The 143,177-nt window shown below is 42.8% G+C and overlaps 1 protein-coding gene across 2 annotated transcripts; it reads right to left on the bottom strand.

Annotated features, from left to right (window-relative positions):
- Window positions 1–21,549: 21,549 nt before the first annotated feature.
- CLDN11 (claudin 11) lies at window positions 21,550–98,113 on the bottom strand. 2 transcript variants are annotated; one of them, XM_078668066.1, is made up of 3 exons: window positions 97,138–98,113; window positions 87,658–87,822; window positions 21,550–23,250 (listed from the first exon to the last, which is right to left on the bottom strand). In XM_078668066.1, exons 1-3 carry the CDS (start codon window positions 97,361–97,363, stop codon window positions 23,018–23,020), a joined length of 624 nt encoding a protein of 207 aa, XP_078524192.1. In that variant the 5' UTR covers window positions 97,364–98,113; the 3' UTR covers window positions 21,550–23,017. The 2 variants fall into 2 exon arrangements, with proteins under 2 accessions (XP_078524192.1, XP_078524191.1); XM_078668065.1 differs by lacking the exon at window positions 21,550–23,250 and adding an exon at window positions 54,185–55,691.
- Window positions 98,114–143,177: the final 45,064 nt, after the last annotated feature.

Genomic DNA, 143,177 nt, shown 5'->3' with positions numbered 1-143,177 from the left:
CCTTATTTCAAATATATTTAACATCAATTTATATAGATTTTTAACTGTTTTAAATAATTTTTAATTTAATTTAACATTAGGGGTTGATTCCGATTCGGGAAAAAACACTCCGAATAGCCGTACGGAGCATTTTTCCCGGACGAATCGTACCCTGCAACGTCCCCCGTACGTACGACCGAGTACGATTCTCACCCAATGCAGCTCCCCATACGAATCGTACCAGGAACCGTACGACTCGAATTCCTGTAGGAATCGCCGGCGGAACACGCAGCAAGCGACGTTTGTATGGTTCGAAGCAGGTTTTCCCGACCCAGCAAGTACGATTCATCCCGCCGACCCTCCGTACGACTCTTTTCCTACGGGAGCTGAAAACTGTCGGAAAAGCAGAGTACGCCTCGAAACAGGTACGGAAGGACCCCCCTGGGTACGGTGCGTACACCCCATGATCGCAGGGGTACGGTGCGTACCCCTGCGATCATGGGGTGTACGCACAGTATCCCATGATCGCAGGGTGTACGGTGCGTACCCCATGATCGCAAGGTGTACGGTGCGTACACCCTGCGATCATGGGGTGTACGCACCATATGGTGTGTATGTATATGTGTGACCCTCCATACGAATCGCACTTACCTGAGGTGTACCGTAATAATCGCGTCTCCATTCCACTATCCGGATCGTACTCGTTGGGTCTTACAGCATGTGTACGAATCGTACGGTCCACTGTGAGGGTAAGAGTCGTACGGAATCTCTGGTGCAATTTGTATGGGTCGTGACGATTCGGACGGAAACTGTCCGTACGAATCGTACTACGCGATTCGGACGGACGTGTACGGTCCGCACGGAGAGGGTCCGGATACGATTTGGACGGACGCTTTTTTCCCCAAATCGGAATCGACCCCTGGTTCTTGTGGGGTTTTACTTTAAGTCCGTACCGTACTATTTTTATGGGAAGATTATGCAGTACCAGTAGTTGTCCATGTGTAGTGCTGCACTTACTACTGTTTTTTTGTAACATTTTACATTCAGAGTTTGACAATTTACAGTCCATGCAGTGCAGGAACTGTTTTTAGTGCTCCTATTGGGGTGCCCATTTTCAGGGCCCTGCCCGGGGAACGTCAGAAGCTAACCCCGCTAGATAGGAAGAACTCCTAATCCTGCGGGTGTCCTGACCACAGCTTTGGTGGTGCAGCGGCAGGGAGGACCCGACACTGCACCACCAAAGTTGAAACAAGTCCCTAAGTGTGGTGAAATGGAGCAGCTTTACTTCATTCTGTGATTAGGCATTTCTCTTAAGCAATAAAAAATATGCTTAACAAGATCTTTACAAAATCTCTTAGCTAAATTCTCAGTCAATGTTTTTTTTTAAGCTTTAGCATTAACTGAGCTGAAGTGCACTGTGAATCTCTTAGTAGGTGTTAGAGCAATCTCGCTGTGGTAGCTTGTTCGGGTGGCCCGGTCTCCTTCTCTACACATCAGGCTAATGGAAGTTGCAGTGACCTGGGTGAAGGCAGGTGTAGAGTAATCTTTTCCTTTGTGTTAATTAGTGTGGTTTTTGTTCCTCACCTTCAATGAAAGAAAGCCTCATGCCTCTGATGATTCTGCCAGTAAAAAAGGTCTCAATTGCAGTGGCTAAGCAGGTAAATAAAGAGAAGTGCACAAATAAGCATGACTTGAATGCAGAACAATGTGACCTGAAAACAATCCACAGTCAACAACACTTGCATTGATCTCAAAAATGACAATCTTCTCTGACCTATTATTGTGAAGGCTTTAAATCAAATTCACTACTCATCTTTTACTCTAAAAGAACAGATCTCCACCTTCATTCTTGTTGACCTTGGCCCTCAATGCAGTGCCACCCCCAAAGTGGTTGCCTTCACCCCTCCTGTTTTCTGGACACTTTGTAGTAGGCTTTTAAGACTGTTGACTTTTCCACTGCAAACTAGTACCAAAGTGATTGTGCTCACTCTCTAAACATTGATAAAATTGGCATACACCTGATTACCACATTTAATTTACTTATATGCCCCTGGTAAAGTGGTACAACGTGTACTCAGAGCATGTAAATTAAATGCTAATATTGAGCCTGGAGCACTTATTGTGCCACCCACTTAAGTAGCTTATAAAACATGTCCCAGGGCGGCCAATGCAGCCTGTGTACAGTTTTAAACTGCCAATTCGACCTTGAAAAGTAAAACATTTGTGATGCCTAAAACTCCCTTTTTAGTACATATACCTCACACCTTAGGTAGGTCATAAACAGCCCATAAGTCAGGATCCATTTTATTTAAAAAGTTAGACATGTGCTTTTAAATATTCTGTGGCCTGGTTGTGAAAAACTCTAAAATTAGTTTTTCACTACTGTAAGGCCTATCTCTCTCATAGGACAACAATGGGTTACCCTTGTACATTTAATAAGGAATAGCTTTTTGGGGGACAGGAAGAAATGTCATGTTTGGTGTCTAAAGCATTATAATTTAAATTCTCTATAAAGTGTAATTCGAATTTTAAGTTTCAATTCTGAAAATGACACTTTTAGAATATTACCATTTTCTTGTCCTAACCATTTTGTGCCTGTAGCCAATATATGGTCACAAGACTAGGTGTAGTTGGAAGTTGACTTTTGTGTATTTCTCCCAGACAGTGACATAAAGGGGGACCATATGTTGTCAGAATGGGCCATCCTGCCAGGTTTGGAGGGGCGGAGCTGTGGACAGCCCCAAATACATTTCAAAGGAGCTGCCTTAGCACACTGACAATGACCTTCACACTAGCCTTTTGTGACTTTAGACTCCTTGGGTTCTAGGCAGGGAGAAAAGAAATTCCAGAACCAGGTTTGTGGGGAGAACACCCAAACTTATTTCTACTTCAAAGCTGGCACTTGGTATAACATTAGGACCCTCAAATCACTCTTTAGTATACTCCTGGGCCTATAGATACTGAAGAAAAGGACTATCCAGCAGACTGCTATGCTGCTTGAGACCTGCATTGCTCTCAGAGAAAACTGGACCTGCCCCCTTCATTCCAAGCAGATTGACTCCAAGGGTCATTTGGCTGACTTCTGGTTCAGAGCTACATGGACATAACAAGCTCCAGAGGCCTCCCTGCAATGGCCCGGCTGACCTGCTGCACAGGACCTGCCCAGACCTGCAACTGGATCTGCCTGAACCCTGTTCTGCAGGAGTAAGTTACTGATCCCCAAGAGGTTCGTCCCCAGGTTATGGGCCCATTGCTCTTATCAGTTGAGCGTCATTCACACAAATAAAATGCACAGGTATAAGTGAAACAGAAATTTTTGAAAGCCTAGCTGAACAAAAGTATTCTTTTTTTAGGGCAAATTCTGTAACTCACCAGAGATGGCGGGCCTCATATATGAAAAGTGGCGCATCGGTGTGTGAAAACAGTGTTGCGTCACTTTTCATTGCACCCTCCTTGCGACATGCTGGATGCATCATATTTACAGGATGACGCATCATGTCGCAAGGAGTTACAAATGTCTGTATTTCTGACGTATCTGTAGGCACAAAAATTACGCATTGTTGGAGTGTGTCATGAAAGTGACACAACTCCAGTAATGGGTAATTACACATAGGCAAGTCCTATGTGAAATGTGCCTGCGTCAGTCTTACGCCAGCTATGAGGCAGGTGTAAGATATTGACGTATTTGCATCCTACAAGTGATGCAGTGAAATATCATAAATTTCACTGCGCCACTTCTGTGAGGCTTACTCGAGTCAGAACACCCACCTAGAATACATTATACCTGACCTAGGTATAACGTGGCGCAGGGGTTTACAAAATGACGCATCTACCTAGATGTGTCACTTTGTAAATGTGACGCAACATGGCACATTTTTTACCCTGCTGGTGTGCCACAAAAAGTGACGCACCAGCCGCGCAAAAGTGACACAAGGGCTCATAAATAAGCCCAGGGCATGCTTTGCCACTGGGATTCTCCTTGCACCGTGACGGCAAATCACTGTGCGGGCTACAACTCCTTACACTAAGAAGGAGCAGCTCTTTGGATGTTTTGATATATGATAGAAGCCCTATGGAGTACTCAAAGGTGGTGAGGCTAGCAGAGCATAAATACTTGAGAAGAGTGATAATGATAATTAAAATTGACTCCATAGCAGGCGTTTAACTTTATTATTAAGTGCCTGGGTCAGGATTAAAAAGTGGAGAGAAGACACACTGCAGCGGTCAACTGGCCTTGCTTCTATGTGCCATTGATCAGTGGTTAACATGTTTCTGCCCTCAACAGAGGTGTATTGGCATTCATTAGGACCTTAAAGTATCCCATTATGTGAAGCTCAAATAATGTGGAGGTATGTGATGTATCTTTCGACTTATTTATCCATGGAAAAGAGGGTTATCAGAGTGGCAGGGTAAAGCTGACTGCGGGAAGTATGGAACTGCAGCTTTCCACATAGTAAAAACAAGGTTGTGCCAAACAAGTACATTAATAACGCTGCAGCATCCACAGATGAAAATGGCCTCAGAAGGCTTTATTTTATTGTTCTAAATTGTTGTGGGATTTTCTTTTGTTTTCTTTTCACTTTAATACTGCTGAAGTACTACATAACTACTTTACTCTATGTCTCCAAGTTAAGCCTGACTGCTTTGTGCTAAGCCACTAGAGGGTTAAGCACAGATTAATTTAGTGACTTTAGTGGTTCACCCTGACAGGGATTGTGGCTGTTGCTTGAGTAGGGTTAACAACCCCTCAACCAAAAACCCAATTTCTCAAAATTCCTAAACCAAGTGATTGAATCGCCCTCTGCTCCTCCAATGATACATTTGCCTCTATTTGCAGGAAACTATCTAGCTTCCAGTACCCACTTGGGTGACTCAAACAAGCTCCCCTGATGTTCAAATATCCTTAGTGAAAATGCACCTGTCCATGCCAAACAGGTTAAGGGCTCTGCAAAGCAAAAGTAGGCACTATGGGGCATATTATCAAGTCTTAGTGAGAAATTATTTATCGCCGTCTATCGCTGGCAATTATTGCCATGCTATTGCTGTATTAACAATGCATAACACAATGGTGATAATTTTCCAGCAATAGCGATGTTTTCCATTGAACATTGCAGGTTTTCCAGCGATGTTCCATGGAAAACGGTGATAACCTTGCTGATATGACCATGTGGTCATATCAGCATAATCCACCCCCATTGTTAGGTATAGGTAAGTCAGTGTTTTAGCAGACGTTGGTTTTTGGTGAAAACCGCAGTTTTTGCCAAAAACTAACGTCTGCTAAAAGGCATGGGCCACCTTGTAAATATCGCGATGTACCCTTAGCTATATTTTACAAGGTAGTCCATCAGGAGTACGCCCAGTGACGCCCACTTTGCATCTCATTAGATATGCAAAGCGAGGCGTCTGGAAAACTGGTGCTAACATGCGCTACTGCATGCTAGCACCACCTTGGAAATAGGGCAATGAAAATATTGCCGCTTTAGCGACAAAAGGTGACGGTAAAGCGGCAATACTGCCCTTGTTAATATACCCCTACAATCTTTCCAGCCAGGAGAGCGAAAAACACAGTGTGAAACTTGGATCTACACACGCCCTCGAACCATTAGAACCACTCAACATGTGAGCCACCACGCCCAAATGATGAAACCCAACAAATTTAGTTCATCCTCTCCTACCCCAGCATTTAAAAAATGGCTCCAATAATAGGGCCATACTACAGTTTCAAGCCTGTATTGGAGCGCAACTGGCCCTGCCTCCCTGTATCAGTTTTGTGAGTAGTGTCATGATAATTGGCTTGAGTTTGGGAGTTATGATTCTGGTGGCAAGGTTGATATTGAGTAAAAGGGAGATGAAAGAGTTAGAAAAAGGGAATATTTATTACCTTACCGTTGCATATGTCTAGTGATGGTAAGATCTGTTTAAAGGCAGACAGAATGTTGGATATGTCAGATTATCGGGTAGGGATAAACTCAAAGATTAGACCAATGCTAAGTGAGGAAGAGTTCAGCTCCTCAACTATCCAATATCTTGGAGTGAGGCCTGTTTGGAATAAAGGGGCTCAATTAATTTGATAAAAAAGATGTAAAGTTGCTCCAGAGCCTTTGGGCTGGAAAAAGAAGAAGGGGCTATTTGTAGTGCAATTTCAAATAGACAGCATATCCTGAACAGTTACCTAGAAGAGTTTACAGCACAGTGTTCTTGTAGTTTCTTCGATTAATGCAGCCGGTAAGAAAGTTGGAGCTTCAGTCACCATCTTTCTAGTTCATGAGAGGAGTCACTACAGGAGAATATTCATTGGTGCAGCCTTATTTTCCTATGTCACATTGAGTTTGATTGCTGACATTCTAGCACCAAGCCCAGGAGTGGATATCCAATTCCCCCACCCTAGAGAAGAATGCATAGGTAGTTTTTTATGATTTTATGCAAAGCTGCAAGCTCAGCTGCTGTTGTCCCAATAGTTTATGATTGTCCACAGCACACTAACTCACCGTAGCCTCCTATTCAAGTCAGTGCCGGCTTGTAGGCAAGGGTGGCCGGGTAGGGGGGGAGATTCGGGAGTTTTTATAGAAAATAAATTAAAAATTAAATTAAAAAGAAAACGTACCTTTTTGTTGCATTGCCAGCATCTGCCCCTCCATTGCCTCTTCTCCGTCATAGCAGGAAGCACCAGGGTTCCTAGCTTTCTTCAGGACCTCTATGCTATATAATGTATTTGATGTTCTAAATTGTACGAACACAATCGATCTTACACTCACAAACAGTCATGCATTGCATGCTCTAATACTTGTGTCTTTTATGTAGGGTGCAGTAACAGTAGCCTTGAGGAAATGTAGATATGATGAGGCACATTTAAAGAAGATGGTCCCGATTCACAGAACTAACTTAAAGACAAAATCCTAAACTTACTACTTTTGGTATTCACAGAAGTTAGGATTTTGTCTTAAGTTTGTCTTAAGACAGACTTAAGACAGACTTAAGATAGCTTAAGACTAAGACAAACTTAAGACAGACTTAAGACAAACTTAAGATAAAATCCTAACTTCTGTGAATACCAAAAGTAGTAAGTTTAGGGATTTTGTCTTAAGTTAGTTCTGTGAATCGGGCCCGGTATTCCTATCAGACGAGAAATGCTGTAAATCAGAAAATTCCATTCAAGTAGTGAGGCTGCACTATTTTCAAGGAGTTGGCCTAACGGCTAGGGCACTCGACCTCGGATCTGGGGATCTGGGTTCGAGTCTCGGTAAGGACGCCAAAACCTCCTGTGATTCTGGGCAAATCAATTAATCTCCCCGTGCCTAAAAAATGAAAGTGTGTCCTCATGTAACGTAACTGGAAAATATGTAAAGCACTCTGATACCTGATTCGGTTCGGGTCTAGTTCGCGCTATATAAAACTCTGCACACAAAAAAAAATATGTACAGTGCATGTAGTAGCCACAAAAAGTCCAATATAATATCAATGTCTCCTAAAGTTTAAGATACACTTCCCATGCCTCTTTTAACTTATCTTCTTTGTTTCTAAACATGTACGTGACTCTTTCCGTGGTGGCCAGTGTACACATTTCAGCAATCCTGTGTTCCATTTTGGCAGTTTCTGCAGACTTCGGGCCCGATTCACAGAACTAACTTAAGACAAAATCCTAAACTTACTACTTTTGGTATTCACAGAAGTTAGGATTTTGTCTTTAGTTTGTCTTAAGACAGACTTAAGACAAAATCCTAACTTAAGTCTTTCTTAAGTTTGTCTTAAGTCTGTCTTAAGACAAACTTAAGACAAAATCCTAACTTCTGTGAATACCAAAAGTAGTAAGTTTAGGATTTTGTCTTAAATTAGTTCTGTGAATCGGCCCCTTCCAGTCTCCAGGATTAATATTTTCCCTAATCATGTTACTCTCTTAAGTCATCTTTTCAGTTTTTGGATGACTTTCCCTTCATTTTCTAGTTGGTTAAAGTGACTACAATTCTTTATAGCAATGTCTTCTAGCATAACTAAAGCATTGTTTTAAGGGAAATGCCTTGCTTTTATTGTCAGATCACAAAAAATATAGGGGCTTATTTACAAGCCCCTTGAGCCACTTTTGCGTCATTTTTAACATGGGGAAAGTGACATACGGGTGGCACAAGCGGCTTGTAAATGTGCCCCATAGATGTCAAAAAAGTTTTAATTGTAAATTATATTACTCATCATTTATTTTCTATTACTGTTGCGTTTTAAAGATATCCCTGGAGCCTCTTCGTAACAGTATTTTAGAGTGCATAAAGTAATATTCATGTAGTCCATTTTTACCTACTATTACATGTCTTTGTGAATTAGCCCCCAAAACATCTAAATTGGAATATGAAGGGAATAGTCATATATAGTTAGCACACATAAAATGGAAGGTGCCATCTTTGACTACTAAAGAGGAGAAGGGTAAGTTTTTTTTTACCTTGCTTGAAATAGGGCCCAATGACTTGCCATGGTACCCTGGCCATGCCACAATGCAAGATATGTATTTCTTCTTCAAAGGTGATCAGGAATAATTACCTCAACTTGACACTTGCATGCTTTAGATGTCGTAGAAGGTTGCCACCAGTGCACTTCAAGAAAGGGCAGCTTATATTAACAATAGTAAAGATCAGTTCTGCGTTCAGACCTTTTAGCTACAACTCCCCTGAAACAAAGGGAAGACACTCAATTGATATCCTAATTGAGAGTCAGATTGTTCTGCCCTCAGGGTGATATAATAGATGTGTGTCCATATTGGTATCACTGTGGCACAGAAACAAAACTGCGGGGCATATTATCAAGGGATTTATCTCAGCTTTTTTGGCTTTAAAAGCCAAGAAAGCGGAGATAAAATGATCTCCCTATCAGCAACAGGGTGCTAACACGCAAATTCGCATGTTAGCACCCTTTTTCTCTATGTTTCCCCTTGCATCTCTAATGAGATGCAAAGGGGGCGTTCCAGAGAAAAATATTAGGAGAAATGTTGTTAAGCGACATTTCTCCTATTATCAAGGATTTTGCTAACCCTGCTAGTGATAAAAAAAGCAGCGCTAACCGCGGTTAGCACTGCTTTTTTTACACCTGGTATTTTCCTGACTTAGCCATGATATCCTATGGAAGGTGGATATCATGGCTACATTTGTGAGCCCCTATTATCAAGCTAACGCCAAACTTCGAGAGATTATCGTTGGATTTCCAGCGATAATCTCTCATTTGGCAGTTAGCGCGAGGATTTTTATCACTTCTGAGATAAACCTTGCTAATAGCAAGTTATCTCTGCGAAAATTTCCGGCGATGCTTAGCGTTAAAAAATTCGTTGCTAAGCATCGTTAGCGATAAATATCGCTAATCGTTGGTAATATGCCCCTGGGTCTCAGTACTGCACTGGCAGACCACATGTTAGGGAATAGTTACAAAAACTATTCGGAGCATGGAGCTGCACCAGCACAATGCTCCAACATTTTGAAAATGCAGGGATGCACCGTATTCACAAAAATACAGCGCACCCCTGTCCTTCCCCTAGTGCTAACGCAAAAAAAGCTGCTTAGTGCCAGCGCAGGTACCCTGCTGTCATGTGGCAAGGGTGCATACCCTGCAGGGTTGATTGTTTATGTGCCGGAAGGGACATGTTCCTGCACATAAACAATCAATAATGGTGATTTGCTCTTTCTATGTGTGCTGCAGAAGGCAGCACAATCAGAAGGAGCAAAAAACAAGGAAATTTTATAATTTCTCCTCGTTTCGCCATTCTAATGCCTGGTTTTCTATGGCATTAGTTTTTGGGACTGCCTCAGCCTTGTAAATCTGAAGGAGCATCAAAAAACAATGGGTGTTGCGGTGGAATACTCACAGCAACACCCATTGCATGCCGCTTTGACACAGAGGACTTTGGTGGAAAGGGGCTTTTTTACAAGGTGGCGTTAAGCTGCGCTAAGTGACTTATGCCCACATGCATCATTGAGAATTGCATTCGCAAACGGTGCGAATCGCAATTTTCGGTCGTTTGCGAATGCAATTCTCAAATTTTGAATGCATCATGCTTTTCGCAATTTTAGGAATCGCAACCATGTTGCGATTTCTAAAATTGCGTTTGCATTTAAGAAATCGCAATTTGAGATTTCTTAAATGAAATGCATGATAATTTTTAAATTGCGAATTCTCAAATTTGAAGGGGTAAATTAGCATGAAGTTGAACTTCATGCTAATTTACTGAAAACTTTCATACATGCACAAGTTACATATTTGAAAGTTTTAATTTACACACACACATGCCCTTGGGGCATGTGTGTGTGTAAATTGCATTTAAAGTAAAATTTCAGGGGTGCAGGGAGGGGTTCTTTGGACCCCCCCTGCACCCTTGAAATTGCATTCACATTTTGCGAATTCGCAAATTGAAAATCGCAAAATGTGAATGCCTTCCCATTCATTCCTATGGGCCTCTTGGCAATTAAGGTTTTCCTTAATTGCGATTCGCAAATTGTGAATCGCAATTAAGGAAAAATAAGGAATCGCAATAAAATTTGCGATTTTTTCATGCATTGCCGTTTGCGATTTCTAAATTGCGATTCCTTAATTTTCGCAATTTAGGAATCGCAAACGGAAACGTTGATGCATGTGGCCGCTAGTGCCACCTTCTAAATATGAAAAATGGTGCTACGCCACCGAAGCATCAAAACAAGTGATGCAGTGGGGAGAGGAGCTTGTAAATATGCCCCATTGTTTCCAGATTGCTACAAGTGTGTTTTCTGGGCTGAGAAATGATGTGTATGGGTGCCCAAGCCAGGTAACCGTGAGGTGTGCTGAAGTTATAGATGAGATTATGCGGAACTGATACTTTATACAGCTGTATATTGTTGGTTCACTTGTTTTGTGGTACAAGTCTGCAAAGCTATTTAAAAAAACTGCAAGCTATATAATACATAAGTAATTACATTTGTTTACAATGTAATAATGCTCAATGTTCACTAGAAATAGACTGACAAAGTACACTGCATCCAAAAATAGTACAAAAGGTAAGGAAAACAACCAGTTCTAATTTTAATGTATTTCCCTTAAGGTTGAAGCATTACATAACAACTCATTGCAATTTACTCATTATGTGATACAAAGAAGATCTTCAAATAAATAGACAAAACATGTTGAAGGTGAATACTTAAGTACATGGTATGTAATGACATTTAGATCAATGCAAAATGCAATACAGGTACATACAAGAGTTACACAGAAGATGAGGGAAACATAAAATTAAAGTTAGGAATTATTTGCACCCTTTCAAAAATGTAACATAAAAATGACTGTGGTACGTACAATTTTACTCTGTGAGTTATTCGCCTATTTTCTCAGGATTCATCATAAATTGAGTTGGAAAATGTAGTTTAATACATACAAAGGACCTGGTTCACAAAGGTAAACTTATACTTTGTAGTATTTCATTCGTTATTTATTGTCATTTTATGCTTTTATTAAAATACTAAAGATGAACGTTAATTTACAAGTCAAAGCTTTTGAACCTGAGCTTGTGGACTTATGGCAAAGGCAATAGCAAACAACAATTTCCAGCTTTTAAGGCTCAACATATTCTAAAAAGTGTGGCCCTTCTTCAAGTTTCCAGGTAAATGCAATTTGATGTAGCATTGCGATAACAAGTTATGCCGGTAAAATGTTTTCCTCTGACACATTTTTCCAGTCACTCCCAGCAGAGAGACCAAGTATGGATAAAAGTCTTTGGAACTGGTAAAAAATGCTTTGAAATCAGTGCAAAAATGACTCAATTACTTACCAGTAACTTCATTACTTCAAGTCATAGTGTTCCATGTCACAGTCCTCACCATTGAGCACTCTGTGCTCAGGGCATAGAATCCATCTATAAAACAAAACATCCGCATCCAATAAGGAGTCTAACAGGAAGTTCCTGTCACAAGACCCATAATGGTGGAGCGAACCCAGATCACATCCTGTTAAGGCAAGCACACTAAAAAGCAATTTTTTCCCATTCAACTCCCATGGGTAGGAGGGAGGGATACAGCACTTTGACGAGGAAGACTATGACTTGGAGTAATGAAAGTTACTGGTGAGTAACCAAGCCATTACCTTCTTCCTCCCTCTTCCTCATCACAGTCCTGACCATTTGGCGTATACCAAACCCACTTGGGAAAAATGACACCACATATAAAGATGCAAAAGAATTTATTTCAGAAACAAAGAAAAAGAATAGTGAGCAGCAGCAAGACTAGAGAACTGAAAACTGTAGATAACCCTTACCCCATCCTCAATTTGTAATGAGGGATAAACGTATCGGGAGAAGATCACGTGGCTCCTGCATAAATGTCTTTCAACGAAGCATCTCAAAAGATTACACAAGATGAAGCAACCCGCCAGTGATACAACCCTGCACCATAGAAGGAAGAGACACAAAGATGCATGGATATGCAATGGAAATTGCAGATCTAACCCAAAGGGACAAGGTAAAATTAGTTGGACGGTGGCCTTTATTTACAACTCCAAAAGTACAAAAAGAAAATCAACATTCCCAAAAGGGGTAGTTCTTTCAAGATAAATATGAAGAGCCCTTGTTAGATCAAGAGAAAGAAACAACATTTTCTCCTCTGTATAAGGAGAAGCAATAAAGTTGGGAAGAATAACATCCTGCAATAGATGGAAAGGGGAAGTAACTTTGTGCAGAAAAGAGGGGTCAGGTCAAAGAACTGCATTGTCCTGAAACAAACTCAAATATGGATGGTGAGAAAGCAATGCCCCATCTACCCAAAGTAATGGCTACAAAAAAAACTTATGGTTCAGGAACTGTAGGGACACTGTAGAGACGGGTTCAAATGGAGACTTTTGCAAGGCATTAAGGACCAGAGGTAAATTCCACGGATTAACAGGTGAACAAGCCAATGGTCTCCTTAGGCTAAGTATTCAAAGTGGAGAGTGGAGGGACCCCAATATCTTTTATTGCCACGCACTACTAAGTAAGGTAGAGACTGAAAGGCCCAACAAGAACCCATTTCTTAGAAATACTAGGATAATACCACCCGTACAGATGTTTCGAAAAGAACACCAGGTAGAACAATTCTTCCAAGGTCATTCATAAATTCAAAGAGTGCTCACCTTCTGACAATTCTGTATTGAAAGGGTTACTTCGAAGGAACAACCCAGCTCACTATCCTTTTCCTTTCCATTGCCAAACTACCAACCACAGTTACTTGAGAGAGTTGCGGGATAGAAGAAGAAACCTGAGAGAGGATGGAGACAGTGAAAACTGCCGCAGGGAAGCAAAGGATAGAGCAGAGCTTTCCAAACTGTGTGTCCCGACACAGTACTGTGTCCCCTGCAAATGATGGGTGTGTCGCGGGATGACACTACCGGTATTAAAGGCACTTGGCAATTAAGAGGCATTCCTTTGAAAGAGTGTCTCGGAGTCAGCCGCAGCAGCGCGGACTCCAAGACACTCTGCTCCATGGGTGCCGGGCGATTCACAACAAAGATCCATTAACAAGTAAATGGTCCTTTAAAGACCTGTGTAGTACTCGGGTGCGGCTGTGTGTGTGCCCTGTAAGCTGGGAAGAGGTGACAGAGGGTGACAGGCAGTGGGAGGGAGACAGAGGGATATAGATGGAGGAAGACAGAGAGAGAGGAGGGGAGACAGAGAAAAGTAGACAGAGAGAGAGAGGGAGACAGACAGATTGAGTGAGGGAGAGAGAGAGAGGGAGGGAGACAGGGAGAGAGGGAGGGAGACAGCGAGAGACGGAGGGCGACAGCGAGGGAGGGAGACAGCGAGAGAGGGGGGGAGACAGAGAGGGAGGGAGACAGAGAGGGAGGGAGACAGAGGGGGAGGGAGACGGAGAGAGAGGGAGACAGAGAGAGGGAGACAGAGAGAGTGAGACAGAGAGAGTGAGTGAGACAGAGAGGGGGAGAGAGAGAGAGGGAGGGAGAGAGGGAGGGAGAGAGAGAGGGAGGGAGAGAGAGAGGGAGGGAGAGAGAGGGAGGGAGATAGAGAGAGAGGGAGGGAGATAGAGAGAGAGGGAGGGAGATAGAGAGAGAGGGAGCCAGCGAGAGAGAGAGAGGGAGACAGCGAGAGAGGGAGGGAGACAGCGAGAGAGGGAGGGAGACAGCGAGAGAGGGAGGGAGACAGCGATAGAGGGAGGGAGACAGAGACAGACAGAGACAGACAGACAGAGACAGGGACAGACAGAGAGAGAGAGACAGGGACAGGGACAGAGAGAGACAGACAGAGACAGGGACAGACAAAGACAAATAGAGACAGGGACAGGGGCAGACAGACAGACAGAGATGGAGAAGGAGACAGAGGGAGAGAGACAGGGACAGACAGAGACAGTGAGAGACAGAGACAAATAGAGGCAGAGACAGGGAAAGGGGCAGACAGACAGAGGCAAAGACAGACAAAGACAGAGAAGGAGACAGAAGGAGGGCGACAGGGACAGACAGAGACAGGGACAGACAGACAGATACAGACAGGGACAGGGAGAGACAGACAGACAGAGGGAGAGAGTGAGAGAGACAGACAGGGTGACAGAGGGAGGGAGAGGGAGGGAGACAGAGGGAGGGAGACAGAGGGAGGGAGACAGAGGGAGGGAGACAGAGGGAGGGAGGCAGAGGGAGACAGGCAGAGGGAGACAGTCAGGGGGAGATAGTCAGGGGAGACAGAGGGAATGAGAGGGAGACAGACAGGGGGAGGGAGACAGAAAGGGGGAGGGAGACAGAGGGAGGGAGACAGAGGGAGAGAGACAGAGGGAGGGAGACAGAGGGAGAGAGACAGACAGAGGAACAGAGACAGAGGGAGGGAGACAGACAGAGGAACAGAGACAGAGGGAGGGAGACAGACAGAGGGACGGAAAGAGCTGGAGACAGAGAGCGGGAGACAGAGAGCGGGAGACAGAGAGCGGGAGACAGAGAGCGGGAGACAGACTGAGGGAGACAGACTGAGGGAGACAGACTGAGGGAGACAGGCTGAGGGGAGACAGACTGAGGGAGACAGACTGAGGGAGGAGGGCGACAGAGGAAGCGAGACAGACAGAGACAGAGGGAGGTAGACAGACGGAGGAATACAGACGGAGGGAGACAGTTAGAGAGAGAGAAAGGGAGACAGACAGAGTGAGTGAGAACCCCCGAGCTCCTCTTAGGTGTTTCGGGCTCGCTACGCTACGCTCGCTCACTACACTGCCTTACCGTGTTCCAAAATGATGCATCTCCAAAAAGTGTGTCCCCAACATGAAAAGTTTGGAAAGCTGCGGGATAGACTATGAAGAAGAGGGTACATTTGTTGTCAGCGCCAGAATTTCAGCCCTCTCGCTTCTGATCCTGGCCAAAACCCTCCTGACAAGGGCAAAGGGGGGAATGGCAAAAACAAAACCCTGAGGCCAGAGAAAACTCAGTGTGTCCACCTTCCTTGCTGTTGACACTCAAGGAGAGAGCAGGCGTTTTTGCAGAAGGGCCTCCTAAAGGGAACCAAAGAGGTATAACCATGGAGACCCAAACTTCTCCACAATCTCTGGAAACTCTAGAAGGGACAGGCATACTGTCACAGAGGGAGAGAGTTGGCGATTCAGCTGATCCTCACACCTGTTGTTCCTCCCCGGTAGATACACTGCCGCCAGACCCAACAAATTGTCTTCTGCCCAAACCTCTGTCTATTCTCCGGGAAATGCCAGCACAGGAGACTGAGTAGCACCAAAATGATTCAGATAGGCCCGTACCACCTGATTGTCTGTCCTGATCTAGACAAATGTGTCCTTGAGAAAGGGAGCAAAAGTCAGAAGAGCTGTGAAGACAGCCACAAGCTCTTTCCAGTTTGAAGTCATCATCCCCTGTGCAGCTGTCCAGAATCCCTGAGCAAAATGATTCTCCAGTGTTGCACCCAAAATCCCAAGGACTCGCATCGGTTGTCAAAGTTAAAGCTTCAGGCAGATCCAAAGGCATCCCCTTTGCAAGATTCACATGTTGTTGCCACCACTGGAGATGCTGAATGATCTGTTCAGAACCTGGAACCAAAGCTTTGTACCACTGGGAATTTTGGCTCAAGTGTGCTAGAAGGTGATAGATGAGATAGGAGAGGTGCCTGTGAACCCAAAGAATGAGATACAATTAAACAGACATGTCCCCTTGAGCCCTCAGCCAGTCGTCACCTGCTGGGTCTGCCTGAGTCTGCAGGAGATTCTGTAGTTGAAACATGAGGCGTTGTTGATGCATAGGAGGGAGGAAGACTTTCCACACTTCACTGGAGTTTTTTGATAGGGAGTAGATTACATTTGTGCAGATTGATGATGAATTCAGATGATCCAGGCAGATGTAAACCATCTGAACAGTTTCTTGGACATTAAGGAAAGATGAGGAAGAGAATAACCAAATATCCAAATAAGGGAATGACAAAACACCCAAAGAATGTAAGAGTACCACTAGATGAGCAGGGTTGAAGTGAATACCCCAGGGGCTGAAGCAAGACCAAAAGGAAGCAAATAGAATTTAAAATGCTGCCAAGAGCAAAAAACCTCAAGAACCTCTGTGAAAGTGGATGAATTGGAACATCAAAATAGGCAACCAAAGGTCCAATGAAGCAAGAAATGAACTAGGAGAAATAAGATATAAAATCATGGGTAAAGGCACCGGAACACAGGTTTTACCTATCCCAGAGTAGAGTTAATATGATTCACTATTTAGGGTCCTTTCCCGTCACAGGATCTTGGTTTGTTTCTTTACCGAGCTGCCCCTGTGATGGGGTCCCTGCCAATCAACTACGCACTTTATGTGATTTTGCACACTGTACTAGTTTCCTAGATCACTTCCTCTCCTCTCGGACGCCAGAGAGGGGTACCAACGGGTAGAGCGGGGCCTCATATTCCCGAGCGGTTGCCGGGTGAGGTGAGGTTATCTCCCACACAATGCTGGGAAAGAACAACATATTCATTATCACCAGAGTACATTGGGGATCCAAGTTCCTGGTAGGATAAAGTGAACTTCAATTAATGCACTATCACACAACTCTTTTTCACTTTTGCAGTAGTTTTTTCCATTTTTTGGTCCTGAAGAAAGCCGGACAGTAGTTTCCGTTTTGGCTGAAACATGTTTACCTCTCTACACTACACCATTGTGTAGTTATAATTTCAAACTACCGGGCGTTGTTTTAATCATGACACTAGGACAATCCTGATTAAACTGTATTTTTTGCCCTAGTAGTCATTTTTAGATTTTCACTCACATCTTTTCACAGCACTGCACTTTATTAGCACCACTTGAGACACACCTTGGCTAGAGTCAACCTACTGATATCCATCTCTGCACCATCAACTGATGGATTGGGCGAGGTTTGGATTTATCATCTAAATCCCACATGATGATGCTCCGCCATGAGGGTGGGCTGATGGGAATTTCTCAGCCGACTGTTACCTCTTCTGGTTGTTGTATGCTTTCTAGTTTTCTTTAGCTATCCAGAACAGTACACACTTTTTCTAGACAGGACATTTCTCCTTCTTTTGTTGCTATTATTGAATAGGGGTATTGAGATGTCAAGGTCGGTAAATTAATTCCCCTTAGACTCTCTTTTCCATTTCTCTTTTTTCAGATAATACAGAAGCTCCTTCTGAGAGCTATATGAAATGAATGAATGAATGAAAGATTTGTAAAGCACGTGGCTACCCCGAGGAGTGTCCCGGCGTTAACAGGCCGAGCCCAGTTACACACCCACCAACATAAAACAGACTGCCCTATAGAAAAAGTCAGATTTTAAGTCTTTATTTAAATAAGGTCTCAGAGGGGATAGGGCAAAGTTCATGAGGGAGCTCATTCCAGGCCATATCAGCAAGAAAGGAAAAAGCTTTGCCTCTCCTTTGGTCAAGCCTAAAGCGCGGGATTGACAGGAGTGTGGCAGAGACAGAGGCAGAGTACAATGCTCTGGAAGGAAGATACTGGATGAACCTCTTCATCAGGTAGCCAGGGCTAGAAAGATGCAGTGCCCTGTGAACCAGAGCTAAGGCTTTAAACAAGATCTGGTTCTTAACGGGCAACCAATTCAGCACTTTTAGTGCTGATAAAGTCGAAGATCACCAAGGTAGATGCGAAAGAAGCCTTGTTGCCACATTTTTAACAACCTGCATGTGCACCAGAGGTTCTGCTGCACCAAGTTAGAGATTGTTTGCATTATCCAGATGCATGGTGATCAAAGCATGGATCAACACTCTTCTCACCTCCAGACGCAGGAGGGGGAGAACTTTCTTGAGAGTACGTATCAACACAAAGCATTGGCCAACCACCACAGAGATCTGCAGCCTCATGGAAAGAGTAGTATCCAGCTTCAACCATGCGGGGCATACTTACAACAGAATGGCGAAGTGTGGCGTTAAGCAAAAATTGCTAACGCCACACTCTGCCATTCTGAAAATGCAGGGATGCGCTGTATTCAAATGAATGCAGTGCACCCCTACGTTTCCCCTAGTGCTGGCGCTAAATCTAGCTGCCTAGCACCAACGCAGGCACCCTTTCACCATAGTGCCAGGGTGTCTGTGTTAGAGGGAATGATTGTGTATGTGCAGGGAGGTGTCCCTTATCTCACATAGACAATCCAGAATGCAGATTTGTAACTCCTATGTATGCTACATTGTGCAGCTCACATAAAAGTTGTAAATCGTCATTTTTTTAATGATTGTTTATGTGCAGAAAGCTGTCCCTTCCGGCACATAAACAATCATTCAAGGCAATTTGCTATTTCTATGTGTGCTGCACAATGCAGCACACATAAAAATAGCAAAAACAAGGAGAAATTAAACATTTCTCCTTGTTTTGCCATGTTAAGACCAGGTTTTTCATGGTCTTAATTTTGGTGCTGCCTCCTATTTACGCCACCCTTGTAAATAGGGGACAGTGTCATTGCCCACCCCTTTCACGCGAAGTGTAGCCCAAAAGGGGTCCTTGTTTACAAGGCAGCGTTAAACCAAATTAAGTAGCTTAAAACCACAGGAATGTCACTAAAAATGACACTCATGTGGCATTAAGCCCTTGTAAATATGCCCCTAAGTTTTTAACCACCAGAGATGGAGGGGGTGGGGCTGGAAACACAGAGGGCCATAGATCTTCCCACCGATTGGCTCCATGTGGGTAAATTGAATGATTTCCATTTTCTCTGCATTGCATTTAAGTTGACTACTCTGCATGCAGTCAAAACGGAGCACATGCAGCCTGTAAATGATGCTGCAATATAAGCATGGGAACTCTTGAAGGCCTTCTAAGTCCTCATTCATATTTGGCATCTGAATTTGGTGGTGGACCCAGACTCAGCTGCTGATGCCCATAGGAAGTCAAAAGTAACTTCCTGTTCCACAATGGACCATCTTGTCTTCCCCTTGCTGTAGTTTTCCTGTCAAGGCTTGGAAGTCATTCAGGAGGGACTAAACTGTATATGTAGCATATGCTTCTGACCTGATGGTAAAACCCAATGCAGAGTGAACTCATTTAGCCGCAGTGTCCACATTTTTATCAACCTGTTCACTAGGGGAAGATCCCCTGTTATAAAATAAATAGCGGCAAGACCAGCCATTTGAGAGTCCACCTCAACGTGAGGGGGGTACTCTTTTTTTAAAGTTCATGAGGGGGTATGTTTGAGTTAGGAATCCAGGAAAATCAGACGTTCCCACCTCGCCCCATTCCCTAGTGAAAAAACCTTGACATAGCCTTGTGGAGAGGGAGGGCATCTGGTACAAGCTACATTGTCCTTAAAGTGGGTTAAAACCTCCTTTAATGCTCACCCTTAATAACGTGCCCTCTTTCTTCCTCATCGGATCCGTCAAAATTTGGTTATGGCAGTGGGGAGAGCTTAGAAACGTTTGTAGAACTTGCCCTTCCCTTGCAGTGTATGCAGAAATGACTGTTTTATTAATCATAGCCTAAAGGACATAATTCTATATCCATTCCAACAGGCTCCCATGATTTGGATGGATCAGACAAAGCCTCCAAATGTGAGCTAGACTCAGAAGAGTACCTGCACTTTGACACTCGCTTCCACTCCATGTCTGTATTCCAAATGCTGACACAGTGAGTAATGTGATTGGCCCCTTTAAGAGGATACTTCCACCGTTTAAGTTGTTGCTCAGCAACAGTGACACGCACTAACATAGGAACCACCACCTAAATGGGACCGATACCTATGTTCCTGATTAAATTGATTACCAAACCCATTGTTCAGCGGGATGGGGCAGGAACGCGGTACATAACTAGATATATCTTCCAACAAATGCTTGATAATAAATTAGTGGCTGTCTGAAAAACAGAAACACAACGACTAGAACTAAGAAATAAGCAAATATACAATGACATTTTAACACAACTTTGTGAATCAATACACACGAACAGAAAAAAAAAAACAGGATGTGATCTGGGTTCAACCCACCTCAATGGGTCATGTGACAGGAACTTCCTGTTAACTCCATATTTGGCGGAGATTTTTTTCTTTCATATGTGAATTCTGTGCCCTGAACACACAATGGTCAATGGTCAGGACTGTGAAGAGGAAGATGTAGGAGGAAGGTGACAACTATTTGCAAGGTTAATCCTTGTTCCGAAGCCCAAAACTCATATTGGTGCAGTAATATCACACCTGGTAATTAAAGCACCCATCAGAATTTTTGGGTGCAGTATTGCTGCACCAATTTGACGGGAAACTCACAATTAAGCCATACAAGGTCTTGCAAGTAAAGCACATCTGGTTGGGGACCATGCATTTGGTATTTGATGCACCTGCTGGCTAAACATGTGCCAATCCACATTGCTTAGCACTTTTTTTGCACAAAAACAATGGTAAAATGGATTACGTTTTCATGCCTTAAACACTTTTTGCCTTTCCTGTTACTCATCTATGGCCACATTAGGACATATACATACACGCACATCAGGTTAATGCTATTACTGTTTTTGTCATCAATCAGGTCACATTATATCTGGGGCTGGCAGAGTGACAACACATCTTTTCTGAGGATGTAGTTAACTCCCCAGAATGAATAAAAATAAAGAAACAATAGAAATACAATTTACCAATGGCAATTAAAGAGACAGGTACCTTATTTTGACCAACATGTCATATCAAATGCAACCTCTTGACACACAGCTTCACTTGGAGACAGAGATTGGTGTTTGATAGTCTGTCCTTATATTAAGTGTCCGATTCTGATGCGATTTGGAAAGCTTCCCAACCGAATGGGTTTGGGAATGGTTTCCAACTGAATCTGATCGGGAGAGTCCAACCGACCAAGTATGATGCATCTTGATGCTTCCAAATAAAACTTGGTTGGATTCCCTTTGACTTCAATGGGAACCTTTGTTCCGACCAAATGCATAGGCTCCAATTGAAGAAAGGGGTGGCTGGGGAAAATCGGGCACCCTGTTGTGGGCACCCCCTGGTGCCTGCTACACTGTCCATGGCTGATAAGGGAAGACCCATGGTTACACTCACAGGCTCGATAGGAAAGGCTCCAGGTGCAGGGGGGCCCACTATGGGCCTCCAAATTCTGATTCCGACGGCTGATTCAAGTGAGACGGCATGATTCGGAAAGGCTGTCCAAATCCAGCATTGTACTCGGTCATTTGGAAAGGCAGCCTGTAAAGACATAGAATGTACTGCTTGGTCATTCCAAATGCCGTTGGGTTTAGATTGGGATATTCCTAACGCCTAACTCGCATCGTACTCTGTCGGTTGGAAACCTTTCCGAGTTGGTTGGAAAGACACATTCCCGATCCAATTTGGATGGAACAAATGCCATTAGGAGGCCTTCCTAACTGCATCAGAATCAGTCCTTAATTGTACAAATGAACATGAAGTGGGTTTTTCAGGCTGGCACACTGCCCTCCATGACATATATTTCCCTACTCGGAGCTAAGAAATTTGCTAAAAAAACACAACTTAATTTACTTGTATTGTTATTCTGGTCAACTACTTTCTCTGGTGTATTTATGAAGACTATGTTACATTTGAACATAATTAACAGTCTATCTAAAAGCAAAAGAAAAGTTATGCCTATGGGAATGGCCCAAGCCTATTTATCAGGGGTATGTGAAAGATAATGCTTACAGTCAACAAAAGTGGCACACAGTAATTTACCATCCACATTTCAGATACAATTGTCTTTAAGGAGAAATCTGCTACTTTGCAGCAGCCATTGTGTAATTACAAATGCACATAAGTCAATAAGGAACATACAATTTAACATGGACTAATGCACAGAAGAATAATGTGGAATAAAGGAATCGTAACAATGTGCACACATATTCACAATACACTTTTTATGTCCTTAGGTGTATGTTTGCCACTCAAAATAATCCTTTCCTATTAGAATGTTCCCCAAAGCTAATTTGCTATATGGAATAAAAGTTTCCAAGTATTTGTAGAGAATATGACCAATGCCATTTTTACGTATTTATGCATACTCCAGGCGTGGAAAAGTTCCAAAAACAAAGGAAGAAATGCTGTGCCCTTGAGGATTCATCTGGTTGGTCCATTTATACAGCTTGTTCATCCTCTATAAAGCCTAGAAGAACAGATCAGATGTCCAATATGACATGAAATTCTTCTAATTACCTGCCAGTCATTCGATATTTTGTGTGGTTGTTTGTTGCCTGCATACTGTTGCTAACACTTCTTATGCAAGGGACAGCCTCCAACAAGTTTGACAGTGAATTTAAAAAAAAACAGATTTTCAAAAGAACTACTCTGATCGTATATATGGTAAATTTGTGACAACATTAAGGTTAACATTTCACTGTAAGAGAAAAGTGATCAACATTTCATCCGCTGTCCTCATTTTGTTTAAATAGGTACAGTTTCAAAAATCACATGGGTTGGTTTATCGTACAATTCAATGCAAAGTGGTTTTGATTTCTTTGAAAAGGCACATTTCTTGATTCTCTGTTTTAGAGCATTGGGACATAGTGTGTTACACCATACCAAACAACATAAAATTGAAGGCACATAAATTAAGTTGTCCATCATCTGTGAAACATAAAGCTGAAACTTGGCAAAATCTGCCTTTTTAATGGCACATGCTATGGCGTTTTATACATTTGCACTCTTAGCGTGGGTTGGTGATCCAGATCTTCTGGAGTAGGCTAAGGGGTTATCAATGAAGGCATCAGAATCTCCCATGCAACATGCAGCAATAGAGCCTCCCAGGAGGGACAGAGCAGCACCCATCCATCCAGAATATAGGGAATAGCCGAATGTCACAATTGCAGACTCTCGATGGGCGCCCACAGGGTACCAGATGGTGGCAATGATGGCACAAAGAGCTGTCAAGAAATAAAGCAATTATTTAAGTGCATTTTAGTGGAAAATAAAATACCACTTGGCAATATTTTTAATTCAACACAAGTACAATCAGAATGCATGATTCTGTGCTAAAAACATCTTACAAAAAGATTTTGAGATTGTTTATATATTTTTGATTGTAAAGCACAATATTGAATTTGAAAAGTATGACAATGCTTCTGGCTCAAAAAGGGTGTAATGTAGGGAAGTTTTTATCATCAATTGTTAAATAATAATTTAAAATTCAACCACATTTAAAAGATCTGTGCAAAAGTAAGTCGCTATGGAGAGAGAAGAAAATCAGTTATTGTGTGCTATAATTGAAGGAAGTATTTCCAACCAAGAAAATATAAATAAATAGGGCCCCAGTGTTTGGAAGGAACTAAAAATCATCCTCAAATATCTAGAGGAAATTCAAAATATCCGTTTAAATTCCACCGGCTATATTTCCTCAACAATTCTAACCCTATCGAGACAATTATACTCTACTTTTAAATAGAAATTGGAGGATGTTCAATTTCCACCAAACTCAATATGAGGCCAGTAGTATTTTTCCTATACATAAAATAGGAGATCTGTAGGTTTTTAGTATGTGAAAACTTAAAACACCGTGTCACACTCCGCTTGTAGCTTGTTTCATTTCATAATTTCTGCAGCATTGCACACTGAAGTTGTGTTATGTTTCTTATCCATTGATCATTATTTCTTACATAGATCTTATTGCATTCCAGCCATAACAAACTCTATGACATTTTCCAGGGTCGGGACCCATTCATCTCAGTGCATATTTAAAAAACATTCACAACAAATGTACAGTATGCACGTTAGATCAGACACTTTATACACTTTTAAACCACTTTTGAGTTTATGTTTCCAACATCTATATTTTGTTCATGTATGAAAACTTAAATGACAGAATACTCTTCCTTTTAGAAAGTATTCTAGAGTACCAGATGGCTAGTAAAGGTGCATGAGGTATGCACCAGAAATATTTGAAGTGGTTGCATCGGTTCAAAATTGACATTTACTTTGTATTCTTTGAGGATCAAACTTGCAATGTAACCTTTAGGGGCAAAGACACTGGGGAATTGTGTGTCTGATTGTTTCATTCAGAAAATAAAGTTTCATTCATTTTTAAACTAGATATGTTGCTACAGCGGACAGGAGTTCTGTAAATAGAGTGAATGCGAAATTCTGCTGTAAATTTCAATTTTATTTGTTTATATGCTAAGTTCATAAAATACATTGCATAAAGTACACCCAAAAACATTTTTTTTTAAATAATACAAAATAAAATTTGGCTCAGTCATGTAAAACTGTGCTCTCAATGTCATGGGACAGAAAGGTACAATAGGCATAAAGTGCTTAATTGTTTATAAGGTTCACGCGGTGACACTGGAGCAGAAGGCGGGCTGTGTGGCGCCAAGAAGAAGAAATAACGCAAACCGACGCTTTTATAGGAGGACCAGCCTTTTAAAACCGAAAACAAACAGGACGTGCTTATTTTCTTTTTGGACAGATCATGAGAGTGCAAGTGTTTTCTAGCTATCCCTTCCATTTTTTTCTATGAAGCACAATATATCCAGCTCGGAAGGATAAGATGCTGACTAGGCAACTCGGGCCAGCACTCTGATGCACACTCTATCAAGCTCAGAAGGATAAGATGCTGACTAGGCCCCTTGTGCTAGCACTCTGATGCAAACTGTATCAACCTTGGAAGGATGGAGGGCTGACCAGGCCCATCATTCCAGCACTCTGATGAGTACTATATCCAGCTCGGAAGTATAAGATACTGACTGGGCTGCTCGTGCCAGCACTCTGATGCATACTATATCCAGCACGGAAGGATAAGATGCTGATTAGGGTCCTCACACCAGCACTCTGTTTGTACTAAATCCAGCTTGGAAGGATAAGATGCTGACTAGGCCCTTCATGGCAGCACTCTAGTGAGTACTATATCCAGCTAGGAAGGATAAGATGCTGGTTAAGCCCCTCGTGCCACCATTCTAATGCACACTCTATTGAGCTCAGAAGGATAAGCATGAGAGGAAAATGGAGAAAGTTAACCTTTTTGCGTTTTGATAATAAAACACATTAAATTTTTTAGAGATAGTACAGGGACAGAGCGAATGGTTGAGCAAGGAATTATTCAACAGTTTGAGACCTCCATCGTCTAGCACATTCTTCGTTCACCCAGGTGTATAAATGATCTGTTAGATGTTCAACATTTGATTCAATGCCTTTTAGACTCCCCATTTGACTCTTGTTTCGATTATTGTTTTGGGGTACTGGTTATTATTCCTGTATATGATTATTGTAAGTACTCCCCTTATCTTTCTGTGCTCCATCGCATAGCCCATTCCTACATGTGCACTCAGGTTATTGAGTTATTATTCTTGTTCTAGTTGATTCAATGCCCATTAGATTCCCAATGTTAGACTAATGTTCTGATTTGTTACCTTTTTATTTTATTTACTTAGGCCTCAAATTGTAAAGCGCTCTGATATCCTTCGGGATCAAGTGCACGCTATATAAAACTTTATAAATAAATAAAATAAAATAAGTACCATTGTGTTACTGAGAGAGGCTACGATTTTCCCCTAGATGAGTTAACTTTGTCATCTGGTTTCAACATGGAGAGTTTCTTTTGAGATGCAGGTCAAGAAGTTAATCATCTGTACTTTTATACTTGTGTTTGCCCCATCAAAGCTTGCAATTACTGCTGCTGTAAAATCAGTCTAGCATTGCTGGTCTATGCTATACAACACCTAGTGATTGAAGCACCTGACTGAAGTTACTCATTGACTGTAACTTATACAGTGTTTTACTCCACAAATAGTGTTTCATGTAATGGGATGTATGACTTTACAATGCATACTTTTACAACGCATACCTTTACAACGTATTTTTTACAACGCAACATCCATTACAACGCATTCCATTACAACGCATGCCATTACAACAACATTTTAAAAACTACATTTACAACGCATTCCATTACAACGCATAATACCTTCCAACGCATACCATTACAACGCATTACATTACATTGCATGTTTGGTAAGTATTGGATAGTGTAGGGGTACAAATTACTATTCTAACTCCAGGGTTGCAACAGTAGGGTAAGTGTTGGATAGTGTAGGGGTAAAAAATACTATTCTAACTCCAGAGGGTGCAACAATAGGGTAAGTGTTGGATAGTGTAGGGGTAAAAATTACTATTCCAACTCCAGGGGGTGCAACAGTAGGGTAAGTGTTGCATGGTAAAGTTATGCATTGTAATGGTATGCGTTGTAATGACTGAGTTGTAATGACATACGTTGTAGTGGTGTGCATTGTAGTGTCAAGCGCTGTAATGGTTGTGTTGTAATTGCATGCATTGTAATGGATGTTGCGTTGTAAAAGTTTCGTTGTAATGGTAGTGCGTTGTAAAAGTTGCGTTGTAAAGGTTGTTTCTCCATGTAATGTGATGCTTGCACCTGACAAAACTTGATAGAATGTGTGTTGCTTTGTGTAGTATTGGGCATGGGAAGGATAGTCACACAATATTGTGCAAAAATAATTCTGTTTTCAAAGGTAGATTATTTGTGAGGCAGTTTTGATTCTTTCCTAACAATACAAAATCAGTGCAATGGTGATCAGACAAATATACCTCCTAAAATGGAAAAGCATCTTATTTAGATTTTGAAGAAGTGGCAGCCCCACCATAATTGGTGGTGCTCCTATACCGTGTGTCCCCCACCCCATGGGCAACCGTTGGGGTTCTAATTGTTAAGTCTCCACTGCCTCAACTGACTCTGCTGTTAAAAACTTTTGCCCTGGCGGGCGATCCTCCACAGTGCAACAGTGGTGGTTGATCTCCCCTATTATGGCAGACCTACCATAACTGCTGTCCTCTGCGAGGGTCAAGACAAGATTCATACAGGACCCAGGCAGGGAATTCAGATCAGGTCTGAAGGTACTTATAGGAAGTTTCCTGCACATCAAGGCCATTTTCGAAAATATTTTCTGAAGTCAATTCAAGCTATGAGAGTTTATATCATAAAAATAAAAATATAATGCTGAACAGGCCAATAAAACACGGCACATTCTCATTATTCATAGGTGTCTTCGGTACATCTGCTCCAACAAAGAATGCACTGAAGGCTCAGAGATCCAATATAGGGCTTTCTAATAAGACGGGCTGTCCTCCATCACCGGCGCAGTAGCCAAGGTCTGAACTGAACTTAATTGTGGTCATCCATATACTCTCTGCAGAAAGACTACAGAAAAGCAGTTTTTAATTGTAGCTGGAAAGACTGGCGAAAGATTTCCAAGAACACCAGATAAAATGAGACCACCATGCTTACTTTCACATGATTGCATCAAACCAGTCTTGATGAAGCTAGATTTGCCAATTTAATATAGTTAGTCTGATGTATAAGACTATATATTTGTGTATCATCCAGTTCAAACCCCATTGCATCTTTTTACACACCTTCCAGATTTGTAAGATATTCCTGGAGAAAGTGAGGAGAGATAACACCGTTTGGATCCAAAATTAGCAAAAAAATATATTTTTGCATTTCTGTAGAATGCTACCCTACAAAAATTGCATGATACATCAAATATACTGACATCTAGAGAGGCCTTGGCAATAGGACCCTTTAGGAGGGCTCATCTTGTGGTATAGTATGATATGATATGTAAGTTTTTATTTCCCATACTACCATTTAAAAAAATATATATTTAACCCGGTAAGCAACAGAGTTATACATAGTCTTCTACGAAAAGCAAGACAAAATGCCCCAACATATCAAATTTCATTGCAACAACGAATCTTACAAATTCATAGAGTAGAACATCTGGAGAGAGACGGGAGGGGGTTAAAAAGGCCCGGTCTCATTCATAAACATAGACCTTGGTAATTTGACCATAAATCGAGAGCATGTAGGTACCTTAACAAAGAATATAAATAAAATACTAAGAGACTCATAACTGTAAGTAGCAATATACCTCCTAATTTTATCAATGCAGAATGAGAACCGATGAGCCGGTGACTAAATCTATTTTTAAAAAAAGGCAACATATAGCATTTTATCTAATCCCAATCTCCAGTTAAACAGAAAATGCTTTCAGACGATAAAAAGTCTGAGATACTAGCCGCACAGTTAAGAGTTCATTTGATCTAGCATCATGCCCCAGGCACTTTCACCAAGTTTACGCTTCATAGGACCCTTAAGGGAATAGAGGCTAGGCTCAAGATTACAAATGGCATGGAATCTGGCTCTCCACATTTCAGAGGATGGAGGCTCTCTCAGCACCAAAGTGAGGCTATACATAACCGCGCCACAGCAGTTGCCGTAAAGATCAGATACCTGCCAAGCCGCAGATCCCGCTTAGTCAGGGACTCATCAAACAGGCAGGTGTAATAATAATTACTGTACCTATTTTGTCGGTCAAGAAAGCTTCCCTTCACCCAATTAACTATCTTAATTTAGGGCACATGAAAAACCAGTGAAGGATTTCCGCTTGATCAACCCCACACTGAGTAAATTTGCCATCAGTTGTCACTCCCCACTTAAATATTTTTACTGGGGTATAATAAAGATAAAAAATAGATTTATAATGCTGTGCCTTCAGATTAGATTAAATTAAAATTCTCCCCATTGCAATAGATTCCTGCAGAATTTCCCTGTCCTGACTCAATCTTGAATTCCATTTAAGATTCTGAGTCTCCAAATCATCAGCCTGGGATTCTGAAAGGCAATTATATAGACTATAGATTTTATCTCTCTACCTGATTGCCTCAATTAAACTATTTTTACAAATCAATACTATTTTGTCTCGGATCTGTAAAAACTTGAAGAAATCTACCTTCAACCAAAAGTATTTTTCTGCCATCTCAGAGAATGAAATAATATGGTCTTTATCAACAAAAATCTCCTAGTACACTTATCCCCTTTCGTCTCCATATTACCATATTAATATCCCAGAAGATAGGAGGTAGTAACAATAATGCATATGTAGGTGTATAGTAACAGATCCTACCAAGCTGAAGACATTTTCAGACCTGCTTCCAAACTTTATGGGCTACAATCAGAACCTTACATCGGGTTTTCTTATAATAACTTGGTTCCACAATCTTTAATAGGCACCCCTTTACCTCCAAGCCCAGTAGCATTTGGTATATAGATGGAGCTTCTGCAGCATCTATATCCTCCTCCCCTGTAAGTAAAATCTGCATATGCTGTAGGAGACAGGCCCAGTTTTAAAAAGTGAAGTTGTGAATTGTCCCCCATTAAAAATGGATTGCTATACAGAGCAAATAGCAGAGGCAACCCTGTCTTGTCCCTCTGCAAACAGGTCCTATATATGATTCTAAATCCATGAAACAGATTCTGTCAGAAGGTGTTCTATATGTAGCCCTCGTACAGCAATATGTAACCCTCATTGCTGTAATAAAACTGTGTTGGCACATGATTGCCCACAGAAAATCCTAGGAGACGCAGTCAACTGCTTTTTTAGCATCAAGTAAATTTAATCCCAGCACAGCTTGATGTACATTAGCCAGATTGAATAACGCAATAACCCTACTTATGTGATTGACTGTGCCTCTTCCCAGAATAAAACCATCTTGCCAGTGTGAAAAAGAGGGGTAATGACCCTAGCTAGTCACATAGCCAGAATCTATGCGTAAATTTTGTCATAGCAATTCAATACCGAAATGGGTCTATATGACCCCGGATAACATAGATAGTTTATCCCTCTTTTTAAAAATGACAACATTAGCCAAATCCCAAGATGATGGAGCCTGACCCTGCTAAGCCCCCAGAAAAGTTATCAGCATGTCTTTACTTAATTCCTGGAAGAAACTTTTTTAAACTCTAGAGGGAGCTTGTCAGGACCGGCAGCCTTACCTATAGCTAATGAGTTGATAACTTCCGAGCGCTACTTCCGGGTAATAGGAGCATCCAGAATCCTCGTTGATAAGTCTATTTATGTTTAGATCTTGTAGCAATAGATCCTAGCTAGAATTACCATTTACTGATTCCTCTGTATACAATTCTTCATAAAATGTCCTAAAAACTGTCCGGATCTCGGAAGGTGTCTCAACTAATCTACATGAAGGATCTTCAGTACAGGCAATCATTTGCCTGTGGCCATATTCATACATCCTTTTTGTACAAATGATATTTACGTGTAATCTCCTTAGACCAATGTAAATTAATTCTGGTCTTGCAGCGTGCAACCTTTATTTGTATTAGAGTTATTTCCTGATTCCTCTGAAGACATTGTGCTAGTTTCTGCTCATCCTTCCTAAGTTCCTCCCATAGTCCCAGTAGCAAGGGCTTGTGCTGCTTCTGGATATATAAATAAATCTGAAGACTTACCCGCTGACGACTGCCTTTAAGGCATCCCATATTATCGCACTAGCAGCTGTATTGCGATTATTTTCCAAAAATGTACTATCCATTACCTAATGTGACTAATAAACGCAGCATCTAGCAGAAGTTTTCTATCATAAAGAAAAAGATCCACAAGATCAAGCATCCCCTTAACAGCATTTCTAACATCAAAGGATTATGTTCAGAGGAAACTCTAGGGAAAATCTCTATCCCTACCTCAGCTGCATAAGTCATAGATATAAAAATATAATCTAATGTAACAAGTTTATTGTATGGAAAGGAATAATAAATAAAGCCGGGGTCAGGATGACTGCATTTTGTTCAGACATCTATCAATCAATCAATCAATCAGGGGTTTGTAAAGCGCGCTACTCACCTGTGAGGGTCTCAAGGTACTGGGTGGGGGGAGCTGCTCCGGATTAGTCAAAGAGCCAGGTCTTGAGGACCTTCCTGAATGTGTGCAGGGTCGGGGAGCGTCTGATGTTCACATGGAGATCGTTCCAAGTCTTGGCTGCAATGTAGAAAAAGGCTCTCCCGCCAGTTCTGTTTCTGCGGCTGTGGGGGACCTCTGCCAGGGTGAGGTCGGCTGAGCGGAGGTTCCTCTTGGGTACGTGGAAGGATACTCTCTTGTTGAGGTATTTGCGTCCGATGTTGTTGAGGAATTTGTAGGTGTAGGTGAGGAGTTTGAAGGTGATCCTCTTCTCGACGGGGAGCCAGAGGAGGCCTCTTAGGTGTCGGGTCATGTGCTTGTGATGCGGTGTCCAGAGGATAAGTCTGGCTGCGGCATTCTGGATGGTTTGGATTTTGTGAAGAAGAGTTCTGTTGATTCCGGCGTAGAGGGCATTGCCGTAGTCCAGTCTACTTGTTATGAGTGCATGGGTGACGGTCCTTCTGCAGTTGGGCGGGATCCATTTGAAGGTCTTACGGAGGATGTGGAGGCAGTTGAAACGAGTGAAAGTGACTGCGTTAATCTAGCGGTTCATGGAGAGGGAGGAGTTAAGGATGATGCCGAGGTTCTGAGCGTGGTCTGTAGGGGTGGGTGGGTTCCTGAGGATGGAGGGCCACTAGGTGTTGTTCCTCTGAGCAGAGTCTGGTTTCTTTGGAGTTCTTTGTGAATGAGAGGATGTGCTGGGTGTCGTAGGCATAGGATACAATGCTGTGTCCATGCAGTCTGATGATGGCGGAGAGGGGGCCATATAGATGTTGAAGAGTGTGAGGCTGAGTGAAGATCCCTGGGGTACTCTGCAGTTGATTTCTGTGGGTTCAGAGAGGAAGGGAGGGAGTGGAATCCTCTCGTTTCAGCCAGAGAGGAAGGATTGAATCCAGTCGAGGGCAGCTCCTTGTATCCCCGCGTCATGGAGTCTGGCTGCAAACATGCGACGAGAGATGGTGACGAAGGCTGCGGAGAGGTCTAGAAGGATGAAGGCTACAGTGTGTCCCTGGTCTAGTAGCCTTCAGATGTCATCAGAAGCGGCGAGGAGGGCGGTCTTGGTGCTGTGGTTGCTGTGGAAACCAGACTGGGAGGTGTCTAGGAAGGAGTTCTCTTCAATGAAGGCGGTCAGCAGGGCATTCACGAGTCGCTCTGTGACTATGGCCGCGAAGGGGAGGAGAGTGATGGGCCGCTAGTTTTTCAGGTCTGTTGGGTCGGCCGTTGGTTTCTTGAGGAGGGGTTTCACCTCCGCCTGTTTCCAGTCAAGTGGGCAGATTCCGGATCTGAGGGAGATATTGATCGTCCATCTGAGTTCAGGTGCGATGGCAGCGGCGGCCCTGTGGAAGATGTGCGGTGGGCTGGGGTCTGTTGGGGCTCCTGAGTGAGTTTTCTTCATGGTCGCGGAGTTGAGTTCAATGGTCGCTGGATCCCAGGACGTGATGGTTGGCCTATCAGTGGCGGTGGGTAGGGGGTGGTGTCCGGTGCCGGTTTGCTGAAGATGTCGTAGAGGACCTTTATCTTCAGATGGGAGTAGGAGCTGAGCTTGTCGCAGAGTTCCTGGGAAGGTGTGACATCCGTGGCTTTGCAGGTGGGTTTTGCAAACTGCTGTATGACGTTGAATAGTTCCTTGACGTTGGTCTGGTCTTTGTCTCTTATAAAGGTCCGTTTGGTGTCTCTTATAATATATTTGGTATTCCTTTAGGGTGCTCTTGTGGTTGTTCCGTGCGTCCGTGGTTTTCTGGTTTTGCCAGCTTTTCACTCTGCATCTGCAGCAGTGTCTGGCTTCTTGAAGTTCTGTGGTGAACCAGGCGGCCTTCAGAGGGCATTGTTTGGTGGGGTGCAAGCTTATCGGTGCAGCAGGAGACCCAGCAGTGCAATTCCCTGGCTGTGGAGTTAGTGTCGGTCGTGGCACTGGGGGGGGTTTGCTGGAGGGTGGTGTTGAGGTGTTCCTCTGTGACTTTGCTCCAGTTCCGTTGTGGTGGGTGATACCTTGACCTCTGGGCCAAGGCCAGCGCTCTCCCCAGCAGCTCCACCTCACTGCCGACCTCGTTAGCACGGTTAATCCGTGAGCCAATAAAAGTCACTGCAAAGCTCTAAATACCTGGGATTTCCTCCCTTTGCATCTGCTTCCATTTATTAGTGTAAATGGGCCATCTAGATGAATATTAAAATCCCTGCATAGAACCAGAGGTGTTGGCCAAGATGCAAGTTCTATGTTAAGGAAATCCAAAATCGGTGCTTCATCAATATTGGAGCCGTACACCAAACATTCTGTTAATTTGGTTGAGCCAACAGCACATTCCACAATGACCGAACGCCTATACTTATCAGCGAGTATCCTGCCAGTGGTACATATAGTGTGTTTTGTGAAGATAGCAACACTTCGAGTTGACGTACTTTGCTGTGTGCAAGCTAGCAAAGTGTAAACTAATACCGAGAGTACTCTGCGCTTCCCCCATGGAATGTGAGTCTCTTGAATACGCACCACATCAGGCTGCATTACTTTTAGCTCCTGAGCTACTTGATGTCTTTTGTCTCTGTTGTTAGGACCACAAATATTGATGGAGCATATAGGGAGCCTAATAGACATCATTCCGGCACCAGCTTAACAAAGTGTGGACCGTCCCTACAAATAAATTTAACATATAAGATTGGAGACACCTATCCTACCTAGCGCTTCTTTGATTATCTATGTATATTGATGTAAGAACCCAGATAAGACTGTCTTGCTTCATTCTTATAACAACATGGCTTATTTTTTTCCACTGAAACATCCACCCCCCAAACCCTGTGATCGCACCTCCAAACCCACGGCTCCACCTGACCCAGCCACTCCCTTCTCCCTTCAGTGAGGCCATCCACCCCAAAACCAGCCTTTGAGGTGTTAGAACCAAGGAAATTCATTGTGGTGGATAGTTCTCGCCTCTCACCCTCCCCCAGTCAGACCCCTGTATTGTTTAGACAGACATGATTAGCTATTAAGGAATTAGTAAAAAAAGAAAAAGGTTAAAGAAAGAGAAAAAGGGGAGGGTAAGGGTAAGCTGGAAATATACGAAGACATGAAAGCAATCACGCCCTATAGATATTCTTTCCCGCCCGCTAAACAACCATATCTATATCGTTGCCCCTAACCCAACCCTGAATATATCAGCTTTTAGACATTATTTGACTGCAAGAGTTCCTTAGCTTTCAATTCAGAGGTAGGAAATGGGCATTATCTTTGCATATAACTGTAAGTTTTGCTGGCTTGAGAAGAAAACTCTGAGCCCCTTTATTCTGGAACATTGGAATTAATTGCCTGACTTGACAGTGTTTTTCAACTGTCATCTGGCAGTAATTTGGCCTGACAAAAAAGAGCATTACCTGTTTGGAAACTCCAAATCATGCAGAACTTGATGAGCCAAAAAGCTATTCAAGCAAATTAAAAGTGCCCTAGGTTTAGGGAATACTTGTCCTGGGCGGTCATATTGTTTAAATGGAAACCGATAAGCTCACTGACCTTCAGTGTCCTAGAACCATAGTGTTACCTCAGGAAAAGCATCTGTGAAGAGTTCAACAATGCATCTGAGCCTTCATGTCTCTCGGGAATACCAAGAACTCTGACGGTATTTAGTCAGAGATGATTCTCCAAGTCCTCCAGCTTCCATTGAGTGTCATCCTTCGGAGACCTTAGCATGTGTGTTAAAGTTTTCTCGGCTGTTAGCTCATTTTCTAACATTGAGATTCGGTTATTGGCTTCGCTGATCCTTTTGGTAAATTCAGAGCATGACTTAGCGACACACCAAATGGAGCTCTGCATTTTGTGGCATGCCATTTGAATTATTTGCCTCTCTGCCCGAGCCTTTGCCCTGTGTGCCATGATGCTTTGATAAATGTCAGTAAGTAGTACTTCCTCTGAGCTCTCAAGAACAGCTGGGGTAATCTGCGTTGTCTCGACGGCTCCCACCCCATCAGCACCAAGTACAGTGGAAAATGTGTAGTCCCACGTGAGGACACCTGCGTCTTCTCTTTGCTCCACTGCATCAGGCAGGTCTTTTTCCATACAGTACCTGATTTCTCATTTTTACTGCCAGTATCTTCTTCCTCCAAATGTGAACTACTCGATTCGCTCCATTCACTCCATGATGATTCTCTCCCTGACATAAGAAACCTCATCACTTGAGGAGTTGGACGGATTTGAAAGGGAGAAAAATTCCTCCCCAGAGTCTGTGTCCTTCCTTCCTTCCAGGTTGTCCACTTGTTCCACCCAACTCTTTACCCTTAAGATCCCCAGCCCTAGGCTTCATCAACCTCTTTATGAACATTGCATTTAAAGATGTATCCTTTATAGTATCTAAATCTGAGTGTTCCCCTTCGTTAATTACGTTTTTCACACATTATTGCAGGAAGATAAGCTGGTCCCTGTACTGTGCCAGTTAGGCCCTCTCTGCTGCCCCTACATGTGCCAGCGCCTTTATTTAGAAAAGCCCCAGTAAGTTGGCTCACCTTGGTATTCTGACCGGTAGTACCTGGATAGAACAGTGCAGAGTCTTCAACCTGCCGGCTCTCGTTAACATATGTTTTGGCAGCTCCTTTTTCCGTTAAGATCAGCTAGTTCACTGAATTTTTAGCAGCAAAAAAAGATCGCGGGCGTAGATTTTTTCCCTGTACTAGTACCTCGCGTTTTCTTACAGGTATGCTCGGCTTTGTTTACGACAGTTGCTCCAGCACGCTGCACTCTGCTTTCGGTCTTCATTGAGACAGAAAGGTCCGCTGAGCCGCGAGCCTTTGCTCCTCTCGTCGTCTTTGGAGGCATGAGAGCTTCTTGGGAAGTAGCCTGGCATCCGAATGTATCAGACGTACAGGGAAAACTACGGGGGAGGCACCAGGTAAGTCAGAAGAGTGAAAACAAACGGCATCGAAAAATAACGCTGTGAACAGTCCAGATCATATCGGGTTACTCTGTGGCCAATGAAGCAGGTCATCCAGCAATAACATAGAACAGAAAATGACAGGAGGTCTGACCGGTTGGAGAGCTTAAACAGCTGACATCTCGGCCGCCATCTTGCCTCGGACACATACTATCCTTTCTATGGTCCCATACCGCTTTCTGAAAATAGGCAATTCAATTCAATTCTTTATTCATGATTTGGAACTCAAAATGGGTCCACAAGAACTGGAAACAATACAATGCATATAATTCAATAACATTAAATAACAAAGTATAGGAGACTAAGGGCTAGATGTAGGTATCCAAATACCAGTCGGTAACCGCCAAAAATACTGATTGTCGGCCGTTACGAACCGGTATTTGGATACTTTCATGGTAGGGCATTTCAAAATACAGATCCGGTAATTTTACTGATTCGGTAAATTTACTGATTCGGTAAAATTACTGAATCTGTATTTTGAAATGTAGGTAGCCCTGTAAACAGTGCTACAGGGCTTTAAGAATTCGTTATTTACCACCAACTATTAGTTGGTGGTAAATAACGAATTCCTATGTAAATGCAAATATGTGCATTTACACCTGTGCCATGTGGCACACAAGCACTAATCAGGGGTGCAACAGGGTGTCAAAGTGACACCCTGCCACCCTTGAATTTTTCGGTATTTACCGAATCAGTAATTACTGATTCAGTAATTGACATTCCTTCCTATGGGTCTCCAGGCCCATAGGAATCAGTGGTAAATACTGAATCAGTAAATACCGATTCGGTAAATACCGAATCTTACAGATTCGGTATTTTTTACCGAATTTTTATCTACATTGCAATTACCGATTCGAAAATACCGAATCCGTAAAATTCTGTATTTTCGAATCGGTAATTGTAAATTACCTACATCTAGCCCTAGGTAAAGATACAGTTGAGAAATGATGAACTTAAGAGCAAATTACTCCATAATAAGTATCTAAGCACGTTCTCCACAGGACATAGCAGAAGAAATTCTGTGCAAATTCCTCCATAGCGAGCAGCCACAGGAGCTTCCTTGCCAAACATAGCAGCAATCCTAATTCCAGATTAAAATAAATATATAACACCTTTAAAATATATATAGATTTTGTGGCTAAAATCGATTCAGAGGATAGTAAATTTATATGCAAATTACTCCATAATACACTTAGCAGCAGACATTATGTGCAAATTACACTATAGTGCGCAAGCGAAAGAGTTCCCTCCTCCAACATAGGAACAAACCTAGATAAACATAAAAATAAATTCCTGAAACCTTTAACAAATTTGAAATTTTTTGTACAAATTACTTCATTCTTTGGGTGGAAAAGCAGCTCTTGTGCTACCTCTACAGAATTGCCATTGTTCAGTCTTTCCTAGAGGAGGACCAATTTGCCATTAGGTCATTTAAGGGAAGCAGATTAATATGAAATAATGTCATAAATCAGCGAGAACCATGGTCCAAATTCGAGGACAGGTACCTCTGTACTACCTTAGGGCATCGAGATAAGTTTTTCACCTCCAACCTTTTTTTCATCGTACAATACATGAGCTCTCTTTGGTAATTGATAATGCTATTGTATCTTTTAACTGTTATTTAAAATCTAGGAGAGAACACAACCTCTTCCTGTAATTCAAAATAACTCAGAGCCAAGGTAAAATCTCAAGAGAAAGAGGATTTGCCCAGGTCTGAGCCAAATATTTCATGATTCATGAAGTCCCTCATGAAATTATTTTCACTATTCTTTGGTTGATAGCCCCACCAAATCACACTTTCTAATCCTCTCACATGGGAGCTTGTCAGACCAAATTCCAACCTAACTACTGGGGTTGATACAGATGTATTAAAATGGAATAATATGAGATGCATTTGCCCTTCCATTTTCTCTAGAAAGTCCCATGTTATCACATTGATGGATTGTATAGCAAATAATAGAGTTGGTGGGACTTTCTCCTTGAAAACAGATAGAAACTTCATAAACTGCCTTCGCCCCACTGCGTTATAAAAAGCACGTAACCCATTTGCATACTAGAAGGCCTTGGAGGAGCAATATTCTTTATGGGCTTTATCCAATGTACTAGCAGCCCGTCCCGACGTTGTCCGGGTATGAATTGCTGCCGGCCAGTTGTATATGGTTTTGTAGTATTTCGTTTTGATAGCATTTCTTATCTGTGACTGGCCTGTGAAACGCTCCGATTCACAGTGCACTGCTGATGCACTTAAGAGTGCGCGTTCAGTAGTGTGTGAACTCAAGTTTCCCTACTTTATTTTTCCTTGCAATATTATATAGCGCGAACTCGACAACATGGCATGAGCACAATTTACATTACAGAAGAACACATTCATTTGTGGTAGGTACGGGGAGACAAAGCGATTTGCCTGGAATCACAGGATGTTGAGCTGATGACGAGATTCGAACGTAGCTCCCCAGCTCTAAAGTTCGCAATTCTAGAACTTGTGGCGGGAGGTGTGTCTAAAAGTGTATGTTGGTGCTGGCCATCAATGAGAGAAGCCTGTGCATTTTTCAAAACGGTGGTGAAAAAATACGAGATGTTGCTGGAGATGTGGACCGGCGTGCCACCAATGTACTTACCGGGGGAGGGTAAACGCCCATTATTCCGCAACTTTCTTTCCGCATACCATCACTCCGCATACTTTCAATATGAAAGTACCATGACTCCGCAATGTCATTATAACGCATGGCATTACATTTTATATGCTTTTACCACGCATACATTTACAACGAAATTCGTTGTAAATGCATGAATGGTAAAAGCATGTTGTTTTTTAATGTTTGGATAAGGTAAGTATGGGTATAGGGGTATATGTTTTGTGGTACTGAGGTATATGTTTGGGGTGTTTGGGTATTTTAAGGATTCAGATATAGTTTTTTAGGGTTCAGGGCTAGGTTTGGGTTTTGGGGTATAGGGGTATTTTTAGGGTTCAGGGGTAGGTTTGGGTTTTGGGGTACAGGGGTATTTTAAGGGTTCAGGGCTAGGTTTGGGTTTTGGGGTACAGGGGTATTTTTAAGGTTCAGGACTAGGTGTGGGTTTTGGGGTACAGGGGTATTTTAGGGTTCAGGGGTAGGTTTGGGTTTTGGGGTACATGGTTATTTTTATGGTTCAGGGCTAGGTTTGGGTTTTTTGGGTACAGGGGTATTTTTAGGGTTCAGGGGTAGGTTTGAGTTTTGGGGTACAGGGGTATTTTAAGGGTTCGGGGCTAGGTTTGGGTTTTGGGATACAGGGATATTTTAGGGTTCGGGGTAGGTTTGGGTTTTGGGGTACAGGGGTATTTTTAGGGTTTAGGGATAGGTTTGGATTTTGGGGTACAGGGTATATTTATAGGGTTAAGATGGGTTAGTGTTTAAGGGTGTTGGGGTATTTTAAGGAGTAAGGGTGGGTTATGATTATGGGGTGCAGGGGTATTTAAAGGGAGCAGGGCGGACACCCGGAGCTGGAATGTACAGAACCTGGGAAGAAAAAACTATGAAATATTGGGTACAACGCTCGCTTTTTTTTCCCCGTAATCCCGCGCCCCGCACACACCTACGCCCCCAGCACACGCCCACAGCACATGATATGAGACATGGTATGAAGGGCGGAACGTACCACACGCCCCCAGAGTTTGTAACGCCCCCCAGCACACGCCCACAGCACAACGCAGACACGCCCACAAGGGACTACTTTGCTGGCACTTTTTTTTACCTTTTAAATGTATATGGTGGGCGTCTGCATAGCCTATGTTCTTCTGCTGTACCTGCCCTTTTCAACGCTGTATTGGGTGTTGTGATTGGTGCTGTGGTTCCTGAGATTACCCGCCTCAAAGGTTTGGGCTCTCTCTTTATTATATTAGCATGGATTACCAGTTACAACTTTCCCTAAATAGGGATATGTTTTTACGATCTCTAGTTTATCTGGAACTATACTCCAAACATAGTTACTAATTTTCCCAAACTTTCTGCTTTTTAAAACCAATATCTTGCTCTTTAAAACACTAATCTTCAATAGTTTAAGCAAAACATTGTTGGAGGGACATCAACTGATTTTTCAAGCCCTTGGGTGTTAGATTCAAAATTGAGATATCATCTGCATACGTCAGATAGGGAAAGAAATTGCCACCTCCCTTCTGAGCCTCTCCCTTATTAGCTGAAAAACAATTAGGGAGTTCGGAAACATACAAAGAGAACAGCAATAGGACCTGCAGACACCCTTATTTCAGCCCATTTTTTGTTGGAATTACAGAGGATAATCCCCCCTAATAACAGTTGGCACCAAGTAAAGGATTGCAGGGAGATTATTAATGAGAGAAGGGTGTCAGGCAACTCAAATTCTTTTGTTTTTCCCAAAGTGATGGGCGGCTACCCAATCAGAGGCCGTTGAAAAATCTATCAACGCCACATAGTTACATGGCGAACACCCTTTAAAACGATGAGAGCACATCGCGGTTCCATTACAACGCACATTTTACATCGCGGAAACCTTTACATGGAACTTCTCCACAACGCATCCTGTTACATCGCAGGGTCTTCCACATTGCGTGCTATTACAACGCGTTTACATTAACCCCTCAAATTAAGGCGTACTTTTCAGCTGAGTTTCAGCATACAGATATTTTCTAATGTGCAATGTTTTTTTCCTGGAGCCTGCTTGTTCGACAGGGAGGAATTTTATCCTCCACCACCCACTTGGTCATGTGCTCCAGAATGCGCCTAGTGAATACCCACTGCATCTAATAATGCTATTTGGCGATAATTGCCAGGCAGGTGTCTAGCTCCCTTTCTGTGAGACAGGATTAAGATGCTTCCAGACCTGGAAGAGGAAGTAACCCCAAACTTGTAACAGTCAGCAAAAAGGGATGTGAGATACAAGGACCACAGCAAGGGCTCCTTTTTAATGACTGTCATGGGGATACCCACGACCTCGCTCATAGAGGGAGCATAACATACTGAGGGAGAAGAGGGAGACACTGTAGGGGGAAGAGGCAGCCAGACAGAATTCGCGTTTCCAGAATTTAGGGCTAGATGTAGGTAATGAAAATTTACCGATTCTAAAATACCGAATTTTACCGATTCGGTATTTTAGAATCGGTAAATGCTATGTAGAAAAAAATTCGGTAAGTATTACCGAATCGGTACGATTCAGTATTTACCGAATCGGTAAATACCGATTCAGTAAAATAGGGAAACATTCAAGGGTGACAGGGTGTCACATTGACACCCTGTTGCACCCCTGAATAGTGCTTGTGTGCACAAGTGGCACTCATAGGGCATGTATGTCTGCCATATGGCACTGTTGAAAATGCACAGATTTGCATTTTCGAAGGTATTCGGTATTTACCACTATACTAATAGTTGGTGGTAAATAACGAATCCTTACAGCACATAAGCACTCTTAAAAGTGCTTCCTACATTCCATTTACGGATTCGATACCGAATCGGTAAATAATGATTCGGTAAATACCGAATTGGTAAATACCGATTCTTACCCAATCATCCCCTACATCAGAAATGGCACAATACCAGTCGGTAAGCCTGAAATTTACCGAATTTCGGGTTTACCGACCGGTAATGGGCCACCTACATCGGGCCCTTGGTTCTTTAAGATATGTTCTCCATACTGCTTCTTTTATGGGAACCGGGAGAGACTTTGATCTGGAACCACAGCTGTCAGTGATTATTTCACAGGATCTTTTGGTATCTTTGCAGGAAGCTGCCTCTTTTAACTGATCCTAATTTTGGTCTTCCTTCTCTTTTCTTAGATTACGTTTTTCCTGCATCTTCTCCTCTTTAGGAAATGTAATTACTTTGCTTCGTTCTATAGAGAATTGTACCCTAACTATTTCATTTTTTTTTTTTTTAGGCCTATTACAGAATTCAGATCGGTGTATGGTCTCTGCTGAAGGGAAAAGTTGTTTATTTTTCAGGCAGAGACCTGGGTTTTTACACAGGTTCCATGCATTATGAAATTAGGCATTCTTTAGGTTTTCATGGTATCCGCTGACTGGAGTCAACATGGTCTGTTGCTACTGTATTTGGTTGTTCTGATTAATATCACTCTTGCTTTAACAGAAGGCATTACACAACATCTTCTCATAAGCAGAATTATGGCATTTAAGAAATGATATGCTAAATTGAAATCACTGGAAAGCAAAACAGTACAGTTGAAAAATTGAGTTAATATTAGAAAATCTATACAAAATGGGACAATATTTTTTTAAAGATATTTAGGACACAATATTTATGACAAGTGATATTCCAGTATATGATATTGTGACATACAACCCAGTTCAGCCAAAGTCTTCTCATGACTGAGGTTCTCTTGACTTAATCAGTTGTAATTCTGAATCATTTAGAAATGTTTTTTTATCATGAGTCAGAATTATAGGTGTAGTACAAAAATTGCACCATTACAATGTCTGCTGGGAAATGACCAGGTTGGAGGAACAAATGCTGTAGCATGTGTGCAATAACTGATTACAATTTCCCATTCAGAAAACTTTGGTAATTCTGAAAATGTGAGAATGAGGCCTTATGTATGAGAGCTAATGCACAAAGACTGTGTATTTCCAAGGGGTAATTGGTCATCCATACATCAGAAAAAGTTCCCTGAATGCACACTGCATATCAAAAAGTTGGAGTACTGGCATAAGAGTAAAGAAGCAGAATTAAAGTTTCCCAATGTGAAAATGAGACATGATGGTCCTAATGTGAGCAGGTAGTGAGTTCCAAAACTTGGTTGCCAGAAAGAAAAAAGAGTGACTTCCAATTCAGTAGAGGTGGATAAGTGGGATCCAAATCAAATTAAGAATTGAGGACCTTAGGTTTGTGCTGGACAGTAAGAAACCATTTTTTGAGGCTGAATTAAGAACCAGAATTCAAACAACATTCCTGAAACATGCATAGAGCTTTAAAGATAGTTCTTTTCCTGATTGGTAGCAGGCAAATTAAGGGCAAATGTGAAGATAAAGTCTGTCTTGGAATCAAGCCAATTTTTGACTACCTGAAGACTAGAGTTATTGGGATGCCCCACCTATAGTGAATTGCTGTAATTCAACCTTGAGGCAATGTGGGCTTGGACAAGGGTTTTGCAGCAAGAGTAAGTAAGCAATGGGATGATTTTCATAAGAACATTAGTGTTAAGAAGCAGTATGAGGTGACATGTTTGATATGTGCCTTAAAATACCAAGATTTTTTATGTAGATGACTGGCAAAGGAGATGAGCCAAGTTTGGATAGCCACCAAATCAAGCGGTCATGGGTAGGGGATCTATCAAAGCGAAGAATCCCTATTTTATCACTGTTCAATTGCTGGCATTTGAAACACATCCAGGAGCTGACTTCTGAGATGCAGGTGACTTCTAAGAATCAGAGATGATTTCTGATATTGATGCAATGTCATCTGCATATGATAGTAATTGGAAACCTAATGACCTTACAAGAGCTGCAAGTGTGGATACATTTACATTGAACAGCAAGGGACCGAGAGATGATACCTGAGGATGTTGTTGAGGTGAAATGAGGAAGAGACACAGTTTTTGTTTGATTGGTTAGGATTAAATCCAAGAGAGAGTGTTATGAGAGATACCTATCTCATACACATCAGTGTCGGTATATCGGTATACTATGCAAAATGATGTTGAATGTGACTGATAGGTCCAGGATGATAAAGGTGGCAGAGCTGCCATGATAGACATAAGTTTCTCCTTTACTGTAATCAGTGCTGTTTCTGTATTATTTTTAAAGTCTAAAGACAGCTTGAAAGTAGTTCAGAAGGCTATTGTGTTAGGTTGACTAGAGTTTTATTGAAAAGCCTTTCGAATATTTTGACCAGGAAAGGCAGAAGAGATTTAGGAGAAAAGTTGCTCATGGTAAAGGGATAGGTTGAGGTTTTTTTAAGCAAAGGTATTATCAAAGCATGTTTCAAGTTGTCAAGCACTGTAGAGGTCATAAGCAAAAGAATCCATAGGTCTCGGAGAGTAAGAACCCATGAGTTCTTGGCCCATAGATAAATGGAACGGACACAAAGCTGAGTCAGAATGGTAGGTCGAAGAAATATGGGGCATATTAGCAAGGCCGCAATATGAAATTATCGTTGCATTTGCGTCCGTTTTCGGCCGAGAAGTGGCGATAATTTCATCGCCTTATCAGCAAAGACACGCTATTGTGTGTTTTGCTGATTTTGCGCCCTTTTCAACAACGCCCAGCTTTGCATCTCTAAAGAGATGCAAAGCGGGCGTTTCAGGGCAAAATTATAGGAGAAATGTCGCTAAGCGACATTTCTCTTATTATCAAGCTGCACGCTCACAAGCAGAGCATTAGGAAAAGTAACGCTAACCACAGTTAACGCTACTTTCCTAATGTCTGCTTGTGACCTGATTTAGCTATGTAATCCAATGGGAGGTAGATTACATGGCTAAAATTGCCCTGCCCTATCAGCAAGGTTATCGCCAGTTTCAATGGAATATCGCTGGAAAACCAGCGATATTCCATTGAAAACGGCGATAATCCCCGCTATCGCTGGGATTTTTATCTCCATGGCGTTAAGCATTGTTAATACAATGCTACCATGGAGATTATCGCCTGCGATAGCGGGCGATAGATTTACTCACACTAGCAGCGGTCAGCGATAATTATCGCTGCCGCTTGCTAATATGCCCCTCAATCTTTTTCAAGAGGAAGCATAAACAATATGTTTAGTCTCAATGTAAATGTAACAATTAATATGCTTTAATTGCTTTAATATTACAACAATTTGATTCTGATTCTGATTATCACAGAGGTATTTTTAACATCTAATTGCTTTATGTACTAGTTAACATAAACAGAGAGAGCTCATGTTTCTCTCAAGCACATTTTACAAAATGTTATAGTGGTAACACATTGTGGGCAAGAATGCTAGGTCCAGTAAAGAGAAAAGCCAATTGAAAGCCCTGGTGAAAGTTCAATAATAAATTGGTTAGCTTCCTCCATCACTCCTACCAGCATACGACCATCAGCCCTCCAATGCTGTTTCCCAAAACAAAGATACTGAAAACCATCCATAGGCAAGATGCACCTTGACAGAAGTAAAAAGGCATGGCCACCACCTTAAGTCTTCAGCTGCATTGGTGTTCAATGACAAGATCCCACAGAAAATCCAAAGATTATCATATATATTTATAATTTGTAGTTTATGCATAACTTCAGATTTTTAATTATACAACTAAATATTGCTATTTATAGTATATATATATATATATATATATATATATATATATGTATGTGTATATATACGTATATATATATATATACACTATAAATAGCAATATATATATATATATACTATAAATAGCAATATTTAGTTGTATAATTAAAAATGTGAAGTTATGCATAAACTACGAATTATTAAATCACACCATTTCATACTAATGTTAAAAACATTAGACAGCATGAGGGAAAGGCGTATCTCTAAACTGCAAATGAGTTTTGCTTGATCTATTTAATTTGAAGCATTCCATCCCTGACTAGCATCTATGCAAATTGAAAAGAATTGTGATCCCCAGTCTCTAACATGGACATGGTTCATGAGGTTATCTGCTCCTCTTGATAAAGTTTGGACATATGTTGATCCATTCAGTAAAGCACATGTGCAGCATGGAATTATATTTATTAATTGTAAGTGGTAATGGGCTTGACTGCACTACACAACAGTGATTAAGCGAGAAATTCTTAGCATAAAATACAAGTGGAGCAGGGATTAACAGATGTGTTTAAATACTTCAAGAGCTCATTGTGATCAAGATATTAAGGAAACCCACTGGTTTTCTAATAGTAACTGTACCTGTAAACATACCCTGTCATTTAACAGACACAATGAACTACTGCTAAATAACTGAACTAGCCTTCAAGATGGTTCACGGACAGAATATCGGAAGCAAAAATATCTGTGGACAGAATAATGTGTCAAAAATATCAAGGACCATAATGTCAGGAAGGTAATATATATTGTTAAAGTACATATATGTGGAGTTATATATAGACTTTCCTTACCTATAGAAACTTACCTTCATGATATTTTTGTCCTCAATATTCTTAACACACTATATTTGGCTCACATAATAATTGTTTCCGATATCTTGTCTAACCACAATCCAGCATCTGACCCAACAAACAAGATGTGCCATTCATAGATTCAATTCAATTTAAAATGGATTGTCACATTCCACCGCATGCATGGGCTCACCTTTTTTCTAGTGTATATTGGAATAAGAGCTAAGATATTAGTAGTCTGGTCATTCTCTACTGTTTAATAAGCTGTATTGTATCTCTCCTTGGTTATTAAAGCAATCAAGCCAGTTCACGGGTCTGATGGCCTGCCTATGAATATTTTCTTAAATGCAATGGTTACCTAGGGGGGGGGGGGGGCATGATTACCAATGCTTACAAAGCTGTGTGCACCACGAAAATGTCACCCTCATGGCCCAAGTCTCTAATTATCCCAATGATTAAGAAAGGAAACAGAGAAGATCTTCCTTGTTATTGGCTATTATCCCTTATAGATTCTACAATCAAAATTCTAGCTAGAATACTAATATCTAGAATTGAGGAATGGGCACATTCTAATGAACTTTTACCTGAATAAAAATGTGGGTTTAGTGCTGGGTTAGGTACCGTAGAACAATAACTAAATGTACATCTAATTATAAGTTAATATGTATTCTCTGGATTTAAGTTCTAATTTTAACTGCATAAATCAAAATCAATTGTTGGCTAGTTTAGAATTATGGGCATAGACAAACATATTATCTACTTTCTTTGCTGTGTACATAGTGACCTTAGAGTTAGTTAGAGTTGTCAAAGTGGACAAGTGCAAAGTTATTTTCAACTTAGAAACAGAAGTCGTTCAGGGTTGCGTCCCCACACCCACCTTTTTTGTATTGTACACATAATAATTGGAGAGCACCTGAAGGGGAAAACCCATGATACCCCTAGACTAGGTGATACACATCTACCTGTGCTATTATTTGCAGATGACACACTCAATATGCAGATAACTGAAAATGGGCTTATGAATTTGGTTGACTCTTACATGTCACTCATGGCCACGACCTAACAACTAACTTCTCTAAGACATGTATTTTCACAACAGGTGCAAAAGCAAAACATCTTTTCAATAAAAAAGTATGAACTGCCTCAATCCTAGTCATTTTGCTATTTAAGTATTAACTGTAACAGAATTAATTCTTAGTCTCATTTCTTACAGTGTAGTATGCTTATATTTACCCAAGTCTCTGGACGCAGCTTTCAGATTTGCTATACGTTTGACAACAAACAGGTACACAATATTAAAATTATTTACAACAGCAAGTGTATTTCAGGAACCACTAATGGTGCTGGTGTCTGGGGCTATTCTGACATCTGTTGGGACTTCCACATTGGATTTTACATAATACTAGGAGCTGGGTTTGGTGTACAGAGCTTAAGAATAAATTAGCCCCAGTTCTTTTGTGGACTTCATATTAAATCAAAATACTATTCTGTATTGCTAGAAGCTAGAGACTACTTAAAAGATACTATGACTGAACTACATTAAAAAGATACAAACTGATTTGGGATGTCCTCAAATATCTAATACTCCCAAAATATATCTAGAGGAGATAAACTATAGGTGAAGAATAGTATTTTAGAGAGACGGTGAAACATAAGGGGAAGTAACAAGCTGGGCAAGTCCATTATTAGATCATTTATGTCAATAAAAAATACAATTGGCTTGAAAACATATCTATCATATCTAACTCTTGTATCTAATGTTTTTTAGAGGAATTTGTTGACATGATTCAGTGTTTAAATAACACTTCAGCAAATATCCTTTCTGCTAAGTTGTGCTTATACACATCTGTGTTCCTCTGACCACAAATCTTTGCAGACGATGATGCATTTTATGTTTTGATACGTGTTATAGGAGCTCTCACATTAGATTTCAGATACATTGATTAAGGTACAGAAATTGTACTAGTTGGTGGGCGGCTTTCTTGCTCTTACAGAAGTTACTTTCTTTTGCTGGTTCAATAGATTGCTTCTTAACTGCTGACGTTACACTGGGAACAAATATCTGTAGTTAATGTATGTTTCTGCTACTGATGTTTTAATGCACTAATTTGAATTGTATATTTGTTTGTATGGTTATCTTAACCAAAATAAACCTCTGACAGTGATCTAAAATTGTCTAGAATTAGTGAATGCTTACTATACCCATAAAGAACAAACATATTTTTTTTAGAAAAAAAGGAAATGCAAAAGCTGACATTATTGATTGTTTATTATATTTCATATACAAGCAAGGTAAAAGAAATGTACACATTATGTTACATAAAAAGGCCTTCAAATAAATGGACACATATTGTTAAAAGAGGTCAGTTGAGCATAAAATATATGTTAACATATGAATTAATGAACAATATTAATGTGAGCAAAACAAAAATAACAATGAAAGTGATAAAGAAATATACTCAGAACTAATAACTGAAACTAATAATTATTTGGAACTTTGTACAAAAATAGATAATGAAAATGAATATAATATGTACATATTGCCCATTGCAAGCTCTATTTTTTGTTTGTCCCCCTCAGACACACAATCAATGTCTCAGGAATTAAAAGAAGTCTACTGCTGCTATAGCAAATCTTTTTACAAAGTATTTACATTAAAGGGATCAATTTAGTCTTCAAAAATGCAATATATAAAAACTATTCCTTGTAATGTTAGTTATTATATGTTTCTTTTTTAATGATGAGCAAGGTGAATACAAAAGGCACAGCTAGAGATGGAATCCAATATAGAAAATAACGGCAAGGTCACAGAGAATATTATCTCGTGTTATGCTTTCCTGTATGATCTAAGAAAACCAATTTTCCATCCTGCAGGGTTTAGTTCGTAGTATACCATATTAAACATTGACAATAAGGCAAATCTAGGTGGACAGACTGTTCTAAGTACTACCAATGGTTTCTCAAGGCACCTGGCTGGTAAATTTGTTCTGCCCATAAACAATGGGTTCATGTTATATACACCCTGATTGCAAAGTGTTTTTGTTTTGTAGAGGATCTTTATAGGCCACAATTATCCAATAGGTAAGATCATGTTGGTTTTCTGAAGGACTTTGCTGCTAATCATTAACCTATAGGAATTTTGTTATCATATGTTATATAACTCAGGGAGGAAAAGAGCATGATAGTTAATCAAATGACACACTATCATACTTCCATTATTGGGTTGATGGTGAGTGGTAACAAAATGTGAGCAAAATCAAAGTAACTAAAATGTGTGCAAAAAATAATAAAAACAAATTTACTAATGACAATCATGGAGACAAACACTTTTTTAGTCAAATTCTCCATCTGCTGATATCTGTTTCTGTATACTGGAAACAAATCGTTGGTTCTCTATGCAAAATATACAATAGTAGTTTCTATTTTTCAAGGTTACAATTGTGCATAAAATATGTATGTTATGTTTGATGTTTTTAGAAATACTGATACTGTTGCATAGAAGACAGTTTCACCCGCTTCTTTTCCCCAGATCTTAAGGCCTATCATAACCATCTCACACATTGATATTAATTATGCTTTAGTCGCATATCATGACTCCCTAATACTAACATTGGATCAAATAGCTCCTTTCAAAAATATTTCATCCACTCTCTCTAGAAGGCAGGCCCCCACATAATTTGCACTTGGAAAAATGAAATATAAATGGCTCGAACTTAGGTGGCACGCAATGAAATCCCCTGTTGATAAAGAAGCATGTAGGTCACTGCTGTACAGTTACAATAATAAGATTAAAACAGCTCGCAAGTATTACAAAACCTCAACAAACGATCAAGCTGGAAATTCTACAAAAGAGCTTTACAAAGTTCTGAACAATTTTGTAAAACCTCGAGCCTGTATCTGCACTATTACGGCCTCACACAAAATTATGTGACTCTCCGGCAGAGCTGGTCTCCCCGAATCCCATCAATGTCCTGGATAAATTTTAGCCATGCTCTTCGGAACAGGTGCAGGAGATGTTGGCCCTTACTAAATTTGGCTCCCCTCTGGACCTATGCCCCCTTAGGATAACCTCCTGATTAGCCAATTTCATTGCACCATAATAAATGGTGCTCTATAATCCTTCTCTAGCTTCAGCCAAACTTTCAACAGACCAGAAGTGGGCCCCAGTACCTCCTAATCTCACAAAGCACACTACCAATCTCAATATCTTTTCAAACTTCCGACCAATTTAGTTGCTCCCTCTGCTAGGAAAAGCTCTAAAAAGTCAGATAAACAACTGCCACCTTCCTAGAAGAACACATGATCCTAGACCCCTCACTATCGGGTTTCAGAGGGCTACATAGAACAGAGACTGACCTAGAGGCAGTCACTGATACCAACAAACTGTCACTAGATGGAGGCCCACCGGGTGTGTTGGCACTACTGGACCTATCCACAGACTTCAATACGTTCTATCACTCAATTTTAATCCACAGACTTCATGATGCAGGAGTATACGGTGGAGCGAAACATTGGCTCAAGGATTTTCTTGTCAATCAAACCCAAACCATCTGTCTAGAGTACTTTAAATCAAGAACAGCTTAGATAAAAAAGAAGTCCCAGGGTTCCTGCTTGAGCCCAACACTATTTTACATCTATGTAGTGCCTCTAGCACAAACTGTGAGATCATGTGAATTTGAGTTTGTATCATATGCTGATGACAACAAACTTCTCATTACTTTCAGGCCGGATACACTAAAAGTGAAGTTTCAGTTTGCAAGTTGTGTGAGGGAAATCGCTGATAGGATGACTAAAAACTACCTCCAACTAAATGGAGAGAAAACTGAGATTGTGCACTTTGGCAATGCACAAGAGATCTGGTTGGCTCATTGGTGATCAGCAGATTTTCGTACAGCCCCTTGCCCAAAAACAGATGGTCAAATATCTTTTATAAAGTATGACCAAACATTAGCCATGAAATGCCAAGTCAACACAGCCTGTGGCGTCTACTTTGCCACAATGTGCCTCCTAAAAAACATTTTCCCTTGGCTTCTATCCATCTCATGAAAGACTTTAGTCCAGGCACTAAATACAAGTCACTTAGGCTATGGGAATGCACTGTTAGTGGCAGCTAATGAAACCCTGCTGTCCAAACTTCAAGTTGTGCAGAATAAGGCTGTGCAGCTAATTTGTAACCTTCCCCCAAGTTCCTCTTTTGCACCTATTTTAAAAACCTTGCATTGGCTTCCCATTCGGAAATGGGCAATCTTCAAGCTATGCTGTCTGACCCATAAGGTGTAAAGCAAGTCTCTTCCTGCCTATTTACATTCTAGACTTGCCATTATCAGCCCACTAGATTGCTTAGGTGAACAAATAAAGCCCTTCTAAAGATTCCACACATACGCACCACCAGATTTTGTGGCACATCTTTCTCCAATCTAGCCCTAATCCATTGGAACAAACTTCCTTTTTATATTTGTATTTGTTACGATTTCATGAGGTTCAAGAAGCTTTTATAGCCCTGGATCAAACTTCCAGCAATAAGGTGTCGGCATTGAAGGTGCTCCAATAGATTTTTTCACAGGCTGCCCTGACCTTTGGAGTCCGCTGCTCACTAACACCTTTAAGGCAATAGCAAGAGAGGGACCTCCCGCCTCCTGGCTTAAAGCCATTTTAGTTCCAATTTCCCAAAAAGGTGACACGCAAGACCGCAGGAATTACAGACCTATTTCCCTTCTAGATAGCACGGCAAAACTAATGGGCAGAGTGCTATTAACCACTTGGCTGCTAAGGGGTGTGCATGTAGGTCCATTGACTTTCCATTGAAATCAATGGGCCCTACATGACGAGTTACCCTTGTCATTAGCACTGAAGGGGTTAAATAGATTGGAGACATGGGCATCGACAAATAATATCCTGAACCCTGCACAGTATGGGTTTCTAAAAAGGAGGGGCACACAAGATCAATGCCTGAATTTGAGCCTGCTTATAACAAAGTACACTCACGCGAAGCAAGGCAATTTATACCTGGCCTTTATGGACCTCAGTGGGGCTTTTGATTGTGTATCTCACCCACAGCTTTGGAGAATTATGAGGGAAATGGGGGTAGACCAGGCAGTGATTATCTTTATTAGACAATTGTACTCAAGGGCTGAAGCATGTGTTAGGTATGGGTCACAGGGAGAATGCACTAGGTGGTTTCTAGTAACGAGAGGAGTTCACGCACCTTTTTTATTTTTGCTGTATACTAATGGGGCGGAGTCTAAATTACTAGAAACAGCGATAGATGTGCCCAGAATAAGGAAGTTGCAAATCCCAATTTTATTATATGCAGATGATACAGTTTTAATTGCGCGGACGGAAAGATCCCTCCAGACAATTTTGAACACTTATGTGGATTTTATGAAAGGTTTGCATCTCCGTACAAATGAAGTCAAGTCATTTGTTTTAATTGCAGGGCCAAAAATCACTAAACCACCATTGTTTTTTATCTCAAATCGTAAAGTGACACAGATGGAGTCTTTCCCATACCTAGGATTCACTTTCGACTACAAGGCATCTTGGAGGAGTATGGTAGAGAACCGTGGGATTATGTTAGAAAAGAGCACTAATGCTATTCGCTCATTCTCAAATAAGCTGGGAACAAGAAACCCAGAAATTTTAAGAAAGGTCTATGGGGCTAAATCGAGAGCAGTAGCCACGTATGGTGCAGGGGTGTGGCGCCATGTTAACGCAAAGAGGATCCAAACAATAGAGGATTTGTTTTGGAAATTAACTTGCATGAAGTACTATCATCCCTTATATAATTGATTGGATAAACGTTGCTCCCATCCTCTTATGGCACTCAGTTTGGCGCGGAGACACAGTGTCATTGACCCAAGAATTAATAGAGGATTGCCTATCCTTTGAGTACAAGGAGAACATTTTATGGCCAAAGTATGTGAAAGATACTTTATACACACTTGATTTAGGTAGCTTATTTGAATCGTCAGAAAAATGTGGCTCTGTCTCAAAACAAGCACTAAAGACCTGTTTAATGATCATTGCTAAAGAAGGGAGATTGAATGTTCAGCGTATTAAACCTACCATTAGAGAATTTATCAAAGGGCCATTGCGGGTTGAGGGGATACCCCCGTATCTGGACTTTGTAACAATCCCACGGCACAGGTTTGTTTTGCTAAGGTTTCGGCTCAATTATATTCCTTGCATGTTGGGCCACCCTGCTAGTATCTTTTCTTTGAATGAGCTCCTGCGTTGCCCATGTAATGACACTTCACGATAGTCTGATTTGCACATCTTTTTTTCTGTAAATGTTATTGTAATCAACGGAAAAGGTTTTTAATTCCGCTTTTACGTAAGCACAATTTTAGACAATGTCGTTTGGCCCTGTATTTATTACGTATGCTGCCTGATCCACTAACCTGTTACAGTGTTGCCTCTTTTTTATGTATGTGTCTCAAATCCAGGAAATCATTTATTGACTGATACTGATGAATTGCTTCTTTTAACATTTTTAACAGTTATGTATACATACTTTTATGATTAATTTGTATTAATCGAATAAAGTATTTTTTAAGATTTTGATGATGATGAAGAAGCTTTTAAAGACGTGGATGTTCTAAAGTGCACTTCTGTCCTGAAGAGCAAGTGCTGAGACACTTCTTCTAGAGTGAGTTTTGCACTCTAAAAAGTGCGAGTAACATAACATAACATTGCATGTCATATTCTCCTGCACCAAAACTGCAACCATGCTTGTGACAAGCAGTCTTACATTATCGCATTATCATGCATGACAACTTACCAATAAACTTTTAAAGATGTGGAGAAGTGTTTAAACATATCTAAGAGTCCATCATGTTCTTTGCCTGTAAGGCACGGCTGGAGAAAAAAGATGTATCACCAAAAATACATCTATCTGGCCATTTTTGATATTAGCCCTGATTTTATGAAACTCTCATGAATATTCATCTAGAAAACAATCACCAGATGGTATGCATTTATAGAATTTATAGAATATAACAACTTATGATACGGCTGTACAAGATGTGAAGATATTTCCCTAAGAAAGACATGCATTTCATCCACCTGGAGCACAATATCTGCAGGACTGCTAATAATCTACAGCCATAGGGTTGTGGTTACAGTTTTGTTTTTTCACTTGGAAAACAAAAGTACATGTGAAGACTTCATTTCCCTTACACACGTACAACCTTGTGAGTGTTGCATGCACTTTAACAAATGTACAGCACCACTTAGACCTGCTCTTTTTAGGATTAACTTGGAAAGTGCAAATACAAGTGGAAAGGCAGTGTAAATGTTTGTGAATACGCATAGTTACACCTTTCTCTGCATTAATGTCTTTTGCATTGTCCACACACCTTACACTCCTCTGAAAACACCCATCTCTAGGTGCAGCATTTGTGGGAATATATGAGGTCAGCTTGTATATAGGATGAAGATGCAACTGGCATCCCTGTCCAGAAAATTCTGCAGATGGTAACTTGGTGAGTCAGAGTTTGGAATGTATTTTTAAAAATGCAACTTTTCTACATATGAATTTGTCTTAGTCTCAGAAATAAAAGAGCAAATGATCCAACATGACTCAGTTCCTACTCAATAATTGTCCTCTTAGCCTGATATTTTCCAGATATGATGAAAATAAATTGACTAAAACACTACTTTGCTCTTTATGCTATGTACACTTACTACTATTTTCACTCATTTCCAGTTGAGTCACCAAGAAACATATTCTTTCATAAATCAGTTTACACAAGAGAGGGACAGCCCAGTCGTCTGATCCAGAGATGAGTAGCTTTTCACCTTAATGAAGCTTGCCAGTATGAAACATATCTGTAATGAGGAAATGTTAGTTATGACCTGTTTGAGTGCTCACTGCTGGCATTGGAAATGTATTCCAGTTGTGGTTGAGAATATCCCCGATCACCATACATTGCAGCTGATCTCTACATTTTATATTATATGTCTATATATCCTGTACAGTACTATGCCTGGAAGCACCAAGGCATTGCTGTTTATGGAGAACAGAATAGACCATACATCTGATGAATTTAGGGGTATGCTATTGTGATTATTTCCCCAAGATGATGATAAATAAAATATGTACACAGAAATCTGTGACAATATTGACAAACAAATTCATTCAGGAACACCTCTTGTTACAATTGGTCTTATTGCTGCAAACTAATATGCTTTACAAATCACACATTCTAGGTTTTCAATTGAAAACCACACAGAATATATTTTTATCCAGAAAAATTGTACATTTGTTGATCCTTGCCACATTGTGTGTCGCTTCACAGCAAAAATAAAAACATAAAATTGCAGGAGTAAACTTAACCTGTCCATTGGAGAACCAAAAAATTGAAATATTGCCACGTCTGCCTCATAACAACTATGTGAGACTGTCCTTTATACATTCACACTCTTAGCGTGTGTTGGGGTACTGGATCCCTGTGAGGAATAATAAAAACGGTTTTCAAGGAGGTCTTGGGACCTTCCCAGACAGCACGCGGAGATAGAACCGCCCAATAGGGTAAGGGCAGCCCCGATCCAGCCGGAATACAGTGAATAGCCAAACGTCACTATCTGAGACTCCTGATGGGCGCACACTGGAAACCAAATGGTGGCGATGGCGGTACAAATCGCTGGCAAGAAAGAAAAGATTAGTCAGAGATTTAAGATACAAATCAAAAGAAAACATAAAACAAATTTTTGGGATTCAAAATAAAAGAAAGAACTTAATATGAAATACTTCAGAAATAACTTGCTGCAGTATTTTACAGCTTAAAAGTAAAAATATATGCGGAGTAAAGAAATTAAATTGCTGTTATAATCTGTCACTATACAGTCTAATGTGGTAATTTTTTGAGACAGCACTGTGATTTCTAATGAATTTAATAGGAAGTTGGGAAATGGATCTATGCTTCAGGGATCTGCATAAAGGCACAGCATTGGAATGATGTGACTGGTGCATTGGCCAACTTATGTAATAATTTTCCTTAGGTTAAAACAAGTCAGGAGAGCTCTAGGTTTGTTAGGTGTCTATATTGGCATGAAATTGTCCCTTCAATATGCCAAAACAAATATGTCCAAGGACCACGAGGCTACCACAGTAGAAGTTAGATATTATAAAAGACCAGCATAACATAAGATAACATAACATAAATTAACATAACATAAAATAACATAGCATAGCATAACGTAATATTACTCCTGACCAGGATTATGTAAAATAATAGCTTTTTGGAAGTATTAAAATATATATTCTCGGTACACATATAGGGACAAATTACAACCTTCTCCAGGGACAAATCTTCACTTAGATTCCCCCAAAGATGCCACAAACCGGGGAAGAAAACATGCATTAAGAGCTATGGTGGATTTCCTCACCTGTTAATGAGGTCAGCCACTTGGAAGGCCTTAATCTCTGCTACTCTTACTCCTCCACAAACTACAGAGAGATAACTGTTCCAATAAACCCAGGGAAAGTGTTCAACAGAGTCATCCGTAACAGAATAAAGGAACAAGTCGGCGGTCATGTACGAGACCAGCAAGTTGGCTTCCGCAAAGCTAGATCGTGCACACATCAGATTGCACACTGCGCATGAGCAGTAAAGAGAATGGAGCCCTCCCCCCATGTCAACTTCATCAAAGGAATTTGACAGCGTGGTTTGAGAGACCCTTTGGAAACTCCTTTGCCACTACAGTGTGCCAGATAAATGTGTAAGAAACAGTAGGCACTACGAGGGAATGACCTGCAAGACAGCTCTTGGAGAACTACTCATGGAAGCCTTCGAAGTGAGAACCAGAGTCTGACAGGGTTGTGTGCTCTCGCATTTTCTCTTCCTGCTGGCCATAGACTGGATCATGAAGACATCCACACCAAGGACAAGAAATGGGATCCAGTGGATACATTGGACACAGCTCTACCAACTGGACTTTGCAGACAACCTGGCCCTACTCTTCGATACACATCTGCAGAAGCAAGAGAAGACTAAAAATGTGGCAGCCACATCAGTAAAACCAAGCTTTGACATTCACAGACAAAAGACCAAAATCCTCAATGCTAATATGACCATCACTACTGCAGTCACTCTTGCAGGTGATACACTGGAAGAGGCTGAGGCCTTCACCTACCTGGACAGTGTCATATACAAGCAGGGCAGCACAGACACCAAAGTCAAGGCAAAAATCAGCAAAGCGAGGGCTGCCTTTATTCAGCTAAAGAAGATCTGGTGCTCCCAGAACCTAACACTACAAACCAAGATTGGGCTTTTTAACACCAATGTAAAATTGGTCCTTCTGTATTGAGCATACACTTGGGAGACAACAGTGACCACCATCAACAGAGTCCAGATCTTCATCAACACATGTCTGAGGAAAATTCTCCAAATCCACTGGCCAAACACCATCAGCAACAACGACCTATGACACTAGATTTTCCAACTCCCTGCTAACTAATGAAGAAATCAGGAAAGGATGCTGGGGCTGGATGGGTCACACCCTACGCAAGCCCGTATCGAACACTACCTGCCAACCCCTCATATGGAACCCTCAAGGCAAAAGGAAAAGAGGAAGGCTAGGAAACTACTGGTGTTGAGGCAACAAGGCTGACTGCAAACAGATGGGTCATACCTGGAGTCAGTTGTAAGAAAAGCCAAGGACAGAAATGGCTGAAAAGACCTGATTGATGGATTATACCCCGGGAGGGGTAGTAGGAATAAATAAGTACTCTGACCCCCATTTTCCATGCAGAAAATGCAGCCAACCAGGAGGAAGAAAATAGCATGACCGCAGCTTCTTAAGCCAACTGTGTCATCAATCCAGGAAGTTAACATCTTCCCCCACAGGGTTGCCATATTTAGGTCTGTGACTTTCTAGAACAAATCCAATGTTCTACCAAAATGTAAAACAACTGGTAGCTGAAACATTACAAACCAACAATTGAGACGGAGTTGAATTGGAGAGCGAGGGCACCTAGAAACTAACAAAAAGTACTGGCTGTAGCTATAAAACTCAGAAAGCTTGGGCTCCAGTTCAAGACCTATAAATCTCTATTTTAACCTTTAAGTGGTTGTTAAATGTGCTACACAAATGCATGGACTACAGATAAATGAATTGCAAAATGTTTGTGAATACAGATTATGTAAACACTCACCCCATCCCCAGCAACCATTTGCCTGCCCTCCAGAGAGCAGCCAAGGTTCATCCACTACAACTACACGTATAACAGTGGAAAATCAACTATACCGCTCCATTTTCTAAAACCACAAATGGGATTTATGGTCAAAAAGCCTTAAATCCTAATTTTGTTAATCAATGACAGTTTCAACCATAAATCCACTTTTTTGTAAGTGTAAGGGTGGCATACTGCTGGACACCTTTTTATTCATCTGTATTTAGTATGCCATGAAAGAGGGAGTGATCATTGTGTAGAGGATGTGATAAGCTAAAGACTAGCCAGTCTACAGTTTGAAACGGACACAGAAATGGGAAGGCTACAAGAACATTGCATTCCATCTTCAGCCCTTTTTAAGGGTGCCTCCTCTTTCAGTTCTGCCTTAAAACACTGTTGCTGATAATTATCTATAAGTATACAGGAGTCCTCAATATTAAAATGTATGCGTGACAGAAGATGGGCTGCTTACCTTTATAAAATGTCACCTTCGAGGTAGCGACCTCCAACATGCTACACTACTTGGCAAAGAAGATCAAAATCTCCAGTGGTGAATATATAAATAAAGCAGCAATTGCATCACCAAGCTTGAGAACAGGAAGTGAAAGATGAAACTGAACAAAGGAACAACCTTCTACAGTGTTACATTCAGGATCTAAAAATCTATCCTGACATGTCTCTCTTCTATTTCTATATGAAAATGTAGACCCACCTTATCAAGGCCCACCTCAATATCAAGCAGCGAGTACACCATCCTCTAGAGCGAAGAATGCCTCTGTTCCTCCGCAAGATGCATTGCTTTTTGATGCTGCCCCAGTTTTACAAGGATGTGTAAATTTGATGTAAAAACAACAGTTGATGGACAGAATGCAGAACTGGGGTGGCTTGGTGAGCAAAAAAACGATGGATTAAACCCAGATCTGTGACTGGGGGTGAATGTTTTGCCATTGTGCAACATTCCGTCCATCAACTTGTGTATTTTGCTGTTCACCCTATGTGGGAAGGGTATGCCCAGACGTGGGTCCCATGCTCACTCCGCCACTGGAGTCAAGCTATCCTGGCTGATGACGGTTGATAGCCAGAAACCGGTCCTAGGATGCTTGATTCCGGTCCAGGGAAGGCATGGATTGGCAGTTTGGGCTGAACTGTTCCCATGTGGCACAGGGTCAAGACTGATTTGCTTATGGCCATGTCTGAAGTGGGGTGGCTTGGTGAGCAAAATAACGATGGATTAAACCCAGATCTGTGACTGGGGGTGAATGTTTTGCAATTGTGCAACATTACGTCCATCATCTGTGTATTGTGGTGTAAATCTGAGGCAGCGCCAAAAATGAACACCGTGCAAAAGCGTAGAAGGAGCAAAACGTCATTTATGATTGTTTTTGGGCAGGTAGGTGTCCCTTCCTGCACAAAAAGAATCATTAAATAATGGAAATGTGCTACTTCTATGTGTGCGGCAGAATGCAGCATGCACAGAAGTAGCAAACCACAATAATCGATTGTTCATTTGCAGGAAGGGACACTTTCCTGCCCATAAACAATCATCTCAGCAACGCAGGCGCCCATGTATTATGGCACCAGGTTGTCTGTGTTGGCACTAGGCAGCTTTTTTAGCGCCAGTGCTAGCGAAAACACAGGGGTGCGACATATTCTTGTAAATACTGAGCATCCCCGCTATTTGGAAATGGCTCAGCGCGTTTACTTATACATATGCCCCTCTATGTGCATCATGGACACTTGTTTTTCTACTGCACAAGAAAATGCCCAGAAAGGGGGGCTGGTTGTTTCTAAAGTAGAAAAAACCCACCAGAAAGCTGCCATAATATGGTGGCCAGCCCGCCATGCATTTTCACCAAATGTTCTCACGTTCTGTCTCTGGGAGCACTTTTGATGAATATGCCCTGCCATACTGGTGAGGATGTCACAATATGTCAGATGAAAGGCCCAAGGGAGGCTTCCCTAATCAGAGGGACCAAGTATTCCCAAATAAATTAGCAACACAGTGAAACAATATTGAATGTAATGTCCAAATCAAGATAAGCAAAATTAAAAATAATTTACTTAATTACTACAAAACATTTGAGAAAAAAATTATAAGGAAGGAGGAGAAATTAGCATTACTCTTTTCACTTAACGTGAATGTGGTGAACAGAAGATAATGCAAATAAATCTTTTTCTGAGGAGATCATGAGACGTAACACAGAAGGAATGGGTCAAAAGATAGATTGACTGATGAAAACCTACTGTCAGCTGAAGTTTGTGGACTTGCCCAGGGGACAAAGATATCTTCTGACTTAGATGTTTTTATGGTTCTCATTCAATTTCAACGCTCGGTCAACTACAAGACATTATGCAATGATGTCTCAGCAGAGGCTAAAAGCAATCAATTTTGATCCTAGTAGACAAAGAAAGAAGAACAGAAGGGGTACTCTTCAGCCATTGATGCTGAGCGTGATAGCGATTGATGGTGTCTTGCTGCAACTTCCATCTGTTGTTTGCTGGTTTGCACAAAATACATTTTGTGGGAGACAAGGCCTTCAAACTGACTTCATACAAAGTCTACTTAAAAAAAATGAAACATTCTTAGTCTTTTCCTAGGTTTTTACAGTTATCTGCCTGAAAAGAACAGCAAATTGACTTTCAGCAAAGTAATATTTAAACCAAAAGGTGTTTGCTGTATAAAGTGGGCAAGGGCTTTATTGGACAAAGAATGCACAATTTTGCATTTAATTTAAGATGCAAATGTGGGACTATTTCCATCTGTACACCCACACCGGCTCAAAGAAGACACACATGATTGGTCCTCTAACCTGGCACACCTAGACATCTTGCCAAGACCAACAGGAGATAAGATGGCGGTATTGTTTTCTTCCATTGAAGCCATTTTCATTTGAGCTTAATTATTTTATTGTATGGGTGCCTGCTTATATAAGGACATATAGCAGGATGACGGCTGCTATTGAGATGCGTATAGGCGCCCTAAGCATTTCAGCGTATTGACACACAGAATACAAAATAAATGATTTAAAATGGTAGTGGTTTTGTCTTCTATCCCTACTCTTAACACACCAAGCCATTAAAAAATATAAGCATCGAATTGTATTTAATCACTGACAGTGAAAAGTGAGTTTGAAAAATAGGAACGTGCTATGTGATTTAAAATGTCCTTAATTTCAGAAAGATCAAAGCCCAAATACTCATTCAAATGTGCAAGAGATACTTGTGATTTCCAATAGGTTGAAAGGATATCGAATTACCTTATGTGTTTTTTTGTGACTGCATTTTGGTGAGTGCATGAGTGAATGTGTACATGTGGAGAAAAGGTAGGTGTCAGTGGCACACTTGTGCTTTTTCAACCAGGGCAGTAAAAAACTGTTGTACCTCATAGTATATAATGTGGAGTGAACACGACGAATAACATCCTAACATATGACCAGAAGTACTTTTCCCTTCAGGATCTGCAATTAATTTGCACACTGACTGGTTTACAATAAGGAATGCAATTTGAGATATGGATATATCCTAATTGGTCACAATGGAAATCATACACAGGAGGTTGCAAAATATCCTGCCGAAGATTGAATAGTAACAAGAGAGGTGCTAATTGGCGACACCCTGTGATTGGGTACAAAGGGGGTGTGGAGACCTGCATGGACCAGCAGACCTCAGTCCCTGCATTTGTATACCAAACGGGAAATATTTTTTTAAAGCAGCCCATGTCTATTAAAGACACAGGGGCTTATTTATCAGCCCTTGCGTCACTTTTGCGCCGCCGGTGCAGCACTTTTTGTGATGCACCAGTGGCGTAAAAATGTGCCTTGTTGCACCATATTTACAAAGTGATGCATCTAGGTAGATGCGCCACTTTGTAAACCCCTGCGCCACATTATACCTGCGCCAGGTATAATGTATGCCGGGGGCGTTCCGACGCAAGAAATGGTCGTAGATGTGACGCCACTTCTAGGACGCAATTGCATCAATATATGATGCAGGCACATTTAACATGGGACTTGCCCAGGTGTAATGACCCATTGCTGGAGTTGCTTCACTTTTGTGACATACTCCAGCAATGCGTAATTTTTGCGCCTAAAAAGTCAGAAATACTGACGTATCTGTAACTCCTTGCGACATGATGCGTCATACTGTAAATATGACACTTCATTGGTGTCGCAAGGAGGGCACAATGAAAAGTGACGCATTGCTGTTTTCTCGCAGCGATGCGTAACTTTTCGTAAATGAGGGCCACAGCTGCTGCTTTAAAAACAAATCCTGTTTAGGAAGACACTGGGGGGAGCATGCACTGGTCCAAAGGACCAGTGACTTCTCCCTTCAAGGCTGCCAACATTAGTCCCAAAAAGAAAGCTGTCCCACAGCTTCCCTTTTGCAAATCAGTTACAACCCCAACTTGGCATTCAAAAAGTGATCCATGATTTGTTACTACAGCTGCAGTCTCATATCTTTGATAAACCCATTTCAGAATTGAATTTTGTAGGGCGACTCCCCTTTCACGACCCTACTGTTGGAAATCCAGAAGGGTTTGCAAAAGCCCCTTCAAGAGATGGAAAGACTTTACTGACTCAAAGAGGGGATTTGTACATTGTGAAAAGCCCTTTTACAATCTCAAATCCAGTTACTTTGCAAATCGCATACTTTGTGGCTATAAAAGAACTGTGCATATCTGGCCCAGAAAGTGTTAGCTACAGTGGGAATAGAGGAGGAATAAATTCGCAATTGAAAGTGTGTTGCCTGAGCATCAGCCAAGAAAAAAACAGGAAAACTAAAATTGTTTTGTAAATCCTGTGTAAATATTTTGCAATGGCCAGTAAACCCTTTCACTTCAGATTTATATTACAAATAGTTTGGAAATGCCTATGTAAACACATTCGGGGCTTTTAAGCACTAGTTATGAACAGTTTGTTTTCTTTACATCAGAGCACCAAGTCTTCCTGCGGGGCCACATTCAGGCATTGTTGATGTTACAACTCCCCAGGTTGGTTATTAAAGGGAAAAATAACATATAATATATACATGAGTTTTCCTGGCTTTCTGTGATAATATGTGGCTGTCTGAACCAATTGACTGAAATGCTTCGTACTGAATAATTGCATTAGTAGTAAATTCCATTTCTTTTATGTTTCTCTACTGATGTCTGTTTACTCGAGAGCCTAGTCTGGTCTAGACTGAAAATAGATTACTGTCTAAAACAAAATTAACTTTAAAAATATATTTCTGCCTAGGTTGGAGGCATTTTCTTTGACTGAGAACTAAAGCCCACGTGTTTGTGAAACATTTACCTGGATCAAATACTTAAGTTTGGTAAACAGTTAAGATTAAGATATAGATGAGATCAGAAAGACAAGCTGAGCCCCCTGAGTGTGTCCAAGGAAAAAACTAAACAGGAAAACTAGACTTTTTCACCTTTCCAGAGTTGAGCTTTTCAGTTCTAGAATATTACAAACCAAGTGATATTTCAGTTTTTCATCTCCAGATAAGGTGAGTTAGGCTGGTTGACACCCACATCTTCTGGCTCAAGGTCAGGGCAGCGGATCATCTCAAAAGAAATGTTGCTAATGTGATTCTGTTCAAATTAGAAGCTAGACACCTCTTACCTATCCTGCTTAGACATCAGATTTAATTTACCAGCTCCAGTATTGGCATTCACACTGAGGCTAAAGATTCACATTACCTCGTTGACTTTGAAAATATATCAGTCAACGTGAGGTCTCTTACTCTTCATGTGACCAACAGTCTGGACCAGAAAAATAAATCTGTCACTATAAGACCAAGAAGCTGCCCTCCCTGTACATCATATCTAGAGTGAAAAAGAAACTAACAACATAGGATCTTTAAAAAGGTTTTGAAAATCAGTCTCAGTATAATGTGGTTTTTCAATGATGGGATCACGAACGGTGCCGGGTCTCGTAATCCAATCATTGAAATACTACATTGTAGGAAATCATTGGCAGAACGTATGGCTCAAATGATTTGTTTACGGAAATTGTACCAGTGATACAGGACCGAATACATTTTTTTGAACTACTCATATTGATATTCTTATTGCATCAGTTGCAATTTATGCCCTGAAAAAGTCCCAATGTATAGGGATGAAACGCGTTGGCTGTGTCCATGTCCAATTGCTTTATTCACACATGAAATTAAGAATCAACTCTTTAACCACATCTGATCGTGACATTTTGATACAAATGTTAGCGAGAGTTGCTTTGCTTTGTTGCGTGATATTAAACTTCGATTCTCTTGTATATAAATATTCGGACTGCTGTTGAAAGAAATCTTCTCCCTAAAGATGTTGTATATGTAAACTCTAGGGCATTTTTCTAGAGGATTTGCCCTGAGAGTGTGTACCTTTTTATGGGAACTATACGGAGTGCGCTGAGGTCTACCACAACTGTTCTGGTTCTGCTATTGTGAATTCTTAACCAAAACATCGCTTAACAGTTTAATATGCGAAAAGGTATGGGAGTGGAGCCATTGATAGACAATGCTTCAGGCGAGGTCTTTGATTTAGATTGAACATTCTAGCAGCTGTTGTCTAGTTTTGCATTGATTAAACTATTTTTCATAAATTTCCAGATCACAATTGACTGAGAAAGGAAAACCTTCAACAGAGCATTCTGTCAATGGTGATGTGAAATAATCTTGGTATTCTACAACAACCATCGTGCTCAGTGACATGAGGAGCCTCTACTTGTGGGATGTTGTTGATGTCGGTTGATACAAACTGCTCTGTATAACCGTCAAGCTCATATTCTTCAAGTAGATTGATGGTTTGCATATTGTTTCTTATACATGAGTAAATCTTTGGATCAATGGTTTAGTAAAAAAGTCATCCAGTTTTGACAGTAGTTCTAAGACCACAAGATAACCAGTGATTATTGTTCAATGCCATGAGTGCAACCATACACTGAATTACTTGTAACCATGAACATTGAGAGCCTCTAAGTGACCATTATGATTGTCCACCTGGATGTTTGATTCCATCTTGTCCACACGCCAGCGGCAACTAGTAGACGAACCATGAGTCTACACAACAATCCCTCAGCAAATCAAACTAAAGTTTTCAATTTCCCTGCCTCATATCTTCACCCACTCTGTGGGATTTACGCCAATAATGAGACGTTTGGGTTGCTGATGTTTATTCCAGTCTTCTCCTGGTCCTCCTGTATGTTTTTTCTCACAATTTGTTAGGTGTGTTCACTTCTTTACACTGTTAGTGTGTTTATGACAAAGAACTATAAAAAACAAGGCAGTATTTATTGCATTATTATGCCCGATATCGAGATTGAGACTATAGGAATGTGTTGTTAATTTAATAAAATATATGACATTGCCCATTGCATTTTTTTTTCTTTTTGACTAGCTTGATAAACATATCCTGGGCAATTTGTTATGCTTTTTAGCTGTGTGGTCCATATGGCATTGTTCTGGCCATATAATTAAGTGTGAGTACCAGGGAGGTCAGCATGGGGAGAAGGGATTAACCTTAACACCGTTACTAAACTGCAGGCAGCCAATATGATAACTTACATAAATGGTCAGGGAGTGTTGAAAAAATGTAGTGTTTCCCTTATTTATCTCAGTCATATAATGTATAGGTTGTAGCGTTGTTCTAAAAACATAATATGCAAAAATGTAGTCTTGTGGCATATTTAAATACTGGGTATTACAACCATAAGCAGGTGCTTTTTAGTCTGTGCCCCTTATTTAGATACATTTCCTGAAAATAGTTCCTTTAGCCATTCATCCCGGTTTTACAATGTGTGTAGATGAGGAAAACACTGAAGATACTTAAAGCAAGTCAACCCAGCATTCCATGTGAGAACACAGTTTAAATATTACATAAGAAGTGTGTTCTAGAAGGAAGAATCAATAAAAAATATTGTAGTCAAGTTAAAATGTGGACATTATTGTATGGTAATGATTTATACAAAATATACAGTGCCTGAATTGGAAATTGAGAATCAAGGTAACTGTCTCCTATGTTTTTCCTGAAAAGCGTTCAAATAAATCAACATTTTTGAATGTGCAAAATGTGTGGACTATTGCAGCAGAGTACATTTAAAGTCCAATCCATAAGTAGAGCAGGTGGCACAGTAGCCTTGGAACAAAAGTGCAAGACTGCCAAAATCAACATTTAGGAGTTAATTCGGGGCACACATCATGTTAGAACCAGCAGTTGTAATTGCAATACATCATTAAAGACTGTGTTGACATAAAACACTTGTTGACGTTTCGACCCCCTGTATCATTAATTGGATGAGTCATCTACAGGACAGGTGGCCACTATTCTGAGACAAAAACAGGCCAAATGCATGTGACCGGAATAAATCCAGAGCTTCACCTAATGAAATACTGAGTAGACCCACATTGCAAAGCTCTAAATGACCTATTAAGTCGGCTATAGGCGGGTCAGACACTCTTACAAAGGACATCGCCCAGTGTGCCCTCTTCAAATTTACGCCCATGGAAGAGTGTCATTCGACTGCTATAGTGCATATAACAAAATGCTAGGGAGAAAGTTCCAGCTCACTTCAGTTGTAGTTTATTGGGTCCATTGATTTCTGATGGTTTTTTAATTCTCACTTTTTTTCTACTAGATATATTTGTGTATTACAATATCTGAAATCCAAATGCCACATGCCGCTACTGAATCCAGTACATACTATATGCCACTGAACAATTGGATCAATGGGTGTCAGGCTTTGTGGTACGGCCAGTGCTTAATGTTTGCCGGTGGTTGCAGGTAGGACCAACCAGCACTCTTTTTTGGGTACCGGGACTTATTTCTGATCTTCAGAGTTTGACCAAGAACAAAAGAGAGAAAGGAAGAAAATGGGAAAAGGAGGAAGAGACAGACGGAATCACAGTAATAAAAGGAGAAAGCAGGAATGAAAATAAAAAATCTTCAAGAGGGAGGAGATAGGGGACAGGGAAAGTATGTTGGTGGAAGAAAGACACCAGATGTGCAATCAAGAGATTTCCTTGGTATCAGGCTTCTGAGAAAAAACTGGGACTCAAAACGTATTATTTAATAAATTAAGCACTGGGTAGGTTCAATATAAGTAGACTACCCAATCTGTGATATTCAGTAGTAAAATACTTAAATCCAACAGGTTCAAGTGATGGCTGAATCCATCCTTTGTAAGTTTCTAATTTTTATTTTCTGCAAAAACAACAACATAAATGGACCATCTTCTGTGCAATGACTGGTGATTAACTATTTCCCAATACACATTAATATACATTTACACTCTTCCTATGCTTTGCCGAAAAACGCCCAAAAATCACTGCACATTTTTAGAAAAAATACTTTTTTATAAAACTGTATGCACAGCACACCAATCTGTGTGGAAATAATGTTTTGAGATTGTAGATAAGAAGCAAACTGAAGCATCTCAACGTAAGTGGCACCAAGTATTTCAAGGACTGCTACCCAGGCATCCACAATCTGGAGGAAGAGGAAACAGGAAACAGGAAGTTCAGACACATGCGAAAGAAGAAATGCTGACAGGAAAGCGATTGGGGAAGGTCAGCCACAAGTAGTATACATTTATCAGAGAAGTGGGCTTTGAAATGCAGCTAGGAATGGTGCATCGAATAAATCTTATTTTAATATGTTAGCTTGCATATTAAAGCAAGCTGTCTTCTCGTTAAAATTAATCCAAAGTATTTTAGATACCATGTATTTCTAGTTTGAATGATAACTAAGTATAAAATATGTATCAAGACCAAAGGACTATAAGTGCTGCCTCTGTGGTACAAAAACACAGGTTCGGCAGAAGTGGGTTCATTAATGACCTGCGTTTTTGGACAGCACAGACAGCCCCAGCAACTACGCAGGGAGGGATATATTTACAAGAGTGTTTCGCCACAGGAACATCTCTTTTTATGATGTCCATTTGGCGATAAACCCTGCGCCTTATGGCGCCTTGTAAATAAGACCCCTTTAAAGCAGTACTTAGAGTGAAAGGGGCAGGCAATGGGTGTTGAGGTGGATGTTCTGCCGTAACACCCACTGCTTTTTACGCTGCCTCTATTTAGAAGGGTGGCGTAAATATGGAGCAGCGCCAAATATAAGACCAGGGAAAATCTAGGGCCCGATTCACAGAACTAACTTAAGACAAACTCCTACACTTACTACCATTTTGATATTCACAGAAGGCACTTACTCATTTTGGCATTCACAGAAGGCACTTACTCATTTTGGCATTCACAGAAGGCACTTACTCATTTTGGTATTCACAGAAGTTAGGAGTCCTAACTTTAGGACTCCTGAATGCATTCTGTGAATACCGAAAGTCTTAAAGTTAGGATTTTTCTCAGTTTAGGAGTAGTAAAGCTAGGACTCCTAACTTTAAGACTCCTAAATACCTTCTGTGAATACCGAAAGTCTTAAAGTTAGGATTTTTCTCAGTTTAGGAGTAGTAAAGTTAGGACTCCTTACTTTAGGACTCCTAAATGCCTTCTGTGAATACCGAAAGTCTTGAAGTTAGGATTTTTCTCAGTTTAGGAGTCCTAAAGTTAGGAGTCCAAACTGTACTACTCCTAACCTGAGAAAAATCCTAACTTTAAGACATTGTCATTTTTTTTACATGTTGCACAGCAGTTGAGCTGCTCTGCAACAGGGTTTAAAGTAAAAAAACAAGTGCTATAACACTGTAACAAAAAGTGCTATGATGCGGCCAGCATTGACCGCAGCATGGTGCTTTTTTGATCTTTAAGTCATGTTGCACAGCAGATCAAACGTTGTGCAACATGTAGAAAAACACTGACAACGCAAACGATATCGCATAGGCAAAACCTATTGGCTTTGCCAATTAGTGGAAGGAGGTGCACTTCCGATTCCTTGCTCAGCTCCTGAGACCTTGGCCTGTAAGGAAAGAGGGAAATTGTGCAGGCTGGTGCCTTTGAAGACACTAGTAGTCTGACAAGCAACTGTCCTTGTTCCAGCCCTACCGGCAGTGCTTAATTTGACTCTGTTGTTTCAGGGGTGCGCAGCACCGGAACTTAATCACTAATACCTGTGCTTTTCATGAGTATCAGTTAAAGACACATTCATTTATGGGGAGATTAAGGGCAGATGTATGTAGATAGCATTTTGCGATTCCCTAATTGCGAATCACAAGGATTCGCAATGAGGGAAGAGCAAAATGCAATGTATGAAGGTGTATAGTACAACCTTTGCGATTCCCAGAGGGTCGCAAATGACCTACCACGTGAATATTAATGAGGTAGGTTGCAATTTGCCACCCCCTAGGAATCGCAAAAATCACGGGGATGGTGTCCTGCTGAGATCAGCAGGCCTCCATGATCATGATTGCTTTTCAATAAAGCCATCTTTTTTAGGTCTCGCCTGTCGATGCGCATGCGCATCGAGCAAGCGAGACTATAGGGGCTCATCCAGACTTTATCTAACTTGCAAGGAATCGTGGCGATTCCTTGCAGTGCCCGTGACTTTTAAGCTCAATGCGCATGTGCATTGAGCTTAAAAGCGCGTGCACATGCACCCAGCCGCCTACTCTCTCTCTCAGCCTTCCCACAACTCCGCCCCCTCACTACTTGATTGCACGGCCGCTAGGCCGTGCCTCCCCTACTCTCCTCCCCCCTCCTCCTCTCCTCCCATGCCTGCCTGCCTCAACTCTCCGCCTCCCGCCCCCTCCCCCTGCACGGCCGCTAGGCCGTGCCTCCCCTACTCTCCTCCCCCCTCCTCCTCTCCTCCCATGCCTGCCTGCCTCAACTCTCCGCCTCCCGCCCCCTCCCCCTGCACGGCCGCTAGGCCGTGCCTCCCCTACTCTCCTCCCCCCTCCTCCTCTCCTCCCATGCCTGCCTGCCTCAACTCTCCGCCTCCCGCCCCCTCCCCCTAGTTGAGCCTTGTGACGCTTACTCACATCGGAGTCGAATGTCCAGTAAAAACGAAGGAAAGACTGATTGAGGAAGCGATGAAGAAATACTGGGTGAAAAAATCAGGCACCCGAAGCTTTGTCCTTTTATAATGACAGGTCTAATATGTGCTGAAATTGGAAAAAAAGCCATAAGATGTGATTTGTGTTCGATCAGCAGTATAACTAATCAAAGTTAAATCGCACGGAGGCACACTTGCTAACGAGAAAAATTCATTAACAAATACGTATGAGTAAGCATTGCATAGCAAATAAACAATTACTCAGGCATAATCAAGAGCAGGCGTTTTCCCCCAAAGAACTGAAACACCAGAAATCGATATCTTGCCGTTCAGGGACTTCGAGAGATAAATTGTGGTGGTTCCAATATGGCCGCTCGGCTGTAGCAATCGGAGACTTGAGTAACACAGTCCACTCTCTATGTTTACTAGAGGCGCCAATTTCAGTTTTTTTTAAAACCGTACTGGAACCTCTGCAGCTGTTATATTAAGGGAGCAGAAAACGTCTATTCAGGTAACATGGGGAGAGGTGTGCAGCCGATGGGTTGGGTTGAGTTGACACCAGGGAATGCAGGCACAGGAGTCGCCTCGATCGTACTGCAAACATACACGAATTTAGGGATTCTTAGTCATCCAGTGGTATAAAGCTGTCATTTGCCAATAACAGTTTTGTCAGTGGCAACTTCGTTTTTGCAATCGCTTGGACATAGAAAACCGGCCCCATGTCACAACGGTTTCCGGTAGTTCTACGGTGACCAGATGTTCGCAACTAAATCATCGGCAATGTTAATCGTTTTGGCTTGAGTTGTACATGAAAATACAAACTTGCTCTATTGCCTCTGACTGTTCGTGTCTCTATTCTGGGCTGCTACTGTCGCGTGATTTTCTTTTCATTTCTTCTAATCTTTTTAACACTTAGTTCTGACCACGTCCAGTGGAATAGATGTGCTGATCAAATATTTCTCTGTGATTAACAGGTTTGCATTCCTGGCTTGACTTTTATCTCATGTGGCAGGGAGCGCACTGCAGACACCACGCCACGCAACGCCACTCATCCACGCAACGCCACTCATCCACGCAACGCCACTCACCCACGCAACGCCACTCACCCACGCAACGCCACTCACCCACGCAACGCCACTCACCCACGCAACGCCACTCACCCACGCAACGCCACTCACCCACGCAACGCCACTCACCCACCGCCACTCACTCAATGCCACTCACCCACGCAACGCCACTCATCCACGCAACGCCACTCATCCACGCAACGCCACTCATCCACGCAACGCCACTCACCCACGCAACGCCACACACCCACGCAACGCCACTCACCCACGCAACGCCACTCACCCACGCAACGCCACTCACCCACGCAACGCCAAGTAACCAAAAACATTTCCATGACAAAAAGGAGTCTCTGGCCCTTAATCCACCCACCATATGCAAGCGTTTTCATCAGCATAGCATATAGCATATCTACTAGTGATTTTTAGTTAAAGCTTTTACAAATGTTTATTGCTTTTTTGATTTGTAATTCTTTAGCATTGGCTACAAAAAATAAAAATGCAAAAGATTTACAACAAAAAACCCATAAACAATTCTAAATGCACTAACTCTAACGCTGCGAGACCTATTGCATTTCCAATGCTTGTTTTATAAAGCAGCCTGTTTTACTTAAAGAAAAACGAGATGCTTTATAAAACGAAAAATGAATAGTTTTCTTTTCACTTTTTAAGAGCAGACAGTGGTCCGTGAGACCATTGCCTGCTCTTAAAAATGGTTTTACAAACATTCACAAAGGGGAAGGGGTCCCTACTTGAAGGACTGCCAAGAAAAGCAAAAGTGAAAATATGTGTAAAGACCAGCTGTTTTCTGACCTCCAAAATGAGCAGTGCTAAAGAACTTTCTACAGAATCATCAGTTCTTCTTTAGAACTTGTTTCAACAAATAAATCATTGACCTCAAGCCAGGATATCATCTTCTTGTGACACCTAATGGGGGTGATTAATCATTCAGGCTAGTTCCTGCAGATGGGGCTTAATCAGGCCAAAGACATAATCAAGAGCCCACGTTCAAGCAAAGCACCGTCCCTGTCTCCCTCTTGCAGCTCATTCATTTATTTCTGCTGTACTTTGTAGGATCGGTGTGTATGAGATAGTTACAGCTGCATCACGGTCTGACCTTGATGAGTATCTGTGATATATAATAGAATGTGATGCTGTGTTTGTGCCAAAGAGTTGCCAGTAAAACATTAGCAGCAGAAAACAAGTATGTTTTCTTTGTTGTCCTATTGAATAATTTTTCACATACGCACATCTGGGGCCATATTACACAAAGTGCCCCGGGGAGCAATGGGCATTTGCACGGGGCACGCAGATGCGTGTGCGGGCCATTCTGTAATACTAATAGCGCTGGTGCACATAGCACTGGTGCACATAAAGCGCCCGTGCAAATGAGGGAATCCCTTTGCCTCTGCACCCGCGCCGTATTACAGACACAGGCGCAGAAGCAAAGAAGCTCTCAGGAGGTGGCACACTGTCATTGCTCCCCTTGGAGCAGTCTACTGGAGAGTGGAAAAGGAGTCCCATGGACCCCCCCCCCCCCCCAGACATCCCCTTTAAAAGTTCAGGCTGGTTGTTGCCTGCACTGTGAAAACATGGAGCAGCATCAGAGCTCTGTTTTTCACATGAATGCACTGCCCCAAAGACACCACGAGTTCACGGCTGCCATGCGGGCAGCGTATTCATCATAATATGGCATATTTTCCTTCATTGCACTGGGCACATCTTTCAAAATGTGCGCCCAGCGCAATGAAGGAATATGCTCTGCATGTATAATGCGGCCCCTGACCTTGTTCCATTTCACAGCTCTAGTTACTATTCCTGGTACTTTCTTTTCAGCTAAAATTAACATATGCTGTCGGTATCTCTTAAAGTAGATTAATTTTCTTGGCTGGGTCGTGATTGATTTAGGTGCCCAATTTGAGGTTGTCAGTCCTTCTGTGGCATGTGTGCTGTGTTTGCTGATTTTTTTTTATGAATCTATGTATTCTGAGAAATGTAAAAGAGGCTGAATAATTAAATAAATAATAATAAATAAATAAATTAAATTAAGTCTCTAAAAAAAATAATAAATATTACAGCTGGCTCCTTGCTGTTGCCAGAGACTTACTAACATAAAATAACATAACTCAACATAACCTGTATTTGTTAAGCACACGTTCGGCCGTAGGTATCTTGGCACTGAATATGTTTATATTATTTACTCTAATAGTGAGTCTTTTTACAGAACAAGCATAATAAGTGTAGAAAAATGAGTATCTATATCTTTTCAGTCAGAGACTCATTCAGAGGACTTCAGTTATCCTTAAGGGTTATTTCCAAGAGTTATCAGAAAAACTAGGATTGAAAGTGTGAGATCACAGGGCTGGTGTTTTCTTTTTACCCAGAGGCTTTGGGGCTTATTTACAAGCCCCTTTTACCACGGTGCATCACTTTTAATATGGGAATAAGTGACACAGTGGTGGCACAAGGGCCTTGTGAAAAAGCCCCTTTGCCTGAAGAATGCATGTTCACGTTATTCCCTAATCATACAAGCTCTTGGTGAGGAGAACTATCTGCTGCTGTATGCTGTAGGCTCCCAGTATATGCCAGAGTCTGTCATGGTGGATACTGTTAAAGACTTTCTCAAAATCAAAGCAGTTGATGTACAGTGGCCTCCCGGTGAACTTCTCTATGATGTTGCGTAGAGTACGGGTCTGAAGAACACACCCTCTGCCCTTGCGAAACCCAGTCTGTTCTTTTTTTAATTGCTTGTCTTGTGCTGTATAATGATTTTCACCAGGATTTTTCTTGGTTCTGCTTTTGAATCTTGACGATTATACCTTATTCCGGTCATTTTCCCTCCCAAATTGATGTAAACAGTGTTTGGAGGTTCTTGGCTGATGCATCAGGGTCTGACTTCAACATTTCTACATTCAAGTTGTCTTGGTCATGAGCTTTGCTGTTCTTGAGAGATCAGATGGCAGTGAAGATTTCTTCTTTCAGTGGTGGGGCTGTGTTCACATCTAAATCTATCTCTGCTTCTTGGTTGTCGGCTTCACTTGTTGTTACTGGTCTGTTCAAGACTTCTTTGGCTGTTTTCCGTTCTTTCCCTTTTGTGAGTAGTCCGCCTTGCTTGTCCATGACAGGGGTGTTTTATGTTGCATGACATTTACCACTGACCATCTTCGTGATCTTAAAGACCTTCCCCCATTCTCCTCTACTGGCTCCCTTCCTCTGCTTGGCTGGCAAGATTATCCATGTATGTCTGTTTGTCTGCTCTTGCAATTATTGTCAGTGCTCTGTTTGCGTCTATGTACTGTTGCTTGTATTTCTTTCATCCTCTTAGATTTGGCCTCCATGAGTTTCTTTTATACTCTCCCTCTGTCTTCAAAAGCTGTCCACGAGTCTTGTCTTATCCATTCTTCCAATGTCTTGGTCCCCAGGCATGTTTTGTTGTATTTCACATAAATCGAAGAGACCTGTTTACATTTTTTGTTGTTTGCATCTGCGCTGGGTCTGACCGATCTTTTGTGTATGCTAGGGGTTGAAAACTGTTTTTGATTTTTAGGATAAATGTCTTTTCAGTCTTAGGGTTCTGTAATTTTGCATCATCTAAGTGTTGTCATCCCAATGCTTTACATTCTGTTTTTCTTAACTTCAGCTGCACAAGAGTGGTCACTATATTGTAACCCACTCCCCTCCTCACACTGACATCTTGCAGAGAGTGTCACTCGGGTCACTTATCATCTAGTGGTCAATCTGGTTTCAGTCTCTCCCACTGGGTGAGTACCAAGTGAATATCCTGGATGGGGATGAAAGTCTCGCCTATGGCGGGATCATATGTGGAGTAATATTCCAACATTTTTTCTCCATTGACATTCATTATTCCACTACTTTCCTTTCCCTGTCATGCTCAGCTTGCATCTGTTGGTATTATATGTCCTTAACTGTTTTCTCTTCAACATTTGTTGGAGCATAGCATTGGATAATGATAATGTTGATGTGTCTGCTTTTTAACCTGGCTGTCAACAATCTGCTGTAGACTGGCTTCCACTCAATTAGGCAATTCTCTGTTCCTTTGTTCAGGATGATGGCTACTCCTTTGTGGTGTTGGTCTTCATCCCACCCCAAGTACATTACCATCTTTTCTGGTATTATTTTATTTTGCCAGACCAAGTCCACCTACTTTCACTAACCCTCAGGATATGTAGGTTGTAATGCATTATCTAAGATGCTACCTGAGACAGCTTTCCTGTGCCAGACATAGTCTGTACTTCCCAGAATCTGACTCTGGTCTTGCACTTGGCACTCAGAACTTACATCATCCTGTCAGTAGTTTCTTACAGCTTCGACTACTGTAAATCATTCAAGTTCATGTAGACGCTCTGGAAGTCAATTGTGCTCAGGGGATTTAGTGGTTCTTGCTGTTGTTTCCGTAACTATTACTTTTTATGGGACAAGGTTGTTAAAATTGTGCCCAAGCCCCAAACTGGAGGACCAGTGGATTGGGCTTCACCTCCTCAAAACCAGGTCTTCTATGATAATTTTACCTGCAAAGTGGAAGAAGGTGATTATAGCTTTGAAGTCAAGACATTTGTAAAACAGTGATGCATGATGACAGTGTTGCTCTTCAAACTAGTCATCAACTGGGTGATGTGACGCACAACAGAAGGCCAAGCCGGAAGTATCAGATGGTTCTTATTCTCTACACCGGAAGAGCTTCACTATGGAGATGACTTAGCCTTGCTCTCTCACGCACACACCAGTATATGCAGAAAAAGATCTCTCACCTCAACATGTATGCACATCAATTGGGCCTAAATATCAACATGAAGAAATCAAACGTCGTGCTACTCAATGTCCCAAAACCTTCACCAATCAAGGTCAATTGAAAGGACCTAGCTGATGTGTTCATGTACCAAGGCAGTACTATTTGACATGATGGAGAGCAGGCAGTGACATCAAGAGCAGACTGAATAAGTCGGGTCAGGAATGCCTTCAAGATACTGAACAGTGGTTGGAAGTCATCTCAGTACAGCACCAACATCAAGTTGAGGCTTTACCTGAGCTGCATTCTGTCAAAACTCTTATATGGATCAAAATGCTTGTGACTGACAAAAAGCGCCATCACCAAACTGTCAGCCTTCCACACCAGTAACCTGAGAAGAATCTCGCGCATTTCCTACCCATAAACCATTTCCAGCCAGGAACAGCTCACCAGATGCAAGCACGAGAGTATGGATACTATCATTCGGAGAAAAAGTTGGAGATGTATAGGACACACCATTAGACGAGAACAATACTCCATCACAAGAACAGCTCTCTACTGGATTCAGAAGGCAAGCGGAAGAGAGGCAGGTCAAAGAACACCTGAAGGTGTACTGTGGAAACAGAAATGAAGACCTTGAACCAAATCTGGGGCACTGTGTAGACACTTGCCCAAGACAGACAGAAGTGGAGGTCCCTCATTGCTGGCCTTCATGTCAGTGGGCATAATGAGCAGTAAGCAATTCCCTAATCTGAAGAAATTCCACCCCTTCATCTCTTGTTTTCCCAGTGCTTACAAAATCAGGTACCTCTGAGGAATGAGAAGTACTGGGCTGAATTCCACTCCATTTGTGATGGATCCCAAAGATAATACATTTTTTGTTTTATTGCCTGATAATATGAACAGAAAGCTCAAATCACAAGGTTGAAAGATCACTTAACATCCTCCCATCAGAGTGACTTCCATGCAAACTGGTACACACTCAGTCAGCTGATGATGCACTTTCCAGATCCATTGCAAACAAGAGCTCCTTCTAATCGGTCTCATTTTTGAAGATCTATTAACCCCTTCCATGCTGGTGACGGAACCGCTCCATCACCAGCCTTGGCCGCGCTGTGCTGGTGACGGAGCGGTTCCGTCACGGCCCGCTGGGCGCGCCTGCGCGGCGCTGATTTTGCGCCTGCGCCGCGTGTTCTATTGAGCGGGCGGGGCTGTGACGGAACCGCTCTGCCACAAGCACAGCGCGCCCGAGGCTCGTGACGGAGCGGTTCCGTCACGAGCATGGGAGCGCCACGCGGCCCCCCTCCCCCTAGCGCTGCGGTGGAATTGCCGCCGCAGCAAAGGGGTTAATGAAAATCAGATTGGAAAAATGGAGTGAGAATAGGGTGACCATTACTGGAGGTGGTACAACATTCTAATAAATGCTGTTCACTTGAAGGAAAACGTGATGTCACTGATGCACCTTCCCTGTCCTGTGCTCTAAAATAAGTTTAAAACTATTGCTGTAACATAGTGGACTTGAGGGAGAGGAAAGGTGAGGCTAAGATTGGTGGCAGTAAAAGCTCAATGCAGCCAGGGGCAATGGTTTGTCCTTAGGAAGAAATGACGGGGTACAGTATAGTACAAGCTGGTGGTTCAGTCCTAAAGGTTGTGATACAGGACAGAATATGGTGTTACCATATATGATGACAAATTCACATGAAATAATGTAGTAAGGATAGGGGGATGACAAGTGAAATTCTGCTGTCATCTACCTTCTAAAAGGGCAGCAGGATAAGATGGAGAGTGGGAAGGAATACTATAGTATTTTGACAGAATTCATAAAACCACCGTCCTCTAAGTCATCTGTATGGTCACAATCTGAAGCACACGCTCACTCACTTGCTGATGTAAAGACAATAATGCAAGCCTACACAAACAACAAGAGGTGTAAATTACGTATGTTCATAAATGTGAGAACGGTATTTGTAAATGGATTCAAATACCGAACGCATACTCCTGAGTGGGTATTCAACACATTTTCATAGGATTTCCTTGATCACCCCTCCCGCATGCACATCTGGAAAAACCTGCAAATGCTACTTATAATAAAAATTATGAGGCCATGTTACAAACTACACTGTGTAGTATGTTAAGTAATGCTACAATAGTACTACTCATGTATTACAAAATGTTATTCACAAGCCTAACGATGGAGACCTCTGTCTTCGCCTCTTTTATATTTTCTATGAGGAGGTCCCCACAATTTGTGGGAAGCTCTAAACCCACATAGATATACGTTTTCTTAGTGAATGTGGGAGAAACCAGTGGCAGTGGCTAAACAATTGTGAATACTTAATACTAAATGGGAGGAGGAAGAGAGGTACACGTAAATGCAAACGCCCATCTACAAAAGAGCAAGTCCATTGCTACTCAGAAACTGGACTTATTAGAGCTAAAAGGGCTCAAAATAAAACAGTATATAAATGACCTTCAGCCAAGCGTTGCAGTAAGTCCAGCTGTACACATTGCCACTAATGTACTGCAACACAGTTATATGGATAACAATGGAGGTAGGGACTTAAAATAACAGTCCTTACCAAATAATATGAAATAAATAAAACTATTTTTAATTTCAAATTACACACACATTGTATGAAGTGTTAAAAAGGTACATTGAATTTTAAATCATTTTTAAATTAAATTAAATATGATTGAATTGTTTTCCAAAAATGATTAAAAGTGTTAAGTTCTTAATAAAAAAAAGACGTTAATTACACACCTAATTTTTTATAAAATGTACTAAAGAATATTTAAATATATGCTAATGAAAAAATCTAATGAAGGTGTTTTTTAAATTATTGTAAATATTTTTTTTTACATTAAATTAATATAGTTGATTTATTTAATTGCATATTAAATGTTTAATTTGATAAATAAATGGTTTATACCTTTTTTAGTGCTAGGATAAAAGTAAGTAATTTAACTCAGTAACTTTACACTTGGAAATGGTGAAAAGTAAAAAGTAGCAAAGTTATTTTTAGGTGTGTAGTGTAATATATGTGAGCAAATCTACACATGTAAATGTACCTTTGTGACTAAGTCCCTGTGTTCTAAGAGGTTTGCGCAAGCTATGCACATGTGAGTAACTTGCACATTTGTTCAAAGATAGCAGCAATGGCTAGACAGCTCTGGCCCTCATTCCCGGAGGCGCCTGGAATCCACTTACACTCTTTTTACACTGCTGGCAATGGCGGGTGGACGTAAACTAATAAAGCATTTACATTGTGCATTGCGCTCTGACAAGCGATGCCATTTAGAGAGGTGGTCGGCTTTTTGCATACGATATGGCACTGCCCACTGGTGCAGGGCTTTTGGTCGACGTTTTGGTTCAATTGTGGGCAGCCACTCGATGGAGGATTCCGCCGTGTGTGTCTGTTGGGTATTCTCCCAGAGAACCCAAAAAGGAAGCTCGGCAGACGTTACACTATTCTAGGCCTCCTTATAGCAAAAAGGTGAATTGCAATTCACTGGATAAGTCCTCGAGCTCCAACAAGAGAGGCTTGGAAGGCAGATGTGGTGGAATGGCCGGGAGCAGAAGAGGTACATCTGAGACAGGCAAGATGGGACGCCAAAGCTCAGGAAACCCTTTCAGCATGGGTTGAGATGACCCGGGCTCTGATCACATAAACACGTATGCAAGGGGGTTACACACCGGAGTGGACGGGGGAGGGTGTACAACATCCGGGGAGAGGGATGGAGATTATTGCTGCCATTCAGATGTCGACCTGTAGGGGCTGCTGTGTTCAGAATGACTTGTATGAACAATATGCTAGGGAAGACAATGTACCTATCATAGAAGCTATGGAGGGAGGTGGGAGGAGAGAAGACTTTGGGGTTCAGAAGTTAATATTAGTTTATTGTATGTAAGTGGTAATAAGATTGGTGGGGACACCCATGGGTCTGTTGACCGTCACTGTATAAATTGCTAATTCGAATGTATTTACTGGTAGAACCTATGTATAATTATTATTATTATTATTATTATTATTTTATTTTGTAGAGCGCGCAGTCACCCGGGGGTATCCCAGCGCTAAATAAACCTACATCCTAAGTTCAGTGGGACAAGGGAGGAAAGGAAAAAGGGGGAAAAGGACGGGCAAGGGGGCACGGAAAAGCAGGGAAAAGGCCAGAGGTAATTCACTGAGGGAAGAGGAGGGTTTTGAGCTGCTTCCTGAAGCGGAGTTATTGTGGTTCGAGTCGCAGAACGCGGGGAAGTGAGTTCCAAAGTCGTGCGGTATGAACTGCGAAACGTCTTCCTCCTGACCGCGCTTTCTTGAATCTGGGGGTAGCAATGAGGTTTTCCGAGTCCGAGCGGAGGGGTCTTAAGGATTTGTAGGGAGTGATAAGTTTCTTCAGGGCAGGGGGGCCTTGATTTTGTCGTAGTTTGTGAGCTAGACACAGAGCCTTAAATTTGACCCGCTCTCTTATGGGGAGCCAGTGGAGGAGTTTAAGGGCCGGTTTGGCCGAGGCTCTGGCAGGGGTATTTGTGAGAATCTGCCTCTCTTGAAAATAAAGACTTTAAAAAAAACTTCACATTTGTATTTAATTTACTTAAAAATTGTTTGGAAATTAAATGTATATTTACTGCCAAAGTGAGAAATATAAATATTCAGTTAAGAAGTGATCATCAATTGAATAATTTTTGGGATTCTTTGTACATCTCTATGGGTGCAAGATACTTTTGCTCACGTCGATTGCTTTGAGACCCGACCTACATTTTCCGCTTTGACAAATGTACAAATACTTTGTAGCACAAAATGAGCATTTAGTAAGAATCGCAGAATGTTGCCTCGTTAATATCAATTAGGCAGGATTCCATTGAAAATCCTACAGAATTGCTCTGTTTGCACGGAAGAAGGCTTGAAAGGAATAGCAGACCTGCATTAGCAAATTACTTTTTATATATTATGTCTGTGTTGTGCGGACGCAAACCCTGTGATTTTGTAAATTGCACACTTTGCAACAGCAATACATTTTAGAACCTTTATCCCTATTTGATTTATCCACCAACAATGGGAGTGCTTAAAACAGTCTACTCAGAAGGGTTAAATGTTATGCTGAGAACTGAACATTTCCATTTCCTCTGCTTGTTTATCACCTATAAGAATGGGTGCATGCCATTAGGGTAAGCACTGATAGGAATGTTTTTCTTAGGTCACAGAAGCTTTCATGCAAATATTTTTACAAATACATTTGCCCATGTTGCGAATTTTCAGATAACACAGAGGGCAATCACAACGAGAACATGTCAAGATAAAGCATAAGTGATGATGGTGAATTTTAGAAAAATAGGTAACACCCTATTGTTATCTTGAAGAATGTCATAAGAGATATAGAGTATTTGTGGTGGTAGAGAGACCTTTTAACTCTATATAATATAGGAGGTCTACAAGATTTTACTAACTACTGCTAGTAGTGATGCCCTTTCTATTAAAGCTGAACAATAGTAAACTTTAATAAATGGAAAATGCAAACTATATTTAGGAAGTGCTGATGTTTTCAGTGTAGAACTATGGTAAGCTCAACTTTTTGAAACTCTTGCTCTGACCCTATTTTTGACTCAACAATGACTCTTGTCCAATGCATTGAGGATCATCTATGCTCTTTCATCTCGGTAACTACAGTAGTGTCAAAGTAAGCTACATAGAGGGCTATGCTTGCAATGTTACTATTGTACTTATACTGAACGTAAGTGATATTCATACACTATAGCGACAAAACTCAAGACTAAAGAAGCGGCTGCGCTAGAGTACAAAGATTTACGAACGTTCCTGGTGCACCCGCCATTAGGGTTGCCCATAACTCTCTGTGAATCTTTACCTTAGTGTGAAATTGAGTTTGCAAGATGGGGGGTGAGAGTTCTCCATAGAGAACAACCCCATTCCCCACCTCTGCTTCCACTCTGATGCTTGATGAAGGTTTCTGGGAAGAGTAGTATAACAGAGGCCTCCAAGAGGAGGGATCCGCCCCCACGCCCTTATTGGCTGACCTGCTGAAATTGTGCACTCCACTAGACACTTATAGATCATGGGCACCTGCCAAAGTGATCAACTGTAGGAAGATAACTGAAGTTGCTTTACATCCCTTTGATAATATTTTGGAATGAGACACATGTGGGTGTCCAACTGTTGGGCTGGGCCTACATTCCTCAATCAAGTAGATATCAATGCATAATGGGACTCCACTGTTACTTAACAAGTTAATGAATAGAAACCACTTGATCCTTGATCCTTAATTATCCCTAATAAATGTGTGTGAACCTGGACATAATTAATAGGCAGGAACATGTTGGCACATGTGCATGCTACTGTGAACATGACTTTAATGAACCTGATTTGTGTCTGTGGAAGGGAGTGAAGAATAAAGTTTAGATGACCTACCCACACAAAAGTTTAGTTTCTAGGGTTCTTTGCAGATTAATTGTGGTCAGTGGTAGGTTAGTAATTCCTTCTACACTCACTAGGGATTAAGAAGGATATCCCCTGTCTATCTTTTGAGCTATTGCGACGCATTACCAAATACTACAATATGGCTATCTATTCCCACATGGAAGAGGACCAGATGATGATAGATGCCACCCTTTTGATAGAGTTGTACATCACACACCCATTTTAGTTAGGACAACATCGTCGAATGGATGTTATGTGGTTCATTGGTACAGTGGATGTAGAGAAAGCAGGATTCATGCTCTAGTTCCACTTCTTTTGGTAGTAGCTGTTGTCGATAAGTAGCCCTAATGCATTTATCATGTGATTGGGACCTAATATGCATCCTTAGATCTCATCACAACACTAAAGTCAAGCACTTGAGTGCACCATGGTGTGTTGATGTCCCATTGGTAGCCAAATGTGCACTATGGTATAATTACACAGAGTTCAATCCCCATTTGCTCTGCCAGATTCTGTTTTCTGTTGCAGCCTCTAATATACCCCTTATTGTAAATTGCTTGGTAAAATCGACAGAAGATCATACCACCACTATATATAGTCCAGAGGCCTCAGACAGAGTACAGATGAGCCCCTACAAAATGTGGATGGCTGTGGGTGTTTAGTGGAACTGAATACCTCTTACAGAAATGTACTCATAGCACCTCCTAGACAGCTACAACCTTTGGAATACCGTATTTCCTTTATTTTACCAAAAAGTAGTGGGTAAACTGCTTCCCAGAAGGGCACAATCCAACATCTGAAGCCCCCTATGGAATTTCTTAAAGCAACAATGTCACAGCCTCTTCTGCATAAAGTAATGCTATATGAATTGTATATGTATTTAAGAATGACTGCCAATTTATTGGCTTCTCAGTGATAATGGGTGTCTGGCAGTGCAGCCGCCACACACAAAGGTGGGGGGGGGAGAACGGACGAGCGGGGAGGGACAGGAAAGGAGGGGACTCATTTTTTTTAACTTACCTTTCGCTGCTGCCTCCGTCACCGACGGCCGCCTCGGTCCTCTCCTAGCAGTCTCTGGGAACGCAGAGGCTGCCCAGCCAATCCAGTCGCGCAGCTCTAGGATTGGTCTAAGAGATCAGCTCTGCTGTTCAGACACTGCATTGAAGCATTTCTCCAGAACAGCTGCGAACACAGCGGGGTTGGACAAATAGAAGTGCGCATGTCTGTTAGGCAGGTCTAGGACACCCAACCAAACTTACATGCGCACTTCTAAGTGCCCATCACCTGTCAGTCACGGCCCGCCCCAACCTAAACACATGCCAGAGACAGTCACAAAAAAATTAAATTATATTTTTTCATTATCATTTTATTTTTCCGTGCCTGACTCTGACAAGTGGGTTGACGCTCCTCCGCCATCATGGAGGAGCCACCCCTGCTGTTCAGGGTTAACTTGCTGAGTTCTTTGTTCGTGTGTCAATGCTTCTTTGGTATTTCCCATGCACTCTGCTCATTTGCCAGGGTCCACATATCCAAGTCTCATTGCTAGTATCCCCTTTCCCAAACGGGCATCTGTAAGTCTGTCTCTCTCTCTCCCTAAGACCATGTCACTCTGTCTCAGTGTTTGAGTTTTCTAGTTCAAGTGTCTGTGGGACCCTGTCCCTTTTTACCTGGCTCTGCCACAGTTTTTACCATTCCCTTATCCCCTGCCCATGGCTCCCAGTCTCTCTATGTGGAATTCACTGTCCCGCAGCCAGTACCTCCCTACCCCAGTATATCCCTCTCTTTAATCAAGTATCTGTGATGAATGTATGACGTTACAACGCATCCATTTACAATGCATGGCTTTACAACAGTTTTTACATCGCAACATCGTTTACAACGCATTCTTTTACACTGCATGCCATTACATCGCATTTTCATTAACCACCTTTACAATGCATTCCATTACATCGCATTATACCTTTACAATGCATACCATTACATCGATTTTAAGGTAAGTGTTGGATAGTATAGGGGTAATAATTACTATTCTAACTCCAGTGAGTGCAACAGTAGGGTAAGTGTTGGATAGTGTAGGGCTAAAAATGACTATTCTAACTCCAGGGGGTGCAACAGTAGGGTAAATGTCAGATAGTGTAGGGCTAAAAATTACTATTCTAACTCCAGTGAGTGCAACAGTAGGGTAAGTGTCGGATAGTGTAAGGCTACTATGTGTTGTAATGGTATGCCTTGTAATGAATTGCGATGTAATGCCTGCGGTGTAGTAACGTGTTGTAATGAGATGTGTTGTAGTGACATGCAATGTAATGGCTGCATTGTAATGACATGCTAGGTAAAGGACGTTGTGATGTAATGACTGCTATGTAAAGGTAATGTGATGTAATGACTGCGTTGTAAAGGTTGTTTCCCATCTGTGATATATTGCTCATTTCTCCTGGACCTGTGACATATCTGTCTCTTTGCATGTTATTCAATGTCCCAGTGCCTGTGTCTCCCTGTCCCACTACCTGCCCCCATGTCTGTGATCACATCCAAGTAAATAGACCCAGGTAGTGGCCTCTGTGCCTCCTAGTTTTAGTGACCACATATATCTTTTCTAGGCACCCTGTAGCCATGTCTGTGTCTCTCTGTTCCATGGTCCTTGCCTCCCTGATAAAATGTCCCTCACTTCTGGTGTCCATTGTGCCCCAGGGTCCTTTTACAGGTAATTTTTCAAAAAATTATGGACATTATGATTAAGGGACATCTTGTTTGGGGCGGTTTTTCACATCATGATTAAGGGCCCATACATAAGATAAAATTGGTAGACATATTGTGCTGTTATTAATTAATAAGAAGTATGTGCTCTAATAATGTGGAACATCAACACGAGCACGAAAGAGTGAGCAGTAATGTCTTTATTCTACCTTGTTGTATAAACAAAATGTTCCAGGTAATTATGCGGCAGCTCTCTCCTTGACCTCTTATAGTTTGATAGTGCTATGTTTCAAACACTGGGGTCCTTGTTCACACAACCATTTGTGAAATGTTCATATTAGGCATGTCTGGTATCCTCCAAGGATACCTGAAGAGTAAACTATTTTGCAGTAGTAAAACCCAGTCATGGGTTGAGTGGACTGATCAAGGCAAAGTTGCTTTAAAATTCTATGATCACCTACAAGCTTGAAACTTTGTTGCTATTCTCAAACTCCTCCCTGAACTTTTCCCACACTGAAAATTGTCGAAGATCTTCTCCAGCAAAGGACTGGAGTAACTCTCCTTACAGGACGGAAACTGGAAAGGGGAATGGAATGCTCACAAACCTTGTAGGGATATTGGAGAACAGATGTATCCACTACAACGAAAAGAATTCACACGGAAAAAGAAAAGGGTAGACATTTGCATTTGCACAGATGGCTACTTTCACCAATGCGGTGTTGTATTGCTTGTGCAACTAAGTGTTGGGGAACCAGCACATAGCACATGACATTCCCAAAAGTAGTCTTGGAAACGTACGAGTGACTTTACTTTTCTGGACGCCTAGTAGGAATGTATAGGGATTCCCCAGACTCATAAATGTACACCTATACACTCTAGAGCCTGTACAAAAGTGGATTTACATGGGTAAGTCAGGTGCTATGTAGGCCATTTTTTGCATTTTGTTTCTATACAAAGTACACATTTATCCACTAGAATTGTGTACCCACTCTCACATGCACACACATGCACAGACACATACAGCACTGATGTAACTACATCTGTTTTACTCTCACTTCATGTAAACATATTTCACCTACGATCTCCATTTACTACTCAATGCACTAGTGTTTCTCCCAAACATCATCCACACAGAAATTTCATTTGTGAGAAATTTGCAAAAGCACACTTATTAATGACATGCGAAAGTCACATTAATTTTTCAGCAGACATGATGGAATTGTGCACCGTGGGCACACGCCACCTGCGTACCGTCAACGCCATGGGGCTTGAGTCGCTTGTCTAGAACAGAAAGAGACACATTCACTGACACTGTTTGACATATTTTCTGGCAGAGTGACACATTTAGTGACACAGACAAGGAAACATATTCATTAACACACTGGTATAAATGGCCACATTCACTAACATTGAGAGACACATGCAGTGACACTGGGGCAAGGTGACACATGCAGGGACACTGGGCCAAGGTGACACATTCAGTGACACTGGTGCATGGAGATACTGCATTGAATGAGGAAGACATCAAACCCAGGACAGGGAGACTATGGCACCAATTCTTGGATAGAAAGGCACTGACATGGAATAGAGACACACAAACATTGACAATGGGTTTGAGAGACAGCACCCCCCTAATCAGTCTGGCCCCTGCAGGAATCCGCGTTGGCTTATCCTACTAAGGGCCACACCAAAAGCAGAGGTATGCAATACAAGTACCATGTAACATAACATAAAATAGACATGGGCAGGCAGGGGGGGGTCAACCAAGTCATCTGTAGAAACCAAGATGGGGCACACAGACAGTTGGAGATATAGGTTTGAGCATGGGAAGGCTTGGATATTGCACCCAAGTGACATTCTGTAGGTATCCCTCAAGGTCAAGAGTTATAACAACCTCCAGAGAAATGCAGCCTGTCAAGGACATGGCAATATGAGACAATGACTGCATAAAATCAAAGTAATATGACATAACATATAGCAACACTAATCCCCAACACACATTCTTTTGCACAAACAACCTCCAATTGGCTCATGGATTCCAGTGTGTTGGTGAGTATACTTGGAAATGCCCTTGGACTTTCCTGGATTGCAATCTGATCTATCAAGATAGAAATGTATAACCACTAGGATCCTTTATTTGTGTGCACACCAGTCTTGTTTGCTAGCCTACCATCAGATGCTGTTGTTGTGTTGCCAGCCTTAGCTTGTCGTGACAAGGATGCCTCTGACCTGGACACGCTTACACTTCTCTGCACCTGAGTGGAGCACTTGGATCCTGCATCAATTTAACATCATTCCTTCTTCCTACCCTACCATCAGATGCTGTGGGTGTGTTGCCAGCCTTATCTTGTCATAACAAGGATGCTTCTGTCCTGGAAGCGCTTATATTTGTCTGCACCTATGCTGGCGGTGTTGTTGGCTGCCTTACCTAGGATCATGACGAGGATCCCTCCGACCTGGACGCGCTTGTACTTGTCTGCACCTGCGTGGAGCACTGGGATCCTGTATCAATTTCACAACATTCCTGTTTCCTACTCTACCATCAGATGCTGTGGGTGTGTTGTTGCCTGCCTTACCTAGGATCATGACGAGGATCCCTCCGACCTGGAAGCGCTTGTACTTGGCCGCACCCGGGTCGTGGCCCATCCGGATGCAGGGCAGGGAGGAGAGCAGCAGCAGGACAGCAGGCAGGCCCAGGATGGAGGCTGTGATCATCAGTGCTCTGGAGGCCTGGATGTAGGCTGTGAAGGAGGACAGGAAGCAGAAATTAGGCCAACACAGCAAGATTAGCAGTCGCGTGCAACATCCCTATCCTGTCCATGCGCGCCCAGCTGCCCCTGCAACTCAGCTTCCTGTGCAAGAAGCTTTTAATCATCCCATCAAAGAGATCAACAAGAAGCCATTCTAGCAACATCTCCCAGAGACACTTATCTGTTCATAGCAGTCCCAAGCACGAAAATGACACCAGCAGCACAAATGAGAAACAGGCCATTGTCTCCACATGCAGCACTATGAGTGATAACAGCAAAACAAAGGTAGGACAATGCTACCAAGCTCTGGATTCCAGGAAGAGGTGGCTGCTCAAAGACACGGCGATGACGGACAATACCAACAGGGCTCCCTTTCTCACTCTGGGGCTGTTTACAGCGGAAGCTTGCCACTATTTGCTTCCTGAGTGTGTTTCCCAGCAGGAAAAAACATCCGAGAGTGGCCTTCCACTCCCACAGGAAGAAATTACAACATTCCCAGTCAGGTCACTTTACAAGAATGTATTCACTGGGGATACAATGAGTCAGCCAAGGAGACTCATGTAAGTAGAAACAAAGGGGTCTATTACGATTGCGGGCGGACGGGAAATGGGACCGACCGCTATGTGTGCAGCGGTCCCGCATGTGCAATTCGGATGCGCCCGCTACACTGGCGGGCGCATTCCGCATTTTTTGCATTGGGGTAGGCGGTGCTGTCTGCAGCACCTGCCGCAATACATAAAAGGCATTTGTGCAATTGAATGCACAACGTGGTTGGCACTGCGTGGTGCCTGCCACGTCGTCCATGCAAATGCAGGGGGGGGTACCATAGGTACCCCCTTGTGCCCCCCCATGTGCCCCCACCCCCAACTGTGGAATCTGCATGCCTGGAAAGACTTCTTCCCGCTGCAATTGTAATATGGATGGCGGTGTCTAGCAGACACCGCCACCAAATACAACCCTTTTCCGCCCAGTCGACTCGTCAACCGGGCGGAAAAGCTGCGGGCGGTCTTCCCGTACCCCGTGGTACCCCCGCCATCATAATATGGCGGGGTAAATGGGAGGCGAGCGGGGGAAGATGTCAAGTGAATTGCCACCACCATGCGGGCGGTGGCGATCCACCCGACATCATAATAGACCCCTAAGTAACTTCCAACAGGAACACCTGGGAAAAAATAAGGAATAAGATGGGGCTGATCCACGTGAAAGCGTGGGTGAGACTATTGTATTACACAATGTCAGAATCTGTGCATAGATCATTCAGTTTGATAGACACTACAACAGTTTTTGAACATACAAAAAGAAGGAAACTGCTTGAAACAAACTCCGTACAGAGAAGGATGGACATTTCACAAATATTACTTTGCACAAGTTAAAAGGACTCTCCTGGTGGTGCTTTTTGTATTTTTTTGCGGTGCGGCTTGTGTAAATGTGATGATTTAGACAAGTTCGGATTGCTGCAATACCATCTTGGCAACTGCATGATATCAAAGAGAATGGTGGTAAGTCTGCTCTGCTCTGTCTCCACAATATCTAAAAAAAACTTTGTTTAAAATATGGAGTAAATGGATACAAAAAGTAGGTATGGGGTCCCTTATATGGTGGGCAAGCCCTGAGCATATCTACCAGCTGGTGGATGTGAGTACTTACAATGCACTGTTACACTGTAGATACTTCTGCAGTGCTTGCACAACAGCATTTCAATTCTGCAGCAGATAACATTTAAAAAAATCTATCCAATTGACAGTCACTTGTTAAGTCTACCTGCAAAATCAACCATTTTGGCGGTAGGTCTGCCCCTGGGTTTGCCTCAGCTCAGCTGTAGTGGTGGAAAACTCAAAATCTAGATGGTTTTCCACATCCTTCATGGCAGGGGTGGGGAAACCTCTGGTTGTGGCAACAGATTTGCCTCCTAGCTCAACTCAAAATCAAGCCCATAGCAAAATCAATGCTCTAATTTTGGGTCAGATACCCCATCCGATCAAGGCATTGAAAGATGTGTCCAAATTATATGTATACACACCCAGATGTCTAAAATGGTTGTACGACATGACAACGCAGGCTTTTACCCCGCGTGCCATTACAATGCTGTTTTTACAACGCACGTCGTTACAACGACTTGCGCTGTAAGCGCTGGATAGTGGAATATTTTAATTTTCTATTCCAATTCCAGCCACATTACAGTAGGGAAGGTGTTGGAATAGAAAATGAAACTATTCCTTTTCCAACAGCGCCCTCCAGCGCAAGTCATTGAAATGACTTGCGTTGTAAAAGCAGCGTCGTAATGGCAGCGCGTGGTAATGCCCGCGTTGTGATGGCTGCTCACCGTCTAAAATAAGCAAGCAGGGCATAAAATGTTGCGTGTCCCTGCTCCCAACTTTCAGATGACATAGAGGTATGAGAGAGTAATCATAGAGCAATTTAATCAAAATAAATACACTTTTCAATGGTTTACAAGTGAAAATCCTGCATCTACTATAAATCGAATGAAGATACACCTCAGGTGCAATGAAGGTATTTTAAGTCTGTATTATCAACTGTAAACCTAAACTACTGAGAAAAGAGTATCTAGAACTAAATTGGTAAAGCAGTGCTTTAAATTGGCAGGTGCTCTCAGGAACAGAGTACCTGTACTTCTTTATTTTGAAGGGGAGAGTACCAGCTGCCTGCAAATAACTCCCCTCCATTTCTGATAGTAGGCCACACTGTGGACACTTTTAGGGAGACCTGCCTGCCATTAGCCAGCCACAATATGATGAATACTCTGCCCCTAGGGCAGCCGCGAACTTGCAGTGCCCTGAGGGCAGCACATTCATGTGAAAAACTGAGCTGCTGCTTTGAAGCTGCTCCTTGTTTTCAGAGTGCAGAGGGCAACCCGACAACAAGGGGATGTAGGGGGGTCCATGAGACCCTCTTTCGGCATGTCAGAGGACTGCAATCAGGGGGTGCATTGATAGAGCCACACCTTAGGTGGCGCACTGTCAGTGTGCCTCATGAGAGCTTCTTTGCGTCTGCGCCCGCGGCAATAATACTTTGCGGCACAGAGGCAAAGGGATACCCTCATTTGCATCTGGCCACATCCCCAAGCAAATGAGGGAGCGCCCGCTTCAAGAAGTGCTGATGCTGTATGTGCGCCAGCACTTTCAGTATTTCAGAAGGGGACGCACAAGCGTCTGCGGCCCCTTATGTGATATCAAAGTGCCCGGGGACGAGCAAAGCGAGCGCAAACGCCCATTGCTCCCTGGGGCACTTCTGTAATACGGCCCCGGGAAGGCACACATCTCACACTGCGCTAGGGCAAATACTTTCCAGGAGAAGGGATTCTAGCTGCACTTGCAGCGGGTGTCCAAACTCCACTTTGTCTTTGCAGAGATCTACCCCAGCAGTAGCAGAGCACTTTGCGCCAAAGAATGGACAAGGGATCCCGGTTCTTGCATTTTCCTGGCAGAGATTCATGTATGGAAAAGGTCTGTGGGAAATAGGTTGGAGCGGCAGCACAGCTCGTGCGTTGACTTCACGTGTTCTGTCCCAGCAGCAGTACAATATGTGTGACATCAGCCTGGCAGGGTGCACAGGGCTTGCACCGCCATAGCACTAAGCTGCCTAGGATCACACTGGGACACAAAATAGACCAGGGACCAAAATAAAAGTAGCCCCAGTAGCAAATCAGGGGCCGCATTACACATGCGGTGCACTTTCCCTCGTTGCGCCCGGCGCAATAAAACAAAGTGCGCCTCATTATGGGGAATGTGCTGCCCCCAGGGCAGCTGTGAACTTGTGCTGCCCTGGGGGCAGCGCATGAACGTGAAATACTGGGCAGCTGCTTTAACCCGCTCCGTGTTCCACTGTTGAGACAGCAACACAACTGCACTTTCAAAGGGGAATAGAGATCCCCTTGCAGGCGGCGGCAGTCTGTGACTGCACCCGCCTCCAAAGAGTAGTCTGGGGGGCCATGGCACCCCCTGCAGTGGCTGGTCCCAGGAGGCGCACTGACAGTGTGCGACCACAGTGCGCCACCTTTTAGGTGGTGCTCTGTCTGTGCACCTCCTGAGGGCTTCTTTGCCTCTGTGCTTGCGTGGGTAATACGGCGCGGGTGCAGAGGCAGAGGGATCCCCTCATTTGAATGGGGCCCGCCCCCATGAAAATGAGGGGAAACCGCCTGCAGATAGCGCTGGCGCTTTATGTGGGCCAGCGCTATTGGTATTACAGAATGGACCGCACAAGCGTCTGTGGCTCCTCTGTAATACCAAAGTGCCCCAGGACACGCAAAGCGGGCGCAAATGACTATTGCGCCCCTTGGGCACTTATGTAACACGGCACCAGATAGCTAAAAAAGGTTCCCATATGCTGCAAATCGGGCAATTTTGAGCTTTGTAAGTACACGCTGTACAGGTGTATGCAACTCGTTGGCGCCTGCGTCGATTTCTACTTCCTACAGGCAATGCTTGTGATAATATCAGAGAAATCAACTGTTAAAAACACTGGAACACCATACAACAGGTCCACAAACAGCACAAAATTAGTTAACTCACTGGCCTTTCAGACTAGCCCTTCTGGCACTGCCTGATTACCCTATAGCCCAGTTCGACCCATAATCTGCCCCAACAGAAAGGGGAGATGAAGGGGAGGGTAGACAAAGTACATAGTCCACACTCTGTCCCGGCACAGATCTGTCTCCGCTACTCTAATGTCTTGTGTGGGTCGGGGTCAACAGGGAGCGCAGGTCGCATACTGCGTGGGGTTGGATGTGCGTGAGTGTGTTTTGTGCGTGAGTGTTTGTGTGTGTCAGTGTGTATATGTGTGCCCCAGTCAGCAGGGGGGCACCACTCTCATATTGCATAGATTGAGTATGTGTGTGTGTGTGCGTGGGTGTGTGTGTGTGCCGTGTACGGGTGTGTGTGTGGGTGTGGGTGTGTGTATGTGTGTGCATGTGTGCCAGTCAGTAGGGGGCACCGATCTCATACTGCATAGGCTGAGTGTGTGTATGTGTGTGTGTGTGAGTGTGTGCACGCGTGTGTGTGTGCATGTGTGTACTGGTCAGCAGGGGTGCACCACTTTCACACTGCATGGATGTTGAGTGTGTGTGAGTGTGTTGTGTATGGGTGTTTGTGAGTGTGAGTGTGGGTGTGAATGTGTGCGCATGTGTGCCAGTCAGCAGGGGTACCGCTCTCATACTGCATGCGAGTATGTGTGCGCGCGCGGGTGTGTGTGTACATGTGTGTACCAGTCAGCAGGGGGGACAGCTCTCATACTGCATAGATTGTGTGTGTACGTGTGTGTGTGTACCAGTCAGCAGGGGGGGCACATCTCATGCTGCCCGGGCAGGCATTTGTTTCAGATTTCGGAACTTTGTCTGGTGGGAAAGCTCTCACACTGGACTGGAGTCCGTGCGCCTTGGCATTAGGGGTTCTTTGGCAGAGACCCCTCCCGGCGGTTGTTGTAACTAACACCCTGGGAAGTGGCAGATTTGTGGCATACCCTGGTCCCTGGCAGATGTCTGCTCCAGGGCACGGGTCATGCCTCACAGCGGGGGCAGGAGGCGCCGGCCTGTCAGAGCCCTGTGAGAGGTCTGTCCTTCCTCCAGGCGGTCTGTGGCAGGCTGCGAGGAGGGCTGTATCTCTCACACAGCCTGGCACAGACCCGACCGAGGAGCGGGGGCTAAGTATACGGAGCGGGTCGGGGCATCTTTCTCTCACTACCTTGACTGATATCTGCCCTTCTGTCCGGGGGTCTGTGGGGGGTAGAGCTGGCAGAGGGCCGTATGTTTGACACTGCTCTGGCAAGGATGTATCCATGCCGAAGGGGGCCTGTCTAACAGGGTGGGTAGAGGCATGTCTCTCGCCCTCCCCTGGCAGAGACCTGTCCCAGCAGCAGGAGGTCTGTGGATGGCAGGGTCTGCAGGGGTATACCTCTCACCAGTGCTTAATTTGTAAAAAAAGAAGTGCAGGTGCTGAAAATTTTGCCAAGGAGGCCCCCGCACACGTCTTCCTCCGGTGAGCCCCACTTTCAACACTCTCACTGCCTCAGTCTCTATCTTCTAACCTTGATCTGTTGTCTGTCCCCTAAGTCTTTGCTCTAAGAATCTATCCTCTCACCTCTCTAATTGTTTTCTATCAACTTTGTCACACCCTGTATTTCTGATTTGCCCTCTATTCATTTTAGCCCTGCCCTTTTTTCTCTTTACTTTTATCCATGCTCTGCTCTCTCCCCTCGATCTTGGCTGTTAACTATCACTCTCTAGCAGTGATTAGCTGTGTCTCCATTTTATCATTTGTCTGCTTTTTTTCCTCTGTCCTGTCCTCCAGATCCTTTCATTCTATCTTCTCTCTTCTTAATGCTCTCTTCTTCACATCATGGCTGCTTTCTCTTTGTATCTTATTTGCTCTCCTCCTTTTCTTCTACTTTGCTCCGTTTTATCTCTCTCCTCTCTTGTTGTTTCTTCTCCTCTTTACTCTCGCTGTCGCTCATCTCTAACACTGCTGCTGCCTGTGACCCCTGTTGTCAGCCTGTACATGTCCCTGCTATTTTGAACTCTGAGTTTTCTTGCTGTCCTTCCTAAAGAAGCGGAAGATGTTTTACATTCTTACTTACACTGAGTGCAAAAACAAAATGTACACCAAATGAAAATCCTTTTTTGCATATATTAATCAGTGTGGTATGACTGGGTCTATTGCGGAACGGGCGGCTGCTTGACCACAGCAGGTCATGTCACTGCTAGTGCTGCCTGCAATTAGTAGGTCCAGGGAAGGCGATGGCATCGGCATCCACTGCTCAGCTTGCTGTGATCCTTCCTGCTACAGCACAGGCATTGTCCCCAGCAGTAATGCTGCCAATGCCGGTAAGTATGGCTGTGGTGCCTACTGGACTCACTCACACTCAGCAATTACCATGCTGGGGTGCAGCGCACAGATTCTACTGGTGACGCCATGGTGCACAAAAGTTGTGTTGGGCCACAGCCTCATCGAGCACATTGAGGATAGCAGCAATGCAGGGCTGCCGGAAATGCTACTCTGGCTACGCAACACGTGGAAAGTCCACACTTACTTTCATTTATTCTTCCTCAAGAGCCCTCACTCCCAAGTTCCAAATGCGCTCTCGCAGCTTCCTTGCCCCAACTCTGTCAAGAGCCAGCCCCCAGCTACAATTATTCAATGGGATGTTTAGGCTCAGGCAGCGGCAGGGTGCAGCAGACTAGGGGAATAGAATGCAAGCCATTGTTTGTCGATGACTTCTTGGATTTGTGATCAGCGTGATGACATCATCACTAACGTGGTGATACACAATCATGCCTGCCTGGACAGGCGTATGCCGCCTGCCTATGAACATTTACCAGCCAGTCACCATGCAATGTATGCTATACTTTTTATTTTGAATTGAACAATTAATATTGAGACCACCACCTGCAGGTTCAGAAATTGTAGCCCCGGCCCTGTGAAAGAAGTGCAGGTGCTGAGCACCTGAAAGCACCTGCTCAAATTAAGCACTGCCTCTCACCCTCCCCTGGCAGAGATCTGACCCAGCAGCAGGGGGTCTGTGGATGGTAGAGTCTGCAGGGGTATAACTCTCACCCTCCCCTGGCAGAGATCTGACCCAGCAGCAGGGGGTCTGTGGATGGTAGAGTCTGCTGGGGTATACCATTGACCCTCCCCTGGCAGAGACCTGCCTCAGCCCCAGGAGGTCTGTGGATTGGAGTCCGTAGGGCACACATCTCTCACCCTGTCCTGGCATAGAACTATCCCACTGGCAGGGGGTCTGTGGATGTACGAAACTGGAGGGACATATCTCTCACACTGCCCTGGTAGTCATTAATGGGTAAAAATTAAGTGATTGACCCACAATTTTGCTCAGAAACTCGCAGCCAGATCTTTTGAATGTGGGCCTGCGGGGGGGGGGGATAGGGGGGGCAGCGTCGCTTCATTCCAACTCAGGCCCCTCTAACCCAACCCCAGGCACTCACTCCCTGCCCCTTTATCTCACTCTTGTAGGCTCCTGCTTCCTCACTTTGCCACAGTATTCATTCTTTATCTCCCACCTTCTTACTCCCCTTGTGAGTTCTTCGCTCTCTTGATCTGGGTCTAAGTTTGTTGGGGAAAAAATAAATGCCGGTCCCCAAAAAATGAGTGCTGGTGGACCCCACCTGCAGCCACCAACACGAGTTAAACACCGCTGAGACCTGTTCTAGCCGCAGGGGGTCTGTGGATGAAAGGTGTCTGCATGTGTATATCTCTCGCTCTGTCCTGGCAGTAGGGCACACTTCCTATAAAACAGAAGTGGGGGGACTAACCTAGTTGATCAGTATGCAAGTGACATCACGGCACGTAACATTACGGTGCGTGACATCACGACGTGTACCATCACGGTGCGTGACATCACGGTGCGTGACATCAAGACGTGTGACATCACAGCACGTAACATCACAGGAAGTGTCCATCAACTGTTGGTTTTGCATTTATCACAGGAAGTGGCATCACAAGAAGTGGCATCAGATCTTAAGCCCTCACATATATGTTTAACATGTCTATCGTGAGTACATTTATGCACATTTCGAGTAACAGGGATTCCATCCTGATTTAGGCAAAAGATTCACACTTTTGTGAGCTACACATAAAACAGTGTTGCCTTTTGTCAGCGTAACCTTCCTCTACCCATAGTACTTTACAAGAAAAAATGGCGATATTTAAATTATTACAACATCTCCTCAGAAGTAAGCCCTTTATAAATGCTATTTATTTTATATAAATACTGGGAAAGACGAACACATCTGACATGTTTACAGTGCATGCATATCTCCTAAACAGAGCCTGAACAAAGTGCAAAGCTGCCTCTCTTGAGTAGGTGTGAAGTGCTAACAAGGTGTGAGTTTTTTATTTACCCTCTGCTGAATTTACCTCTAGGTGTGAGGTTCCTGACTGCCACCAGCCAGGAGCCTCCAACAAAAGGAGGCCTAAGGACCACTCAGATTCGACCTCTGTTATGGGCCCAGCAGGGGTCTGAACTAAGAAAGCCCCCTCCCCGCCTGGCATTGTTGGTCGAAAGCTGACAACAACGTGCAGGCAGGCGCTGCTGAATATTTCCCGGTGTTTGCAAAATACACCGAACGCATTCAGCATATTTTTCAGAAGGGCCCAACTTCTTGGCAGAGTGGACGGCGTCCACCCTGTGAAAATAGTGGGGGAACGCCGTCCACCCGCGTGTACCCTCGACGATTGCCCTGCCTGGCAGTGATCTGGCCCTGCAACAGGGGTCTGGGGATGGTAGGGTCTGAACCTAAGGGGACCATAACCTCTGACCTCGAAGCTTGGGTGTTACCTGGCAGAAGCAGGATGTCCTCCAGCGGCTTGCAGTGGTACAGTTCGGCGGTGAGGTGGCAGTCCGCCCACAGCCCCCGGGAGCCCAACTGGTCCAGCTTCCGGCAGGTGGTGATGCTGTAGTTACACGTCACGATCCAGTCGTTGGTGGCGGTGGCGACCACCACCCCGATCCAGCCGATGACGCTCGAGAAGAAGGCGATACACTGCAGGCTGGTGGACGCCATGTCAGACGGGGGCGGTGGGGGGCACAGAGGGGGCAGGGGGGGCAAGTCTCTGCAGCGGGTCCCTACCAGTGCTTGAAATGGAAAATCAGAAGTGCAGGTACAGAGCACCTGCTTGTTTCTGAGAAGTGCCGGTACTCTCCAATTAAAAGTATAGCACTTCTCTTGAGAAGTGCCGGTGGGCAGGGCGAGAATTTGCACCACTGCCTCTGGGCACGCCGAAGCTTACGGTACAAGGCTGGATCTGGACAGTACAGCAGAGGGCAGTGCCAGTCTCTCCACTAGGGCAGGTTTGAGCTGTGCAGGCAAGAAAAGGGCAGCTCTGTCTCTGCCCCTTGCGCTAAGGGCAGTACAGAAGGGGGCAGTGCGGGTCTCTGCACCAGTGCCCTAGGGCAGGTTTGAGCTGTGCAGGCCAGCAAAGGGCAGCTCTGTCTCTGCCCCTGGCGCTAAGGGCAGTACAGAATGGGGCAGTGCCAGTCTCTCCACTCGGGCCCTAGGGCAGGTTTGAGCTGTGCAGTTCAACAAAGGGCAGTTCTGTCTCTGCACCTGGCGCTAAGGGCAGTACAGAAGGGGGCAGTGCGGGTCTCTGCACAGTGCCCCAGGGCAGGCTGTGGGGAACTCTCTCTCGCTGCCCCGGTCCCCCGGCTGGGGCTGTGCAGGCGTGGGTCTCCCGGGCGGGAACCAGGTCCTCCGGTGTGACAGTTCCACGCGGTCTCTTCCCCCAGTGACAGCCGCAGGCGTCGGTCCTCTCCGCGGGAGATGCAGCGACTTCTCTGGACACTCTCAGGTCGGGACAGGATGGAGAGGGGAGCCAGGCACGCCTCTGCGCCAGGCAGGGCCTCCCAAAAGTGCTGCCGGCCAATGAGGAGAAGGCAGGGGGAGGAAGGGTATCAACTGGCCAGTATGCGCAGCAGCTACTACGGTCAGAGCCCGGCGCCTTGCAGCACTCCATGTGTGATCTGCTGCGGACGGGACAAGTCCGAGCTGGAACAAGCGAGGGACGGGCCACGAAATGCAGCAGGACGGCACTGCAGCTTCGTCATGTCGACAAAGTGCAGTACAGACAACACGCCCCGTACTCTCAAAAGCAAACCAAAGTTGCAGTCACATTTCTGCGGAGTGCTTTGAGGAGGTCTTGATCTTGAACCGCACTCACAGGGGTGCAACAGCACCGCAACGCCACTGCGTCCGCCAACTCAATCAGCAATACGACAGCATTGCTTGACCTGGGTGTGCCTCATGGGGGCAGTACCCCGGTACATTCCTTCTGCGCAGAGGCCTAACTGATGCACCTGCGGAGCAGCGGGGCCCGCACTCTTCGGGGCCCCTACTCAGCATAAACCCTATAAACATCTGTGAGGAGGGGTTGTGGCTCAGGCAATGCTTTAAATGGGCCGGTACTGTCCGGAACGGAGTAGCGGCACTTTTTTTATTTTGAAAGGGAGAGTACCAACACTTCTCAAGAGAAATGCAATACCTTTAATTGGAGAGTGCCGGCACTTCTCAAAAACAAGCAGGTACTCGGGTATAGAGTACCTGCACTTCTATTTTTCCATTTCAAGCATTGGGCTCAGGGGCCGCTTTCTGCTGAGGGCCACAGATTTGAGTTACGCCCCTGCCCGTCTCCTCAGTTTTGTTAATAATGGCGGGGAATGCTTCTTTGGCAGGTTGCTGAAGGAAAACTGAGGTATATAATGTCAGATACATCTAGAAAAGGATCTCGGGAGACAGCCTATGGGGGGGGGGGGGGTGTCAGGGGGTTTCGAAAAATAGACAACAGCCCCCTGGAGGTGTGCAGCACTTTTTTCTTTCAGAGCAGGGCTACTTTCACCAAAGATGAGATTGTCTGAGGGGAGGAAATGGCGGGAAATAAAGAAATAAGGGAAATTACAACTCAGGCAGGAAAAGGACGGAGTACATCTGAGTGGAAGAGTCCAGACGAGAATGGCCACAAGTGGTCGGTTCTAGAATGTGTGGGCCCCGGGCAGAATAGATCACGTGAGGCCCCTTTAATTTTCATAAGCAGTAACATCACAGGAAGTCATATCGCAGGAAGTGACGCCAATTGAGCGTTCAGTTTCTCTGCCATTGTTAAAGCAAAAGGGAGGAAAAGGACGAAGAAGAAAAGGAAATGAGAGGAAAGTTGACAGAAGGAAAAGTCGGTGCGGCTGTGGAAGGTATGGACTGAGGTTATGGGAAAAAGAAGCTGGTATAGAACTAGCTGAAGGGAAATATATAATGTGCCATGCTTGGAAGGTGGAAGGGAGGAGAGCCAGACGAATGATGGATGCAGGAACTTCTAAGGGGAATAAGAATATAGAAGGAAGGTCTGATAGGAGGAGGAGTCTGGGAACATCATATTTTATGATACAGCTCCTGCTAGCGCCCTTTAACCAGTGCTTTAAATGGGCCGGTATTGTCCGGTACTGAGTATCGGCACTTTTTATTTTGAGAGGGAGAGTACTCGCACTTCTCAAGAGTGACGTAATACTTTTAATTGGAGACTACTGGCACTTCTCAGAAGCAAACAGGTACTCTGATACAGAGTACCCGCACTTCTATTTTTCCACTTCAAGTACGGCCTTTAACCATTTATCGCGCTGTGAATAAGTGTTACTTCCATCGGATCTGACAGTAACCAGTTTATCAACATTGGGAGGATGAAGGTCCGAGGTTGCCATGCCAGGAAGCTCACTGGTGAGATTTAGGCAAACGCTCATATGTCAGGGTTGGTGACTCACTTTTCTAGCTTGCAGAGGGAGAGTGGAAGAGAGAAAGCCGAGCCGAGTTTGTCGCCGCAGGGCTGTGAGGATACTCAAGATGTCCAAATATTACCGACCTTTTAAGGCTTGATATTTTTTCACCTCACTAACTTTAAAGTGTTTATATCTGCATGCACACCGTTCACAATTCCCTATTACAGGCGGCCTCAGCGGTTCTATCAGTGCCCGCTGTGCCCACGCATGAACATCTTTTTTAGAGGTGCCACCGAGTGCGATTTCTCTGCTTCAGCGGTGGTCAGATGACAGCAATCACGTACAACTGCAATACAACTTCACCATATCCTTGGAGTGCTGTGTTGACTGCGAGACCCCATGCACAGCAGCTTTGGAACACTCCACCATCACAGAGTCTGAAGAGTGCAGCAACAACAACCACACTCACAGCAGCACAGCTGCACCGCAAGTTCACTGAGTCCGGGGAGTGCTGGGCAGAAACAACAACCACACTCACAGCAGCACAGCTGAACCACAACTTCCCTGAGTCTGGGGAGTGCAGGACAGAAACAACAACCACACTCACAGCATCACAGCTGCACCAAAACTTCACTGAGTCCAGGGAGTGCAGGGCAGAAACAACAACAACACTCACAGCAGCACAGCTGCCCTGCAACTTCACTCAGTCTGTGGAGGGCAGGACAGAAACAACAACCACACTCACAGCATCACAGCTGCACCAAAACTTCACTGAGTCCGGGGAGTGCAGGACAGAAACAACAACCACACTCACAGCATCACAGCTGCACCAAAACTTCACTGAGTCCAGGGAGTGCACGGCAGAAACAACAACCACACTCACAGCAGCACAGCTGCCCTGCAACTTCACTCAGTCTGTGGAGGGCAGGACAGAAACAACAACCACACTCACAGCATCACAGCTGCACCAAAACTTCACTGAGTCCGGGGAGTGCAGGACAGAAACAACAACCACACTCACAGCATCACAGCTGCACCAAAACTTCACTGAGTCCAGGGAGTGCACGGCAGAAACAACAACCACACTCACAGCAGCAAAGCTGCACCGCAACTTCACTCAGTCTGGGGAGTGCAGGACAGAAACCACAACCACACTCACAGCATCACAGCTGCACCAAAACTTCACTGAGTCCAGGGAGTGCAGGGCAGAAACAACAACCACACTCACAGCATCACAGCTGCACCGCAACTTCACTGAGTCCGGTGAGTGCTGGGCAGAAACAACAACCACACTCATAGCATCACAGCTGCATTGCAACTGAACTGAGTCTGGGGAGTGCAGGGCAGAAACAACAACCACACTCACAGCATCACAGCTGCACCACAACTTCCCTGAGTCTAGGGAGTGAAGGGCAGAAACAACAACCACACTCACAGCATCACAGCTGCACCGCAACTTCACTCAGTCTGGGGAGTGCAGGACAGAAACAACAACCACACTCACAGCATCACAGCTGCACCGCAACTTCACTCAGTCTGGGGAGTGCGGGACAGAAACAACAACCACACTCACAGCAGCACAGCTGCACCAAAACTTCACTGAGTCCGGGGAGTGCAGGACAGAAACAACAACCACACTCACAGCATCACAGCTGCACCAAAACTTCACTGAGTCCAGGGAGTGCACGGCAGAAACAACAACAACACTCACAGCAGCAAAGCTACACCACAACTTCACTCAGTCTGGGGAGTGCAGGACAGAAACAACAACCACACTCACAGCATCACAGCTGCACCAAAACTTCACTGAGTCTGGGGAGTGCAGGGTAGAAACAACAACTACACTATCAGCATCACAACTGCACCAAAACTTCACTGAGTCCGGGGAGTGCAGGACAGAAACAACAACCACACTCACAGCATCACAGCTGCACCAAAACTTCACTGAATCCAGGGAGTGCAGGGCAGAAACAACAACCACACTCACAGCAGCACAGCTGCACCAAAACTTCACTGAGTCCAGGGAGTGCAGGGCAGAAACAACAACCACACTCACAGCATCACAGCTGCACCAAAACTTCACTGAGTCAGGGGAGTGGAGGGCAGAAACAACAACCACACTCGCAGCATCACAGCTGCACCACAACTTCACTGAGTCTTGGGAGTGCAGGACAGAAACAACAACCACACTCACAGCAGTACAGCTGCACTGCAACTTCACTGAGTCTGGGGAGTGCAGGGCAGAAAACAACCACATTCACAGCATCACAGCTGCACCGCAACTTCACTGAGTCAGGGAAGTGCAGGGCATATTCAATAACAACACTCACAGCATCACAGCTGCACTGCAACTTCACAGAGTCTGGGGAGTGCAGGATAGAAACAACAACCACACTCACAGCAGTACAGCTACACCACAACTTTCCTGAGTCTGGGTAGTGCAGGACAGAAACAACAACCACACTCACAGCAGCACAGCTGCACCACAACTTCCATGAGTCTGGGGAGTGCAGGACAGAAACAACTACCACACTCACAGCAGCAAAGCTGCATCACAACTTCCCTGAGTCTGGGGATTGCAGGACAGAAACAACAACCACACTCACAGCAGCACAGCTGAACCACAACTTCCCTGAGTCTGGGGAGTGCAGGACAGAAACAACAACCACACTCACAGCAGCACCAAAACTTCACTGAGTCCAGGGAGTACAGGGCAGAAACAACAACCACACTCAAAGCAGCACAGCTGCCCCGCAACTTCACTCAGTCTGTGGAGGGCAGGACAGAAACAACAACCACACTCACAGCATCACAGCTGCACCGCAACTTCACTCAGTCTGGGGAGCGCAGGACAGAAACAACAACAACACTCACAGCAGCACAGCTGCACCAAACCTTCACTGATTCTGGGGAGTCAGGGTAGAAACAACAACCACACTCACAGCAGCACAGCTGCACCAAAACTTCACTGAGTCCAGGGAGTGCAGGGCAGAAACAACAACCACACTCACAGCATCACAGCTGCACCAAAACTTCACTGAGTGTGGTGAGTGCAGGGCAGAAACAACAACCACCCTCACAGCATCACAGCTGCACCAAAACGTGACTGAGTCAGCGGATTGCAGGGCAGAAACAACAACCACACTCACACCATCACAGCTGCACCACAACTTCACTGAGTCTGGGGAGTGCAGGGCAGAAAACAACCACATTCACAGCATCACAGCTGCACCGCAACTTCACTGAGTCAAGGGAGAGCAGGGCATATTCAATAACCACACTCACAACATCACAGCTGCACCACAACTTCCCTGATTCTGGGGAGTGCAGGATAGAAACAACAACCACACTCACAGCAGCATAGCTGCACCACAACGTCCCTGAGTCTGGGGAGTGCAGGACAGAAACAACAACCACACTCACAGCATCACAGCTGCACCACAACTTCCCTGAGTCTGGGGAGTGCAGGACAGAAACAACAAACACACTCACAGCAGCACAGCTGAACCACAACTTCCTTGAGTCTGGGGAGTGTAGGACCGAAACAACAACCACACTCACAGCAGCACAGCTGAACCACAACTTCCCTGAGTCTGGGGAGCGCAGGGCAGAATGTAACCACACTCAGAGCATCACAGCTGCACTGCAACTTCCCTAAGTCTGGGGTGAGCAGGACAGAAACAACAACCACACTCACAGCAGCACAGCTGCACCACAATTTCTCTGAGTCTGGGGAGTGCAGGATAGAAACAACAACCAAACTCACAGCATCACAGCTGCACCACAAATTCACTGAGTCTGGGGAGTGCAGGACAAAAACAACAACCACACTCACAGCAGTACAGCAGCACCTCAACTTTTCTGAGTCTGGGGAGTGCAGGGCAGAAACAACAACCACACTCACAGCATCACAGCTGCACTGCAACATCCCTCAGTCTGGGAGTGCAGGACAGAAACAACACCCACACTAACAGCATCACAGCTGCACTGTAACTTCACTGAGTCTGGGGAGTGCAGGGCATAATCAATACCCACACTCACAACATCACAGCTGCACTACAACTTCACTGAGTCTGGGGAGTGCAGGGCAGAAAGCAACCACACTCACAGCATGACAGCTGCACCGCAACTTCACAGAGTTTGGGGAGTGCAGGGCATAAACAACAACCACATTCACAGCATCACAGATGCACCACAACTTCCCTGAGTCTGGGGAGTGCAGGACAGAAACAACAACCACACTCACAGCATCACAGCTGCACTGCAATTTCACTGAGTCGGGGGAGTGCAGGGCAGAAACAACAACCACACTCACACCAGCACAGCTGCACCACAACTTCCCTGAGTCTGGGGAGTGCAAAACAGAAGCAACAACCGCACTCACACCATCACAGCTGCACCGCAACTTCACTGAGTCTGGGGAGTGCAGGGCAGAAACAACAACCACTCTCAATGCATCACAGCTGCACTACAACTTCACTGAGTCTGGGGAGTGCAGGGCAGAAACAACAACCACACTCACTGCATCACAGCTGCACCACAACTTCACTGAGTCTGGGAAAGGCAGGGCAGAAAGCAACCACACTCACTGCATCACAGCTGCATCACAACTTTACTGAGTCTGGGGAGTGCAGGGCATAAACAATAACCACACTCACAGCATCACAGCTGCACCACAACTTCACTGAGTCTGGGGAGTGCAGGGCATAAAGCAACCACACTCACAGAAGCACAGCTGCACCACAACGTCTATGAGACTGGGTAGTGCAGGGCAGAAAGTAACCACACTCAACGCATCACAGCTGCACCGCAACTTCCCTGAGTCTGTGTAGTGCAGGGCAGAAGCAAAAACCACACTCGCAGCATCACAACTGCACTGCAACTTCAATGAGCCTGGGGAGTCCAGGGCATAAACAATAACCGCACTCACAGCAGTACAGCTGCACCACAACTTCACTGAGTCTGGGGAGTGCAAGACAGAACTGAACATTAGTGTTTCTAGAGAATCACTAGATCCATCCCTGTGAGCACACCTTATTCCCCTCAGCACAAAATGAGGGTTCCAACGCTGTTTTGATTAAAGTTCTTCAGTGTTTTTATTTTTCCCACACTTTTGATTATTTAAATCGTTATATCTTGTTTCATTCAAAATTACTTCATTTGCATATATGTGACATTCGACATTGTTAAACGATACTTCCAATGCATTTCGGGCTTTGTCTTTAGCCCTTCATCAGGGATTAACACTAAAATAATAATAAGAAAATGAAACAATAAATACCATCATTATCCTGGTTACATTGTTGCAACATGTTGGTTATACTATGTAATAAGATATTGTACACAAAGTATCATCCATACTAACAACAGGTAGGTAAAGTGATCATATGCGATATGGTAGGACTTATATCTATCTCTCTGCGAACTCGTAAATTGAAATAAATGGAATAAATGTGAATGGCGACTCGCGCCTCACTTACATGTCTGAATCTATCACCCGTTCATGCTTTTCCACTGTATGCACTATAAGGAAAACGTAAATGATCGAGCATCATTAGAGGGTTCTATTGTGGTATAATATTGTGCCCATCTTAATTCTCCGCATTCACTGTGAACTAACCTGCTCTGTGAAGCTTTCTCTCAGTGTGAATCCACCTGAGTGGGAACGCCATGGGCGTCTGCCGGGTCTGATTTTTACTCCGCCATTATGGTTCTAACCGTTCCGATCATGTGACTTAATCCTCTTGAACAAAAGACTAAACTACTGAACTCGTGTACAAGTTGAGTCCTAGTGTGTTGAATAAAGTACATTGCAGTCTATATTATGTTGTGTGATGAGTTTGACTAGAAAAAAAAATTCATATGATCATGAAAGGAGCATATTAACTTAGTCTCGAACCCTTAATCTTGCATAACAAAAGAACGGCAACCCGGTCGGGTGTATTAAAGTGTAGAGCTACTACGGAATGTGTGTTGTGGGACAATGTATATCCAGGTCTAATGGAGTAACGGTACTCTATTATTCAGAAGATGGTGACACCAACAAAACTTATAAATAAATTAAATAACTCGCAATTACTACTATATAGGTCATAGAACATTTCATCATATTTCATAGATAACATGATAATTCAATTCGGTCATTGAGACCATTCGGTTTCTGCGATGATAGTTTTTGTATCCAGTAGTTCTCTCTTTTTCAAAGGTACTTGGTGTTATCTCTTCCTTCAATTCTTTCAGCGGTTTCCAATATTATGAATTTTAACTGGGAAATGTTATGTTTTTCTTCCATAAAATGAACAGCAATGGAAGATTTACTGTTTTTAGTACGTATGTTTGATTTATGTTCTGTGAGTCTGGTTTTCAAGCGTCTTTCAGTTTTTCCAATATATAGTTTTCCGCACGGACATTTTAATGCATAGATAACGTTACTTGTATCGCAGGTAGCATTCACCTTCAACTTCACTTCAAATCCTTTCATGGGGTGATTGATCTTGTTGCCTTTAATTATGCTGTTGCAGTTTCCACAGTTAAGATAAGCTTTGGTTCCTTTGAAATTTTCCATCTTTGGTGGTTTATGTTGTAGCATTTCCCCTCTGTTGCGGGCTCTTGTATATGCAAATAGTAGTGGATTTTCAAACGCTTTGTTGAAGTCAGGCTCCAGATTGAGTATACTCCAATGTTTTGAAATGATTTTCTTAAATTTTGTACTGGCTGTGGAGAATTTTGAGACTACTACCATTCTGGTTTGTTCCTTTTTCTTCGTGGTTTTTAATAATTCTTGTCTGTTGATGGTATCTATTTTCTTTCTAGATTCTTCAATAATGTTATCAGAGTAGCCTCTTTTCTTGAATCTGGTAGCCATTTTATTTAGTCTCATTTGCATGTTGGTTTCATCTGACACTATCCGTTTTATTCTCGCCATTTGAAAAAAAGGTAGGTATTTTTTCAAGTTGGGTTCGTGAAAACTGGAAAAGTGTAACATGTTATTTCGGTCAGTGTTCTTGATATGTAAATCTGTTTCAAAACCTTTGTTAGTAATGGATACTTTCACATCAAGGAAGGTGACCGATGTGTTTGAAATGTCCCATGTGAGTTGTATGCGATCATCTGTATTGTTGAATTCAGTTAGAGCAGTTTGTAGTTCTTCTTGCGAGCTTTTCCATACGATAAATATGTTGTCTATGTATCGTAGTAACAATTTAAGATTGTCTTGCCACGTTGTTTTGGAAAAGATGTGTTTCCTCATAGTCTTGCATAAAAATGTTTGCGTATGCCGGAGCTGCTGAATTGCCCAACGCCATTCCTACTAGTTGCTGGTACCAGGTTTCTTTGTATCGAAAGTAACTTTGATATAATGTGAATATCATTAATTCCATTAGAAATGTTTGAAATTGAATATCCAAATCTGTATTGAGTAGGGCTTTTTCCACTGCTTCTAAGCCTAGAGAGTGGGGTATGGATGTGTATAGAGAACATACATCTGCGGTGCAGAGTATTAGGTTTTCTTCTGGCTCAATCGTTATTTCTTTCAATTTCAACAAAAAGTCAGTCGTGTCTTTCACATAGATTTTCATATTTTTGACTGATGTTTGTAAGTATTTGTCTAATAGTTGACCCACAGGTTCATGTAAACTTCCACAAGTAGAGACAATCGGTCGTAATGTGGGGTTTCTCAAGTTCTTATGAATTTTAGGTGTCATGTGTAGAACTGGAATTTTCGGATTGGTTTTGATAAGAAATTTCTTTGTTTTATCATTAATGATTCCCATCTCATATGCTTTTTCTACAATGTTAGTTAAAGTTTTCATAAATTCCATCGTGGGATTGCCATCCAATTTCATGTAGGTATTGATATCCATTACATGTTCCATGACTTTCTTTTCATACATGGCGGTGTTTAGTATAACTAAAGCACCACCTTTGTCCGCTTTTGTGCATATTATCTCGGTTTTGGAGGCTAGTTGTTTCAAGCTGTCAAGGTCCTTTTGAGTAATGTTTTTTGTGCTGTGTGTTTTGTATTTTATATGAGATAGGTCTTGTTTTACTAGTTTTAAAAAAATATCCAGTGTTTTATGGCTGACTGGCGCCTGAAACGTACTGTGTGGTCTCAGTCCTTGTAATTGATCTTTCTCCTCTTTATCTTGTTTTGGAAGTACATTGTCAAAAAAATGCCGTAGTCGGAGTTTTCGCATTAGTTTGAAGAAACTGACTTCAAGTTCTAACGGATCTGTATTCGTGGTAGGTACAAAAGATGTTCCTCGTTGCACGGCTACATCACTGACAACCACATTCACAGCTGCACCACAACTTCACTGAGTTTGGGAACTGCAGGGAAGAAAGCAACCACACTCACAGCATCACAGCTGCATCACAACTTTACTGAGTCTGGGGAGTGCAGAGCAGAAACAACAACCACACTCACTGCAGCACAGCTGAACCACAACTTGAGTGAGTCTGGGCAGTGCAGGGCAGAAACAACAACCACACTCAGAGCAGCATAGCTGCACCGGAACTTCAGTCAGTCTGGGGAGTGCAGGACAGAAACAACAACCACACTCACAGCAGCACAGCTGCACCGCAACTTGAGTGAGTCTGGGCAGTGCAGGGCAGAAAGCAACCACACTCACAGCATCACAACTGCACCACAACTTCACTGAGTCTGGAGAGTGCAGGGCAGAAAGCAACCACACTCACAGCATCACAACTGCACCACAACTTCACTGAGTCTTGGGAGTGCAGGACAGAAACAACAACCACACTCACAGCAGTACAGCTGCACTGCAACTTCACTGAGTCTGGGGAGTGCAGGGCAGAAAACAACCACATTCACAGCATCACAGCTGCACCGCAACTTCACTGAGTCAGGGAAGTGCAGGGCATATTCAATAACAACACTCACAGCATCACAGCTGCACTGCAACTTCACAGAGTCTGGGGAGTGCAGGATAGAAACAACAACCACACTCACAGCAGTACAGCTACACCACAACTTTCCTGAGTCTGGGTAGTGCAGGACAGAAACAACAACCACACTCACAGCAGCACAGCTGCACCACAACTTCCATGAGTCTGGGGAGTGCAGGACAGAAACAACTACCACACTCACAGCAGCACAGCTGCATCACAACTTCCCTGAGTCTGGGGATTGCAGGACAGAAACAACAACCACACTCACAGCAGCACAGCTGAACCACAACTTCCCTGAGTCTGGGGAGTGCAGGACAGAAACAACAACCACACTCACAGCAGCACCAAAACTTCACTGAGTCCAGGGAGTACAGGGCAGAAACAACAACCACACTCAAAGCAGCACAGCTGCCCCGCAACTTCACTCAGTCTGTGGAGGGCAGGACAGAAACAACAACCACACTCACAGCATCACAGCTGCACCGCAACTTCACTCAGTCTGGGGAGCGCAGGACAGAAACAACAACAACACTCACAGCAGCACAGCTGCACCAAACCTTCACTGATTCTGGGGAGTCAGGGTAGAAACAACAACCACACTCACAGCAGCACAGCTGCACCAAAACTTCACTGAGTCCAGGGAGTGCAGGGCAGAAACAACAACCACACTCACAGCATCACAGCTGCACCAAAACTTCACTGAGTGTGGTGAGTGCAGGGCAGAAACAACAACCACCCTCACAGCATCACAGCTGCACCAAAACGTGACTGAGTCAGCGGAGTGCAGGGCAGAAACAACAACCACACTCACACCATCACAGCTGCACCACAACTTCACTGAGTCTGGGGAGTGCAGGGCAGAAAACAACCACATTCACAGCATCACAGCTGCACCGCAACTTCACTGAGTCAAGGGAGAGCAGGGCATATTCAATAACCACACTCACAACATCACAGCTGCACCACAACTTCCCTGATTCTGGGGAGTGCAGGATAGAAACAACAACCACACTCACAGCAGCATAGCTGCACCACAACGTTCCTGAGTCTGGGGAGTGCAGGACAGAAACAACAACCACACTCACAGCATCACAGCTGCACCACAACTTCCCTGAGTCTGGGGAGTGCAGGACAGAAACAACAAACACACTCACAGCAGCACAGCTGAACCACAACTTCCTTGAGTCTGGGGAGTGTAGGACCGAAACAACAACCACACTCACAGCAGCACAGCTGAACCACAACTTCCCTGAGTCTGGGGAGCGCAGGGCAGAATGTAACCACACTCAGAGCATCACAGCTGCACTGCAACTTCCCTAAGTCTGGGGTGAGCAGGACAGAAACAACAACCACACTCACAGCAGCACAGCTGCACCACAATTTCTCTGAGTCTGGGGAGTGCAGGATAGAAACAACAACCAAACTCACAGCATCACAGCTGCACCACAAATTCACTGAGTCTGGGGAGTGCAGGACAAAAACAACAACCACACTCACAGCAGTACAGCAGCACCTCAACTTTTCTGAGTCTGGGGAGTGCAGGGCAGAAACAACAACCACACTCACAGCATCACAGCTGCACTGCAACATCCCTCAGTCTGGGAGTGCAGGACAGAAACAACACCCACACTAACAGCATCACAGCTGCACTGCAACTTCACTGAGTCTGGGGAGTGCAGGGCATAATCAATACCCACACTCACAACATCACAGCTGCACTACAACTTCACTGAGTCTGGGGAGTGCAGGGCAGAAAGCAACCACACTCACAGCATGACAGCTGCACCGCAACTTCACAGAGTTTGGGGAGTGCAGGGCATAAACAACAACCACATTCACAGCATCACAGCTGCACCACAACTTCCCTGAGTCTGGGGAGTGCAGGACAGAAACAACAACCACACTCACAGCATCACAGCTGCACTGCAATTTCACTGAGTCGGGGGAGTGCAGGGCAGAAACAACAACCACACTCACACCAGCACAGCTGCACCACAACTTCCCTGAGTCTGGGGAGTGCAAAACAGAAACAACAACCGCACTCACACCATCACAGCTGCACCGCAACTTCACTGAGTCTGGGGAGTGCAGGGCAGAAACAACAACCACTCTCAATGCATCACAGCTGCACTACAACTTCACTGAGTCTGGGGAGTGCAGGGCAGAAACAACAACCACACTCACTGCATCACAGCTGCACCACAACTTCACTGAGTCTGGGAAAGGCAGGGCAGAAAGCAACCACACTCACTGCATCACAGCTGCATCACAACTTTACTGAGTCTGGGGAGTGCAGGGCATAAACAATAACCACACTCACAGCATCACAGCTGCACCACAACTTCACTGAGTCTGGGGAGTGCAGGGCATAAAGCAACCACACTCACAGAAGCACAGCTGCACCACAACGTCTATGAGACTGGGTAGTGCAGGGCAGAAAGTAACCACACTCAACGCATCACAGCTGCACCGCAACTTCCCTGAGTCTGTGTAGTGCAGGGCAGAAGCAAAAACCACACTCGCAGCATCACAACTGCACTGCAACTTCAATGAGCCTGGGGAGTCCAGAGCATAAACAATAACCGCACTCACAGCAGTACAGCTGCACCACAACTTCACTGAGTCTGGGGAGTGCAAGACAGAACTGAACATTAGTGTTTCTAGAGAATCACTAGATCCATCCCTGTGAGCACACCTTATTCCCCTCAGCACAAAATGAGGGTTCCAACGCTGTTTTGATTAAAGTTCTTCAGTGTTTTTATTTTTCCCACACTTTTGATTATTTAAATCGTTATATCTTGTTTCATTCAAAATTACTTCATTTGCATATATGTGACATTCGACATTGTTAAACGATACTTCCAATGCATTTCGGGCTTTGTCTTTAGCCCTTCATCAGGGATTAACACTAAAATAATAATAAGAAAATGAAACAATAAATACCATCATTATCCTGGTTACATTGTTGCAACATGTTGGTTATACTATGTAATAAGATATTGTACACAAAGTATCATCCATACTAACAACAGGTAGGTAAAGTGATCATATGCGATATGGTAGGACTTATATCTATCTCTCTGCGAACTCGTAAATTGAAATAAATGGAATAAATGTGAATGGCGACTCGCGCCTCACTTACATGTCTGAATCTATCACCCGTTCATGCTTTTCCACTGTATGCACTATAAGGAAAACGTAAATGATCGAGCATCATTAGAGGGTTCTATTGTGGTATAATATTGTGCCCATCTTAATTCTCCGCATTCACTGTGAACTAACCTGCTCTGTGAAGCTTTCTCTCAGTGTGAATCCACCTGAGTGGGAACGCCATGGGCGTCTGCCGGGTCTGATTTTTACTCCGCCATTATGGTTCTAACCGTTCCGATCATGTGACTTAATCCTCTTGAACAAAAGACTAAACTACTGAACTCGTGTACAAGTTGAGTCCTAGTGTGTTGAATAAAGTACATTGCATTCTATATTATGTGGTGTGATGAGTTTGACTAGAAAAAAAAATTCATATGATCATGAAAGGAGCATATTAACTTAGTCTCGAACCCTTAATCTTGCATAACAAAAGAACGGCAACCCGGTCGGGTGTATTAAAGTGTAGACCTACTACGGAATGTGTGTTGTGGGACAATGTATATCCAGGTCTAATGGAGTAACGGTACTCTATTATTCAGAAGATGGTGACACCAACAAAACTTATAAATAAATTAAATAACTCGCAATTACTACTATATAGGTCATAGAACATTTCATCATATTTCATAGATAACATGATAATTCAATTCGGTCATTGAGACCATTCGGTTTCTGCGATGATAGTTTTTGTATCCAGTAGTTCTCTCTTTTTCAAAGGTACTTGGTGTTATCTCTTCCTTCAATTCTTTCAGCGGTTTCCAATATTATGAATTTTAACTGGGAAATGTTATGTTTTTCTTCCATAAAATGAACAGCAATGGAAGATTTACTGTTTTTAGTACGTATGTTTGATTTATGTTCTGTGAGTCTGGTTTTCAAGCGTCTTTCAGTTTTTCCAATATATAGTTTTCCGCACGGACATTTTAATGCATAGATAACGTTACTTGTATCGCAGGTAGCATTCACCTTCAACTTCACTTCAAATCCTTTCATGGGGTGATTGATCTTGTTGCCTTTAATTATGCTGTTGCAGTTTCCACAGTTAAGACAAGCTTTGGTTCCTTTGAAATTTTCCATCTTTGGTGGTTTATGTTGTAGCATTTCCCCTCTGTTGCGGGCTCTTGTATATGCAAATAGTAGTGGATTTTCAAACGCTTTGTTGAAGTCAGGCTCCAGATTGAGTATACTCCAATGTTTTGAAATGATTTTCTTAAATTCTGTACTGGCTGTGGAGAATTTTGAGACTACTACCATTCTGGTTTGTTCCTTTTTCTTCGTGGTTTTTAATAATTCTTGTCTGTTGATGGTATCTATTTTCTTTCTAGATTCTTCAATAATGTTATCAGAGTAGCCTCTTTTCTTGAATCTGGTAGCCATTTTATTTAGTCTCATTTGCATGTTGGTTTCATCTGACACTATCCGTTTTATTCTCGCCATTTGAAAAAAAGGTAGGTATTTTTTCAAGTTGGGTTCGTGAAAACTGGAAAAGTGTAACATGTTATTTCGGTCAGTGTTCTTGATATGTAAATCTGTTTCAAAACCTTTGTTAGTAATGGATACTTTCACATCAAGGAAGGTGACCGATGTGTTTGAAATGTCCCATGTGAGTTGTATGCGATCATCTGTATTGTTGAATTCAGTTAGAGCAGTTTGTAGTTCTTCTTGCGAGCTTTTCCATACGATAAATATGTTGTCTATGTATCGTAGTAACAATTTAAGATTGTCTTGCCACGTTGTTTTGGAAAAGATGTGTTTCCTCATAGTCTTGCATAAAAATGTTTGCGTATGCCGGAGCTGCTGAATTGCCCAACGCCATTCCTACTAGTTGCTGGTACCAGGTTTCTTTGTATCGAAAGTAACTTTGATATAATGTGAATATCATTAATTCCATTAGAAATGTTTGAAATTGAATATCCAAATCTGTATTGAGTAGGGCTTTTTCCACTGCTTCTAAGCCTAGAGAGTGGGGTATGGATGTGTATAGAGAACATACATCTGCGGTGCAGAGTATTAGGTTTTCTTCTGGCTCAATCGTTATTTCTTTCAATTTCAACAAAAAGTCAGTCGTGTCTTTCACATAGATTTTCATATTTTTGACTGATGTTTGTAAGTATTTGTCTAATAGTTGACCCACAGGTTCATGTAAACTTCCACAAGTAGAGACAATCGGTCGTAATGTGGGGTTTCTCAAGTTCTTATGAATTTTAGGTGTCATGTGTAGAACTGGAATTTTCGGATTGGTTTTGATAAGAAATTTCTTTGTTTTATCATTAATGATTCCCATCTCATATGCTTTTTCTACAATGTTAGTTAAAGTTTTCATAAATTCCATCGTGGGATTGCCATCCAATTTCATGTAGGTATTGATATCCATTACATGTTCCATGACTTTCTTTTCATACATGGCGGTGTTTAGTATAACTAAAGCACCACCTTTGTCCGCTTTTGTGCATATTATCTCGGTTTTGGAGGCTAGTTGTTTCAAGCTGTCAAGGTCCTTTTGAGTAATGTTTTTTGTGCTGTGTGTTTTGTATTTTATATGAGATAGGTCTTGTTTTACTAGTTTTAAAAAAATATCCAGTGTCTTATGGCTGACTGGCGCCTGAAACGTACTGTGTGGTCTCAGTCCTTGTAATTGATCTTTCTCCTCTTTATCTTGTTTTGGAAGTACATTGTCAAAAAAATGCCGTAGTCGGAGTTTTCGCATTAGTTTGAAGAAACTGACTTCAAGTTCTAACGGATCTGTATTCGTGGTAGGTACAAAAGATGTTCCTCGTTGCACGGCTACATCACTGACAACCACATTCACAGCTGCACCACAACTTCACTGAGTTTGGGAACTGCAGGGAAGAAAGCAACCACACTCACAGCATCACAGCTGCATCACAACTTTACTGAGTCTGGGGAGTGCAGAGCAGAAACAACAACCACACTCACTGCAGCACAGCTGAACCACAACTTGAGTGAGTCTGGGCAGTGCAGGGCAGAAACAACAACCACACTCAGAGCAGCATAGCTGCACCGGAACTTCAGTCAGTCTGGGGAGTGCAGGACAGAAACAACAACCACACTCACAGCAGCACAGCTGCACCGCAACTTGAGTGAGTCTGGGCAGTGCAGGGCAGAAAGCAACCACACTCACAGCATCACAACTGCACCACAACTTCACTGAGTCTGGGGAGTGCAGGGCAGAAAGCAACCACACTCACAGCATCACAACTGCACCACAACTTCACTGAGTCTGGGAAGTGCAGGGCAGAAAGCAACCACACTCACTCCAGCACAGCTGCTCAGCAACTTCACTGAGTCTGAGGAGGGCAGGGCAGTAAGCAACCACACTCACTGCACAGAAACTTCACTGACTGGGAAGCGCAGTGCAGAAAGCAACCCCAATCACACCAGAACAGTTCAGTGCAGAAAACACCACACTCACAGCATCACAGCTGCAAAGCAACCTCCCTGAGTTCTGGCAGCACAGGGCAGAAACCTCAACCACACTCACAGCAGCACGGGTGCACTGCGACTTCACAGAGGCAGCGGGAGCTGTGCATGTCACAGTGACAGCAACCACACTCACAGTAACACTTCACTGCACCAGCGAATGCTACAGCAGCAAACTTACAGCACCACAGCTCCACTGTGTGAGGATGGTGCGTGTACGCACAACACTGCACTCATCGCAGTGCCCCAGTGCAGCTGTGAGAGGGTACAGCAGCAACGCCACAGCACAAGGCAAAACCAAAGGAAACCACACTCAGAATAAACGCAGGATGCAGCTGACAAAACATATTCTGTAAACAGAGGAAGAGGGTCACAATAGCGCTTTGTGCCCGGGGCAGAGCCATAAACCCCCAACCAGCAGCAGGAGGATTCAGGGCACAATCCTTCACTGTCCTAGCAGGGTGAGGAACAACAGGAGACCTGAACAAACACACAACAGCAATACTGAGGAGGAAAGCATTACAAGACCTCACTGGAGCAGAGCTGGAGTTTGAAAACTTGGATAGGGAAAACCACACTTCTCTAAGCCCAGGGTGTTAATTGGACCGGGTCCTGCTGGTGCTCAGCACCGACAGTTCTAAAAAGGAGGAGCTAAGACGGGTCCCTATGGGAGTCTCCATTTCCCCCCCCACCCTCAGGGTGAAAAAAATCTTAACTCTGCAGCAGTGCCCGAACCCTTCACTGCCTTTGATGTAACTTCAAAGTGACTCGTTATAGTTCTTTCACAGTCTTATCATTTCAGAACTGAAGCATTTTGAATATTATATACAACAAAGCCATAGCTGTTGCTTATTTATCCTATGCAACTAACAACCATTGACAAAGCCAATAGTCCTGGCTTTTTGTAGGTGTAATGTTACTTGTTTTATTATATATCTGGATGCAATGACAAAAACAGCAGCGTCCCAGTCGAGTGGCACTCTATTCTAAGCACAGGTTTTTAGCGTAGGTGTATGAGTTTTTTCATCCCACTTAACGCCCTGACTAAGCCCATACCAACAATGGGCAGACGTACACGTACATGCCCCAAAGAATGCAAATCGTGCACACAACAGTCAGGCCTGACAACAGTGCCATGGTGGCTTGTAAAAACAACCACAATGCAACAGAACTGAAGTAGCAAAGCACAGAGCACACCGGCCACCCTCCAGCAGCAAATCATAAAGAGCACGCCACCCACACTGCAACAGCAAAGCACACAGCCCAGCACTCAAACTGCAAACGCTCATGCATATAATGAACATTGACAAAGCCATCAGGCCTGGGTTTAATGTGCTAACACATGCAGCATAAGCATCAGTGTTGGAAATGAGGCATCCCTTCAGATCACAGGTCTGGCAGGTACGATCTGGTGCTATTTCTGACCCTGAAACACACTCAGCAGTGCTTGTGGCACATTTACTAATATTTCACACAACGCAGTGCAGCAGATGAAGTTGGTGCACTGTATTGCATGAGATAAAGAGAGCACAACAGCACCATATCTACTAATATATGGTGCTGTTTTTTTAAAAATGTTGATATAGCATGAACACGACCCAAAGGTATCAGAGCGCTTTACATGAGCACCAGTTGCATTACAGACAGACCCATTACACGGGGAGATTACATGGTTTGCCCAGAATCACAGGATGTTGAGAGTCCTTGCCGAGACCTGAACCCAGTTCCCCAGCTTCAAGGTCAAACACTCTAGCCATTAGGCCACATCCTCTCCTAGAAATTGCTATCTTCCCTAGCCTTGGTGCACTTTCAGGCTGCCTAGCACCACACACACACCTTTGTACCATAGTGTTCTTGTGCGTGTAATGTTTAGCAGAGATTATGTATAAGAAGGGTAAAAATACTATGCTAAAGAAATACTTTATTATTTTTCCACTTTGTATGTGTGCCGCACAGTTCATCAAACATACAAAGTTAAAAGTTTGGAGACGAAAACATTTTCTCCTACTTTGCACCTGCCTAAAGAACGTGAATTTTTTGGTGTAAAACCCTGTCTAAAACGGTCTTTGTGTCAAAATCAATGGTGTTTGCAGGGGTTCGACACTGTATCACACTTGGAATACAACATTGATGCAAAGTAACTCAAAGTAGTACCCAACACTATTTACTTTACTTTTCGTTAACTTTCCAGCAGAAATAAGGCTTGTGCTGCAAAGTTAATAGTTTATCAACATTTTGTAGCAGTTTGCATCACTTTTGTTACTTTGGACCGGTGAAAAGTCTTAATGAATCTGCCACTGTGGGTTTTTTGCTTCCAGAGCAGCAACTTGCATGAGGTGAGAGGGGACTATTGTTTTCAGTTCCATCTAAGCCCAACAAAGTGCCTCACTAAAAGGTCCACAAGCACTCCTTATGTTCAAAACTCACACGGGCTGGGAGTTAGCTGGAGCTGAACAGTTTGATGCCAGGACTATTGATGAAAAAATAAGCACACAGCTTGCCACTTTACAAGTGCTTAAGAAATAAACTATATTTTGGAGACTGGTGAAAAAAAGGAGTCCAACCTCATGCCTTGCTGCCACCACTTGATGCCCTTTTTATGGGACCCTTTAGTGCATGTTTTCCATTACCTTTTCAGCACTGGTAAGCATATTAAAGCCAGAGAAACAGGCAAAAGACTGCATATATTGAAGGGTTACCTTCTTTCAATACAGACCTGCTTTTGTTTGTTTGTCTGTCAGACATACATTGCATGGAAGACACCCTTCATTATAGCCCTTGTTTAATTTCTTTGACAGATAAAGAAAAGAAGACCTATAAATAAAGATCCCTTCTAACAGACCCTTCATATGACATCAAACAATATGAGGACTGCATAAAAGGCAGGCGAACCTTCAATGTCGGCAGCCATTTTGTTCAGCAAAACAAAACACAAAAAAGTAAATAGAATTATCAGTTTATGTGGCACTAAGGAAAAACCCCCGAAAAGGAAGGATGGATGGTGGCGCAATTATGGGGAAAGAGGAGCACACAGGTGAAGTTGCCAGTGATGAGAAGGAGGAATTAAATGAGGTGGTAGGCGGAAGAAATGAAAGGCAAGACACACGTCAGGGATGGCAGGGAGTCAGAAGAAGTGGAGAGAGGTACACTTGTAAATGAATACCGTATGAAGTTCAATGCAAGCAGTGCATTGGCAGTTGATAGATACAGCATAACAGGCACAAGTATAATGTGAGGAGGAAATAGTCATCTAGGATGAGGTAGGATCTGAGTGGTAAAGTCTCAAACCAGTTGCTGAAACAGGCTGGTCAAAAAGCTACTTCAATGCTTTCTAAGATTCTTTTTTACTGTTTTATTCTCTCTATTTTTATCCTTGAGCCCGATTCATATAATTTCACTGCAGCAATTGCTTTTGTAATGACATACATTTAGTATTGTGAACTATGTATTGACACCCTTGTTCCTATCAATAATTTATTTTTCTGAAACTTCAAAAAAAAAAAAAAACAGTGGTTGCTGGGGGTGAACCCAAATCCCAGTCTTGGAATATCTTAAGTAAAAGGTGTAATTAATCGCTGTGCAGTCAACCCAGACTACATAATTAAGAGCTCACTAATCACTCTGAAAAATACTGCGTGTGTGTGTGTGAGGAGGGGGGGAGGTGGACTGCGAAAAACAACCTGCACTGCAACAACTGTTTAACCACAACATGCATAGGAAACAACACAAATTGCAACCACAACAGACTGTAAAATCGCAGAAGACCACAATTACGACAGAATTACAACAGTGGGGTGACACGCATTGCTGCTGTTCACACTTGAACAATGTAAAGCTGTTCTGGACTTGAAAAATCAAAAAAAACAGGGAGGTCTCCTTTAGAATTCAATAGGGGACAAGGAGTAATGAGCCACAAAAATGTATGTTAGTCCCTAGCTTGCCATATGATGGGCGGAACCAAGCTTGTGCTCTGGAAAGGAGAATTCTAATTGCCCTTAGATACAGACCATAGCCACATGAATAATGAATCACAAATAAACAATCAAAATAAAAACAATAATAGAAGAACAACATACAATTAGATACAGATACTAATGTCATCTTTTTTTACACAAAGTTCGTTAATCACATCTTTAGCATCTACTTCATTGATCAGTTGGTACATGTGGTGGCATCACAGGAGATTCTTCTATTTCATTAGATGCTAAAGATGTGATTAACGAACTTTGTGTAAAAAAAGATGACATTAGTATCTGTATCTAATTGTATGTTTTTTTCTAACATAAAACCTTGTCCTGATGAAGGTCCTATCGATATATTGAAACGCTGCGTCGACAACTTTTGTAACAAATATGTTTTTAAATGTTTTTCAAATGTAATGACATGATTTCTTGTTCGTGGCACTAAAATGCTTTTAAAGAAAAATTGTTTTATGACTGTATTACTTTTTAAACAAATTGTACAACTTTTCTATAGATTTTTCTTCTATTATTGTTTTTATTTTGATTGTTTATTTGTGATTCATTATTCATGTGGCTATGGTCTGTATCTAAGGGCAATTAGAATTCTCCTTTCCAGAGCACAAGCTTGGTTCCGCCCATCATATGGCAAGCTAGGGACTCACATACATTTTTCTGGCTCCTTACTCCTTGTCCCCTATTGGATTCTAAAGGAGACCTCCCTGTTCTTTTTGAAGTTTCTGCTACGGTTTGTTAACCGGGGAGGTGTTACATATACCTCTGAGCAAATCCGCTCTCAGGCCATGATGGAAGGCCTCAAAACCATTAGTTACAGTGAAGATCAATTTAATAAGATCATTAATGGTACGTCAAAAAATATCACCACAGTCCAAATTAACAACAGCGATGAGGAAGAATGGCGAGTTCTGTGGAATAATAAAAAAAGTCTGATAAGGACAGAACTCCATGCTGACTTCTTAATTGACTACTGCAAAAGGGGAGTTATCCCCAAGGGTCTCCAGGTGACCAATGAACCTGGTATTTTTATTAATAACAAAAAATTTATCGAGAACTGGACCCTGGAGGCTAATCGTTGCAGCCGTGATTGGATGCTTTTAATAATTGAGACCGCTACAGACATTTTAATCATTGAGAGACAAGAAATCATAGACATGGAAAAGAAATTAGAAGACAGCACTGCCCTAGATGAGGCCAAAAAAAAGCTTGAAGACATTCAAAAAGATGTCAATGGATATAGGGATTATCTCTTTAACAAAAAGAACAACAAATTAAAGAAGGACATTGCTAAATACAACACAGAACATGTCTATCCGTATCTCCAAAAGGACTATTATGAGCGCCCAAGGGAGACTTATCCAAACCGTAAACCATGGCAACAAAATCAGGGAAGAAACATCCAAAAAAAGAAAGTGAGATTTTTTGATTCCTCCTTCACGAGCTCTGACTCAGAAACAGAAACAAGTGGAGAAGGACGAAATCAAAACCCACAAGACAAAGAAATCACTAGGGGACCTGGAAAAGATTCTTTGTCTTTTTTAGAACAGCGCCAAAACTTTGGTCAACAACGTGGGAGGACCAGGGGGAGAGGGAATTACACCCCTCAACCTCATTTCAATCACAGATACCAAACCAGGAGTCAGAAAACCTGGGATACGTAAACAAGGCACCTGTAATTAACTTATCTGAAGTCACCCTAACAGAAATTGAGACGCAATTATTAGGAAAAGGCCTAGGATTTGCCATAGCCACGCCTATAGATAGATTCAATCTAGAAAGGGACCTCCAGGCTTTCTTTAGAAAGGTTAGATTACAAACCTTTTTTGAAGACAAAGAAATGAGACCTTCCACCAATAAATCAGGCCTAAAACCAAAATCTACACGGACCCCCCAAATTGGCCAAATAAGTAAGGACATCGAGGCATTTGAACGAGCAGTGGAGAAAGGGGTCTCGTACCTTTTAGATCAAAAGAATTGGATACATTTTAATCTTAAGCGAGAAGAGAAAGAAGCCCTTGGGAAATTACAAAATTGCCATACACTAACGATCAAGCCTGCGGACAAAGGTGGTAGTATCGTAATGTCCACAGCAAAATATAATGAGAAAATGAATTCATTACTAGCAAATGGGGACCATTACCAAAGGGTAAAAAGGGAAGATTTGCTACAATTAAAAGATGGAGTTAAAAGAATGTTAGATCAGGCCCAAGAGGAAGCAGTAATTTGCTACGATGAATATAGATTCCTTTTAAACAATAATCCTGTAGTACCAGCACTATATGGACTCCCCAAAGTGCACAAAAATCCGGATGACCCTCCTATGAGGCCAATAGTCTCAAGTATTGGTTCATTGACAGAACCCTTGAGTAAGTACGCAGACATTTTCTTACAACCACACGTAACTGTCCAAAAAACTTATGTAAGGGACACTAGCGATATCACCCAAAAGGTGGAGGGACTTGATTTTAATCATGAGACCCAATTTTTAGTGACCCTAGATATAGAGGCCCTCTACAGCAGCATACCGCAGGAGATTACCATAGAAATGATAGAATCTCTTCTGTCAAGGACAGATAGAGACTTAAATGCACATGAAACTTTTATTTTAGACTGCGTCACTGTGGTTTTAAAAAACAACATATTTATGTTTAATAATGATTATTTTAAGCAAGTCAAAGGCACAAGCATGGGAGCTACTTGTGCTCCGAGTCTAGCTTGCCTATATGTAGCAAGATTTGAGGACGTTCATATTTTTAATCCACTAGCCCCTTTTTTTGAAAATATAATGAGATGGTCACGTTATATTGATGATATTTTTTTTATTTGGACCGGCACTGTAGAGTCATTGAATGACTTTATCTCTTGGCTTAATTTGGGAGACAACAATCTTAAATTCACTTCACATTATGATAAACAACAGTGTGAATTTTTAGACATTATCATTAAACAAAATGACGGCAAGCTCCAAGTGGAACTCTTTACAAAGAAAACAGACCGTAACACTATGTTACATGATAAAAGCTTCCACCCACCCTGCCAAAGGGATAATATTCCCTTTGGACAGTTTTTAAGACTTAAGCGTAATTGCACACAAAGAACGGATTTTGAGAAACATGCAAAAATTTGAATTGAAAAATTTGTCATCAGAGGGTATCCTAAACGCATGGTAAAACAGGCTTATAAAAGAGCCAAGTATTTTAATAGAGACAATTTATTTCAACCAAAACAAAAAGAAACCCAGAAAGATAGGCCACTTATCTTTGTCACTAACTATAGTTCAGTCAGCAACAAAGTTAAAAACATAATAAATAGACACTGGCACTTAGTCACAAATAAAAAGCAAGAAAAACTCCAGAAACCTATGTTCGCGTTTAGGCGCAACCAGACTTTAAGAAATAGTCTGGTCCACACCTATAGAGAAATACCCTCAGAATCACAAACAAGTATCAACAATGCTCCATTATCGACCGGGACGTTCCCGTGCGGTAATTGTGCAAACTGCAGATCAGTAATCAAAGGTGATACCATAGACCATAATAACAGCAAACATAAGGTCAAGACCTTCATTAATTGCAGGTCTAAAAACCTAATATACATGATCAAATGCCCATGCAACCAGGCCTACATAGGTGAAACCTCTCGGGAGATTCGCCTCCGCATAAATGAGCATAAATCAGCTATTCGAACTATCAAGAGAGGGGCCCCACTAATTGAACATTGGCAAGAAGCCAAACATACAGTAAGTGACTTAACATGGTGTGGACTGGAATCAATCTGCATCAATGCTAGAGGAGGTGATATAGACCTCAAATGTAAAAAACGAGAACAATTCTATATGTCTCGTTTTAATACTGTAAGAAAAGGATTGAATACAAAGGAAGACTGGGAAAGGATTCTGTGAATAGGCAATACATACAGATTAAAAACAATATGGAGATAGGTACATGGACTATAGTGTGAGGAGCGATTAAAAGAATAAAGTAATCAATGCAGTGACAACTGTAAATGAGGTAGCAATAAATAAGTCCAGTAATAACTTGAGAACTTTGTTTGAGCAGATAATGACGTGATGTATTCATCAACGTCAAGCTGATTTTTTCGATCTGCACGCTTATACTTTTATATATATACACAGGACTAATATAGAAGAGCAGCGATAGATGTATGTAGTTAGAATATCAGGCTGACAGAAATAGCGAGATCTCGCGAGATCCAAATATCGGACTACCCGAGTAGTTCATATATAAACATAAGATGACAGACTATAAGTAGGTTCAGACTGAGGAAAGTTAATCATAGATAAGAAGAGGTAACATATGATGAAAGTTATAGTTAGAAGATGAGGGATTACTATTTCATCAAGATCTATGTAGGTCATCCATAGATAATAAGAGGTAGAATATCGTAAGAATCAAAAATAACGAACTCTCGCGAGATTTAAAGATGGAACTACTCTGGTAGTCCACTTTTAGTAATAAGTGCGACATATGTATCAATTCAATGTAGAGCTTATTGAAACCTTTCGTGTTAACTACCGGATAAAGATTAAGGTGATAAATCAAGTTAACACCGTGTCTAGAAATTATGTTAAACAAACAGCCGTTCAGAAAGCTTATAAACTACTGCAGTAGTTTCTACTAAAGACAGGACGCACAGGAAATGACATAGGATTCATTTCCAATGTGACACAGCTGTAACTAGTTGAGTATATATAAACACGACAAGGGTGAGCTTCAGTATTGTTCCGGAAAACGAAGAGTAACAAGTGGAGCAGGGAGGCCGTCTTGATGCTTTAAGGTAAGACGAACGGCAACTTAACCTCCTAGGTATTCTAGTTACCTTCATCGTAATTTTAAAATCGAACAGGAAATTATACAATGTGAAGATCGACTAACCATTTAAATTTTAAACCTCCGTTCGCCATTTTAACTTAAACGATACTGACAGCGGTACTTAAATATACTAACAGCGAAGGGCAGGCAAATGCGACAGTAGCTTTCCTTCCTCTTCTTTTTTTGCTTCGCTCTTTCACAAGAACAGATAGCACGAGGTAAAGAATTAATTTATCGAATAGATACACTCAATTAAGAAATAAGTTAACCTTGGCCAGCTGAATAAATTTAGCTGTTTAAGGGATAAGGTTGTAAATGAAGAGGAGGAAAGGATAAGGTCCGAAAAATAAAGAACAAGAGTAAATCGAGAGCACAAAAATACGCTTTCTTTGTATAGAGCACGATAATGTATAAAACTCGGCTTGATGAATGTATCTTCTACAAACGAGTAGGATGTACATGCAGAATAGGCAAGGATAAATGCAGAGTAGGCAAGGATAAGGCCCTAAAACACAAAAAATAAGATTAAACTAAGAGCACAAAAAATACTTTCTTTTCTCCAGAGCACGATAAAACTCGACTTGATATATACTGGAGGGAAGCCAAGCCAAATTAAAAAAGGCGAAGAATAAATGGCACAAATATTAATGCACTCAACTATACGCTGCAACGAGTGGCCGATATTCCCATATCTGAGGGTAAGTGAAAATTAATAGCATTCTGAGAAACAGTTTGGAAATAGTGCAATAAACACCAGACTCTGAATAGTAAAATTATTTCTCTTTCGCTATCCCCACCAGGTTAATTCTTTACCATTTAGTCAAAATCGGTGGCTCCCTTGACTCTAAAAGAGCACTCCCAATTGCGAAGGTAAATTTGTCTTTTCTGTATAGTGGCTCACAATGATATAGCTAAAAATACAAGAAAATGAGTTGTATTTAACATGGCTTCTATTTCTTTTTAACTCAGTCTTGGATACTATTAAGGAAGCTATATAGTGTCCTAAGCTCCACATTAAAAGAAGAGTTTGGATTTACTATTGACCAATGTGGAGGTAACTTGGACCCTTCCACCCAACACTAATTTTATAAGGTAAATACAACCTGTGACAGCCTCAAGATATTGTAATTAACCTATTTAGTGTTTGCTCCAAGAGACCTGCCTCTCAGATTACGGTCTCCCCTTTCACATCTAGTGGAGCACGGGCACAGAAATGTGCTGTATAATGTAAGCGAATAGGAATAAACCCAAGATACAATATGGATTTTTTTATATACACTCAAAATGTAAAAGATTGGGGGTGTTGTATACCGATGAATAGACGTCCCTGCCCATTAGGTAGTTTTTGCCTCGAAGAACAGCACCACATGTCTAATGAAATAGAAGAATCTCCTGTAATGCCACCACATGTACCAACTGATCAATGAAGTAGATGCTAACGATGTGATTAACGAACTTTGTGTAAAAAAGATGACATTAGTATCTGTATCTAATTGTATGTTTTTTTCTAACATAGAACCTTGTCCTAATGAAGGTCCTATCGATATACCGAAACGCTGCGTCGACAACTTTTGTAACAAATATGTTTTAAAATGTTTTTCAAATGTAATGACTTGATTTCTTGTTCGTGGCACTAAAATGCCTTTAAAGAAAAATTGTTTTATGACTGTATTACTTTTTAAATAAATTGTACAACTTTTCTATAGATATTTCTTCTATTATTGTTTTTATTTTGATTGTTTATTTGTGATTCATTATTCATGTGGCTATGGTCTGTATCTAAGGGCAATTAGAATTCTCCTTTCCAGAGCACAAGCTTGGTTCCGCCCATCATAGGGCAAGCTAGGGACTCACGTACATTTTTCTGTTCTGGACTTGACACATCAGTCCCACCATCATCACTGAACACAGATGCGCAGAAGTGACCCCCCAACAAGAAACACAGGTGCCCTCCATGGCACAAACAATCATGGCTGCCAACCTCCTTTACTGGAACATCCGGTGTGTGGCAATCCTTAGGAATCAATGAGCCAATTTCCACAAAATTAAAAGAACACAAGCCAGGATAGTTTGGAAAATCCCACTTCACCCATGCTATAAAGGATTTATTGCCTAGTCACAGGAATTAGTTTGACCTTCTTCATGTGACCAGCATAGCACAACCCCTGCACACACAGACAGCCTGCCTAGCACCTGAACAACAAACTGAACCATACAAAAAGTAAATATACCTAGGGCCTCATTTATGAGAAATGACGCATCGCTGCGTGAAAGCAGCGATGCGTCACTTCTCAGTGCGCACTCCTTGCGACATTCCTGATGCGTCATATTTAATGTATGACGCATCATGTCGCAAGGAGTTACAGATACGTCAGTATTTCTGACGTATCTGTAAGCGCAAAAGTGACGCATTGCTGGAGTGTGTCACAAAAGTGACGCAACTCGAGCAATGCATCCTTTCACATGGGGCAAGCCACATGTGAAAGGGCCTGCGTCAGTCTTACGCCTGCTGTGAGGCAGGCGCAAGATTTTGACGCAACGGCGTCCTAAAAGTGACGCAGTGAAATCTCATAGATTTCACTGCGTCACTTCTAAGACCCTTCCTTGCGTCAATACGCCCCCCTTGCATACATTATACCTTTCGCAGGTATAATGTGGCGCAGGGGTTTACAAAGTGACGCATCTACCTAGATGCGTCACTTTGTCAATATGGCGCAACAAGGCGCATTTTTTACGCCACTGGTGCATCACAAAAAGTGACGCACCGGCGGCGTAAAAGTGACGCACAGCCTCATATATTTAGAGTTGTGCGAGCCACTAAAGATTGGAGCCAGGCTCCAGACAGATGTCTGGCTCAGCCCAAGATCCTCTTTGACCTTCAAACCCCAAACGAGCTGAGCTTTCATATCACTTTAGCCTGCCACCCCTGCTCTAACCACAAGCGCCAAGAATTAAAGGCAGAGCAGTAACCTTTGATGTAAAATACAGTAGAGGCCGTCACAGATCGGGGGGTGGGGGTGTTGAATTGAGCATTGTGAAACCCAGAAAAACTGAGATCTATCCTGTCTTACCCGTTAGGCCAAATATTTTATTTCACTGTGCATTCTTTTCTATTTTCTGCATTATTGCATGACAGCAGCATCTTGAAGCCTGCTTTTCTAGCCGAGAGAGGTTTTCAAGCGGTCCGTGACCTTTTAATGAGGCAGTAGCGACATCTAGTGGAGTTTTGGATAACTTCAAAGGGTGAAGTTTTATTCAAGCTCCTATTAACATTTTCATGCTTTCTAACATTAACTATGGACTATTTATTACCTAACCTTCCACACAATGTTTCAATTTTATTTAGAGGCCTCTTTTAGATAACTCCTTTGTAATTTAATAGACCTTCCAGTCTAAGCACTGAGAAACATCCAGAAGCGTTGGTCGAAGGATTGAGCTAATATGGGTCTTACTCGATTCGTCTCTAGTATTGACTAATCAAGCAATATACGTTGTTGTGTTGCTAAAATTAATTAATTATATATGTAGATCGTTGGCTTCTGTTTTTCGGGTACACTTATAGCTTATTATTGTAAGGCACTATAAAACGCTGCAGCAAAAAGACGAAAGATATTTAGGGGATTGTTTAAAATGCAAAATGGAGATAATTTTTTTACCACAATCAGTTGATAGTAAAACCTGATCATCAGTCAGTAATTAACTCTTGGGCCCAGATTCTGATAGCTGACAGGCAACGCAGCGCAGCACCCAAAGATGCTGTGCTGCGTGACAGGGAGGGAGCAGGAGAGCGCCATATTCACATAGAAATGGCTCTCACCTCCCGTCGCCCTAGTCTGATTTCAGCTGCTGAGCACCACGCACACTCATTAGCTCCATAGCACTAGGGTGTGTGCATGAGTCTAGCATAGGTTTTGTACAGGAAGTGTATGGGGTGGGGGGAGGCTGTTCACATCAAAACTAGAGGATTTGGTCAAAAAGGCAGCCAAAGATAAGAAAGTATTGCAACTTTTTTTACTATAAACTTCAAAGGGGAGAGGAGTTGGCTAATGGCTAGGGCAGTCGATCTTAAGTCTTGGGAACTGGGTTTGAGTGTCGGCAACGATGCTCAAAATTCTGTGATTCTGGGCAAATCACTTAATCTCCCCATGCCTAACAAAAATGAACATGTCCCATGTAATGCGACTGGTGCTATGTAAAGCGCTCTGATACCCAATTCGGGTCAAGTTCGAGCTATATATAACTCTGTAGAAAAAAAATATATACTTTCTTTACAAAAAGTATAGTCAAGCCTTCAAACACAAACAGACTTTTCATGGTCAGGCTCATGGCTGGGGATCTGCGGTAGGAAGAAAATCCTGACTAAAATTGCTATCCAAGCAGCAACCTGAGCTCAATAAATGACAACCAATCACACACTGTGAGAAGAAGAAGAAGCCTATTTCCTCATGCCAGGCATTGTCTGACCACTCACAAGCAGGTTCTGGACTTTGTCGATTGAGTTTATAAAATTAAATTTGAGACCCCTCCTCGAGAACCACATTTTGTTTAAACACCACTACCCAAAGACTCATTGAAACGAGAAGAAAGGCATCAGGGAGTGAAAAATCTCATACTAAAAAATGTGATAACCCAGTTACCGAAGAATGTATGTTGATACCACGCATACCAACACAACGCAGTATTTTACATTGCGGTTATGACAGCGCATGTCGTCGCATTGACTTGCGTTGGATTGCGCTGGATTTAGGAATAGTGTGAATTACTATTCTAACTCCTGTCTACTTACAGTAGGGAAGGTGTTGGAATAGTAATTCACACTATTCCTTAGTCTAGAGCGCCCTCCAGTGCAAGACGACGTAATGACTTGCGTTGTTAAAACCATGATGTAACCATTACGCATTGTAATGGTTGCGTGGAAAAGGATGTTTCCCGTTACCGAATCACAAGCATACCATCCAGGTCCTATCCTCTCTAGAGGTGAAACTAAACAGAGAAAAGACACATTTTCTTCCATCTCGACAGACATCCCATGGGAACATTATTCAACTCAGAGCCACCCAGACTTTTTCTTCCATAGGAGAGAATGTCAACTGCACGCTGCCCCATCCAGCAACGCTCCCAGTCTGTAGCTCCAGCCAGACAATGGTTGAGGATACAGGGATTAATGTCCTCCTGCACGGCAGGGGTTCCAGGGTCTCGACTTCAGCAAAACCCAATAGTTCAGAATATTCTTGATCCCAATCATCTTTGGACTACAAAGCAGAAAGTCCAATGCCTCCCTCAATGGTCCATCAATTACAATGGTGGCTATTTCCTTAGAATATTCTGAGGGGATTTCTGATTTTAGAACCTCCTTCACTAATAATAAAAATAGACACTAGTAATTGGGGTTGGGGGGTAATTCAGGGGGATCAGGACCTCATAGGTAGCTAGTTACCAATGGAAGTATACAACTCATCGAATTGGAGAGCGTTAGTAGTGATAGTAACATTTTTACCGTCTTTGCCCCACTACTGTGCAACAAACCACTTCTAATAAGAATAGACAATCAAGTATCTAAGGCATACTTAAACAGACAAGGGGGTGCACATTTACAGATTTGTGTAGCTCTGGCCAACAAGCTCCTGAAGGGGCAGAGCAGAATCTTCTGTCAATTCGAGCAGTCTATATTCCAGGGACAGACAGTCTTCAAGTGGACAGTCCCAGCCTCATCAATCCATTTTCACTCAGTCTACAGACTTTTCATCTAGTGACATGTCTGTTTGGCCATCCGGTATTGGATCTTTTTGCACCACTATCCAATGTTCTTCTTCCAAAGTTTTGCATGAAGAAGGTATTTTTGGAATCCTGGGGATCTGATGCCTATTCTCTTCTGTGGCCTCAGGAGTTACTCTATGCCTTCCTCCATTTTTTACTGCTCCAGAGGATTCAGAGGGAGAGCATAGTGGTAATGCTTAAAGCCCCATTCTAGGCGAGACGTCCATAATTTCCTCTGCTGTCCAGATTTGCAATAGCGCCGCCTCTCTATCTCCCTTTTTTCCAAGTGCTCTGCAGAATCTTCTTCTCACAATCACTCAAATTCATCGGTTAAAACTGACAGCTTGGAAGCTGAGATGACTGGCTTGGAGCAGCTTGTGTGCTTCAGAGAGGTGGCAGGCGACATCCACTCTGTATGGAAATCTTATACCTTACAGTCGTATGCCAAGCATTGAAAGAACTTTTGTGCTTGGTGTACAGCGATGAGGGTAGACCTAGTTATGGACAATCCTTATAAAATGTTGGAGTTTTTGAGGGATGGGTTTGCAAATGGTTTGTCTCCATCCACTTTAAATTCCCAGGGCCTCATTTATGAGGCCGTGCGTCACTTTTACGCCACCGGTGCATCACTTTTTGTGACGCACCAGTGGCGTAAAAAATGCGCCTTGTTGCGCCATATTTACAAAGTGACGCATCTAGTTAGATGCATCACTTTGTAAACCCCTGCGCCACATTATACCTGCGCCAGGTATAATGTATGCAAGGGGGGCGTTTTGACGAAAGAAAGGGTCATGTCATGGAAGTGATGCAGTGAAATTTATAAGATTTCACTGCGTCATTTCTTGGCCGCTCATGCGTCAAAATCTTACGCCTGCATCATGGCAAGCATAAGACTGATGCAGGCACTAACAACATGGGACTTGCCCATGTGAAAGTACACATTACTGGAGTTCAGTCACTTTTGTGGCACACTCCATCAATGCGTCACTTTTGCGCCTAAAGATACGTCAGAAATACTGACGTATCTGTAACTCCTTGGTACATGATGCGTGATATTATAAATATGACGCATGGGAAACATCCTTTACAACAAAACTTTTACAACGCAGTGCTTTTACAACGCAGGTTTTACAACGAAAACCATTACAACGCATTGCGCTGGGGGGCACTCTAGGATAGGGAATAGATTTAATTTACTATCCAACACCTTCCCTAGTGTCCACGGGGACTGGAGTTGGAATAGTATATTAAACTATTCACTATCCAGCACCCCAAAGCGCTATGCGTTGTAAAGGTTTGCGTTGTAAAAAACACGTCGTAACAGCATGCGTGGTAAAAGCATGCGTTGTAACGTCACACATCCATGACGCATCAATCATGACGCAAGGAGTGCGCACTGAGAAGTGACGCAACGCTGCTTTCACGGAGCGATGCGTCATTTCTCATAAATGAGGCCCCCAGTGTGGCAGCAATCAATACTTGCAGAGAGTCAAGGAGTAACCTGACAAGTATACTCTTTTTGCTTGAAAAAGCTTCTCAAGAGCTTCAAATTGGGAAAAAAACATTAGTGTCGGCTCCAAATTCCTATTGGGATCTTTCAGCTGTTGTCGATGGTTTGCAGAAGGATCTCTTTGAAGCACTCGAGCATGGTGATAGTTGTGATGATCAGATAAAGTTGCTTTTTTGGCTGCTATTTCCTCTTCAAGAAGGCTGGGTGAGTTAACCTCGCTTTTCCCTATGTTAAGGTGTTCCAGATAAAGTTGTGTTGAGACCCGATCCAACATGTTATCCAAAAATCCTGTTCTACCTTCACACTAATCATGAGATTATACTGGTTTGTAATACTTCTGATAACTTTCCATCCTCTTTAGATGCACAAAGGGCATTATTAATATATCTAGTGAGAATAAAAACATTTCAAACCTCCCTGACCCTTTCTGTGTTATACGGGTCATGGATTGTAAAGGAAAGAAAGAGTCTACTGCCAACATCTGTAGATGGGTAAGACAAGCTATTTCCAGAGTCTATACTGCAATTGGTTTGGAGTTACCTGACAAGGTATTGGTGAGATCAACTAGGGCAGTGGCAACATCTTAGGCAGAGGCAAGGGGTGTATCACTACATGCAGGGCTTTAAGTGGGCCGGTTCTCACTGGTGCTGATCACCTACAGTTTTTTAAAGGGGGCCTTAAAACGGGTCTCTATCGGGCTCTGTTTTGTGCCCTGACACAGGTGGTCCATTTTTTATCGGACTGCAATGATGGCATGCAAATCATGTGCGCGTGCTGACACTGCTCACTTCTCTCTAGTGGAGAAGTTATGGCATGACATCATGCCAGATGAGCCTTGTAGGGGAAGGGAAATCCTTTAAAGAGAGTCATTTTCTCTCTGGATTTCCCTTCTCTTTTTGAAACTCAGGAGCATCAACATTGTCGTGGTGTCACCAGGGCTTGAAGTGGAAGCTTTTACAATATTTTATACAAGCCATAATTGCTGCTTATTTATCTTATGCAACTAACAACCATTGACAAAGCCAACAGTCCTGACTTGTTGTAGGTTTGATGTTACTTGTTGTATCATATATCTGGATGCAATGAGGGAAACAGCAAAATACAAGTGATGCGGCACACTATGCTAAGCATAGATTTTTAGCTTACGTGTTTTTAAGCCACGCCCGTAATTAAATTGGCCATGCCCCTTTGAGAGACCCCCCAGTTTTGTCATCCCAATTAAAGCCCTGACTACATGAGATCTGTAGGGCAGCGCATGAGCATCCTATTGTACCTTTTTGTCTCAATGCAAATTGGATTTGCTTGCCAGTGATTTGGACAATTTTGGCTTTCAGTGTTAAAACAGCAATGAAATAAGTTCTCATATGATTCTGCATCAAAAAATAGTATCAGTGTATTGATTGCTTGGATATATCCTCGTACATAAGGTCTGGGACAAGGAGGACAGATATTGGGGTAATGAATAAATGATTTACTGGTAATCTTCATTTCTCTCAGGCTAGTTCTTCTCGTTCTAGCAACACCCCTCATCCCTCCTTTCATGGGACACAATTATATGTTGCTTACATAATAACAGGAAGTGTGAGGGGGAATGGAAGGACCATTTATGCTCAATGGTTGAGCTTGTTGGATACAAATACAAAAATGCTTGGTAGCATTTTTGTCATGAGGCAGGGCAGCCTCATATGTAAGGGCTAGGGTATGAAGGGCTATACTACAGGTAATGAAGATTACCCCTCAGAAATCTGTTAATTTTAATTAATTTATCAAGCGAACAGTTACCACTAATGAGCAAACCTCACTTTTGGTGACAAAATTATAGCCGGTCAAAAATGAATCTAACTTCAAAGGCAGGTAGAGAGTGTTCAAAGGAGAACGTTATATATCTTTGTTTATGTGCATTTTACACTTTTTCCCGATTGTTTTCCCCCTTTGCTTTTGAACACAGGTTGTGTTCCTTGGAGCTCCTCCCGCCTGGCGCCATTTCGGGTTTAATTTTCCAATAAACTCGGTGAGTGTTGGTGTTTGGGGACGTGGGGCTGTAATGTGACATCTATAATTGGATTTGAACATGGGGTTTTAAACTATGGATTTGAATATCGCGCATGCCTTACGCCATGTATGACAGCGAGAGGTGCGTAAAACATACTCAAGCAAAAGTAATATGATTAAGGAAACACGTCTATTTTTAACGTTTGGAACCACAATATGGTAAAGGGACATATCGATTAACTAATTAAATGCCAAGTACATTAATAAGGGTATGATATTTGTTTGGATCACGTTTCTAGAGTTATTTTATATCTCTTCTCAGTATTTAGATTCCGTGTTGGCGGATTTCCCTCCACATGATCCAGATCGTCTTGATCATCTGTTACCTCTATAGCGCCTGACTAAGGTAAGGGGTTAGAAAAGACTGGGACTGATAGACATCCTGAAGAAGACCGATGTGACCTGTTGAATGGTGGCACTATAAGGGCGAAACATGTTGACTATAGCAGTTTAAGGAGGGGTGTTACAGGATCCTGATTTCCTCCCTTAACACTACCATCCTTCATTCAATTTTTAATCCTGTCCTTGGAACCTATGAATAAAGGTATGACAGGTATCCATGAGCCAGTTTTAATTTAACCAGCCTGACTGCACTTTGTTTTATCACTTTACCCAGTCTTGGGTCAACACTTTTTGTTGTGAACACTGTTTGTCACTTCTAAGTTTGTTTCCGTCTTTGTGTTTTGTGTTCCCCCTCCCTATGCTCCGCCCTGTGCCACTGCTTTCTTACATCCCTTCCTTGGGGCCGTTCCCTCTCCACCCCTTTATGTGTGTATATAGGGGAATGGGAGGGCCATTTATGCTCAATGGTTGAGCTTGTTGGATACAAATACAAAAACGCTTGGTAGCATTTTTGTCATGAGGCAGGGCAGCCTCATATGTAAGGGCTAGGGTATGAAGGGCTATACTACAGGTAATGAAGATTACCCCTAAGAAATCTGTTAATTTTAATTCATTTATCAAGCGCACAATTACCACTAATGAGCAAACCTCACTTTTGATGACAAAATTATAGCCGGTAAAAAATGAATTTAACTTCAAAGGCAGGTAGAGAGTGTTCAAAAGAGAACGCGCTCTATTGCCACTGCCTGAATAGTGACCAAACCTACATAAAGGATCATTTTGTGGCAGTTCTTTGTGAGTTTTACCCATTCTTAAGACTGACTTGAAAGCTTGCTACCCTGGGTCGAAGGTCAGCACAACACACAAAGGGCCATATGTACGACGAAGTGGCGAAGCGTGTCGCTAACCTCCTGGGCTTAACGACGCGCTCCGCCACTCCGTAAACGCAAGGCTGCACATTATTTACAAGAATGTGGTGCAGGCTTGTGTTCCCCCCTGCGATGGCGCTAAGTTTCACAACTTAGCACCAATGCAGGCATCCTTGCACCAGAGTGCTAGGGTGTCTGTGTGCAGGAGTGGATTGGTTATGTGTAGGATGGTGTCCCTTCCTGCACATAAACAATCCTAAAATGCCATTTTGGAGCCCTTCATGCAGCACACATGAAGGTTAAAAATGGCATTTTTAAAACGGTTTGGTAATGTACAGGAAGAGATGCCTTCCTGAACATAAACAAACCATGGCATTTTGCTTTTTCCATGTGTGCTGCACAAGGCAGCACACATGGAAAAATGAAAAACGAGGAGAAATAATGCATTTCTCCTCGTTTCGCCAACTTAAGACCAGGGTTTTCCTGGTCTTAATTTTGGTGCTGCCTCCTATGTACACCACCCTTTTACATAGGAGGCAGCATCAAATACAATGGGTATAGTGGTGGAACGCCCACCGCAACACCCACTATATGCCTCTTTCATGCCAAACATAGCGTGAAAGGGTGCCTTATGCACAACGCTGCCTTGTACATAAGGCAAGGCCCCTATCGCCACATGAACATCACAAAAAGTGACACATAAGGCAGTGAAACGAAAATGTTATGCAAAAAATCTATTACCCTCTATAACCTTAGTGGGTGCCAAAACCACTGTACCAAACCCACTAATTTATACAAAGAGCGCATGTCTTTGGCACAACAGCACAAATACTCTAGGAAGGGCATAACATCAGTCCTACATGTTGTGCTCTGACTTCACACCAAATATTTTATTTTATAACCAATTTTATTTCGTTTATAGATACAGCGAGCATCATCCACACATTACAAATAGTGAAAAGGAAAAGAAAGAGAAAATGTGGTTGTTCAGGTCCGCAATAACATGCAGGGGTAAACCCACTCATAAAGGCAGGCTGTGGTAAACCCACCGTTTCCCCCACACCTTCTCATGCTTTTAAGGACATCCAGAGGCTTCTTCACTCCGAATATTAACAGCAAGTAAAACCCACCTCAAGCACAGGGTCAAACGGTGTACTGCCTGATTTACCTACTGGGTAACATGTATGCCTACAGGTAGATAGATATATTTATTTGCACAATTAATTAAAATCATTGCAATTCATACAAAACCTACAGGAACCCATCGGTGTTCCAGGTGCAGCTGCCTACACATACAAATCAATACCGTAGACACTGCAGGTTGCCATTGCATCATGGCAGAAGGCTGAGCATTATGCATTACCGTCAGTTTTAGGACGCGCAATATCTGTGATGTCATCAGAATATGCTTTTTGCTAAATCTGATGCTGCCCTATTTTTTTACCCTTGATGTAGCACTGCTACTCAATTTCTCTTGCAGAGCTCAGTTGCATAAGGGGTGGTAAATCTGGGACCATGTACGTGAACGGTCTGAACCTTGGCAGGTTCAGAGCCAACCATATTGGACTAATAGAGGCATCAGTTTGCCGGAAAAAGGCCCTGTCCCTAGAAGTCTTTTGTCTCCGGTTGACAGTAGAACTTCCTCTCTGTGCAGTTTGGCTTTTCTCCCAAACACCAATCAGAACGCCACATCCATAAAAGCAGTCATATCAGCCCCCAGGTCTCTAGATTATGGGGCAGGCGAGGCTGGGAATTTGTGAAAGTTGACATGGATTAAAGGCAGTTCCCATATTAGGTGGATTTCTCTTCTTTCCACGGGCAAACAGAAAGTGAGGATGGAAAGAAAACAGGGACTCACAAGATTCGGACTCTCTGTTTTACATGATATGTTATGTTAAAAAAAATTCTAGAGCGCACAGCTGCCCCAGCGAAGGGGCGTCCCGGTGCTGTCAAACCTGCAACAGAAAGTTCAAGAGGGTACCGCACAAGTATCTAGATCATATCCTATAGAGAAGAGAACAGAAAGGTTTTAATAGCTTTCCGAAACACAAGCAGGTCCTCCATGGCCCGAATGCGTAATGGCAAGAAATTCCAAGGCTTAGCAGCTAAAAACCAAAACGAGGACCCTCCAGCCCTAGATCGTATAACACGGGGCACAGACGCCAGGTGCTGACCACCGGAACGCAGCTGTCGATGTGGCACATATGGGCTCAGCAACCCGCAGAGGAGTGTTGGGCTATTAGACTTTAAGATTTTAAACGACACGCAGAGAGCTTTAAACTGAATCCGCTTGTTGATCCGAAGCCAGTGTAGCCCTTGAATAGTAGCCCCAACTGAGAAGTGGCGAGGGAGACCCACCAGCACTCTAGCAGCGAAGTTCTGAACTCGTTGTAACCGCCGTGTCTCTGCTTTGTTGGCCCCTGAAAGCAGAGAACTGGCATAATCCAACCGGGACAGTATCGTGGACTGCACGATAAGCTGACGTACTGCCAGATCGAAACATTTCAAAAGAGGTTTGAGGCCCCTTAGAAGTCCAACCCAGGTGGCCGCAACTCTCTTAGTGTGGGTCTGAAAACTAAGAGTGGAATCCATACAGACCCCAAGATTTTTTACCACTGATTTAGGCAGCGGCATAGGACCAAGGGGTGCTGGCCACCAGTGCTCATTCCAAAGAGCGGCCTTCTTTCCTACTAATAAAACCTCGCTCTTACTTGCATTGAGCTGTAGACAGTTATCTGTCATCCATTGTGCCACTGCTGTCAGCCCCTCTCTGAATCTGGTGGCTGCTACAGATGGTCCCTCAGCTAAGGTGATAACCAGCTGGGTATCATCTGAGTAGGACACCATCGTTAGATCCCATCTTTTAGCAACAGCAGCCAGAGGCTGTACATACAGATTAAACAAAGAGGGGCTCAATGCAGAGCCCTGTGGGACCCCCTGGCCGATGGAATGGGATTGCGAGAGAAATGGGGGGCCGACACCCAAAAGGATCTTTCTGTTAGGAAAGACCTAAACCATTCCAGCGCCATCCCAGTCACCCCTGCTGCCTCCAGACGGTAAAGAAGGATGGCATGTGATTCCGTATCAAAGGCAGCGCTGAGGTCCAACAAGATCAACGCTGCACTTTGACCGGCATCCAAGACCGTCCGTAGATGTTCTGTGGTGGCTTGCAGTGCGGTTTCCGTGCTATGGCCTGGCCGACAACCGTTCTGGGATGGGTCCAGAATATTGTGGGAGCTCAGATATTGAGATAAGATGTTGTTAACATGGGCTTCGGAGATCTTGGCTCCCAAGGAAGGAGGGAGATTGGTCTAAGTTCTCAGGTTTTAAGTGGTCTACTGTGGGCTTCTTGATAATAGGAGACACCCAGGCCTCCTTCCAAGCCGCTGGGACGGTAGCCCTCATAAAGGAAAGATTCAGAAGAATTTGTTAGGAACAAGATAGGCATGTGTTATGTTTACTGTATCTTTAAGAGTCTCTCCTGCTTGATTACATCATTGATAGAATGTTGAAATTCCAATTGCTGAGATGTCAGTTTGCTTTTTCTAGCTCTTGTTGATGGTTGTACATTAAAGCTACTCTACAACTCCAACTTCTCTTGGATTGAATGCTTTTATCACTGGCGACGAGGGTCAAGGCTTGATTGGGGACAAGCATTCACAACCATCAATTCCCCTAGATGTGAAATTGGACCTACTTTTGACAAGATCTTTGAACTTTCATCTTCAACTTGGATGCCCTACAATACTTGGATTTGGACTTGTACTTGGACTCATTCAGGTACTATATAATTGGAATTATCTTGGAACTTATATCTCTATTTATACTTTTGATTCACTTGGCCTGATCCTCCTTCAGACTATCTCTGATTATATTTGGAATTACTTGAGATCAACTGGGATTATCTTGGATTATTCGCTTTGAATGTCAACTTGCCTTGGCTAAACTAGAGGTGATTTCCGCTTTGCCCTGGAAAATTCTGATGTTTTTTATACTTTCTAGGCCCTATTTTCGGTTTCACCGATCTCTACAATGCCTTGTTGACTTTTAAATTGCAACGCTAGACTTGGGTCGCGTCACGTCGCATGCAGGAGCCTTCTCTTCGCGACCGCCATTCGGCATTCGGGAGCTTCAGCCAGCGCGAGTGCAGCCTCAGTCAGCGGAGTTGCAAACGCCTGACGTATAACGTCTGACGTCCTCACGCAACGCCCCAACGCAACGTCCTACATCATCGCGTTGGCGGCCATCTTTTGGTTTCCTTGGCTACGCGTCCTACGCCGATGCACACCGCCATGCATCAATTACCGATTAAGCACATGTTGACTTCCACGCCGATGCGCATGGCTGCGCATCGATTTTCTTCTTAAACGCCGATACACACGGATGCACATTACTTATTCTTCTAAGTCAGATCACCAGTTTCACGCTGATGTGCACAGCTGCACATCGATCGTTCTAAGGTTTGGACTACTCATTCTACGCTGATGTGCACAGCTATACATTATTTATTTCCTATACACTGATATCCACACTAATGTGCACAGTTGCACATCAATTGTTTTAGTTAGGATCACTCATTTTACGCTAGTGTGCACAACTACACGTTATTTATTACTGTATTTTATTCCTTTCTGCATAGTCATATTTTAGTAAATTTGATATTCCATAAATACTTGTCACTGTTTATCAAGAATCAGGAATATTCCTTTATTGACTTGAGGTTATTGCATTTCATTATTTATTTTTTGGTCTTCATTTATTATTTCTCCATTATGGCTACAACATCTAGCATGTCACAACCACCTCCATTTCTTTCGGAAGAAGGAGAATCCATTCTTCCTTGGAAGAGATGGAGAAACTTGTTTGACTCATACTTGGTTGCTATAGGTGGAGAGAAATTTTCGGCTTTTAGAAAACAAGCCATTTTGTTACACAATTTAGGAGTTGAAGGTAGACATACTTATGATAGCATGGACAGTATACCTGTTGGTGGAGCTGACGGTGAACCTGCGGATGTTTTTGAAATGTCCATGACTATGTTAGAACAATATTTTGGTCCAAGAATTAATGTTGTTCTTGAACGACATAGATTCTTTACTCGTGTTCAAGGTTCTCGTGAACGTGTTGGGACATATGTTGCTTCTTTGAAAACTCTTTCTCGTACCTGTGATTTTGGAGATTTAGCTGAATCTCTTGTCAGAGATCAACTTGTTCGATGCACAAACAGTTCTAGGGTTCAAGAGAAGTTATTGTCTAAGAATCCCACTTTGAAAGAAGCTGTAGACATTGTAAAGGGCATGGAAAATACTTCTACTTGGGTCAAGGAAATAAGAAAAAATAAAGAAGATGAAGGTCATACTGTTAGTGATAATAAAAAAAAAGTTTCTGACTCTGTACACATGTTGGATGAAGATGAATTTGCTAGTGAGTGTCATGAAGAAATTGCCAAAGTCAGTGTTGGTTCTAAAAGCAAACCGTCGCAGAAGACTTCAGTGCCTCAGAAAAGTTCCTTTGATAATCGTCCTTCTTCTAAAGAGTCTATCTTGTCTAAGGAACGTGATTTTCGTCAACAGCGCCCTTTTAACAATCAGAAAATACGTTGTTTTAGGTGTGGTAGCTTTTCCCACACTTCTAATTTTCCTCATTGTTTTGCAAAGGACAGTATTTGTAATAACTGTGGCATCAAAGGACATTATGCACGCGTGTGTAGGTCTGGTAAGAAGAGGGACATCAATGAGTCTAATTCTGACATTGTACGTACTGTCGTGGTTTCTAATGTTAAGGATGAAATGGTTGACACGGAACATATTTTTATGCCGTTCTGTGATATAAGAATTGACAAATTTGAATTTAAGCTCATGGCAGACTCAGGGTCTCCTTTTACTTTAATTGGGAACAAAATTTGGGATGAAGCTGTGGGTTTAGAAAATGTTCAAGTTTTACCTCCTGACATTTCTCCTATAAGTTATAACAAGTCTAAAATAGAGATTTTAGGATACATTGTAGCCAACATTTCTTTCAAAGGTAAGAGTATCAGTGGCAAAGTTTATGTTGCTGTCAGAGGTGACAATCTGCTTGGATGGCGACATCAACATGATTTAGGTATTATTCTTAATCCTGGAGCCGAAGATCCCAAGAACCAAGTCATGTTGATGGAAGATTTTCTTTCCAGTTTCCTTCCCACTCAAGTAGATTTTGTGAGTGGGTCTGACAAATATTTTGCTGATTATCCCAATGTTTTTTCTGGCGCCTTGGGGTGCTTAAAGGGATTTGAACACAAGATCATTCTTAAGAAGTCTGCCAAGCCATGTGTACACAAAGTCAGGAAAGTACCTAACATGATGCTGGAGCCACTCAAGCATGAGATTGAGAGATTGTTGAATTTGAAAGTGATTGAAGAGATTGAGTCCTCTGAATGGCTAAGTCCAGTAGTTTTGGCACCCAAGGATGGGGGAAAGTCTATCAGGATGTGTGTGGATTTGCATGGTTTGAATGAATGGATCTGGGTGGATCGACAACCTTTGCCCAACATAGCAGAGAGTATTAGTATTTTGAAAGGAGCGAAGATATTCAGTGTACTTGATCTTTCCTCAGCCTACCACCAAATTGTATTACATAAGGATTCTAGACATTTGACATCTTTTGTCACACCTTTAGGTGCTTACCAATTTCTTAGAATGCCATTTGGTCTAGCTTCGGCTGCTGCGTGTTTTCAAAGGGTAATGAAAATGGTTCTTGGCAGTCTTTCCAACGTGATGTTTTTTCAAGACGATATTTTAGTTCATGGGGTGGATGAGCGTGAGCATGACAAAGTATTAAGATCAGTTTTGGATAAGTTAAATGTTAGTGGACTTACTGTCAAGAGAGAAAAATGTCGTATTGGTTTAAAGTCAGTCACGTATTTGGGACATGTTATCTCTGGGAATGGGATCCAGCCTAAATTAGAATTGGCGGAGAGCATAGTGAACGCACCAACACCTGTGGATAAAGATCAAGTCAAGTCCTTCTTAGGAATGGCGGAATTTTATTCCAAGTTTGTTAAAGATTTTGCCAGTCATGTTGAACCCATAAGATCTCTATTAAAGAAGGGTGTACATTTTTTGTGGTCTGTTGACTGCGACAAAGCTTTCGAATTGGTAGAAAAGGAAATTGGTAAAATGCCTACTCTGGGTCATTTTGACGCAAAACTTAAGACTATTTTGACGACTGATGCCAGCCTTAAAGGTCTGGGTGCTGTACTTTCCCAAATTGTGAATGGTGAAGAAGTTGTGGTAGCTTTCGCTTCAAGAGCCTTAAAGGAAGCTGAGTTTAATTATTCGTGTATTGAGAGAGAGGCGTTGGCAGTATTTTGGTCTGTACTCCACTTTAAATTTTACTTGTGGGGAATACCGTTCATTGTTAAATCTGATCATCGTCCCTTGGTCCAAATTTTCTCTTGTCATCCGAGTGATCATATGACACCAAGGTTAAAACGATGGAGTGAAGGTTTGCAGGAGTATAACTTCAGGGTGCAGTATATTCCAGATTCCAGTTCAGAATAATAAACCTGCTGATTGTTTATCACGTCTTCCCATCCAAAGAAATTGTGTTGCTGATGGTGTCACTACATGTATAAATTGGGTATTGGAGTCTAGTATATCTAAGGAAGAATGGTTTCAGTGTGTTGAGAATGACGTCATTTTTTGCTTGTTAAAGGATCTCGTCAAGAACGGGTGGCCAGATTATAATACCCTTGAGTGTGATCTGAAGCCTTATTGGACAGTGAAGGATGAATTGTCTTTTTTCGAGGATAATTTATTGAGAGGTGACAGAATCGTGCCCCCAAGTGATCTAAGAGATAGAGTGATTAATCTTGCTCACGAAGGGCACTTGGGTAGGAATCTCACGAAGGCTCGGTTGAGAGAAAGATACTGGTGGCCTGGTATGGATCGAATGGTAGAATCTGTAGTCAAAGATTGCCATTTATGTGCGGTCAATGACAAATCACACACCACTAGTCAGGCTCCGCTTTCTCCTGTTGAGGTTCCGACTACTGTCTGGACCAAATTGGGATTAGATATTGCAGGTCCGTTTGAACTTATGCCTTCTCATGAGAGATTTGTTGTGTTGTTGGTGGATTACACTTCCAAATGGGTGGTTTCAAAATGCATGAGTGTTGTTAATTCCAAGACTGTGATTGAATTTTTGAAAGAAGTATTTGTATCTGAAGGTGTGCCTAAGTTTTTACTCACTGACAATGGGGTACAATTCACCTCCAATGAGATGAGTTGTTTTTTGGATA

The sequence above is a fragment of the Lissotriton helveticus genome, chromosome 11, assembly GCF_964261635.1.
Source record: "Lissotriton helveticus chromosome 11, aLisHel1.1, whole genome shotgun sequence".
Taxonomy (NCBI): Eukaryota; Metazoa; Chordata; class Amphibia; order Caudata; family Salamandridae; genus Lissotriton; species Lissotriton helveticus.
This window is presented reverse-complemented; position numbering and strand designations above follow the sequence as displayed.

What these genes read in the sequence shown, in the direction of transcription:
- CLDN11 (XM_078668065.1), bottom strand. Translation starts at nt 97,363, where the DNA reads ATGGCGTCCACCAGCCTGCAGTGTATCGCCTTCTTCTCGAGCGTCATC. An exon ending in GGACATCCTGCTTCTGCCAG is followed by an intron (nt 87,823 to 97,137) that starts GTAACACCCAAG and finishes CCTCCTTCACAG; the next exon opens with CCTACATCCAGGCCTCCAGA. An exon ending in GATCCTCGTCATGATCCTAG is followed by an intron (nt 55,692 to 87,657) that starts GTAAGGCAGGCA and finishes CTTTCTTGCCAG; the next exon opens with CGATTTGTACCGCCATCGCC.